The 144,179-nt window shown below is 41.8% G+C and overlaps 4 protein-coding genes across 4 annotated transcripts; 2 read left to right on the top strand and 2 right to left on the bottom strand.

Moving 5' to 3' along the window:
• Positions 1-18,959: 18,959 nt before the first annotated feature.
• Positions 18,960-21,866, top strand: CITED2 (Cbp/p300 interacting transactivator with Glu/Asp rich carboxy-terminal domain 2). The gene is made up of 2 exons (XM_053974428.1): positions 18,960-19,227; positions 19,871-21,866. Exon 2 carries the CDS (start codon positions 19,878-19,880, stop codon positions 20,595-20,597), a length of 720 nt encoding a protein of 239 aa, XP_053830403.1. The 5' UTR covers positions 18,960-19,227; positions 19,871-19,877; the 3' UTR covers positions 20,598-21,866.
• Positions 21,867-42,790: 20,924 nt separating this feature from the next.
• On the top strand, positions 42,791-69,951 carry TXLNB (taxilin beta). Its single transcript, XM_053973722.1, has 9 exons — positions 42,791-43,193; positions 45,118-45,209; positions 48,946-49,116; positions 54,639-54,833; positions 56,378-56,497; positions 61,476-61,550; positions 66,709-66,801; positions 67,928-68,023; positions 69,145-69,951. Exons 1-9 carry the CDS (start codon positions 42,791-42,793, stop codon positions 69,949-69,951), a joined length of 2,052 nt encoding a protein of 683 aa, XP_053829697.1.
• Positions 69,952-85,377: 15,426 nt separating this feature from the next.
• On the bottom strand, positions 85,378-111,249 carry HECA (hdc homolog, cell cycle regulator). The gene is made up of 4 exons (XM_053973554.1): positions 110,960-111,249; positions 95,760-96,800; positions 92,483-92,637; positions 85,378-89,835 (listed from the first exon to the last, which is right to left on the bottom strand). Exons 1-4 carry the CDS (start codon positions 111,189-111,191, stop codon positions 89,671-89,673), a joined length of 1,593 nt encoding a protein of 530 aa, XP_053829529.1. The 5' UTR covers positions 111,192-111,249; the 3' UTR covers positions 85,378-89,670.
• Positions 111,250-133,172: 21,923 nt separating this feature from the next.
• On the bottom strand, positions 133,173-137,568 carry ABRACL (ABRA C-terminal like). Its single transcript, XM_053974712.1, has 3 exons — positions 137,463-137,568; positions 134,978-135,044; positions 133,173-133,752 (listed from the first exon to the last, which is right to left on the bottom strand). Exons 2-3 carry the CDS (start codon positions 135,036-135,038, stop codon positions 133,568-133,570), a joined length of 246 nt encoding a protein of 81 aa, XP_053830687.1. The 5' UTR covers positions 135,039-135,044; positions 137,463-137,568; the 3' UTR covers positions 133,173-133,567.
• Between the last annotated feature and the right edge of the window lie 6,611 nt (positions 137,569-144,179).

Here is a 144,179-nt window from a genome sequence, read left to right as displayed (position 1 = left end):
CTGATTCCAATCTATCACAAACTACAACACTAACTTTGTTAAACTCAGAAAATCAAATCAACAATTATTTCTTTGTGTTGCAAAAGCAATCAGTAATTCCTGGAATACCTTCCACAGTAGCACTGTCATGACATAGATATATAGATATATGTAATGGTCATTCTTCAAATGATAAGAAATTACATCAACTCATACACTTTTCTCTAATTTAGCTCTATAATCCCTTTCCTTCACATTCTGCTTTTTCTCTCATACTCCTCACATTTTATTTTCCTTCCACTCCCACTCTATCCTCTCTCATCATGATGTTCCTTCTTTCATGTCCCCTCGGTTCACCCTGCCCTGCCTCCTGTGTTTTGAGCATCAACAGTACTACCCTGTACACCAGACATTACAACTCATCCTTCAGCCACAACACCCAGAACCTTTCCTTCACTGATGATTTGCGTCCATGAACTGCAAAGCAGTGTATGGGTCCACCTGCCAATTTGATTGTCTGCACACTAATCTGGAGAATCTGAAAAACGTGCCATGGAACCTCTTGGAGGAGTAATTTATCCACCACCCTGGGGAGCCTTGGTTTCAGAATTACAGCCAGTGGATTGCACTGGGAGCCCAGAAACTCCTGAGTGCCAGTAGTAGCTTTAAGTAATGTTTTTTTAAATGGAGCCCGACAATTCATTAACGCTCTTTGTCTCAGATTATCTGCAAAGATCGGTATCATTATGCTTTGCTCACCTTCCTTGCAAAATTTTGCAAAAAATATGTTCAAGTTTCATTTATTTCAAGGGGAATTATGCTTTTCCACCTGAAGGCAGAACTTAGCCCTTCTACAGTGAAGACGTAAACCTCAAGTTTTTATATAGTCTTTAAGAGACACACAGAAAGTCAAAAGTTGAACAGAAGGCTGTTACTCCCATTAAGAAGAGATGTGACAGGAAAAAGCAAACAAGGAAAATGAAGAACAGTGTTCCCTTGAAATTAGGACAAATTTGGGTGCCAGAATAGCATATGGAGCAAGAAGATTCCTGCTTTCATGGAATCTTTTCAGTACGTTAAGTGCTGAAAGCATTGACTACATTGTTCATGAACACTTCATGATTACTTAATGACTGATTACTCAGTAATGTTCACAAGGTCAGCAAAACCTTGGGTATCTGTCATCTGAATGCCACTTCCATGACTTTAAGAGAACAAAATTGCAGTAACTTTTAATATCTGACATTTTTAAAGACCGTATCCCTTTTATGATATAGTTTATTTACTTAAGCATAGTCAAAATGTAACAAGAAAAAGAACTATTCAAACCAAAAATGCTATTTCTAGAATTGCATTTGAGTTGTGTGACATTACAATATAAATTATATAACAGAATCAGAGAATCATTTAGTTTGGGAAAGACCTTCCTCACAAGAGTATTAGAAAAATTAGTAATTAAAAATTCCAAATATATACAAGCATGAAATATACATATTTATTGCCAAAGAAAACAATTATTAAGCTTTACAACCCTTCAGATTTTATGAACTAAATCTACAAATTAATGGAGTGCCTAACCCCATGTTTAGGTGCCTCAGGTTAACATTTCAGCAATACTGCAACCCACAGATCCCGCTTATATTTGAGGGCAGAGCAGGAGATCAACAGGTAGGCACACACTAGGCTGTGAAACTGCTCACAGCCCTACCTCATGCCCACCCTGCTGGAAATCTCACATTTAGCATTTGGTGGGGGAGGTTAGGAGGGTGCAGCAGGGTCAGGGCACACATCTGTCAGGATTAGGTGTATTGGGAAATACATTCTGAAGTCTCCTCTCTTCCTGATTCATTGAAGGAACTTGAACCTATTCTCCTCTTTCTCCAGGAAGTGGTCAAATGTCAAAGCCATTCAGTGTTTTGAAAAAAATCAGTCTCAATCTGTCCCACTACAGCTGCTTCACTTTGTACATTTCTTGGAACACACACATGAATCTGAGTCTCCCATATGACCACCTTAACTATCAGGTTAGTTTCACAGGCTGTGATTCCCACTGAGGAAGAATAACTTCAATAGGAGGTACTTGCTAAAAAATATGCTGTAGCCTGAAATAGTGGAAATGTATGCTCCTATATAGCTACAAATCAGACCAAATACAAACATGGTCTGAATACTTGCCTGCTATTTCGTATTCTCTAAAATAAAATAAAATAAAATAAAATAAAATAAAATAAAATAAAATAAAATAAAATAAAATAAAATAAAATAAAATAAAATAAAATAAAATAAAATTTCTCTATCCTAACGTGACACACTGGTTTTCAAGGGATTTCATATTGCTTCCTGGGAAATTATATATGGAGTGAACTCCACTAAATATTCTGAGGAGAAAGAGTACATCATCCCAGCATTATGGAACTGGGGTCCAACCAAACTATACACTGAACCAGAGAAGCGGCTTCTTGGTCTAAGAACCAAAAAGCAGGGGGGAAGAAAAGGACAAAGAATCACTGGTCAGACCTTGAACAAGCTAAGCATGGGCAGTTAGCTCTTCACAAAATGGTACAGAAAAGAGCTTGCATACAAACAGTGTAACAGCCAGTTTGGGAGCCACCTTAGGTATGTTAAGTATTCCCTGAGCACACCAACCCACCTCCAGAATAATCTTACTTTCTACAAGCCCCAGCTCAGGAAACTCCAATGATTGCAACAGGAAGAGGTTATCTTGTGGTACACTGAACCATCTCTGTCTTTAAAAGCTGCCCACACAAGAAGAACTTGTCAGCGGCCTTCCACTAGCAATAATTTTGTTGTAAACAAGAAAATTTAACCCAAGTTTGGCCTGAGTGACGCAAACCATTTAGTGACAAAGGTTTAAGTTCTCTGCACTTAACCTTTCCTAAGATAAAGGAATAAATGCACTTACACCTTTGGCCAACACAGCCAGTGCCAGTTCGTAAGTGTCTCCTAACACATGGAAAGCCTCATGCTGCACATACCAGGCAGCAATAGCAAGAGGTGCTTGCCTTCATGATCCATATTCCAGTGTTCATGGGACTGGAGATTGTTAACAGTGGTGTATGAGTGTGTACCTCGTCATAAAAAATTAAAAATTAAATAAAATTAATAAAAATTAAATCATTCTTTCCCTGCCAAGAGCATGATAATCAACATGGAAATGACATCTGCTCTGAGGTCACTTTGGTGGAGAACACCATCTTGTGACCACCCTCACCTTAAATTTGGGCTTGTCTACACATGGAGTTGATCCTGATTAATTGTTCTTGATTAATGTCATGTGTGACCACTGCATCCACATGTGACACTGCTCAGAAACAGCTCTAAGTGTAAACAAGCCCTTATTCACAGTAGGAGCACTAACAAGATCAGGAGGAATGGCTCATGCCCAGCACCTCTTGGGACAGACACTTCTTAAGCAATACAGTGTAAGACATTCCTCAGTCAGCGGCTCCAGCCACAAGACCCCGTCAGAATATACACCTAACAGGATGTAAAGCACAGTCCCAGGTACTTTTTTAAAAGCCAGTGATGTAGGTGGATGCTCTCAACTAAATATTCACTGTTCTGACAGATATCCCTGCCCACAAAACTGGAGGATCCATAGGAGTTAGTCCCAAACTTGTTCAAGCTTTGCTGATTTTGGCCAAGCAGCAAAGAAAGGGGCTTCAGCTGACTGCCTGAAGCAGATGAGGCTGCACTTCCCTCAATATCAACCCCCAAAATCCTATATTCCTTGGTAGCCGTTGAATCTTGCAGACGCCTTCCTTCTTTGCTGTGGTTTTAAGTTCTCATTCTCCTTTGAATGATTTTCTATCCACATATTTCTGATGCACGGAGACATCCTTCTTTCTCAGCAAGTTTTGGGTTGGTTTGGCTTCCCCTCCAAGTTGGTTCAATTATATATTATTATATAATTATAATATATTAACCAATATATTAACCAATTTTACTCCAAGTGCCACAATTCAAAAATACTTTCTTGAACAATTATTTACTGGTTTTGTTTCTGCTGAGCACCTACACTCTGTTCTGTCATTGAACAGAATTTAAAGAATAATTCCCAGCAGAAGTTATTAAACTAAGGTCACCTAAGCACTTCAGTTTTCTTATTTATAGACACAAACCTAAAGAAGTACTTATATTTTCTTACCAAGATAAAACATATTTTGATAGAGATCATAACTGCTGAAACTTTATTTTCCAGGTTTTATCTTAAAATATTTCTGGTTTTATAATGATTCAAAACCTGAACATTTAGTTTTACAGCCATTAATAATCATAATAACAAACCTGCAAATATAAACCAGTGTGATATTACCTACATTTTCTTCATTTTTTAAAATCTTATTTGCTAAGTTTTGAGTGTTTAGCTTTTCTGGTTCCTAGGGAGGGGTGAGTGCAGATGAGGGTTTAACTGCCTGTTTATTTCATCTGGAAAATGATATGTCTGTTGTTAGATGTGGCTTTGGAATTCTCTTTTAACAGCATATCACTTGTTTTAGACCAGGTGTTGACTGGTCAAATTACAGGAACATGAAGTATAATTTGTATTTGTCACACAGGCAGCCTTTTCTTAAAGGCATTAAGTACTATCTTTTTCACCTGATTCAGTGAAAAGATATCTAAATGTGTGGTGGGCAGTTACACCCTCTCGATGTGCCTCCACCCACATCACCCTGTGGATGGTGCTTGGTTATCTCAGCACTGGAATCATGTTGGACCCAGCTGGAAAAGAGGCAAAAAAAGTGATGTGGGAGGGGTAGAGCTCTTAGAAACCATTCCTGGTTTTGTAAATAGGAAAAAGCAATTTTAATTCAAGATGATGTAGTTTCCAAGTGATTAAGCCAGAGAGAAAGATGATTTATTTTTCCAGTGGAATTGGAAAAGGCATGTAGGGAGTCACTAATGCACTCATGGGTCCAAACTGCCAGACAGGAGCCTAACACTATATTCCTAAAATCTCAGGCTAAGTTTATCATTAGCCACAAATTTGATATTATAAGCACAGATAATTCAATCTAAAGTATTGGTATTGAGGCCTCTTTATTTCCAATTTGAGCAGTTTGGGTAAAATTCAGACTAAGTTTAGTCCAATCCCCTGAATTGAGCATGTGTTGCCCCAGGCATTTCCAAGTTGTTCAAGGGCTGCACTACAGGCTTGGACCATCGCCAGCTGTCAAAGTGGTTTTGGTGTGCAAGCAGAGCAAAGCTTCTGGTTTAATTTCTCTGAAAAGAAGCAAAATTTAGTTAGCTCATACCAAAAACACTTTTCCAAACTAAACCAGAGATCTGTAAGTAGAGACAATTGGGGAAATAACTTCAAAACTGCATTGCTGCTCCAACCTGGAATACCATGCACAGCCTCAGGCACCTGAAAAAAGAATCTTGATTTCCAAAGCAGCCAAGTGCCAAGAGTACCCACTTACTGTTTACCTTACAAAACAAAAACATAACATTAAGATACATAACAATGGCTAATTAATTATTTTTTTAAGTCCCATGTAATAGAAATATTGAAGTCTCATCTATTCTTTCTAATACCTCATATGATAAATTACTGAATTAGAACTTCTAAGATGTGTTTAGAACAGGGAATGGGAAGCCAAATATCCAGGCCAAAAGCTACAAAGGTCTAAGGCACTAAGCAGCTGTGTATATGGCCAGCTCACATTGAAATCACTCAAGCACAGTGAGGTGCCTAAATAACATTGTGCCTCCTGTTTCCTTCTCCACCAAATAAACTAGAGCAAATAATCTGATAATTCTGGGGTTAGATTAATGGATCTTTGCTCAGACAGTTATATAATAATTTTGCACTTCACTTCAAATGCAAAAACATCTGGGAGACTTTCAGACTGTAGATAAACTAATAATACACACTGCACTTCTAGTTTGTTATTCAAGGGATGTTACACAAAGGGGGACTGATTTTGCAGCTATTGCACTTGAGCAGCTCCTATTTGGGGCAATGGGCACTTGTGTGGGAAGAACTGCTGTGGAAGCAGTCCCCATAATGCACTTATTGACAAGATTAATCCTCAGTTTTCCTTCAAAGGGATTGCAAGCTGTATCACCGCTCCAGTGGTCTTAGATGGTTTCTGTGTATTTTCCCATATGGTTTTAGCAAGAAGTTTTAAAAAGTTATATGGAAAAAGCTTGATTAAAAAGAAAATAAAATCTCTAAATTGGGTCATATGTAGGACATTCCTCTTGGTAATCTCTCTGTATTATAGAACAGCCTCACAATTTAAATAGAAGTCAACCCAATTTACAAAATTGGATTGGACAAAACACTAGAGAACATGTTACAGTATAGGGAGCCATCATGCATACACAGTGCAGATGCACTGCTGAATGACCTAACTTGCCCATTTGCATCTCTAATTTCTATGATATAATCTCCATTCCACACTGCAATTATTAGAGAAATAAATTAATTTCTTAGTTTCAAGGAATGTGGTAGAGGAATAGAGGGATGAAGAGAGGAAATAGAATTTTGCAGATCTATGATTCCAAAAATAATTCAGAAAGGAAAAATCCTGTATAAGAAGAGGATAGAAAGTTATGGAAGCGAATTGACATTCAGCATGCTGTTAAAACTCTGCATTGCTACAATAGTGGCAACAAAGTCATCCTTGTTTCTATTTCATTCCAACTGTTTTGTTCTCTTCCACTATTCTTTGCCATTTGTTTTTATATTTACTGTTCCATATACCAATTAAGAATTCTTAGCAGGTCTTCCAAGCAGTAGAAATTTAAATTAGATTACAAAAAGACCTCAAAAGCAGAATGAGATTTTAAATGGATCATTGAAACTAACTACAAAATTCTTTTATCAGAAGGGGGGAAGGTAATACTTTTTAAGAGTGCCTTAAAATAATCCAAAATGAGTGTCACTTATTTTCAGCATGTCAGATTTGGAAGGTCTACTCTGAGGTTAATGTGAAAGTGAATGTAAAAATATTTTAAGCTTTTTAGTCACCAAACTAGAATACCATGAAATGAAAACTTCAGGAAATCAAGGTGGTATCAACAGCACCAGCCATAAGGAAGTACAGTGCCCTAAAGTATATTCCATTGAGGTAACTGAATTGGGGTGCAAGTTGCTCAGGATAAGAGTTGCTGCTTCTCCTTCTGCCACATGGAATAGTAAAAAAGGTATCCGGCTGCACGTTTCTTGAAGGAATCTGCAGTTCTGCCATGCAGTTACTGTGTTGTATAAGCTGGCAAAATAGGTGGTCCAACCTTTCCCCAACACTACCAAACTCCCATCTTTGCCTTCTGCCCTATGCTGGCATGATGGTCATATGTTGACCAGAATCACAGCTCATCTTGCCACATTTATACCTCTTATTTTTCACTAGCAAAAGCCAACAAATAGTAAGCAAGGCAACCTTCAAAAATTGCAGTGTCTGCTGTTTGGGATGCAGTGGCCTTGTCTGCACCAGTGTTTTTTTCTGGAGTCTCTGAGGACTGACAAGGCTGGTCTAACCCCATCAGTATCAGGGATGCTCAGTACACAGCTGCAGATGGAGCTCCCTACACAGTGACTGTTTCAACTCCATCCACATTGCCAAAGGTTAAACAGGAGCTGTGCCCCACCCATTACCAGTGCTTCACAGTCATGAATAAAAAAAAATTAAAATAAAAAAAAAGAAACAAACACCTACATCAAATCCCCTTAAGGAAGGAAGTGTGTCCCTTCCTGTGAAAGGCCTCAATTTCAAAGAATCTCTGCTCTCGGGTGCTGCACCACTTCCCACACACTGTCACAAGTCTCTAGTACTTGGTGCCGTTATTTTCTGGCACCAGGTGATCTCAAATCCTTTCTTTTTTCTAAGTAATTTTCCATTCCTCACACCTATGAAGAAGAGTTTTATAAAGCTGATTCACCTAAAGCTAGTTGATCCCTGCACACAGTTTTGGCTCATTCCCTGGGCCCAGCCAAGAAACTCGCCATGTAGGAGACCACAGCTCTCCTCCAGGTTGACAGTGCCCAGCTCATGGGGACACCAAGACAAGCCTGCTCCACATCCCAAAATGTGCAGAGATACCTACCCCAACAGGCACAGCAGCAAGGGGCACTCAGGCAGGTACTGCTAGCCAAGGTGGTGGCCAGGGAGAGGAGGGTGATCCACTTGAGGATTGAGTTGTGGTGGCTGTTGTGTGAGGCCTGAGAAGAGGCACCAGGGATGAACAAGGCTGCGGTGAGGCAGCTGTGGAGTGGCAGGCAGAGAAGAGCCCTGGAGAGGAAGGGAAGCCCAGGCTCATGCACCTGATAGACCTGCTGTCGTAGAGAAGCCTCTCCTCCAGGCAAAACAGAAACCTGAGGAATTTTTCTGAGGGACAAGGTGGCAGCTGCTGATCAGTCAGTACCAAATTTAGTCACATGAGCATGGGATTATAGAGTTAAAAGTGAACCCTCAGCAAGCCCTTAACTGGGGTGTAGGTATATGGATGCATCATTGCTGAGGAAACTTCATTTCTCTATCTTTTTTTCTTCAGCTCCTGAGTGTCTAAGAGAACTGCCTCTGCAGAGATTGCTACTTGTACAAAACACAACAGCCCACTGAAATAGATTTAGTTTATAAGGTAGCTCTCCATCACTGCAGCACAGTAGTACAGACCTGAAAGTCACTTGTACAGAATACCGAAAAAACAACACTCATAGCAACAAAATCTTCTGGGTCAACAAACAAAAGTTTGTGAAAAGAAAAAAGGCTTTGATGTCAGTTCTTTGGATTTTGAGCAATTTTGTGAAGTGGTAATGGGGAACCAGGGGATGTTACTTAAACAGTGCAAAGGCTTTGAATAAAGAGTGTTCACAAAAGGCTACTAAGGAAAGCCAGTTGTCAGGAGGAGAAGAGTGGGTAACACCCTGCCAGTCATGGATGCAAATCCAGTTAGGGGATAGCACACACGGGCAGAGTAGGAATAATTGCTTCGTTCTCTTCACAGCATTTAAGTAGTGGGGTGCCTCTAGGATCAATACAAAGTGGCATTGTTTAATGTACTTATTGAGGTCCTACTAGAAAAGCTGTATCCATAACAGCAGTGGGCAAGACAAGGCTGGTGAGGCACCTCGGTAAGCCTTGATAACACTAAGTAACTGAGTAATGCATCAGCAAAGGGAATGCAGTGTAGATGAGTGCACAGTAATGCACCTTGGAAGGCATGATTTAAACTACTCATATAAACAGATGGGTTCTGAATTAATTGTAACCTTTCAACAAAAAGATTGAGGCATCAGCGTGGACAGCTTAATGAAGATGTCTGCTCAGTGTGCTGCAGTGGTCAAACCCAGAAAATAAGCTGTAATAAAAGAAAATGGATGACAGAAGATATTGTAACATGATTATATAAAAAATATTCATAGAAAATTTCAGTTATCCAACCTCAGAGGGATGCAGAAGAGAAACCTGCCTAGAGAATAAACCAAATGAACTTGTAGGGGTCAATCATGCCAAGTGCTGCTTATGTCCTGAGTTACTGACTGCAGTGCATCCTAGAATCTCAGCACCTCAACTGAGCAGATTGATGACTTTTAAAGAAAGAGTACATGAACTTTTGTTCAATGAAGGATGGAATGGATATGGCACATGGCATGCTTATGTACCTCATTTATAATAAGGAAACATGTAAAAGGACACAGTCTTTCAATGCAGCCTGCTACTAATCTGTAGAAAACTGGTCATAAACTGTTACTGTGGTAAATAGCTTTGTTTACCACCAAAGCCAAGGAAACTTAAACATACATAAAAAAGAAAGGAAACACAGCCTCTCTGCTCATGTAAACGGAGTCAGTCCATTAACTGTTGTAATCAGCCGAACTGATTATACAAGCCACGGAGGTACCATTTCATCAGTTGTACAGAAAATAAAAATGACAAGAGCCTTCAATTTCCAGTGTTCAAGAGTCGGCAGGGCAGGCAGCATTAAGGCAGAAATCCCTCAGATTTATGTCTCCACCAGTGATGATGTAACTGGCGAGTTGCTTTATATTAAAGTTTTGTCCTCTCAGTTGTAGTCATGAGGGAATCCTTCCTCAGGTATTGTTGAATACCAGATGCATCACGAGTTCTCTAGAAGACATTAATGTTGGCATAGCTAGTTAGACAGATACAGAACTTAGTGTACCAGCAGCTTTTCCTGTGCTATGAATACCTGTCTTCAGGCAAAATACTTGCAACTGAATTTCAGATGTCCTTTTAGCTATTTGTTCTCTCTGAAATCAAGTTCCCTGATGCTGTGCAAAAAAAAAGAAAAAAAAAAAAATGAGCAAGGAATTGCTAGCCATAATACATGAGAAGCAATATGAGAGTTTAAAATAGCATTAATCAGAGCTATAGACTGAATTTAAGTCAGTATTAGTCACAGAACATTTTGTTTTATTCTGCAAGACCTAATATAATATTCAAGAGCATATAATAATAATAATAATAATAATAATAATAATAATAATAATAATAATAGTATTGAGCAGTCAACTAGCCTGGAGAATTTATACATGAAAGACAATGAATTAAATGTTCAAAACATTGCAAACTGTCAGGAGTTTTGCCCTTAAATGTGAAGACCTATAGAAAATCTGTAAATGAAAATACAGAGTGGTGAATATTTCTCAAACTCATGAAGGAATAAAAGCAATATGTATGTGTCCATTAGTAGTAATAATCCTCTTCCTACCCTGGCATGGGAATAGTGGGGGGAGACAGGGATTGGAACTGCAGACAACTTTATTGAAATACAAGTGTAGGTCAGCCTTCACCCTTGGAGGAAATATTTTTCTTAAGATCTTGAAGACAACTTCAGACAGATGCAAGAGCCCTAACACATATTCATGCTATCGCTGAACACCTTCCATACTAGAGCAAATTATATGATATTTGGTTTATTGTGTATGGGCATTATAGTGAGTGAAGCTCTTGGATTTAGCATTTTTTAAATGAATGGAAATTGGTTATTGGGGTGTCAAGAGTCTGCAAGGAAGAAAGAGGCAGTGGATGTGGTAATGCAAAGTTGTCAAAGAACATAACTTCACTGTGATTGATAGTATGTTGCTGGACCGCTGCCATTCACCCTGTGAGAGATTTGGTGGGGTTGTTGCACATAGCTGCAGGAAATGGGCTATTTGGTAGGAAAATTGCAGTGATCTTCCTGGACAAGAGCTATGAGGATTGAAAGTTTGCAGGGAAAATTCATCCTGGAGCAGAAAGGAAGCAAGAGCCTCCAAAGAGTCTTGCAGAGGTAATTGGTAAGAGGCACTGGGAGTGGAATATTTAGGACACAGGAAAGGCAGAAAAGAGTGGGGAGAAATTTGTCCTGTTGCTTGGGTGGGACTGAACACAAGGTTATTGGAAGGGTTACCTTTTCAATGAGGTTAAAAATACCAGAGTGGATCCAGCCTACACTGAAGTCAGTGATGATAATGACTATTTCTACTGACATTAAGGTGGCTGGAGCCCCACTCATGATCTGAAATAAATGCAGAAATCTAGGATAGCTGTAAAATGCTTTGATGTCGAATATCTGTGGCCACAGTAGTGATTCTTAGGCATTAACCCAAAAAGATCTCTGCTAGCCATTTTCTAGGAGAAAGGTATCAATTTTTTTCCACTTTACAGAGAGATAAAGTGAGGTCTATGTAGGACTTTCAGAAGCAGAAGGGAATTTGGGTGCTTAAGTCTGATTTTAATTACACTGCTGGAGCTGGGAGAGAGGAGAGAACAAATACCCTGGCTCCTGGCCTTTTGATGAGACCACTGCACAGCTATTAAAGGACTTGTTTTCCTTTCTGATTACATTTGACCATTTAAATCCATTTAAGTTTCTACTCTAAAAGGAAAAGAGTGCATGCTCAATTCTGGAGCAATTAGGTAATGTTGGTATTATGCTCTGAAGCTGTGAAGTGGTAATTTATGTAAAAGGCGAGTAGTAGTATTATTAGTGCTTGAGTATGATATCATCAGGCTGATGCATAAGAATGGCAAACTGTGAAAAATTACATGCATCTGCTGTGCTTTCCTAAAAACAACTGAAACCAAAAATAATCAATTGGAAAAAAAATGATGGTGTAGTTTGCAACACTAATAAAGATATGTCTGATAAGAAAACAGGGTGTATGTGTATTTCCAAATAAGGGGCTGACCAAACATGAGTTTTGAGTAGGTCTAGGAAATAGAAACGATTTTGAATATTTACATTTCTTTGTTTACATTTCATTATTTTTCATGGGTTTGACAGACTTACTTTACATATTTCAGAGCAAAACTTAAAACATACTAGAAATGAGTCTGTCGTGTCCAAATCCTAGGGCCCACGAAACAGCTACTTACACAAATGGAAACAACATTTTCTTATGCCAACCAAAATGAAAGGCTGAAGGAAAGCAGGAAGTAATCCACATAGAAAGCGTGTAACTAATCTTGAGAGGGATAGCAGCAAGGCTCCTCTGCAGCAAGCATTCAGGAAGGGAGAAGCACAGATAGGCATCTTCTACACTGAGAATGGCCTGTCTGAGCAAGATTAACCCTTGCCACAGAAAACAAAGATAACCTATTGGTGTTCCAGAGAACAAACAGTGTGAAGTGCTGGACTGAGATGAGACCAAATTTGGAATATACAGCCTCAAAATACAGCTTTGCAGTAAAAAGGTTCTCAACTTAAGAAAGGCAGTGAAAATCCACTGATATGACAGGTCAGACTGGAATGATTCCTAGATTCTTCATCCTTGTAAAAAAAAATAAAACCACTGGAGAAAGTGTGTGCACAGTAAGTTGCATAAAATGACAAACAAGATGAGAAGGTTTATTGCTTACAAATTCTCCTGAACCCACAGCATATTTCTAAAGGCCTGGAATAGATAGCGCTGCCATCACCACACAGTACACACATTATAATTATTTAATTTAGGAGAAGAACATAATCAAATCAAAGGAGAAAATGTAACTGAAACTGCAACTGTCTGCTGACAATGTATGACACATGACACCAACACCACAGCTGCTTGTAACCCTTTATCATCAAGAGGAGGACTAAACTACTTCCCTATTTCTTTAAATAAAAATTTAAAGTGGCAAAGTTGCTGGACAAGCCTTAATGACCACAGTGGTTATATGAAACAACTACATTCCTACATCCTTCATCACAAGTGTATTTGCACACACTTGTTTGCTGTACACGGAACTCTTGTAGTCCCACAAAAGTCAGAATTTTTCATGTGATTTAGAGAGATTCTGCTGCATATTATACCATTAGGTCCAATAAGCACATCCAAAGTACATGCTTATCCATATCTAAATTGGTGTTCAGCATTGCAACAGAACATTTCTCTTCTATAATAACCATTATGTTAATTTTACTAACATTTTCTTCAAGTCAGAAATATTGAAATTGCAAAGACACAATCTGGACTTAATCAATGGAATAATATAATTATATTTTTAATTGGGTATTATTAAATTCCAGGCCAGACACTCACACAGATCAGTGTTTCAAGTGGACTGTTGTGCTATAAAGATGTGATCACCTGAAAATCCAGTCCCAAGTACAGACAGTTGCTGGATATAAGTAGTGTCACTTTGATCTGGTGGTCTGAGAAGTTAAGATTTTGTCAACCTTACTCATTCTGAGAATAATCTTACTTCCAGCATAGCCTCATCCACTTAAAATAGAATGTTTTTAGCATTCCAGTTCATTCTAATAATAAATTTCAATTATTCAGTGGACTTCAAATAAATTACTTGTCAACTACCAGTTCAATTAATTACAGAATGTATGCAGCAAACGCTTTAGGTGTACTCATCCAGGTCTAATACATACTTAGAAGTATGCACACTGCTTTCTAGTAATTTTTAATTAAATAAAGCATCTCATTCTAAAAAAAATTTTGAAGTCTTTCTTGACCTAGGCAAGTCATATTAGCACGTGCCTTGGTCTCCAAATGAAAAAAATACTTGTTCATGCAACCTAGCCCTGGTGACCGCTTTCCACCTCTGTGCTCTATTTGAAGCTTGTGTTATTATTCAGTTTACTACAGAAGCTGCGACTGCTTTGTCAAAAGCACCTGAATGTTTCCTTTTGTTATTTCTGGTTCCCACTGATACCAAAACATAAAGAGTAGTGAAAAGGTCTGTGTTGGGGTTCTGTGTGACAAAGTACAAATGGAATGATGCTTGATTCATTATTTGCTTATGTGTGTGTTAATTTTAGTATATTTACATCCTCTCATGCCTCTTCAGGAAATAATGTTCCTAATAAGTTTACCCATTTTTGCAGAGTTAATTTTTCAAGAAAGATACCTTGCAGTGAAATTACACTTAAGGAATACTCTTAGTTGTGATCACACAAGTTTGAAAGACTGCACAAAAAGGGCATGTAAGGGTAAAAAATTGAGCTTGCCAAGACATTCTCACATGAATAAGATCATGAAGATAAAGGGTGCAAAGCCACATTCATTGTTATCAAAATACAATATACTGGCACATTAGTATCTTGATCCATCTAACAAAACACAAAAAAATGTCTGTGGAAAGAGAGTAGCACAACTTGCATAGCCTGTGTTCCTTAATTTTGACCAGGAATTTTACGTGTACATCTTTGGTTCCAGCACACCAACAAGAGATGCAAGCACATGAAACCCTCTAACATATCCCCTAATGCTTCAAGGAAGTTCCTTGCCCTAGGTAACTCTTTTCAGAATGATTTGCTGCTAATAAAGCACACCTGTAACCCCAATTCTCAGCACAGTAACCACTTGCAACCAGCACAGAGATAGTTTATCCTGTCAAACCTGTCAAAGAAAAAAATAATCTCATACAGACTAATTGAGATAGCAGATTCTACGTCTCTTTCTGCATTTCCACTGACTTTCTCCCACTAGCCAGCTCTTAGGAATACAATACAGATTTGCTTTGACGTCACTCCAGTAACTCGTGGTAACACAGGCCACCACTGAAAGAAATCCCCAGTGGGTCATCTCATCCACACTTGGGCTGCCCACCTGCATGTCAGGTGCAGTACCTCTCTAAACAGCGGCCTTCCCTGGGATAGCAGATTGTTGGAATGGGAGGCTAGATGCTCAGCTCTGGGGAATGCCTACCTAGTGTCTGGACCAACAGAGGGGAGCAGTGATGAGTTCAGGAAACTCGTGTCTGATATTGAACTAAGTAAACTGAGATAATACTATGTGTTCTGCCATAGTCTGGATTTTGGAGCTGTTCAAACAGCCAAATTTGCCATGGTAATTCTTTCCCACCTGGATACACAGAGGATCTCATTACTAGATCCATGGTTAATTTTGTGTCCAATCTTTCCCCTCAATCCCATAAAAATAGCCAGTCTCTCAGTAACCCAGAAAACAGAGTTCCCTATTACTCAAAACCCTAACAGCAAAAAAAACATAACTGTTCTTCTCACAAAGGGAATTCCAGGGGGTAATAAAAAGGCATGCTGAGAGACCAAAGTAGATTTCTCTGCTTCCTGGGTGCCCATCTGGAACAAACTTGTCCTTTCTCCCCAGGGGAGGCAGTGAAACTAGAGACAGAAATCCAGCAAAGAACTGGGGACATCCTGCATCTCCATCCCAATTGCTATGTGCCTCTGGGAAGGGTGGGTAGCTTTGGTGAAGGTAGCTTTGAAGAGGTCAGATGTGAGAGCAGCCAGAAAATCATGGCTTGTCTTCCCAATAGCAGTGTCATTTCTACAGAAAGGGCATTTCTTCCAGGATATCATTCTAATATAAAATTTCCTATCAGATAACCCTAGCAGCTGTCCTGACCTGGATTTTCCTGACTGCTTTGTGTCAGCATGGGAGGGAACATACAGAAACTCACCTCCACCATCATCTGGGACAGAGAAGTTACAGACAGTTAGGGATTACATTTTCAAAGTTGCAAAAAAAGGACTTGAAGATCAAAGTCCCCCTGAAATTTGTTGCCCTGGGTATCTTGTTCCAGGGATATATTCCCAATACTCAGCAAGCTTAAACATTTCCAGTAAATATCTGAAAACATACCATCTGGGATTCTCCTTTGTGATTTTCCTTCCTTTCACCACGATCAGCAGACATTCCACTCTGGAATGAGTAAGCAGGGCCACATCTGCAAGCCAGCCTTCCAATCCAAGATGTTAACATTCAACAAGAATCCACCTTTGTCTTTCTTTGCCATTGTCATGTTTGATATTTCTCAGTGATTTGTCCTAGATGGAACCTTCAGTCACATTCTGCTTTCAACTCTACTCCGATTCTTCACTTGAGAACCAACTCTGTGAATCCTGCTGCTTTCATTCCCACCCCTGGCCATCTCCAGCTTTCTCCTGATATGCAGTGCCCTGCTTTCTTGCTGCCTGACTGAGGAACCAACTCATGTGCAAAAGACTTTGAAGAGTATGAGAAAGAAGATTTCTTTAAATAACCATGGCTTAGATCAGGAGTAGCAAACAAATGAGATTCAGGGTTTCCTGAGAGCTCAGTGGTGATGGGCTCATGCTTTGTCCTGCATTCCCTTAGCTGCCAGTCACAAGTCTTCCAGCCGGTTCCTGGAAAGCAACCAACTGTGTTCCCACTTTGCTGTGGCCATAAACAATGACAGACTTGCCTTGTCTGGCACTGCTCTGCTGACCCTTATCTGGATCCCACTGTAGTCCCTGATGGAGAAAGCACCATCCCACCTAATTCTTTGTATGTGGACTGTAAATACCTGAAGCTATGTTTTGTATGAGTGAAGTGTCATGGAGGCTGTGACTTCCCTGCTATTGCTTCTGGCAGTCTTGTGCCAATTGTCCATAACTCACTTTGGCAAGCTGGCAGCTTCCAGCACCTGAAAGCTGAAAATAGGAAAGGGCATTTACAGGATAGTGATACGATGTGTGCTTGGCTTTAAAAAGGATCACAAATTTAAAGCAGCGGAGAGCAAAAAGGCATACCAGTATCACCATGGATATGTGACATTAAACAAACCACTTGTCATGATACACAGCTGACTACTTGCCAAATGGAACAGGATCTTCATATTATTCATTGTTTTGTCCAGCTAAACCTGCACACCAACAAGAAGAAAAAAACCTCAGAAAGGTACTGTCACTTTTCTGACCATCCCTGCCTGTATTGAAGATCCTTGTTCAGAGGCAATTCCCACATCCATCTACTGACATGCATTTGAAGACCAAAAGGTGAAATCATGGTGGGCACCCTACTTAACTGCTGCAGGAAAGGGACCTCCAGGATAAGGTAATTTCCTTGAAGGAACTCACACTTCTAAAGCTTCCTGTCCTCCCAGTGCTTTGATTTCACCCCTTTCATCCCTCACAGCTGAGACGTCAGCCAGGTATTTTCCTGGTATCCCATGTCTGCCCAACCACTGCTACCTGCCCATGTAGCTTTGCCAAAGGATTGCACCAGCCACACAGAGACACTCACTCATCCATCACACCTCAGGGCATTCAGGAGCCCAGCTCTGCCTTGTCTCTCCTTGAGATGGAGGCAGAGCTAACCATCCTTTAGGTTTTATAAGTCACTGCAGCCAACTAAGAACCTGGCCCACCCAAAAGGGGGCAAGACACTGCCACATGGCGAGCCTCTTGAAGCATCCCATTTGCCTCACCTGTGCCTCCTCAGGGAGGCCTCCTGCACTGTGCTGCACCTTACAAAACACATGGAGGAGCAGAAACCCCATCTCAGCCTACACGACGGCTGTCTTGACCTCATATTCACAATTCTTTGTGTTGTGTGTGTCCTGCCTAGCACCGTCCTCTCTGCGTGCCCGTAGACGGCTCCAAGAAGAAAAACAAACACGGAAGCAGAAAGCCAGGCAAAGGCACTGTGGAAAAGTGGGCCACCATCCCGCACTTCCCTGTGGCATGCCTCCCCCAGCCCCTCAGCTCTTCTCTGCTAGTTGAAGGGCAGCATGGTTGCCCTTCAGAAAGGAGCTGGTGGATCTGGAGCAAAAGGCAGGAGCGACGGCCCCAGCGGTGGGGGGGGGTGGGGGGGTGGGGGGGGCTTGGATACGCGTGGCCCTTGCTGGGGCTGTGCAGCGAGGCACGGCTCTGCCGGGCAGCGGGGGAGCGATAGGGGACGTGCCCAGCCCGTGCGATTGCCCGTGCCCACCCGCAGCTCACATGTTCTGGTTTGTTTTGGATTTGTTTTTTTTTTTTTGTTTTTTTGGTTTTGGTTTTTTTTTTTTTTTTTTTTTTTTTTGGTTTTTTTTTGTTTTTTTTTTTTGGTTTTTTTTTTTCTGTCATTCCAATGGAAACAGTCGTAAATAACTAATAAACCCCACCACACCGGCCAAGGGCAAGAGTGGGTGGGCACTCGCCCTGCGCAGCCCGGGTGGCAGCGGGCAAAAAACAGGAGATGAAGGGACGTGGGAAGTGGGGAACGTGCCGGTATCCCCACATACACCTCCCGCATACGGCGCCCGTGTTTGTGGAAAAAGGTGGATTTCGGATCTCGCCTCCGGGAGAGGGGCCGGCCCAATGGACGCCCACGCGGGTTCTGGGGCCTCACGCCGGCGGATCCGGGCACCTGCACCTCGGCGGCGCCGGAGGGAAGGACCTCGCCCTGCCTAGGCAGCGCTGCCGGAGCGCACAGTCCCACGCGTGTCGGCGGCCGCCGTGCTGCAGCGACACGACCGGACGGGGCGCAAGGGGCAGCGGTCATGCCCGGGCGCGGGGCCGGACGGGGCCGTGGGCGGGAGGAGAGCGGCCGCGGGGTGCGCGGGTGCCGCTCCCGCCGCGGAGCCCCGCTTTGTCCCCGGGGGAGGCGCTGAGCGCGGGGTGCGCGGGTGCCTTCCCGATCGCCTGGCCCCTTCCCGCGTGTCTCCGAACACGCGTGTGCCCTGCTGCCTGCGCGCGCGCGCTGGGTGTTGGGTGTTCGGGGTTTTTTTTTTCCTCTTTTCTTCCCCCCTTTTCCCTCCCTCCCCCCCCCCCCCCCCCCCGCCCCGCTTGCTCCAGGTTTTACTTCTGGTTGCCTGTAAGGGTTTTGCTCCTCCCTTCTGAAATCCTATATTAGCCGCGGCCAAAGCCGTGTAAGGAACACAGCTCATTGTTGGCAAGTGCCGATGCGCCTCGCGGAGGGGCGAGAACCAGCTCCGGGGCTGCGGCAGCGTTCGCGGCGCCGGTCACGTCAGCGCTAGGGAGAGGGAGCCGGAGAAGCCCTCTCTATGCTGGGTGATTCTCTCGCTGACTGATTCCACCGCCACCTTTGAAGGAGAAGAAGAAAGAAGCTGGGAGGTGAGTGCGGCGGTTCTTGTGGCTGGTGCCGGGTGTCCCTTTTGTGTGCAACAGGAAAAACGTGACTGTATAAACACGCGAGGAAAGGTGTTTCTCAGCTGCCTGGCTTCATGTCCTTATCTGTGCATTACCGTATTTTCACCAAAATAATTGGTACTTAATTCCAAAAGTTGCTGACAGCGGCTAGGTAGGACTTGCCAATTCTTTGCTTGTTCCCCGCAAGTTAGCGAGAGTGCCGTGGGAATCCGCTGCCTTCGAGGGCGAAGCTGGGGGGCTTGGGCGGCTCCGGAGCATGAGGGGAGGCGGCGGCGGTGGCCGAATGCGACGCTCCCCGCCGATAGGTATGCCCGACTTGGAATGGGAAGGCGTGCTGCCCGCCGGATTAGCAGAGGGGACCGGGATTTTCGTTCCGCGGGCTCTCCTTTTATTTTTCCTTTTGTACTCCATGGTGGAGCCACTAAAATTTTTTGAAGATTTTTTTTTTATTATTATTATTATTCCCTCCATCGGGAAGGAGAGAGGATTGCAGGACCAGCGAAGTAATTTCTGCCAGGGCCAGGCAGATGCAGCTGGTCCGGGAGAGGGCGGCTGGATGTCCGAGGAGGGTGTCTTTTCCTAATATATTCACACGCTAACTTTCCAGGTGAGCCATGGCAGACCACATGATGGCCATGAACCACGGACGATTCCCCGACGGATCCGGCGGGCTCCATCACCACCCTGCGCATCGGATGGGCATGGGGCAGTTTCCCACCCCCCATCACCACCACCAGCAGCAGCAGCCGCCGCAGCAGCACGCCTTCAGCGCCCTGATGGGCGACCATATACATTACGGAGCTGGGAGTATGAACGCGAGCAGCGGGGTGAGGCACGCCATGGGGCCGGGCAGCGTGAGCGGAGGGCACCCGGCCGGCAGCATGCCGCCCCCCGCCCGCTTCAGCGGCTCCCAGTTCATGGCCCCCCCCGTCGCCAGCCCGGGAGGGCAGCTGAGCGCCAGCATGCAGCTCCAGAAGCTGAACAACCAGTACTTCAGCCACCACCCCTACCCCCACAGCCACTACATGCCGGACTTGCACCCCGGTAGCCACCAGCTGAACGGCGGCAGCCAGCAGCATTTCAGGGACTGCAACCCCAAGCACGGCGGCGGCGGCAGCGGCTTGCCGCCCGCCGTCCCTCACGTCCCCGCGGCAATGCTGCCGCCCAATGTCATAGACACGGACTTCATCGACGAGGAGGTCCTCATGTCCTTAGTCATCGAAATGGGGCTGGATCGCATCAAGGAGCTTCCCGAGCTGTGGTTGGGACAGAACGAGTTTGACTTCATGACAGACTTCGTTTGCAAACAGCAGCCCAGCAGGGTGAGCTGCTGATTCATTTAAAACAAACAAAGGACTTTTATCGGTGCGAATGAAAACATTCCCCTAGACACGGTGTCTCACTTTTCAGGGCTTGAAAAGGTGAGAATCTGGAAAGCAGAGTCAACTATGCGCTTGTATAATTTTTTTTTTTTTTAATCGCTGCCATCTTTTTTTTCTTTTTGTAGCTTTGTCACTCACTTCCCCTCCTGTAGTAATAATATCTAGCGAACTCTGCCTTTTTATGTTGGTTGCCCCCCTCCCGACCTCCCTCTCTTAATTTCCTCGCAGTAACATGCCCAGAATTCCCACAGTGCCGGACTGTTAGATATTAATCTTGGCAAATTGCTTAATCTTGTGGATTTTGTAAACTATGATTTCCAATGACTTGAACTGCATTCAAATTCTGAGCGAACAGGGAAAAAAAATGCATTAGTTGGTTGCATGAACTTTGAAGGGCAGATACTACTGCACAAAAGCTGCCATCTTGCTTAATTTTTAACTATGCATTGCAGTGCAGACTAATTTTTTTTTTCTTTTTTTTTCTGAATACGCTAAACTGGAAGCTTAACAGATGTGGGCCAAACCTTTCCAGATCAGGAAAAGTAATACTGTTACTTAAAAAGTCTGCTACCCATTCCCCCTCCCCCATATGTACAGACAATAATATGGTGTGGATGGAATGTTGACTAGTGGCAAACATTTCACAGATTTTTTTTTTTTGTTTCTGTCTTCAGCGTTTTGACACTGTGCTAATATAGTTTATTCAGTACATGAAAAGATACTACTGTGTTGAAAGCTTTTCAGGAAATTTTGACAGTATTTTTGTACAAAACATTTTTTTGAGAAAATATTGTTAATTTATTCTATTTTAATTTGCCAATGTCAATAAAAAGTTAAGAAATGCTTTAGTTTTTCTAGAAGTCATTTACCAGTATTTTTCTTCAAAACTCTTCCCCACTGTCCCTGGTAAGTAGAACATAACATCTATCTGTACAACAGTGTTGGTGTGCAAAAAGACATTCCAAGAAAGAAGGTACACTACACCCATATATATGTCATGGTGAACTCGGTAGGTGAGCGGGATTTGAACATACTTACAGCATACAGCCTCATGTGTTACATTGTAATATTCCTGTCAGTGTGGTTTTCTGAAAAATAAAGTTGCCGAGGGCGCAACTTTTTTTGTGACTTGCCAACATACTTGCTATAAATGTAGTTGTCCAGAGTTATGATGCATAAAGTATTTATTATATTTATCTATTAAACTTGTAATTTTATAAATCTGCTTTCATTTATATAGTAGACTTTGTTCTTTTGTATATTCATTATCTCACCTGGAAGAGCTATGTAAAAAGAGTTTGTAACATGGGAGGGGAGGGTGGTGGGTGTCACCCTCTGCCTCTGTCTTACCTCACAGGGTAACACAGGATATTGCTCCTGTGCATCAATCCAGATCTGCATGACACTGGAACCAGTTTTATTTCATTTCCAGTGATTTAGGAAAAGGGGAATATATCATTGAAGTATTCCACAGTGAGACATCTCTGACCCCTCTCCCCCAGAAAATTGTTGCCAACTGAAGCCACTGACACAAATCCATACAGGTTTATTTAAAATATTTCAGAGAAAAATGCCCATTATTTTAAGGCAGCTGACAGTTAGTGCCAACTGTTGCTGTCTTCTGCCCTCACTCGGCCTTTGGCAAAGCTCCTGCACAAGTTATTAGTTTGGTGAGGGCTGTGGGATCAGGACCCTAATAATACGTGTAATCCTGTTTAGCCACACTTCCCAAGTTCAACAGAGGAGCAGTATCACTGAGCCTTCTTTTTGCTTACTTTTTAATCCTTGTCTTCTGAATTAGGAAGAAAAACAGCATGGTGGATGTAGTTAAATTTTAAACCTGGTCACATAAACAGGAGGATATCACCACACAATGGGAGTGTAAATAGCAGTGTTTTGAATCAAGCTGGGAAATTAAAGTGATTACTATTTCTAAGATTGCCCCAGCTGGTGAGAAAAGTGATACTTGTCCTTCTTTGCCTTACAGACACAAAGCAGCTAACATGTTTATGAACAAAAAAAAGTAAATATTAAAGTATTAGCAAAGGTAAAAAGAAGGAAGTGTATGCTTCCTGGAAAAACTATGACAAAAATGCACACTGCAGGCAGTGACAGTCCATTCCTAGAAAACTCAATACCAAGAATTAAAAAAAAGCAGCCTTCTGGTTTCAGCCAGTGATTGCCAATGTTTTGTGACAGCAAATTTTACCTCAAATTATGGTAAATCATAACTTACCAACTCACCAATAATGTAAAAGAATGTTTAGAAGAATACAGCTGTCGTTTTAAGAGCCATTGCCCAATTTGCCACTATATAAATCCTGTCTCCATTTTAAGGTTTGTTTGATCTGCGCACATTTCATTGCCCTCCTCTGCGGGAGTTAGGGAGGGTGATTTTTCTGATTCTAATCAACTTCTTGTAAAACAGACTATCAAATTATGTGCATACTAAATTGCATAGATGTTTAAAGCCTCAATGATCTTCTAAAACCAAAGGGAATACTCTCACTTTAATGATAGGCACTTTTGCTTCATAAAGTTGGTTAAACAACAGATTCTTCACAGTTGAGACATCACTACTTAAGTCTGTCAACATTAAATACTTCCATGCAAGATTTTCCAAGAGTAGGCAGTTCCATGGGCACACTGGTAGAGTCTATTTGCATACAACTCCATGTAAAACTGAGAGCTGCTGCCTCTGAGTAACAGCAGCTATGGAAAGCACTGGCTTTGGGCAAGGCATCGCCAAGGGGTTTTATGATTTCTTAAAAGTAGACCCTGGGGAAATTTGCCAAACAATCTTATTGTCTGCCTTGTCCCTTAATTTTTAATGAAGAGTCAGATCCCAGTGGATACCACAAGTGTGTATTTTTTTTTATTCATTATATCATCTACTGAGCAATATTGGGGGCCTGACCCTCATCTTGCCGACATGAACCCCTTGGCAATGCTCTCACTGGCTCCCATGGCTGAGGCAGTAACAGGCTTTCAAGCAGATTCTCTCTGTCCTCCACACTGCTTCCAAATAGACTAAAGTAATTTATAATTGGAACCCAGCGATTAGTGAAGGATGCACAGTGACCCAGTTCTCCAGCTCCTCACGAAGGACACTGCCGTCTCACAGTTGCTGTCAGTACAGGAAACTTGACCTCTGTACGTTGGCTGTTTTTCAAGAACTTCCAACATGGTACATGAGATCTGCTCCTCTTTAAGCCACGGCCATAAATAGACGCGCTGCTTTATTTGGACGGGAGATCAGCCCTAAGCCGGCCCGCCACGCAACGCGCGCTCGGTGGGAAATAAGGCACAGATTGACGCCGTCCTCGTCCTTGTTCCCCGGGAGTCAAAAATTCACGGGTGGGCGCTGGGTTGGAGGCCGCAGGAGGCGCAGCTGCCCGCTCACCGAAGGGCTCGGGCGCTGCCCGCCGGGGCCGCCGGAGCCCCGGCCCGGCCCGGCCCGGCCCCTCAGCCACCTGCGCGGGGCGGCCGCGGCCCTAGCGCGCCCCCCGGCGGCGGCCGCGCGCTGCGCCGCCGGCCCGCTGAGGGCGAGGGGCCGAGAGCCGCCCCCGAGCCGGCAACCTCCGTCCTCGCCGCAGCCAGGGGCTGTGAGGGCCAGGGGCCCGCAACGAGGCGTGCCGGGGCACAGGAGGGCACGGCTCTCAGCCAGGGCAACCGGCCGAGGGCTCGTCACTGCCCTGCCCGAGGGACCCCTGGGGAGCCGTGGAAGGAGAGCCGTGGCCGCTGACGGCGACCCTCCCCAGCACCCGGCCCGAGGGGGGTGCGGGCCCTAGCGAAATTTCTCGGTGCGGATTTGGAAAAGATGCACACAAACTGGTGAAAACATGCCTGTTGGTCTAAGGTTTTATTAAAAAAAATTAAAAGTAAAAAAGAAAAGTTATATAAACAAGGATTATCCCCTGCTTATCTTGTCTTGCTAGGGGGATTGGAAAATTCCAACATCTGGATTTGCGGAGTTCCTTTCATTTGTTTCATTTTTTAGTCACTCTTCTTTTTTTTTTTTTTTCCACTTTTTCCCCTGGGAGATGTTTTCCTCACTCAGTTGGATACAAAGCCCTGTGGATCACTGGTGTTCAGCCAAAGGCTTGTGTCGGTGAAGCCCCATAGAATTAGTTCATCAGGGCATAGGTGTCTTCTGCATCAACATCTGGCTATAGGAGTCATCCTATTCCGACCTTGTTCCTGCCCTCTTCCTCCTGCCCTCTGCCTCTATTTCCTCCTGACTGTGTGGCACACCAGGGCTTAACGTGTGAGCTGGTACCCAAGGGGACAATAAACCCTTGTATCAAAAACCCCAGAAAAATTGTGAGTCACAAGCATTGAGCAGAGGGAAATGAAGTCAGAAAAAGCAGTTCTTGTCCCTGACCCTACAGCTGTCCTTTTTGAAGCTTTCATTTCTTCAAAAATACCTCAGGTTTACTGCAGACGGGAATAAGAAATGCCAATGTTATGGATCTGGGCTACACATAGCAACCTTAACCAGATCTGTTTCTGTATCATCACTCATGGGGATAGCAGTGTGAACAAGGACTAGGTAATATTGACAGGAGCTGTTCAAATGATAAGACAAAGTATTTTTAAAATAGTCTGGCAGATATATTTGTCAGATAACAGTGTATGTGCAATAAAACTCAGATGAAGAATCAGAGGAATTTGGAACCCAAGGCAGCAGCATTTTTTTCAGGATTTCATGTATTCTAAGTCATTTTGTCAGTAAAGAGGAGGTGTTTTACATAGTTTATGAAAATATATTTACACATTTCAATATGGTGTCACTATTGTGCTCACGCGCAAGATAAAGCTGAGTCTCAGTAACTGCAACAATAAAGAGATACATCAAGTGACTGAACAGATGAGCTGCTGTTATAGTAGGTTCTCTGTTATTCTCTTTGCCTCATTTTGGAAAAAAAATTGCAACACCAGGTTTTTAATAGAGTTGGTTCAATCCCTTTCCATCTGCTGTGCCTTTCCCCCTCTTAAAAAATTACAGAGGGTCAATTTGATCACAGGCCTGAAACAGATTTTGAAAGACTTATTTACCATATTAAAACCAAGCAAAATATTTTCTACCTTATCGGGCTTTATGAAATGCTAGCCACTTTTCACACCTTTTTCTTTCACTGGGCCATTTTGTTATGTCTCTCCATTGGAGTGTTCATTTGGCAACATATTGCCTATTTTATGAGCAGTTAAGTAAAATAAAAGAAACTTTCAGGATTGTCAAGTTTCTAAAACTGTGGCTGAAGTTATTAGTGCCAGTACACAGCATTTCTTAAGCTCAAAAACTAATTATTGAGCAGATGCTCATTGCAATAAGATGCTGAGGGCAGTTTTGACCAAAAGCCTCCTAAGAATTGCCCTGTGAGTTTTCTGCTGCAGGCTACTTTGCTAGCACTAGTGCACTGTGCAGGAGACGGGGATATTTCTGAAAGTATATAAAATGTCTTACCTGCTGCAATTCAAACACAAGTAACACAGAGTGTTTCAGATTTCACTCTCTCTCTCTGCCAGGATACATATTTAAAGGCTTGATACTCAAAATCTTTTCTATTTACTTCAAGTTACAATATTTGGTCTAATAAGTGATATTATCTCTGTCTACAAACCTCATACAGTTATATGCCCTCCATCAACTTTATATGAAGTAGAATATGTATTTGAAGGCAGAAATGAATTCCTAGGATTTCCCAATAATGGGGAAAGACACCAAGCTTCTGCACGCATCTGCTTTGTACAGAAACAAAATAGTTATATTTTAGGTTCCTTATAGGACTATAAGGGTTATACAGTTATATTCTGGGTTGCTTATCAGCAGGCTGCACTAAAGCTAATGTGTGATCCAACAAGGAGGTGAAGGGCAATGTTCAAATACAGATATGAAAATGAAGACAAAGTCTTTCTAAATAGCAGGCAGAAAAAAATTAGTGACCATCACAGAGAAAGTTTTAGGGAAAAGGTCTGAAGACCAGTAAAGCCTTAACCACATGCTATGAACAGGTGCCTATCAGTGGAGTGGTCAGGACAGGTTGGTTTTGCTCATCATGTCTGATAGGGCTCAACGCTGTATGCTAGAAAAGTGGAGAATTTGAGAAAACATGAAGTGTTGAGGTGTTAACCTTCTTCACGGACCATTATTTACAAGAAAAACCTGAATTTTCTTAGGTGAATGTAAGTGAGCAAAGCTGCTGCTGGATGGAGCCAATGAAGCCTGCAGTTTTGAGCATCAGCTTCTCTGCTCTTGAGGGTGGACACAGGATGCATGTCCCTGCTCCTGGACTGTGAGTAGGGAACAGTACTATTGCTATCAGTTACCCCATTCCCATCAGTTGTCCTATTCCCATCAGTTGTCACACTGGAAACCGTTGTAGCCAAAGCATGAGCTTGAAGCCTGTGCTCAGTGCTGCTTCTGAAAACCACCTTCTCTCTTCTTAAATCCCATGTAATGCACTATCTCACCTTTGTCTGATGGAACTCTTTCAGTGGCCAGGAAGCACCACAGGCCTTGTGCTTCCTCATGTCCTCACTCAGGTTTAATCAGGGCAAATGTAACCATTGAAAGTATTTGGAGCAGCAGCATGTTTGCTTTGGGATGCACGGTCAGCCAGTGCCGTGCATTATTGCAGCAGTGCCCTGAGATTTGGGGGCAGGGGGGAATGGTGACAACTGGTCTTTTACAAGTCACCTTGTGACTTTGCCCTGTAAGGAAAAGAGCAACCTCTGACAAGCATGTTGCCCCGCCCCTGGCTCTGCAGAGAGGGACCTGGTGCAGGGCAGCCCGCCATCCCATCGCCTCTCTTCTTGGTCTCTGTCTGAGCTGTCGCTTTTTGAGACCTTACCTGACATTTTTAATTAAGCACTTTACATGAAAGATGCCAATGCACAGATTGTTGCCCTGATTTTTTAAGATTTTCTAAAGCCTTCTGAGTTTACATTCTTGTAGAAAACTTTCTCACACAATGTTCTGTAAACAACCTATTGTTTTGCATTCCTTCATAGAGGCGGAGAAAGTTGATGTACTGTTAGTTTGTCCAGTGTCGTTGGAGAGGTGGCACGTTCACCCTCCAATCCACTGGCACCTTTTGAGAACTATAAATGATTGGAGTCAGAGGAAATAAATTAGCTTCTTCATTGTGACCATAGCTGTGGTGCATCATTTTTCCTTGTGTCCTCTGGTGACACACAGATAATCAGACAGATTTTTACAAGGAGCTATTTAAATTGTTGATACTTACTTGGAGGTATGTAGTTTCCATTCACAATTTCTGTATTGAACCACATGAGCCCCAGCAGTAGTCATTTACCACAACAGATAAAATGCTCGCTGTTAGAGTGCTGCGGAGAGGCTGCAGTACTGGGAGCTTGTAGCTAGGTGTAGCTGAAGCCCTGCCTTTCTTATTGATTAAAGTATTTAAAAAAGCAGCCTTTTAGTTTGATTTATTGTATACATTTTAACTGAATTAATGTAGTCAGAATGAGTAGTGATGTATGGATGGAGTAGAGCCCTTACCTAATGCAAGAACTGCTTCTTGGCAATTCCACAACACTTTCACAATAATTAGATTAATACACACAGCGACTCTACTAGACTGATTCCTTTAGCCCAAACCTCTTAGTCCAGGGGTCTTTTTGACATGGTTTTACACGTAAATATTGCCAGCAATGAAGTCCTTTATTAGAGGACTGTGTTGTTTTCCCCCAGGCTCTGTCACCAAGGTCTGTGTTTAAAGGGCGAGATTGGCTCCACAGGAATCAGTGAAGCAGAGCACTTCTAAATTCCAGAGCTGAGCTCTCAGTATTTTGGCCTGAGGAAGGAATGGAGACTACTTTTCTTCCTTGCCTCCCTTTCAGATCTCTCCAGCTCTTACTGTACATAACAGCTTTGCCCTGGCATTCTCATAACTGTGATTGTAGATAAGGCAAAGTTCAAGAGTTACATTCTATTATCTCCCTCTTTTGTTGTTGTTTTTGGGGTTTGTTTGTTTGTTTGTGGGGTTTTTGGTTTGGTTTGGTTTTTTGGTTTTTTTGTGTTTGTTGGTTTGGTTTGGTTTGGTTTGGTTTGTTTTTTTTTTTTTTTTTGTAGTTGATTTTGGGTTTGAGGTTTTGGGGTTTTTTTCAGGCTTAGCTTTAAAAAGACAGTGGTCTTGAATTGTAAAAATTAACAAGACAATTTCATTATTCACCTGTGATTTTTCCAGATATGCTTTATAACCAAAATCTAGATCAGTATTCTTTGGGTCCAGTTCTAACCTAGGTAACTGCTTGGTCAGTGAAGTCCAAGTCAAAAACCAAGACCTGACTGATGGCTTATCCAGTATACCCATAGCCTTGGGATCCTTTTTGGAGAGCAGGCAGTACTTTATGCCAAAACTGCATAGCATATTCTGAGTCTAATATTCTGAGTCTTCAGCTCCCCTGAAGTCACCCCACCAGAATCAGTGGGCCTGAAAGTGCTCAGAACACATTATTCATTTTAGGAGTACCATATGTTGCTTAGTTAGTTTATACATATATATATTTATGTATCTATATTTACACCATAGTGTAAATTAGTCTTGGGTCTTTTAAGTCCTTCTTGAGAGTTTGGAGTGGTATTGCTGGAGACACTGTTGGATCAAGTTAATGGGTTGCATGAGCACAGCACAGCAGATGCAGATGTGAACCATCCTCTCTAACTCCAACACCTCGTGTAACAGTGGTAATTTCAGATGGAATTACATCAGAATTCGCAATCGCTATGATGGCTGAGAGTCTATATGATGTTCTCATTAATTTAATTCAAATATAGTGTCACATATTTTAGTATAATCTTAAAGTGTTGTTTGGGTCAAGAATGGATAAGAGTACATTCTGATCCATATTTTGCTGTGACATTAACTTTTTGGGGTTTATTACTGTTAAAATCATCCTGATAAAGAACTACTGTGACCTTTTGATTACCTTTTTTCCTCAGCCTAAAGTGAAATAACTTGAAAATGTCTTCTTCCTTAGTTTTGAGGGTTTTGTATCACCCTGGTAGCCGGTGGTCTTTAACTACTGAGAAGGAAAAGAAAGTAGATGGAAATATGATTGACTAATATTTTCCTATTTTTTTCCTCCTCCACAAAAATGAGCAGCTCCAAAGTGCTTGTCAGTGGCTTTGGTCAGCCTCTTTCCTTTTGAGGAAATTGCATGTTGTTTTTTAAGGAAGCTTAAGTACATTCATGAATCACTTTCATGTATGTCACATCTATGAGATATAGACACTTTTGTTTTCTGGTTGTTCTGCTAAAAAAGTAAAGACATAGATGTATATAATATTTAACATCCAAACCAATTCACACTGCCAGTAAAGCATCCATTGTAGGGAGATTTTGTACTTTCCTTTAGAAAGGCAAGTTGCCAGCTTACGCCTGCTTGTGCCAAGAGTTACCGGATTCATGACTCCTCGGTGTTTGTTGCCTGAGGTGTGTGATCATGCTGAAATGCTGCATGACTTTCTTCTTCCGCTTTGTTGATGAAGGTTACATGGAAGATTGATGACCTGTGGGCATCCTTGACACCTGATGGTCTACAAAGGAACTGGGTCATGGAACAGGACTTTGAAATTGATAGAGCCTCACAAGGACGCAGCTAGTCAAACCGTAGTTGGTGACATGAAAGAAAAGAGAATACAGAGAAAACCAGACTCAAAAGAACTGTAATTTCTCCTTGCTTGCTGTTGGCTGGCATATAGGAGGTTTCTGAGGGCCTTTCTGACTGGTGTGCCCTCCAAAAGCTTTTCCTCTTTGTGACTGGCAAATAAGTGAGAAAGGGTAGGACTAAAGACTGGTTTTATTTTTTTTATTTTTTTTTTTGCTATTTTATGGTTGGTAAAACAGTCCACAGTCTTATGAATTGTGACTATCCTTCTTGCCTTCTCTGCTAACTGATCTCCTAGAGAGAAAAGATTATGGCACAGAAGCCAACACTGAGAAGCCTGGAGGTGCAACCAGACAGTAGGAGCCTGCTGCACCAGGAAAGCACAATCATGTAACAGAATGGTGGCTCTGGGTGACTTACTCACTGTCTATCTTACAAGACAGGGAAGATAGATGAGAGATCAAATGATGGGAGGGGAGAGAAGGAAAACACACCGAGAAAAGGTAATATTTAGTAGTCATTAGAATAATGATATTACAATCCTGTGATTTTATTTGCACTCTCCTGTATGGGTTGTCATAGTCACAACCTCTGAAATTTCTCAGAGATGTCACAGATGTTTTTTTGAATTTAATGAAAATCAGAATTACACATTTCCCTGGTCATGTGGACTACAGTTCCTTTGTACAGGAGTAGATCAGATTGGTTAACATTTAGGCCCTCCAGTCCTATATTTACCTAACTTAGCTGTCTTTTGGTAAAAGCAGTGTGGGTTTTAGACCATCTTTGCTCAAGCTGACTGGACAGGTCACATGAATTTTTCAACCTATGTAAACTCTTTGCAGAAAGTGAAAGCACATAAAGCACACAAAGACACAGAACATTTTTGTGAGGTGGACTTCCCTTTCACTCTAAGTATGCAACTCTGGTCCTCCTGTCTTAAGTAAGCATGCTGTAATTAAAGTAGAAAAGAATCTGAGCACATCTTGTTCCCATCTGCATGACCTTGGGTAAGTCCTTATTTATTGTGCATTAACATGTAACACTTTATGTCTCAGTTTACCCTTTCAAATAATGAGTACAATGTGCTTTTTGCAGTTCACTGCTGCTGGATATTGAAGTTACTTAACAGGTTATATTACAATCTTGCATGCAAGCAGCTACTGCACAACTGGAAAACACTGGAAGCCATAGAAGCAAACAGTAATTAGTGATATATCTTGCAATGTTACAGAAACACAGACAATATTACAGATTGCCTGATGATGAGTTTCCAGGCGAACTAGAATTGTTCTCTCTGATTCCAAGTGGGGGGCTAAAGAGTTAATTTTCTTCCCTTAGTTCAGCAATTCCCCATACTACAAATAGTTTGAGAGTCTCAAATTACATAACTGCTCTGAGGCTATTGAAAAGCATTCTCTCCTTTAGATTGCTGTTAGAGGAAAAACACTCTTTAAATTCATAGTAATGGAGTTTTGGAGACACATCTGAAGATACCTAAGGCTAAATATTATGTATCTGTCTGTATAGTCCTATTCAAGTCCAGGATCTAAATTAGAGACCAAATTGCCTTTCCCAATAAATATTACTTGCATAGGCTTTTTATGTACACAGAATGAAGATTTACTATATTATAACAAGCTGGGGACATTGGTGCCACCTCCTGTATTTGTCTTTCAGCTTAGTAAAATATGAAGCTCACTCTCACCTGATCTTTTCTTTATTCATCCTTTCATCTCTTGGGTTCTCTTTTCTTCTTTATTAATTTGGTCCCACAAATGTTATGTTTAATAAGATGCTTCTGCACAGCTAGAAAACCATTATAAAAAATCCAGTTGACACCATTTCACAGTTCTGATCTGCCAGTGCCAGTATACCTCTTGCATCCTTTTGCGTTCTCCATGTAGTGATTCTCCTTCCATGCATGCCTTAAAATAGGTCATTGGTGTTTACATCAGCAGCAGTTTTAGACATCAGAGTAGTGCTGCCAGTTCTGCTGATCACAGGGTCATTCCTTCTGAACTAACAGTTCATTGTCCACCCTGTCATTATCCTATAAAATTAGAACCTTATTAGGACTTATTTCACCATCACTGTCTCTTATTTTCCCGCTTCTTTCTACAGATCTTCATCTTTCACCACAAATGTTCCCCTGATTTCCAAGTGTCATTTATCTCAATCTGTGTAATTTTCATTGTGTCAGGCCCTAATCTTTCCTCCTGTATTCTTAGACAAGTTAGTCATAACCTCAATGTTGTTCAGCCCCCTGCCCCCCTCAGTTTCCTTATGATTATCAGCAGAATTTGGACCTTTCCAGAGAAAGATGCTTGGCTCCAATTATGAGATGCTTTCCTGCCCATGTACAGCTCATACAGCTGAGAGATTCAAGCCTTCAATTTCTAATTTGCTTTATTCTCTCTGCTGCTCACAAGCAGGTGCTGCTTGGGAAATCAATGACAGCTCCACACGTGAAGCAGCTGCAGGACTGAGCCTTTAATGAGTCTTTCCCATTTCTAATTTTTATAAGCCAGTTCTAGCAGCAATCTAAAATAAATTATACATATTGACAATGAAACTGATGCAAGTGAACATTACTAGCAAATGGAAGGATTTAGAAAAGGGAGGAAAAGACAAAGACAAGTACCTTTTACAAAATAATTCAGTCTACATTATCATGTCGGAATATATAATTTCTTTTCTATAACTCACCCTTGACTGACATACCACTGGCGTTTAAAAGACTTCCCAATTACATTTGATAGGTGCTTTACAGCATGATCATATCTGAATTGGGCTCAGAAATTTCCCCTGGCAGGTTCAGAAAATGTCTGGGGTTGATGGTTGACTTGGCCCAACTCTGTTCCCATCGTGTGTTGATAGAAGATGATTTCAAGCTGGAGGAGTATCATTTTAAAACGAAATTACATGACAAAAATAGATTGTTTCAGGATTCAGTACCTTTTTGAAGTTTCATGCTAGGTTTGTGCTCACTTATAATGGTGTAAATCAGCAGTAACTTCACTGCAGTACCAGAATAAATAGAAACAGCTAATACTGCTCTTTCCCTTCCTAATAAATTACCTTTATATATGGAGAAGAGTTATTTTCAAACTGCTGATACGTATTCAGGTGTGACCATATGCCTCACCAGAGGGGTTTTTTTTACCTTTTGTGTGATTTTTCAAGTGGAGCTATTCTCAACTCTGCCAAATTCTCCAAGTAGCACATAGCATAATGTATTTATGTAGAGTCTGTCTCTTGGGCAAGCTGAAGTGGTGGAAATTGCCTGGAGAAAATTGAAACCCTGATAATTGATTTTGCTAGCTCTTAAAGTTTCAAAAGACTTGAATCTTTCCAAGAATAAATCAAAAACTGTTCAGTAGCAGACCATGGGGATTCCCTCCAGATTCTTAGAGTGGGTTCCTTGCTACACTGCAGAAATTATATTCTTAGTGATGTAGATTAAGAATTAAATTATTTGCTTAAAATAGTTAAGTCTGTTGCCTATTGGGGTTTTCTGTGTCAGCTAATTTGGCTGCATTATTAAGTGCCATTGGTAGCCAGGATTTTTGAGCTCTGGAAGAAAAAAATGTGGCATACCTTAGGTATATGACAAATTCTTCAGGCCATAAAATCTTATTAGAAGGCAAATCACAACCTTCCAACCTTTTTGAGATTGATGTGGAGCTAGGAAATCTGTAGAAAATTGATACAGTGTGGAATGCAAATATATTATTCCCCCTCCCCTCCTTTTTTTTTTCACATTAACACAGGACTAAACAGGAGAGAAATTATTCCAAAGAGACCACCATGGAAAATGCCCTATTGGTCCTGGTCTTTACAACATTTCTATCCAAGTAAATTAAACCCAGTAGAGATTGGTCTTGACAAACTTTTCATTGGAAAATCTGGGACTCTCCCTATACTGGTTTAGTTGTAGGTGCCAATGGCAGAAAAACACTGCCAAATTCAGCAGCCTTCTGACTTCCAGACCACTCTTCACATGTCTCTGTGCTTCTGTGTCTCAAAATCCATTATGAGGGCTCTTTCTAAATTCAAATTATATATTTTATGTCTATAGGCATTTCTAAATTCTTCATCAACACTATACTTTCATTATATATTTTATATACCTGTTTGTTACTGTATATTACCATGTTATAAGTATATTATATTATTATGTAATGACATAAGTATAATATGGTCATATTTAAACAGAACAGATCAATGCAGTTTCACAGAATCACAGACTCATAGAACTTGCGGCGGTTGCCTGCTACGACCTCAAGCAGTCGAAAAGCCCCGGCTAGCACTGCCTCTGTAAGGCCGTAGCCGCCATGTGAGCGGGTGCTCCAGGGTTCGGAGTGCCCCGGCGTGGGTAACGCAGCTTTGGTAGCTTCACGCTGAGAGGAAGCGAAGGGACGAGAGAAGAACACTTTGCTTGCGAGCCTGAGAAGTTTTATTCCCCCATGCGTGCCCGGAGTGAATGGCGATGGGACAAAGGAATGCATTAGATTAAGTAGGGGGTGGGCGGACAGGGGTGGAAACCTGCCGCGCCCTATGGGGACACACGACAGGGGTGTGACATGGATTATGACAACCTATGGGAACATAACAGAGGTGGGTATAGTGCTCTGGGACAAATAGGAATGCAAAGGTGAGGTGATTGATGCAGAACTTTCATGAAGAAGCAGGGAGTGGTTACAAGACTGACACCCCCAACAAGGAGTGACAACCTCTGACTGGCAGAACCATGTAAGGAGAAAACTGTGTAAGGTGAGAAGATTGACATGTGTGAGTGACAGGAGCTCCCCTGGTAAACAACTTGGAGCAAACCACTCTGAGGGAAAAATAGGGGTACAAGGAACCAACCTAACTAACATTAATAAAATCCCAGACTAAACCAACCCAACCTACAACACATAGAATCATAGAATGGTTCAGGTTGGAAGGGATCATCTAGTTCCACCTCCCTGGCACAGGCAGGGACACCTTCCACTAGACTAGGTTGGTGAAAACTCCATCCAGATTGGCCTTGAACACTTCCAGGAATGGGGCATTTAGTTTCTCTGGGCAACGTGTTCCAATGCCTCACCAACCTCACAGTAAAGAATTTCTTCCTCATATCTTACCTAAATCTACCATCTCTCAGTTAAAAGCAATTGCCCCTCGTCCTATCACTATCTGTCCATGTAAAAAGTTCCTCTTTCTCATTTATAAGCTCCCTTTAAGTACTGGAAGGTTGCTATAAGGTTTCCCCAGATCTTCCCTTCTCCAAGTTGAATAACCCCAATTCTCTTAATATCTTTTCATAGGAGAGGTCCTCCCACATTTTTGTGGCCCTGCTCTGGCCTTGCTCCAACAGGTCCACACCTTTTTTGAGCTGAGCTGGGCAGGCGGGGTCTCATGAGGGCAGAATAGAGGAGGAGAATCACCTTCCTTCACCTGCTGGCCATGATGTTTTTGATGCAGTCCAGGATGTGTTTGGCCTTCTAATGATGTTTATAATATAATTGACTGAAATTGTGATATTACAGCAAGTGGTTCTGTCCCTGCACTGATTTTATCTGTGCTTTTCTATTTCCTGACTCTACCACAGACTGCTTTATTTACTTGCATATTTAGGAACAACTCAAAATATATGGCTTTGTACTACTTGCAGCAGGTTTTTATAATGATGACCTCAACTCATTTCCCATTATCAGTGCACTCTGATGTCTCAGGGACATGACCAAGGACCCAGTGCCCAATGAATCCCATCATTTCATTTGAGCTGTGATAAGGGTTCCCATACATGAAGGGAGACTGCTGCAAAAATGAGCTGACACGTAATAGCTTTAACCCCAGTGAAAGAGAGCAAAGCTGAACCTGTCTTGCCTTGTGGTTGACAAGGAGTGAGAATATGCCAGAGTAAGTTTCTGCAGCTCAGCTGTTACTTAGGTCCTTGGTAGCTCAGTTGTGCATTTTGATCTCAGAGCTGATTTTATTTCAAAAGAAAAATGAACAGGGACTGGAACAGGAGAATTCTTCAGTCAAATCAGGAGGAGCACAAAGAGCCCATACAAGCACTCTTATCTTCACTGGTATTCTGATCTCTCACACTGCCCTGTCACAAACATAGCCAGAGTTTTATCTTCGCTCAAAACACATCCAGCCAGTTCCCAACCTTCTCCAAAAGATTTTCTACAGAAGCTCCAGACCTTGCAAGCTCACTCCTTTTCATTACCCCTAAATCAGTAACTTCCTTAGGAATACTACCAAACCACCACCAGTGTCTGAAGAAAATTGGAAGAACTGATTTTCCCTGAAGCCACAATACCCATGCATCCGCAGATTATAGGAGCTGCCTTTTCCAAGTAGAGAAATAAGACTAATGAAAAACCACCTCAAGCGTGAACTTTTTGCCCCACCATCTCCACAAATATAGCAAGACCTTTAGTCCTCTCCAGTAAAAGTCTGAGATGCTGCTAACATACAGACTATTTCTGAGCTGGTACTTCTTGATACTGAGCTGCCCAGTACTGCTTTCTCTGACATCCCTTGTAAATCAGGCACAAAGCATTTCTGGTTCTTCTGTTGCCATGGATCAGTCTGAAGCTTATTCCAAATCATTACAGTATACATTTGTTTTGCCACCCTTTGTTCTGAGCCTCTTTGTTTTATACTGGAGACCAAGTCCCATTTCTCTTCTCATAGACCTGGCTCCCACTTCCAGTACCAGCCTATCGTTCCTCCACTGTTTGCATATCTGTGCATTAAACTGACCTACATCTCCTTCTAGGGAGTGGGTAGCAGATGGTGCTTAGGTGATATGGCATCTCAAGATGGTGCTTGAGTGGCTTGTGGGTCACAAAGTGGGAAATGCTGGTTGCTGCATAAGCAGAGTTCAGCTGAGCTCCCTGGGGAGCGCTCTGCATGTTTGTAACAATTTTGGGCTAAGATGAGCCAGCATGGTCACATGCAGAAAGTAGGTCAGGAAGGTTATCTTGGCTGCAATATTTGTTTGGGAGCTGCTGGAATCGGGGGCAGCTACACCACTCACCTCTTTTAGTATCGCTGCCTTAATGGAAAAGTTGGTCAACAGAGGAGCACCATGGTTGCTGGCACTGGAGCACTTGTCCTGTGAGGAGAGGTTGGATATTCAGCCTGGAAAAGGGACAGCTTTGGAGGAGATTATCAAGAAGATGGAGATAGGGTCTTTATAGAAGTGTAAAGCAGGAAGACCAGAGGCAATAGGCACAAATTGGAACAACAGAAGTAAAGGCTAGGTAGAAAGAGAAACTTTTTCAGTGCCTGACAGTCAAGCCAGTTAACAGGCTTCCCAGGGAGGTCATGCAGTCTCCATCCATGGAGGTTTTAAAGACTAATTTAAAGCCCTGAGAGACCTAGTCTGAGATCACAGCTGAGCTTCCCTCAAGCAAGAGCTTAAAATAAAGACATCCTGTGGTCTCTTCCAGCCAGTGAGTCTATGACTAAGAATCAGTCTGTTTTTAACAAATCCTGCCCAAATCCCGGACTGCAAAGAGCAGTCACAGCTGGGAGTTCACATTATGGAAATCCATCCCAGTCTTTGTGATAGACACAGAAAAATTCAACCAAGTTCGATCAATCCATTGTCAATACAGACAAATTTCACACAGCACAACGCTTCAAGTCATTGAGGGATTAAGACTTAAATTTGAAGGGTAGCAGCTGTGTAAATATCCTTCCTTTATTTTCTCTTTCTGAGGGTCCAAGTCTCTAATCTCTCGTGCTATCTGTGTCAGAGCAGGGAATAGCCAACATAGCTGGCTCATGCTGCCAGCCAGCAGGCAGCTTCCCCTGCGCCTATCAGAGACGGTCCCTGCACAGTGCGCACTCAGACCCTGCTCTGTTTGCTCCTCCTGTGTCATTCTGTCCTTCCCCCCCTCACTTGGTCTTCCTGTCCCTCTTTCCTCAGCGACAGGATTACAGAACCTGTTGCTGGCGTGCCCTTGTCTGAGCTTTCTGCCCAACTTTTTTCCTCTGCTCAGATCTTCTCTTTGCTCCGGTAAGTCTGATGAACACCTTCCTTGCTGTCACTGCTTGGTGACATGGCACAAAGGCTTTAATGTAAGTACTTCCCTTTGGGAGCATCAGCCTGCATTTTCTAGGAACAGCCCTAGGAAAGTCTGGGCACCATGTGACATCTGAGAAAATCAGGAAGGTATCCAAGGTTGTTGGTAAAAGTAAGAAATTCTTGTCTTAAGAGTGATCAGAGAAATTTAAGATCACTTTGGTAGCACTTGTGTTGCATTGAGACTGGGGGCCATGCATGGTCTGCTACAACAGTGGTCAAGGTTCAGGTGCCACATGAGAGGTGAGGCAGGAGGCTTCAGAAAGCCTCCAAGTGTGGTTCTGAGCCTGTATGGAAAACTGCCACAAAACCTCTGAACTTTTGTTCAATTTTGTGCTAGAAAATTGCACATAAATCATAAAGCTATTCAAATGCAGTGGGTAGCTGATACAGCTGCTTTTATCTCTGCTTTCTAAAGTAACACATAGGGCAGTGTCTATCTAGACTGTAAGAAGGTGCTTGTACTTTTCTGAAGGGTGATCGGAGATACAGTAGCAGGGGCAATTCCAGAGTTTAATGTTTGCTGCTTTGAGGTGTCACTGCAGACCAATCTGGTGTTATATGAAGATAAAAAATCAGATTTTATCAGCATGTGTTGGCTGGTGCAAATATATGTAAAGCTTTGTTTTAGAGAAATGTGTGTGTATGTGAACTTTGAGCATAAAGTGCTAAATACCATCACCCACTTTAGAAGAGCTTAAAATAGCTCCTGGCTGCAGAGCAGGTGCTATGTGTCCTTCTGCTGAATACATGGGGATGCAAAAGCTAAATATAGACCAGTCTGTAAACCTTCTAGAAGTTCAAGCTGGAAGAAAGAAATCAGGAAGCAAATCCCATGAGAAGGAAGGGGAAGCACACTGTTTATAAAAGCTAAACAAAACTCTGTGACGGTCTTCAAGGCAGCCTGCAAGACAAGCTAAGAAGAAGATGTTTAATTTGTGTTTTGATCGTGCCAGGAGGGTGCCTGGGCAGCAGAACCAGCTCCCACCAGTGTGAGAGGTGGGCTGGCACACCCCAGCACAGGAGCAGTTTTCCCAGCAGCAGTGGGATGGCTATTGCAGCTCTGCTAAATCAGTCATTGGCCCTTGCCTACTGACCTTTTACTTTGGAAATACTGACTGTTTTCAAAGCACAGTGAAGGCAAATTGTGCTGTAAATGTGAAATATTGAGGGATACAATTGCAGACAAACAAACTCAGCATGTAACCAGACTGATCTGAGGCACACACCTTTTGCTCTTGCCTCTGGGTGCAGCTGTGGCTATGCTGTGTGCTCAGCTATGCTGAAAGTTCCATTTCTGTCCTGAGTTATCCCAAGTTCTTAACAGAGGAAGGAGAATGGAGTAGAGTCTTTCTCACAGTGAGGAGCCAGCAGCACCCTCTGACTCCTGGGGTGTTCCTCTCTGAAGGAGAGGAGGACCACAGCGACTATTTGTAGGCAGCAACCACAAGCGTCAAGTTTCCATCCAAAACACCAGGGCCAAGAAAGGTGCTGATCTCACAGCTGTGGAACAGGTCCAGGATTTGGGAATGCAGGACAAAAAGAGTAAAAAGTAAAAGATTAAATGCTCCGACTCAGTCAGACTGGCCAGTCCTCCCCTTACCATAAAATAGGGTAAGGCTGTGTTGGAAATTCAGGTGTCTGGAGGCAACAGTAATGCTAGTAGGAGTTGCAAAACTGAAGAGGTGGCCAGTCTAAAATTGGGCAAGTCTGAAAAACCAAGGAATTCCTCTTCTGGACTCAATCACCTAATTTTTAGGCATTACTGTGTTTAAGATAGAGTATAATGTAAACACTTTGGGTCTTGCTGAAATTGGCACCGAAAGTCTTTTATGGCCTGATAAGGGAGAATTCCTTTTGTACATCAAGGTTAAGCAGGCTGGAGTACAAGGGACATCTGGGGCCAACTGCAGTAAAAACTCCCAGCATCAAAGGCTGTCAGCAGGCAACTCAGATGCTGTGACTCCCTCAACATAAACTGGAGTGCTGTGGAAACTGCTGTGCAAAACAAGGTACACAAGTCTTCACAGGCATTGTGTTTGTGCTGGAAAACAGTTATCAGACCTCTGGTTTAGCCTGAGGAAGAACAAAATAAAACATTAGGATATTTATTTGTGTGTGTAAATACAACTGCTAGTATGACCCAGCAGCTGGGCACCTTTGGGTTAGAAGTTCATTGCTGTGTATTTCTGGGGTTCCTGCCTGCTCACCATTCTGGGCTGGTGGGTGGAAACTCAGCAGATGTGAATTGCCATGGTTTCAGACTGATTATAACTAATCCCTTTCTAGCCAGGAATGTATGTTAGGGAAGATTTCCTGCAAGGCCAGCTTGTAAACATCTTGTGTCCTTGATTCTAATCATCCGGTTTCTCTTTCATTCACCCATGTTTTTCCCTTGTTACTGAGACACATCATGCGCAGATCAATTGCCACAGTTGATTTAAAGCCTACAGTATTTGGAGACGTGCTTGGTGATTCACAGAAGAGGGAACCTTTAGCCAGACAGTGCTACCACATGAGTGATGAAGTTGGGAGGCAGCCAAGGGGGAGAGTCGGGGTACAGAGAGAACATCAGCTTGTATGTTCTTACAAAGAGGGGGAGATAGTCAGAAAAGAAATTAATATTTGGAAATGGAGCATTTTGCAGTCCTGCTCTCCCTCTGTGATGAACATATTACAAAAATAGCTATTTTGAATTGGGATATACTTTCTGAGAGTTTTATTCTTCCTAAACAAGAGCTGGTAGTCCTGGGTTTTCTCGCTGATTGATTGCCAACTGCTAATTATCTCAAATTAATGATTGCAACAGTAAACACTAGCCTGAACATGTCAGAGATAAACACATATTTTGTGGAGTGTCTAGTTTAGCCTTTACAATACTCTTACTGACCTTGAATTAGTTGGCAGTCAATTACCTCTAGTTAAAACAGATCACAAACAGGAGGCTAAAATTTGTGCTATCTGGAATTATTTACTTAAATTGCACATATAGTATCTAATTTTTCAATGTAGATGAAACGCGATATGATATGAAATCAGATTGCTATAATTTTACAATCATTTTGCAGTGATATAATGACTATGCCACAAGGAGTGAGGAAAGAATGAGACACAATTGTGTGACAGGTCTGTGAGACCACGTCCAGATGCATTCCTGAGCCATTTCTGCTGGCAAGTTGTATCTATGGGTGGACTGCAGGGGCATGGATTTATAGCTAACAGTTTTCAAGTGCTTCCTGAACCCACACAAAACTTGTAAATCATGTTATTAAGGAGAGGAACAAAAATCAGTCTGGAACAGCGAGAGAAAGGACTCATGGCTGGAAAGAGTACAGAGTCTGCAGTCAAGCAGTAGTGGGGGTTAGTTGCAGATCAAGGTCCAGCTGTGCACCCCACACCTCTGCACTACTTCATGAGGGCAACACAGAGGTGCCAGCACCCTCTCCCTCTGAGAGGGAAGGGGCCTTCACTACTCTGAACTTTCCTGGTGCCCAGGATGCCCTTGCTGACAACCTCATTACCAGGTCCTGGGTAAGCCAGAGCAGGAACACGGATATGTTGGGGGCTCTGTATTTGCCTGGCTGAGTGCAGCTGCTCAAAAACCTGAGAAAACAAAAGCTTCCCTTTGCAAACTGGTAATAAATTAGCTGAAATTTGCCTCAAAAAACACCATGGACTATCAAACTATGTTATGTGTGGTTGGGTTTATTTCATTGTGATTTATTCTGTAGTTTGTACTTTGTCAAAGAAGCTGTCAGCAGCATGCAGCAAGTACAAGAGAAGGGTGTTTTATAGCTGTTAATCTTATTCTTTGCTGTTATTGTGACAGTACCAAACCATGTCACTTGTAGCTCAAGCACCATGCTGGTCTTTCCAAGGGCACAGTGCAATTTTCAGTGCACCGGTTTAATTTAAAATATTTTTTGTGATTATTGACTTAAGATGTGCCAACAGGAGGGAAACAGGAAATGAAATTAATGCAGCTCTGAAGTGAAGCTGCCCAAATCAGAAGCCAGTGTTGCAGGTAAACAGATCAAGAAAAGTAAACATGTGGCAAATATTTTATTCAAGGAGGAAAATGTTATAAGTGACTGGGGTGTCATTTCATGTGTCATTGCTGGTAGTGGGAATAAGAGGTTTTCATTTTTAAGTGTTAGATTTGGGTAGGCTTTTCTCTTGGAAATGATATAATTTGCCTTTCTGTTTGCAAGCAAATCACCTTGGTTATTTATCTAAGTGTGACATATTTGTCAAGCCAGAACCAAAGGATGAGCTGCCATCCCAAATTTCTCATAAAATCACTCACATGCTGGCCAAGCTTTGGGAACAGCTTGATAGCTAATTCTTTATATAGCTAGTTCTGTGCCTTTAAATTAACCCTCCATTTGTTTTTCTGCCAGGGGCTGCACTAAGCATGGAGAATGACCAGTCTTCCACCTCACCTGGCCAGGACATCCAGGGGCAGAGTGGGGACAAACCTGCCCCTGGCCTGGCATCCCCTGCTGCAGTCCCCATGGAACAGCCAAGTACCTGGCCCGAAGCAGCTGTGTGTGACATCTCGGAGGAGCTGAGCCGGCAGCTGGAGGACATCATTAAAACCTACGGGTCTGCCACGAGCCTGATGGAGAAAGAAAGCACTGCTACAGGAACCGACAGGCCTGAGAAGGGAGAGCCAGGCAGCTTGGAGGATGCAGAGTATGAAGATGGAAATGAAGAGAGTGAGAAAGAGAAGCTGGCTCCTGGAGATGCTTCCAAAGCAAAGGAGCCCAGCGGCAACAAGGAGCAGAAGCTAGAGAAGAAAATCCTGAAGGGACTAGGTAAGTATTTACATACTCACACAACCCTTCTGCAAACACAAGTGAGAATTCCCTGGTCCTTGCTTTTTACCATGTTAAGTTTCTGCTATGGATGATAGAGACTTCCAGCTACCACTGAAAATTACAGTGACCATTACAACTTTTCTATAACTGATAATTATTTTTGGCACTACCCAACATGTAGGCTATATCAGATATTAGTTCTTAAAAAAAAAAAAAAGTTGTATCACACAACACTGATGTACTACTGGGCCGCCCACATTGGTTAGCCAAAGCTCTCAGTCCAATGACACACTGCACAAAGTCACTTAGAAGAAGGAAAACCTACCCTCTCCTCTGTACCTTAGTGAATGTTTTCTTCTGTCTGCTCAGATATGACTACTCACTGGTCACAACAGCAATAAGGGTGCTACTGTTTGGCATGGGGACCTGCAGAATAAATTTACTGTTATGACCAGGTTATTTTTCATTTAGTAAACCCCTGGACTCATCATATAATATATATTAAATAAGCCAATACGTTTGTTCTCTAACACCTCAGCCCTGGTAGGGCTGTCAGCTGAGCTAGAAAGAAGTCTCAGCAAGTTTTTGTATACATGTACTTTCTGCTAGACAGCCACTAGAGAGCAATGTAGTTACATTCCAATCTAATACAGATGTAAATTATTTCCTACATTTAACTCCAGCCAATCTTCGAGCCTGTCCTTTGCCTGAGAACCCAAACCCAAATGCAGACTAAGCCTGCAAACGAATCACTACAGGACATTTTTACAGACAATGGACTGAGCATAGGACACAGCATGGATTTTTTTCCTCAAAATTTCTTTGAATGTTCAGAAGAAAATTCCTCAGTTTGTACTGCCTTGGCTTTGGCGCTGTTACTGGTACCTCAGCAAGCTCAGTGAAAACCCTACCAACACACAGTTCTCCATCTGCCCTTGTGACAGTTCACACCAGGATTTTATTTTAGCTCACTTCCACTTATTTATGCTGATGCTGTAGAGAGAATTTCCTGTGAAATAAAGGATTTTTTCCAGAGACAATACTCCTGGTCTGCACTAGAATAGAAGTAGAAAATGTCCAGCCCAAAGCAGAAAGCAAATTTTATCTCACAGTCTCAGGAAAGAGGAGCATTTGGAAAAGCATGTCCAAGCCCCTGGGACCACAGGCAGCCTTATCTCCAGGGTTGTCAGGGATACTTGGTATTTGATGAACAAGCAGTGTTCAAGCTCCAGCTCATACCTGGGGCTGAAATGAAAACCAGGAGGTATCAGAGGAGAAGCAATACCTAAATGGCTGTGCAGTGATTTAGCTCTGCACGCCCGGGGAGTTATTAGACTCCCTTTGGAGCTTTCTCCACCAAGCCAGGGAACTGATTTACACAAGTATCATGTAGCCCAGACCTGGCTGGCAGCACCTACCACTCTCAGATTGTTTACTGCCACACCATAGTCTCTATATCTGACTTAATATTCCTGATGTCTTGTGAGGGTTGATCAGCAAAGGAGCTGAATACACCAGACTTGATCCACTTTCACTTGAAAAGAGAGCTGTTCCTGAGCCTTTGGGGTCCAGGCCCTTTCTGTCCTAGTTCAGTCGAATGTGCCATGGGTCTGACCTCATCATGTTGCAAAAACACTGAATGAAAATCAGATTACACAGGACAAAAGCATTTCACAGACAATGCTTTTGTTAGAAAAAAGTGCATTACTGAGGTCTGAAATGGAGAAAAGTCCTAGCATGTTTGTTCTTATGGGGCAAAGAAAAACTCAGAAATTTGTAGCAAAAATTATTCCTTTCCTTCCAAAATGCTTAATTTCACGCTGTGTTTTTACAGATCCATGCATCAAACAACTAATTTCATAACAGTACATCAACTACAAACTACCTCTAGCATCAAATCTCTACTTCCTCTTTTTCTAAGGAAAAGAAGCCACCCTACTAATGCAAAGTTTGAATAAGCTGAATACTCCAGAAGAGAAGCTGGACCTGTTGTTTAAGAAGTATGCTGAGCTGGTGAGTACATTGCTGGCTCTTTTCTGTACAAACTGCCTACACAAAAAGGTATAAAAAATACATGACATGCAGCATGGTTAAACCTCACATACCAGTAGTGTCTGTCCTGATAAGTTAATCCCAATACAGTTGTCATGGTCAGATAATTATGGGTAAAAAAGAGAAAAAAAGTAAAAAGTGAGGAAAATAAGATTAGGGCCAGAAAGTCTGATGAGGCAGAATATTTGTACTTAAAGGCAAATCTACCAGACTGACCCACACTGGAGACTGGTGTCTTAGACTCTTTCCTTTACCTCCTGCAAGGAGTTTTGTATGTTCCCGTTTTAAATTATTATTGTTTTAAATTATGCATTGGTGATTTCATCAAAATGAAAATAATACAGGATATAGTATAAAACTTCCTGTATTAGGAAGGAGATAATAGACAACTGAGGCTAATCGTAAGAGAAGTGACAGCACAATGAAATGAAGAGTCAAAGCCCCTGCCACCATAATGTCACTCCTGTAACAATGCCACCTACCTGACTGTGCTTTCCACACTTAAGATGGGTTATTTTCAGATGAAGGGATATTTTCCATTGTAGTCAAAGGACTGTATGACCATAAGCTGTGGAAATTTTACAAATGACTAGGCTGCAGCATTTTACGCTTTGTGGAGTGCTGAAAAATGCGCAAAGCAGATCATTGACTTTTTAATTGGTTTTATGCACAGATGTGTCCATGTCTCATCATAATATGAAGTGAAATTTTGCTTTCCATTTTTCATGTAAAATCCTCTGATTTCATAAATTGGGTTCAGGCTGTTCATAGTTTATCTCATGCTTAAAGGGACTTCATGCTCATGGATTAACTGAAATAGGTCTTCTTCCTCTATAAAGTACTCTCTACTGCATAAAAATGGCATTGCAGCACTGTATAAAACAGGGGCTATATTGCCAGTAGCCCATGCAGGAGAAAGGTGCTAAAACAAAAGTACTGAACACTTCTTTCTGACATACTGTGCAATGTCACCAAAATAAATCATTCCTTAAATACAACAAAAACCTTGTTGGAGACAGCCTTACCCGGCTCACTCGAAGTGGCTGAGGGGCGTATGGTGATTAATGGCTTGTCAGCAGTTGGCTGTAGGTGTGACTGCTCTCCCTGCTCCCTCTTGTCCATCCCCATCACACACTTCGGATCACATCTTGCTTTTGCTGAGTTGTTTTCCAGCCAGGTCAGCTCCCTGGTCTGGTGACACAAACAGTTGTTGCAGCACAGCTCAGGGGAAGGTGTAGTCGTGTGATGGAGCTGGGTGCTTGGCTGTGCTTCCCCCACTTCAAGTAGTGTTGGGGCTGGCTGTAGCTGAAGAGGCCACCCAGCAAGGTTATTCCCCTGCCAGCCCATGCCCTGGCACAGTCTGTATGACTGCGGGTACACAGCAGGCCAGAGCATGGGCTGGTGAAGGTAGAAGCCACACCAGTGGGGATGAGGAAGCGGAACGGGCATTTGGGCACAAGCTCTGCCATGCTACTCGCCAGCAGAGAACATCTCATTCACTAAATCCAGTGTGTTGGGTTAGAAAAGCAGACTGTGGTTTACAACAGCTTTTGCTTACAAACAGCTGTTGCAGAATTGATTATAACTGGATTATTTTCTGAGGTCCTGCGAATCTCACAACTGCTGGGTGCAAGAACAATATGCTAAAAAATAAATACAAGCTCTGACATTGTCTACAGTGGGATCAAGATAAAACTTTTCTTTCCTAAATTGACTGTTTATTTTCTAGGACAGTTTTCAAAAATCAAAATTACTTCTATTTGCAGTTACTTTTAACTTCTATTTCATTAATTATTCTTAAAAAATTATCATTGGGGACGCTTTTGGCAGTCCTATTTACCAGTGCCTTATTCATTGCAAAAGTAAGACCATGTCTTAGATATTCCTCAGAACTTTGAGATATAAGTTTCTAGTGCAGGTAATATTAATGGGGGGGGAAATGCATGGAAGACTTCTCATACCATGATTAAGACCAACTTTATTCTGAGCCCCCTCTCTCAAGCACCGTTTGAGTGAATAATGAAATTTGGATAAATCATTATCTACTGAGCACAGGTTGTGCATGCAAAATGTGAAGCAAAAAGAACACTTTTTATGGTTTTCAGCAGAAAGGGGAAGGGGACAAAAACAAACTTATGAAGGAAAAAGATCTCAGCCTTAATTACAGAAAAGAAATTTCTTTTCCTACAATACTAGAAAGATTATTTCAGCTAGTGCAGCTTGATTAGATGCAAAAGTCCATACTGTGATCTACAGGAGCACAAATAGACAATACACGTGTTAAAAGTTGGACATAAACTGTAAATATACTCCAGGCTGGTGAGAGCATTGTTTTGTGGTACACTTAGCTGTGATTTGATTAATAATACATAGAGCTCTCTATTGTAAGCATAAATTACTGAACATCTGCAGAAAACAGATGAAAGTGTAAAATATGATTCTGTTGACTGTCTTTTCTGAGTTGCACATCATTCCCCAGTGCTCACAGACTTTCCCAGTCATAATGGGGTTAATTAGTACAAGAGGTACCATATTATTAGATAACGTAGTACTAACAGCAACTGTTATTATTAAGGTTCGCATGTTTAAACTCATGTGCTACTGTTTTTCAATCAGAAAACATCTGGACTTCAGAAATATCTTGCAATGTATGCACATCTGTGATACAGTGAAGAGGGTTATTGTGTGTTGGAAAAGGAGATGAAATCATTAAAAGCTTCAGAGGTGAAAGACTTCTTTGACCTCACTGTTAGGGTATTAATTTACAGTACAGGAATTTTTTTCCAAATATCCAGTGATAGACATGCATCAAAAGAAATAACCAGACTGTGCTAATAGTAATTATGTTGCTGGTCCTCTTTGCCCCCTCCAAATACACCCCGCTCCCTACCAGCCTTCTAGGGAAGGCAGGAGTCATGTACCCACAGAACAGCAGGCTCCCAAGGGAACATCAGGGACTGTCCGTATTTCCTTCAGGAATTATATGGAGGCAAAGCGCCCAAAAGAGGTTTGATACACCATGACCCACCCTCACTAATGACAGAACCTTCAGAAACACAACTGACAGATGCTCTCACATGGTCCTATGAGCGAGAGGAGCCTGGCAAGCGGAGGTGCCACGTGTCATTTTGGGAAACTGTACTCTGAGGAGAATTCTCCTCCATCAGCAACAAAGTCCCTACATGAACATCATTCCTCATCTCCAGCACCTCTTCTGTTGTTTTGTCCAGCAGGTTCCTGGATATTTAGGAAACTGCTTCTTTTTCTGGAAACTGAAAAATAAAATAGAATGACCAACTACTGTATCACCTCATGATCTGGATAAATCTCATCACATAAAGCACTACTGACTACTCTAGTTCCCAATGTTGAAACAAAAATAAAAACCTCACAGATGTCCGGCAAAGAAATTCAAACCAATGAAGGAAGAGCTGAAATGGTGTGACAAGAATGTTAAAAATTATGTTCACCCACCCACACTGTAGTGCACTTGGGACTGTTGCAGCAAGCAGGCTTGGGGATCTCCAGGTTCCTCTCTCCTATCACATTAGTGCTGGTAAATAGAAAAGATTTCGTAAGAAGTTAAGAAAGTGTGAAGACTTTCCCCAAACCAAAAAAGCTCACTTTATTTTCTTTTCTATCCTTCTTTGTTTCATTTTAATCAATGTTTCCCTGTTTTAATCCCTGTTTTGCCCAGCTTGAAGAACATCGTGCTGAGCAGAAAAAGCTGAAGTATCTACAGAAGAGACAGGCTCAGATCAGCAAGGAGAAGGACCAGCTGCAGAGTGAGCACAGCCGAGCCATCCTCGCTCGCAGCAAGCTCGAGAGCCTGTGCCGAGAGCTCCAGAGGCACAACAAGAACCTCAAGGTGAGTGGAAGCCTTACCACAGCACACAGCAGTGAGGGGAAAGATGATGCTGACATCTTGCCATCTCCCTATAGTACCAAATCAAAGGGACTTTTGCATCTGCACATGCAATATGTTATAATTATATATACACTCTAATCTCGAGGTCCATTTACACCAAGAGCCCTTTGTTTCTCATTTGGAAATATCCCAGTACTTTTGGACACTGGGTTTGCCCACACTAGCTCTAAGCCCTCCTTGCATTATTAGGGAGCTCAGTGCAGAGGAGAGCAGTGGGGCTAACAGACCACGTCCCTCAAAGTGCAGATGAAAATGCACATGCATGGACAGAACCACAGGAACACCAGCTTTGCTCCAGTGGACTCACAGGAGGCTGGTGGGTGTTTTCATGTAATTTGAGCACTTAGACTTTTTCAATTGATTTATGAGGGTCAGTCAATCAGGACATTTGCCTAAAGACACCAAATGTCAAGACAGGAAGAACGGCAACATTATTTGTGGAAGTTGTTTGGATTATGAGAATCAGTTAAAAGAGAAAATTTTCAGGAGTGTCAAAATGCTGGGATCCATACACCATGTCTGCCAATTGCTTGGTGCATCACACCATTTAAATGTGAAATTTATAATATGATTATGTTCCTTGAAAAATGTATGTTCAAGAATTTCTGTTGTGATCATCCTTTTTTTTTCTGAGTGCATGTTAGTGATGGTGTTGGCATTAGTATACAAAAGGCCTCTGCTTTGATCTGTTCAAACCCTTTCTTTATGGGGATATAGTTATGTATGGAATTACAAAGAGGAATTGTCAGCAGCAAGAATTCCACCTGATATAACCTCTATTACTGGTAATGCCTTTTCATTCATTTCCACCGGCTCAGGAGTGGGCCTTCAAGGTCTTGCTCTGGCTTTCACTGTGTGCTGGTAAGAATACAGCTGGGAGAGGGAATAGTCACACATACACTCAAACTGTGCCCTAGTAGAAGGATAAAAGCAGTTTAACACATAGGGAAGCTAGAAGCAAATCTCTCTGTGCTCAGTTATAGTCGCACAGAACTGGTAGTGAAAATTAAATTTGTGCCTGTCATTTGTATTAGGCCTGAGCTATTCCTCAATATTGATCCACAGTGATTTACCAGGTCACCTGTGGGTAAAATCTTTCAAAAGAAATACAAGCCAGTTTTAAAGTGAATTAAGGATACAGTGTACAGTGCTTTGCATAGCCTTAACTGATATTCCTAAGCAAATCATATCAGTGGAACAAATCAGTGAAGACTGGAGCATTTAGAAAAACTATTTCTATTTGGAACAAATTTTGTTGAAATCCTCATACAGTTTCCCAGCTACTTTATGCTTATTAATCTTCCTACTAGAGAGCATGATTTTTCCATTCTTGTTGTATATAAATACTTCCTTACACATTTCATCTTTACAATTAGGAAAGTCTCTTTTCAACATCTTTTTACCTGATGGACTGCTTTACTTTGTGACTACATTCTCTAAATAAACCTATAAATTTCAGGCTCAGTTCTTATTTTTGTCGTGTATCTTTGCCGGGTGAGCCAGGGAAGATGCTCAAGATGATCTGGTATTAGGAAGAAGTGTTCAAATTTTCATCACTTCTTTATGAGAATTTGGAGACCTTTTAAGAAACCCAGAATACTATCTTTCCTCTGGTTTCCATGCTATCAGTGTAGAAAAAAACCCAAAATTAAGTAAGACAGTAAGACAAAATACACTTGCAGAATGCATGAGAAATAAAGTAATAAACAAAGGCATTCATTATCTTTATCCAGTTTTGTCTCCCTAAGAATTTTAGTATAGTTCTTGGAATATTTGCCTTTATACTTTATGCTTCTGGAAATCTGTGAATGTCCAGAAACTCTCGTTCTATTTCTTTAAACGAGTGCAATTTTCTTTCACTTATGACTGTACTGAGAGGGCCCAAAACCAGAAAATCCATCAAATGGTATTTTTAAAATATTATGCTTAAGTATTTTTATTTTGGTTTTGGCAGGACAGAGATTCATAATTTTTAGTGCTTGGGATTAGCAGTTTGATTATGTTTCAAAACGTGGAAAATAGAAGCTAGGAGTTTGTGTCATTTCAATAGCAAAGGAGAAAGCTGGCCTGCCCAGATCAAAAACCCCCTCTGACTTACCATGTGGTACATTATATGCACATCATGTCATATAAATGTCATCTTCACTCATCTGGTGTGTGGAATTCCCATTAACTGCAGATCCATGCAGCCAAGTGGTGATGAATATGCAATGCAGAGATGCATTGAAAATCCACAAAGAAAAATTTCTGGTTAGTACTGGATACCAGCCTCAAATTCTCATTTACGTACAGTCCAGCTATTCTGACTATTTCCTTGCAGTTGCATAGATGTTTAACTCTCCCTCCAAGAAAAGCAGAATAAAGGTTTGCGAAATAGCGGAATTGCTCCCACTGCAATAGAGAGCATCTCTGCTAAGAGCAAAAGCAACTCATTTCTCTGCATGGAGTCCATGTTCTGCCAATTATCTGGCAGTTTTGTAGCTACTTAGCATCTTGTAGTGACATGAACAGCTCAGGTCCCTCATCCTTCCTGCCACCAGGCATTAAGCAATGACTTTCATACAAATGTCACAAAAGTCAACAGCTTCAGTTATGGGCTCAGCTCCAAACTGGCTCAGACCATGGTGCCTGGGAATGAAGAGCACAGTTCATTGAAAAGAGGATTCCTTACTCATATAATCTTGGCTGATATGGCTTCAGCAGACCAATAGGCTTCTGGAACTGCCCCAGAGAGGCATAAGAACAATTCCAGCATCAATCACACTCCTCTGTTCGCAAATGATCTCACATTCCTGCGCTAAATCCCGAACTGCAAAGTATCCTGTCTTAATTTTAACAAGGTTTTACTCAATGTATTCTTACACTCTTGGCAGCAAAACATGAGAGCAAAAGCAGTACTGCGCTAGGACAAGAACATATGTTTGAAAGGGTAAACATGGAGTGGGAGTGCAAAGGTTCAGAAAAGGCAGAGAAAAGAGAACCATAGTTTATGGCTGGTCTCTGCTCAGTGCCGTAGCCACACTGTTGTCCTTCTGCTCCACCAGTTCCCTTTACCCCTACCCACCCTTATTCTGTGACTGGGATCTCAAGGACTTAACAAATGAGGGCCTCTGAGGAGCTCCCCAGGTCATATCAGCCCCCATCCCCAAGCAAATATCCTTCTCAAATATGTTTTTCTCCAAAGCAGAACAGATACAGAGAAATCCTGCATCCTGCAAATAAATGCTTGCTGGGTCAGTGTCTTTAGCCATGAATCTCTATATTGTCTCTGTGCTCTGTATTGTATCATTTTTCTACCTCAGAAGAGCAGGAAATAAGATCTTCTGAGTAACACGTATGCAGAGGGTTGGGTTTTTTACATTTGCTTGGTTGGTAGTTTCAGAACGTCTCATTTCACCTTGTAACAGAACTGTTTGGTGTGACATATGCACAATCCACCTTTTTTGGTTTATATTCATATGGACTTACTGCTCTGGAGAGCTTTAAATCATGGTAGTGATATGTTATAAGGCTACCTGTGTTACAACAATGAAATGTTTTTGAGGAAGGGTGTTTTGAAGCCATAGAAAGAGAACTTCAGACATGCAAGTTCAATTTCTCACTCTGACTTCTGGAAGTGAAGCACCTGCACTCTTCTGCCTGCTCAGGGCTGCACCTATTTAATGGAGAGGCATGAGGAGTTTTTTAAACAGTGTATTAGAGATAAACTGGAATTCTGACTTAATCGAAACTACCTAGGAATTCAAGTCAAATTTGGAAAAAGTTTCAAATAAAAATAAAAAGGATAACATTGTTTGTAAACATGCCCTTTCAAAAGAAAATTAAATGTTTCCTTTTGGGAATGCCAAAGCAATAGATTTAAAACACCTTCTGAGCAGCATTTTTAACTCTACTTTGGAAGATCATTCTTCTGCTAAAAGGATTCAAACAAAAAATACCTACAAATAGCTCAATTGCTGGTCAAGCAAAATGTTTCAAAATCATTCTCACCAACTGATAAAAAGAAATTGAAGACCTTCTCTTTCATCTTGCTGCAAATTTTGTGTGTCCAATTTCCAAGCCAGGTACTGAACCAGGACCCAACTCCCAAGTCATTTGCCCAGTTCCACGTGAAATTTTTCCTTCCTATTAGGAGAGAGAGTCCTTCTGGGTTCACACTTTGTATTACTCTTTATGAATACACACACAGATTCTTGTGTGAAGTGCAGAGCACAGCAGGGGTCTGTGCACTAGGGTATTATTAATTTCTGTGCACTAGGGTATTATTGATGGCTCCACTGCTTTCTTCCCTTCATCCAAGGTGTTGGCCTCCCTATCGCTCCCCAGACAGCATAAGGACAAACATGCCCTACCTTGAACAGCAGCTGTCCTAGATCAGGCTCGTGTTGTGCATGCTAAACAGAAATTGGGTCATTTGGTATTCACCTTACTTTATGAGAAGGGCCTGAATCAACACCTGCTATGTCACATTCATGATACAAATTATACCTTATTAAAGTCAGCTAAGGCTTTATTCAAATATATTTATAGAAAATATCCATATGCAGTGTTAGCAGAGATTTTTATGCAAATTACTATGCTAGTTGAAACCTTATTAGAGTATGCCATTTGCATGCTGTAGAGTTTTTAACACAGTCCTGGCCTGATTTGTAACTACAGCAGATATGGTCTAGCAATTCTATATCAGGATTACATTCCTCAGAAGGGCAGACTGCCCTGGAAGAAAATGAAGAAGGGATAAAAATTGTCTGCATTACTTGATCCAAAGGAGTGAATCTTTCTGCATTGTCTTTTGTATAAACAAATTTCAACAATAGGGGAAAAAAATTAAATCTGAATGTCTGCTTTGATTCTGTGGGAAACAACTTTAAAACTTTCCTTGAATTCACTAGCTAGCAAATTAGTGCAAATGTTCATGTCAACTAAAAAGTTAGGGAAGGAAAATTGAGGAATTGGAAGGGATTCTTCAGCAAGTGATGGATTTCTCTTAAAAATTTAAATCCCAAATGAATGAATTTGATATGAAGATTCCTTGTTAAAACAAGGCATTGTAAAAGGTGATTTTTTTTAATTCAGTCAAAGAAAATTTTGATAAAAGAGTTTTTGACTGTTTCCACTAAATATCTTTTTCCAAAAAAAAACTGTGATGCAGTATCATGAATCAAGACATGGACGTATGTCCTCTCCTTCAGGTTTGCTTTGACCTAAAGCTCTGCTCTACATCCATCTTTATAAATGCAAATTCTTAGTTCCCTAATTTTTTCAAGGCCACTGTGTAATTTGCTCTGTAAATTTAGAATCATGTGTAATGCTGAAGCAGATGAAAGCAAGAAAATCTGCAAAGAGAAATGCAAACACATATAATCCTTCAAAGGGAAGCCTTATGCTACTCTGAAACAGTATTTTTCAGGAACTGCTTATTATGCCTCTCACTTACTGTGTTCTCTCCCATTTAACAACAGGAGGAAACAATCCAGCGGGCACGGGAGGAAGATGAGAAGAGGAAAGAAATAACTAATCACTTCCAGGGCACACTGAGTGAAATCCAGGCTCAGATCGAACAGCAAAGTGAGAGGAACATGAAGCTCTGCCAGGAGAACACGGAGCTGGCAGAGAAGCTGAAGAGCATCATTGACCAGTATGAGCTGCGGGAAGAGGTGAGCAGTGCCCTGGAGCCGGCTGGGACGGGCAGCACACCCGGCTGTCCCAGGGGAAGCAGGAAGCACTGCCAGCAGCCTGGCCATCATTCGGCTGTCCCCACCATGCTTTGCCCTCTGAGCAGCACTGTGCCTGCAGCAAGCCCTCCGGTCTCTGCGGTATGGAGCTGTGTGGGACGCGCCCCGCCCGTGGCAGCCACGGCAGCCTTGCCGCTGTGGGGAGAGGCGCTGAGGCACCCAAGCAGCCAGACGTGCCAGCTGTCTGCTGAGCTGCCCCAACCCCGTCACAGCTCCTCCAAATCCCTGGGGACCTCCCCCAGCATCCCTTTCCTCCTTCCCATTAAACTCCCTGAGTACATCCCAGCTCCCTTTCCTTTAGACAGCCTGTTCTGCAGGTGACAACAAATATATTTTGTTCCCTCCAGAAGCAGGTTGCTGAGAAGGACTCTGATGTAAACTATTTGACCCTTTCCCAAAAGCATAAATTTAGGATGACAGATAAAGGAGACACTTTGAATTGAAATAGATTCTTTTTTTTTTAATTTTGACACCAGAAAAAATCATCCAGTAAAATCCCAAACTACCAGTTTTTAAATTTTATTATAAACATCAACAAATATCACAATGGGTCTTTTTATAGTTTCTAAATACATTTACTGTGAGCCTCAGTGCAATCAGACAACATTATCATACTGAATAAAACATAAGTTATCTGTCTTTACACTCTGGAATGACTGATACAATACCTGCTTTTCCAAATCTGTTGAATCATGTATGAATTCCTATACTGAATGAAGGAAATGTACACTCTTCTCTTGTGGTGTCTATAAGAAGAAAAAGTAAACCGGAGGGACAAACACAGAATAATTGCTCCTGTGAATTTTATCTAAGTGAATTGAGTGAAGAAGGTCATCAGCAACATTTATCTCCTGAAAGTCACCATGGAGGCAGACATTTTACAGGCTAGAGGAGGACTCTGGTTTGTTTGGTCTTATCACCAGATCCCCACTCATGTCCTGTCACCCAGGCCCTCCATTGTGCAGGTGTGTCCAGAACAAAGGGGATGTGCTGGGCTTGTATTTACACAGAGAATGTCATGAGCTGTGCACATGCTCCCAAATACTGCAGGTGCAATGTGTCTACACCATCATCCACATTGTGGCTCACATGCAATGGCCATTTAACAGCTAAAAAAAGTCTGTCCCCAGCATATTTATTATTCATGAGCAATTATTTGATCTTCAGTCATACTAGATTGTACTGATGACTGCATATGTTGACCATAGAACTGGCAAAGATGTTAAGGCTATTTTTTTTCTTACAATAAATCAAAATTGGTAATGTACACCAGTTTCCCTTCCCATGCCAATTCTGGCACAGTTTATTCTTATCAGAGCTGTAACTTTTTAGTAATTGCAATAGGTTGAGTGTCTTCTTGTTTTGCAATGATTTTAAGTGTTCCAGTAAATAGCTGTACATGTACAAGCATGAAGGTCTATGTAGATAATTAAACCTGCACATTCATCAGAATTTATTTTTTGTAGCACCTTGACAAAATATTTAAGCACAGAGAACTTCAACAGAAACTGGTGGATGCCAAGTTGGAACAGTCTCGGGAAATGATGAAGGAAGCAGAGGAGCGACACCAGAAAGAGAAGGAATATGTATGTACCTATCCTTCTAATTTGTCTGTCTTTTTTCTAGCTTTGGCCAAAACAAGCTCTGCATGCTATTTCACTAACATATTCAGGTCCAATCCGGGGTACAGTAGCTGAGAAGTTTTTATAGCTACCATCAGCACTCAATGCAAAGGAACAGCCTCTGAAAGGCTGCTTTCATTGACATTTACAGTTTTAGAGGCATGCTGCACAGCAGCGCGTTAGAGCCCACTGCTTCAGCTAACTCACTGTTACTGTGCAGTTGGTGCATCGTGATGTTGGGTCAGGTGGTGCCATTGGTTTTCAGTTGTCTCTGGTACTTGATACTCCATCTCCCCACACAATGAATGCACACATCTAAACCATCAGAGAGGAGACCAAGAATGTGGGATTGAAGTGAAATGGCTGAAGGCTGCTATTCCCCCAGGTTCCAAGGCTCCCCAGGCATCCTGCTGTGGATGCACTTTGGCCAGTGGAGGAATCCACAGGAGCCACTTGCTTTTACAAAGCCTCCCCTTCACTGTTTCCCTCCCTGCACTGGTTTGCCAGTGCCTCTTTCAGGCAGGCACGGTCTGGATCAGTTTAGCAGCTTTGTCTGTTCTTCCTCCCTTTCTGGAGGCAGGGACATCTCTAGCAGGGGGACAGGGAAAAGCAGGAGGGATGTCCTCTGCGTGCACAGCTGGGATGGAAGGAGGGCACTCCTCCATCTGTAGTCTCACATATTTTGTGACTCAATCAGACTAAAATTAATTTTCTCAGACTGCCTGGTATTTTCACAGCAATCCTCACATCTACAAAGGATCGGAGTTCAATGCAGGCACGTAGTCCCTCTTCTCAGTGGAGGCAGCAGCTCTCAGAGGGAGTGACAGGCTCTCATCAGCTGGAAAAAAGCTTTCGTTTTCACCAGTCCTCCAGCTAACTCAGGAGCAGCATGAGAGATTTCTATAAAGAGAGGACATTTATCCCTTCCCCATATCTGGAAATAGATATATTAGCACAAGCATGGCACTAACAGGTATCTTAAAATACTCAAAATAGATGAAAATATGGGGCTCTAAGACTTGCCATTAGAGCACAGGGGAAACACAGCATATATCTCTTACCAAAAGCAGCCCATTAGAGCATTTATCCTCTTTCTCTGCACTTATCTTGTAGCTGGAACACCCACTTCTGCTCAGCTTTACTCCCTGCTAAAGAGTGAGGGTGAAAATGAGCTGGGGTTTCTCTGTGCAAATCTGCATATCACTGCATGACAATTTGTAGTCCAGCTGACTTATTCTCCTTCACTCTGAAACCTTTATAAAGCCAAACCCCAAAATTTCATTCATGACCATTGATTCTTGGCAGAATTAAACTCCAGAAATCTCCAGATGTCCAAGAAATAACTTACAATGGCAAAGCAAATATGGGCTTACTTTACTGATGTCAGCATCAGGGAGTTCTGCTAATGAGTACCAGATTTCAAATACTGAGGGGGAAAAAAAACCTCAAAACAAGATATAAAAGACCAGGCATTGGCTCTGTGGAAAACTGGCATATACAGCCTTGTGTCAATGATCTTCCATGCTGCATCTCTCAGAACATGAATTTTAGGGCTGCTTGTCATCTGTGACTGTCCCTGTTTTAGCCAAAACTTCTTTGTATGTATTATCCAGAACTGGTATGCACAAAATTGGTATTTTCATTTCTTTTAAAGCACTGAAAGTCATCACTGTCTACAAGTGGGAGAGGAAGATTTTCTTTTGGGCTTTGCTGTGTGTAAGAAATAACAGGTTTGAAAACAAGCTACAAAACCTTTACACAGTGGGTGTATAATGGTATGCATAGTGTACAAAGAATATTTTTCCCATTGTCCAAATAAATGCTTAAAAATCCTGTCCTTGAGATACGCTGGTGATGTATGGCTACCATCACCCCCAAGCAACGTAGATTTAGCTGCAGAAATTAAGGCCAAAAGCCATGCAATGAGTCAAGGCATAATTAGGCATGTCACAATTCATCACAGGTAGCCCAGCACCTAGAGAGCTGGCCTACACTTGGCTCCCACCTCCATCCTATTGATGTGCTCTTAGTCCCACCCACCCAGCTATTGTGCTAGTGTCTGTGGGAGTAATGTATACACGTGTATGTATGAAACTAAGATGCTTTTGGTGGAGTTCTCTCACTTAGCTGTAAATCTCTCCAGCTCAGTAATGTGCAAAGTTAGAACAGCTTTCAGAACCTTTCTATCCATAGAATTTTGTCATCCCTGTGCATGACCTTTGCTGCAGGATTTTGCAAGTGTTCTTAAATGAAAATTATTGTATGCTTTTATCTATTTGATTACTCTTTGAAGGCTCACTTTGATGCCTTCCCATGCACTTCTTCCATGTGGGAATCTTTGCCCCTTTGCAAAACTTCTTTACCTCAGACAATAAGAGACATTCCCTCTTGCAGAGCCTGTATACCTCAAAAGGAGGTCATCTCATTGCTTGCGCAGTTCATTCTACACATGCATCAAAGAATGCAATTCCCTATTGAAGCAGCAATGGTTCCTAATGTGTGGTTTCCACAAAGGGACAACTTGACCTAAGGATGCAATTTTATCACTGTCCAACAACTGGTCAGCACAACATAATTGGAATTTACAGAGTCTTACAGCAAAAAGAGAAGCTTAAATTTCACTAAGCCAGCCCCTGTGACTGTCTGGGCCTCCAGCAGCTATCATAGTTCTAATAATAGAGTGTAGCATCACCACCCTTCACTAAAGTGCTGCTCTGTAAACACCACATGCAATATTTATTCATTTCTGGATACTTCAGCCTCCTTGTTGCCACTTCATAGTCTATTAATAAATGTATCAGTTCTGATTCATTTTCTCCCAGCTTGGTGTTTGGAGATGACCTCAGGCTGCATAAGAACGTGTGCTAATTTGAGCAAGCCTCTCTGTGGCTTTCTTCCATTACAGAAGAGTTTATTAACTCTTGGATTTTTGCTGATTGCAGAAGTTATGTGGGTCAATAAGAGAGAGAGAGATTTCATTAAGCAACAAAAGAAGCAAATTTTCTTTGTCTTCTCTGTCCATCTGTTGTGCTGTGGCCAAAGACATGGTGCAAGAGGTGGGACTTTTCATTATTCCAGTCACACTGGGTATGGAGGTAACCCTAGCTGAGATTAAAGCAATTCAGATAAAAGTTCCAGTTCTTAGAAGTAATGGCTGGTCTAGGGACTGGATAGCTCTGAAGGCTTTTGAAGCACTTTTCATTAAATCACTCAAGCCCTATAAATTCTAAAAGACACTCTAAAAAAGTAGATATCAAAGAAAGGTGAAACCTAAAAATCCAGATTTCATCTAAACTTTTAAAGAATTGATTTTTTTTTTTTTTTGGTACATGTAAATCGTATCCTTTTCTGAGAAAATAAATGCACAAACTGATGCTCATTTAACCCATACCAACTCTTTTTACTGGCCATGGCATATCCTATTTGAATCAACAAGATCTGAATTAAAGAACTTGATTTATCTCCATGGAATCAATCATCAAATTAAATTCTCAAAATAAATATTAAGAGGCAGGTATAATACAAGTATAACACATCATTGCTTCATAATTGAGCTGTAAAACATTCTTGTCTAGGAAACTTTAGATGGTATAAATTCAGCAGGTCCAAATCAAAGGGCCGAATTGATGGAAGAAATATTTTTCTAGAGCTAATATACATATGTTTATGCAACAAGTCTAATTCAGATAATCACTGTGCCACAAACAGCTGGAGACCATCAGCATTTTAGGGTTCATTCTCAGCTCTTTTACCAGGTGGTATTTGCACAGTTTACATGTTATTTCCAATTAAATGGTTAGAGTAAAAGTTTTTACTTTTATCAAAAGTATCAAATACATTTTCTGCATGTGCTTCTACTTACCTTTCACTTCCAGTATAAGATCCACTGACGTACACAGTCCTTTTAATTATCAATATATTTTTAGAGCCCAGTTGTGCTATTCTAAATACAATTTACAGTACCATTTAAGTTCAATTTAATCCAACAGAGAAAAATCCTGTGGTAAAATAACTTCTTTATGTCTCATTTCTCAAGCTATCATTACATTCTTTTTCTAAAATTTATTTGGCCTGACTAATAAAACACTTTATAAATGCTTGGTAGATGACAGGGACATTTCTTTAACACTCTGGTAAATGTTTCCTGCTTTCAGATTAAACCAATAGCTAAAATACTACTGTGTACTTTGAAAGTGCAGACTCAGAACTGTAGCCAGGAAAGGTCTCTGCAAACCTCATTCCTACAGTTCATTCAGCCTTGACCAATCCTTCACCTGTTTTATCTGCAGCCTGCACATCAGAATGTGATTTTGCCAAACACCGTGGAGTAGGGAAGCACACCTTCCCAGGAGAAGCCAGGAAAGAAACTGCAGTCAAGCTCCTCTTGGGCTGCCTACTTAAACTGAGACATTTATCACCCTGAGTTGGAATTCTCCACTTGCCATTGCAAACAGAGCCCAAAGATAAAAGGCAGCAGCAAATGTATGACATTTACTATGCACTGGCTTTCTGAAAACTCACAGATTTTTTGATGCAGGTCTGACTATGACCATACCCACATGCTAACTCATGGTCATTCATGCAAAAGGAAATTTGCTATTCATTGAAGAACGGGAATTTGGCTGGAACCGTGCTGAAATTAATATGCCAGAAAGTATCATAACCATTCTCTAGAAGTCTGCTGAAGATGTGGTTAAATACCACACTTTTTATCACCCACTTAATTCCAAGTAGGTTTTGAACTCCTATTCAAACATGCCCTTGGAATGCAAATAGCCTGTCCCATGTCTCAGGATAACACTAAACAGTCTGCCTTACCTAACTATATTTACCTGAAAGTTAGATCACTCCTTATCACAGAAACATGTGTAGCTGGAGGATGAGGATTTCTACCTGATAATCTAGGGACCTAACAATTTTCTCTCTGTTGCCCAAAACACAGCTCCTGAACCAAGCTGCAGAATGGAAGCTCCAGGCCAAAATGTTAAAGGAGCAAGAGACTGTCCTACAGGCACAGGTGACGTAGGAGAGGTGATTGCATGGTGTGCCTTTGTTTGCCAGTTTTTAACCCATGAGGCACATCCCAGGTAAAGTATCCAAACTACTTTCTATGTAGTCCTTCTAGCCTCATTCTACATCCCATAGGCTATTGCAAAAGAAGCAGGTTAATTTTGAGCCAACTGTAAGGTAATGTCCATACTGCAAATCATACTGACATGTGGGGTGTTTAGTCTAAAGAAGAAAAGAGGAGGCCTTTTTTGCAAATTTTTGGTATTTAAAAGATTTTTTAATAGATTTTTTTTATAAAGATGGAGAGAGATTTTTTGCCAGGGCATGTGATAGGATAAAGGGTTAAAGTTTTAAAGTGAAAGAGGAGAGGCTTTTACATGTGAGGGAGTAATGCTTTGCTGTGAGGATGGTGAGACACTGGAAAAGGTTGCCCAGAGAAGTTGTGGTTGCCCTGTCCCTGGTAGTGTTCAAGACTGGCTGGATGGGGTTTGAAGCAACCTGGTCAGTGGGAAGTGTCCCTGCCTAAGGCAGAAGGATTGGACTATGTGATCTTTAAAGGTCCCTTCTGACCCTAATCATTCTAAAGTGCTGATTTACGCGTGTTTATAGTGCTCAACCATAGAACAGCGCCTTGATTAGTCACCATAACTACCTGTCAGGCAGGTTTCTTGTACAGTAAAGCACTGGAGTACATACATATCAGGAAACAAGTTTACCAAACTGGAGCTGCTATGCCCATATGCTTTTCTGAACTGGGGTGCAAAGGCAGCATTTTCATTAACAGGAATTCTGTCTACTAAGGGCTTATAGAGAGGGGTCTTTAGGATTTCAGAGCGTAACTGTAATTTGAAACTTCCAATAAAATAAAATTACTTGCCAAAATTATGCCAGGAGTCAAGCTGGAGTGAAAGGCAGTAAAACCAAGACATAGGCAGAATATACTACCCTTTGGGAGCAATGCAATAATCACTTTTAATAGTTGAGTGAGACCTTGAATCAATGAGTAAGAGCACTAGATGACATCAAAAAGAGAGAGTATCAGTAGATTTTTCTACATGTAAGAAACAATTATGTAGATTCAGAATTATTACCTGTCTGTGAGAAAGATTCCCCCCAAGCAGAACCTTGACGGGGGGTGGTGTCAGTCTGTCAGCCCCTCTTGCAGCTGCCAATCTCCTCATCCATTAGGAAGCACCCTTCTAGCCCTTGCTCACAGTTAATCATACAGGCAAGTTGTCCCAGCTTTTTTCTTGCAGATGGTCTAACTGCTACCTGTTGAACCATCAAGAAATTTCAGTATTAAACTGATAACTTGGAAACATGCTAAGAAGGGTTTAGTTTTTCATGTTCTTTTTCAGAGGCTGAGATAAGCTAGTGGCACACCGAAGAACATCATATAAACTGCTGCTGACAATAGTTTGACAGGTTCTGCAATGAAGCCTCAAAGACCTCCAGCTGAGTCTGTCCTGACTGCAAACCTGCTCCCAATTTTCTCAGAGTGGTTTTAATTAAACTTTTATGTTCAACCAGAAGAAAAAATATTATGCAGGCAGACCTCTGTAGCCAGTTTAATGAAGCTGGAGATATTGATAAAAAATAGAACATTTGAATCAAAAATGCCTTTACAGTCAAGTCTGTAAAGGCATTGAGAATACATGTGCCCCTTGCAGACTTGTGCAGACAAAAATTAGGTGATTCACTTCCGGAAATGAAACATGCAGTTAAGTGTGTTGCTCAAGTGTGAGAGCTCTGTCACATATCAGCCTTCATTTGGAATTACTGGTAATAATAACATTATTAATATTATTTTCAAAAATTTTTATTTCCAATATAGTAGCACCAAAGGACCTCCCTCATGATCCAGATGCTGTAATGCAAGGTGCAGAACAGAAAGAGCATAAAGAGCTCCTTGATACAAACAACACAAAGCAATAAATAGATATTATGTCCCATCCCTGGAAGTGCTCCAGGACAGGTTGGATGGGACTTTGAGCAACCTGGTCTAGTGGAAGGTGTCCCTGCCCATGGCAAGGATGGTCTTTGGGGTCCCTTCTAACACAAGTCATTCTATGATTAACAGAGGAACAGCTGCACAGAAATTTATGAGAAGATGTTGGGTCAGTGAGATAGGGAGAAGTCATAATATAACCTTCACAGTGAGATATCACTCTGTTCCAAAGGAGGTGATAAACACCCACTTCTTCCTTGAGCTGGAAGGAACTGGGGACATCATATTCATGCCAGCCGGTCTCTGGATGGTACAATGTGCCAGAGACAACCAAATCCTGCACTCCAAATGGTGACAGGGATCTGGCACCAGCTGAGGAGGTACACCCAAACTGTGGTGTTGCTTTCCAGGATGCTGCACGCTCTCCCCCCAGGCATAATGCTGGGGAAATTATTTTAGCTTCATGCATTGAAACCAAATAAAATGATAGAAGCCAGCTGAGACTTTTAAAGTGTGGTAGCCAGCACAGGGCAACCACTAAACCATGGCAACCAAGAAGAACAAAACAAGGCCAAAGGGGTGTCCCCATCATAGCACCCTCTCAGCATGGCAGTGCTGAGGAGTCCCCACTTCCCAAGGCCTTGTACTCACAGCAGTGCTGCCTCTGCCCTCCCTTCTCACACAGTCCTGCTGGATGCAGCAAGGCGGTCCTCGTCTCCCTGATCTTGGAGCACTAGTGCATGCTCCCAGTGAGTGACATCTCTCAGAGTCTGTTCCCACTATGAAAACATTCATTTATTATTCAGTTTAAATTGCAGAAGCTATTCATAGTGTTGTGGTGCTGCTTAGGGCCCCAGCTGAGGTCAGAGCTTGCCCTGTTCAAATGTGAAATATTTTTGACCTAATTAAACAATATGCAAAAATTGGAAGGGAAAGCAGAGACAGAATTGAGGTGAGTTTTTTTAAAACAGATCTGGGCTAGGAACCTCAGTTCTCTGACTCCTACCCTTGCTCCATCATCTGGCTTTGGGAAGCTTAGGCATTTCTCCTTAGAGCTGCGACATCTCTTCCAAATGTCAACGTTCCACTGCTACACCTGGTATCAATGTCCCACCTAGGCTGTGGAACTTGGGCTGCTAAAACAAATCCCTCTGCATTTTTGTTTGTGCCTAGGTCACAGCTCTGGCTACAGCCTTGTATAAATACGAACATGCAAGCTTCATGTCAGCTAGCTCTCATACTGCCACCACTGAGTGCTCTGTACAGGTTAACGTCCCGTGTCTACACCCAGCTCCGTGGGGAAGGGCTGCAGCCTGTACCCTCCTCTCAGCCTCCGAGGCCCTTACAGCCCAGGTTATACCTGGCTGGAACCCTGCATTTGTGGCTATGGCAAGGGGCACCATAACAACTAGCTTGAACAAGCATGATACATAATATCACTGTACTTGATTTCAAAATCAGAATGAAACTCACGCCACTATTAGCAACATTTTCTAAATCTTCTCTTCCTCAGTAACTTCACAGTATTATCAGGGGAGGGGGTTAGTTGGCTGGCACTACACTAAAGAAAAGCTCCTAGGTAATTCTTTATCCAGCTCCCTGCTGGTGTGGAGAGAGAGGACAGCCAGCTTCCACCCCGTATTCCACCCCTGGAATACTGCAGGCTGCTCTTGACCCTCCTAGTGCTCTGCAGCCACCCTGCCTCAGGCACCACATGTGACACTATCACTTTTCCTAACAGCTGCCAGGCTGGACAGATGAAATGTCTGATGACCTAAACACTGCTGGGGATGTTCTGGCACCAGAAGGAACGGAACAAGCTGGAGCTGGTCTTCTTTTCCAAAGAGAAAAAAACCCACAAACAAACAAATAAACAAACAGAAAAAAACAACCAAACAAAACAACAAAAACCAAAGCCGAAAACAAGAAAATCTTACAGAAAAACTAACCTCAGATCTTTAGAATATTTGTTCCCCCAAAACCATCTGATGATTTTACATACCAAAAAAATGTAATAATGACAAAATACAGCCACAGATAGACTTTCACATGTCTGCCAGGTATAAACTGATAGCAAAATATGGAGCCCTGGTAGTCTGAAATTTGGCACATTGCAACAGAACTTTCTTCTGCTCTGCTTCACAGAGTGAAGTGAAACTGGCAGAAGAGACTGGCTGGGGATGGCTTGCTCTGTCTTTGTTGGCCTTGCCTACAGCTGCAGTCCAAAACAGAGCTGACAAGGTGCCCTCTCAGTTTGCTCAAGCTGTCGTGCAAGGATGCATCCTGAAAGAATCCAGTGCAGAATCACAGTGGTGTGAAAGTGAAGGGCGGGCTTTGTTTACATGCCAGGTAACATAGAAAGTGAGCAGTGACACTCCTCTTCAACAGGGGAGTCCAGTGAAGCACATCAAGCACTGCCTGTGCAGCTCCTGGCCACAGCCTGAGCCAGGTGGAAAGATGGAAGAAGGGAAACCATGACAGCAGCGTGGTGTGGGGATGTCTCTCCCCCAGCTCACTTGGACATCAAAAGCGTCCTAGCCAAGGTAGCAACCAGGTCCCAGCCTGGCTGGAAGAGTACTCTGAGAAATCCACAAGGGAGGTGAACAGCCAGGCAACCATGCAATATTGACCTACTCTGTCAGGGCTGAAACCCCCAGGTTAAAGCTGGGGTTTGGTGGCATCTGCATGGTGAAGCAAGGCTTAGAGCTCAGGCACAGCTCTGCTCACACTGGCTCTCACCTTGAGCTAATCACACTGAATGGTCCTCTACAGCATCAGTGGTTGGACCAGTTCAGGTTAGTCCTTGCCCATGGAGATGGGCCAGAGATCAAAGCAAGGGAAATGTTTTCAGAAGTCTTGGTATCTACAGAATCACTTTTCTTCTGGACACCCTGTATAGGGATACCACAGCTGCAACATTCAGGAGAGTAGGGCATCCCTAACTGCCAGGTCTTTTTAAAATCACTTGCCTGGCTCTTTCTATTCTTACTCAGTTTATCTTTCTGCAGTGGAGGAATCATAATAGTTTGCAACCATAAAAAGTTGCGAAGAGTTTCTGTTCCCTGATGTTTGTGCTTTCACGGTCTCCAAACAAACTAATTTCCATGTCCAAACACAATACTTATTTTATTATCTTCTACCAAAGTAGAAGTTCACCATCCTGGATGTTCTGAAATTACTGAGTTGGTTTTTTTTTTTTCTCTCTCTGTTAATACAGATCACTCTCTACTCTGAAAGATTTGAAGAATTTCAGAAAACATTGGCCAAAAGCAATGAAGTGTTTGCCACATTCAAACAGGAGATGGAAAAAGTGAGTAGGAGCTCATGCCTGAACTCTGTATTTGATACTTTTCTTTTAGATTTTGATATTTCTCACTCTAATAATTCTACCTGAGATGAGACCATCTCTGCACTTTTTGAATAATAATTTCATCAACATTCAAATAAGATTTAGGACACACTCAGCCATGACTGACAGCAGGTTAGATTTCAGCTTTGCAAGCTGAACAGCAGAAAGGAGAGTAGAAGGCTCTCCATTTCAGCTAAAACTGAAAATGCCTGGAAGAATAAATATTTCACCTAAAATATAATGTGGTGGTTGGGTACAGATCCCTAAGACATACCAGAAGGGGAGCCTGGAGCCACGTTTATCAGCCCATGTTCCCAGGAGTGCCCAGAACCTTCTGGGTGACTGACACTGGTACAGAGAGTTTGACATAGGCTACACATCTTTCCACTAGAGTGTGTAGGCAGAGCTGAAGCCCACCAACCCCTTTACACCATGTGGAAACAGTCCAAGAGACAGTTTCCTTGCAGCTGGGGTTCTTATTTCCTGTAATGAATGGGAGTTAAAAACCAAACACATCTACATATTGTACCTGCTTTCATAATGAACAATATTCTGCTCTGCCACCAAGGCTCAAAATCCTCATTACCTGATCCAGGCAGCACCTAATAATTCTTCACAGAGAGTTCTGCCTGCAGAAAACCAACAGGAACAATGGTGCTATTTAGCTAGTGGTGTGTTCTGGGGTTAGTATAGAGGGGTGACTAGTCCAGGGGGAATTTCCCTGGCCTTAAGAGCTCAGAAGAGCCCATCTTTAACTTCCTAGCAGTCTAACACTGTAGTCTGGTAAAGAGACAAACAGATTCCACCAAATTCTTTGCCTTTTGTTTTTGTGGTAGTTTGTATGCTGGAAGTTGGCTATAATTAATTGATCCTACTTTTGGGACTACAGACTAGAGGCTGAAAGTGATATAGCAGCTACTTCAAATGAAATCCATCCCTTAACATAAATTATTACTTAGCACAGACACTACAGCCGCTGGTAGCAGAGCTCTGAGTAGGGCCAAAGACTTGAATAAAGGTGCTGTCCTAATTTCATCTTCAGCATGGAATTTTTGTTGTGACTCAGCTTTTCTTCCTGATTCTATAGATGACAAAGAAAATGAAGAAGTTAGAAAAGGATACTGCTACATGGAAATCCAGGTTTGAGAACTGTAACAGAGCATTACTGGACATGATTGAAGAGGTGAGCAGTCTTTCCATCTCAAGATGCATCCTTTTCCCCACCTAAAGCTTTAACTGGGAGATGAGATATCCCAGAAGTCAGTGAAAAATGTCTTCTTTAATCTAAGGGTCTTTCTTTCAAGCTACCTTGATAATTGGATGTCTTTAGAGAAAAAGACTGTCCCAACTGGTAGGGCTTTTAGATTATGCAGGCATCCATTACATCCATGAGAAACTGAATTATGTAACTCTGAATTTTAAGTGCTCTAAAAATGGGTGATTCTCAATGCTCTCCTATACAAGCAAATTGGCATTAGTTCACTTCATGCTACTTTCTGCATAAGAGCATCCACCCAGGGAATTAATGTGTTCTAGCTAATGAACTTTAAAATCATGCCTTTCATTAACTTCCTATATAGTCAGACTCTAAGAGTCAAAAGCAAGTACTGTGTCTCACCATGCTTTTAAATGTGCTGTCCCAGGGGCATTGCAAAGGAAGTTCATAAGCACATTGGAACTCATTCAAAGAAGATAAGAGGCTGCCTGAAGTTTCACCCCAAACATAAGCTGAACTTGGACTAGATCGTTCTGGTTAGCTTTGTAGCTCTGTGCTATTGCTATTTCTGTTTTTATGGATTTCTGTATCTCTGGTTTCCTCACTGGGTGTAGAAAATGTTCCAATTCAGGATGCTCTTACAGAGCCCAGAAGCAAGATAAACAAAAAAAAAAAAACCAAACAAACAAAAAAAAAAAAAAAAAAAAAAAAAAAGCAGCTTGTTTGCCTCCAAATTCACACCCACACCAACCAAAAGTCTAAGCAGGCTTTTGGCTGCTTATCTGTATGGACATCCACTATGCTTTTCCATCTCTCCAGACCACCAGCAGGTATTCCTGCAAATATATTTGAATGAGATTGAGCTGAATATGTATCCAGAATGTTAATACACTGTAGTTACAGGGATGAATTTCCTCTAGAAATTTTGGTCCAAAACACCATAGTTATTGAAGAGCAATTGGTGAAAGCCAGCCACCTGGCAGCATCCTCTGAAGGCTGCTCAAATAATTTCCTAATTGCCAGTTTCACTAATGAATTGCATGCACCCAAACTGAGCCTGTACTTTTGCCTGATGTCTTTGACTACAGAAAGCCATGAGGTCCAAGGAATATGAGTGCTTCATGCTGAAAATCCAGAGACTAGAAAACCTCTGCCGTGCTCTGCAGGAAGAGAGAAATGAATTGTACAAAAAAATAAAGCAAGCACAGTTCCCAGAAGAGGTGAATGGAAATGGCATCTTAGAAGAAGAAGAAGAAGATGAAGATGATGATACTAAAACAACCCCTTCCCCCTCTGAGCAGGCGAGCACTGAGTTGCATGAGAGTGACAAGAGGATGCTGAAGCAGCTGGCTGAAGCTTTCAGGGTGTCCCACAAGGCACAGGAGTCCCTCCCAAGCAACAGCAGCAATCCAGAGACCTGTGACACTCAAACATGTAATGCCATCCTGGTGCCAGAACCTCCTGCTCCTCTCATTCCACATTCAGAGGCTGGGAAAAACTGTAAGCAGCCCAGCACGAGCACACCAACACCCACTGAACACATACCAGCACCCACTGAAAGTATGACAGCGCCCACTGAGAATGTGTCAAAGCCCACCAAAAGCATGCCCTCACTTCCAGACAGGGTGCCAACACCCACAGAAAGTGTGCCAATGCCTCCTGAGAGTGTGCTTGTACCCACTGGGAATATGCCAATACCCACTGAAAGCATGCCAGCAACCCCCGAAAATGTGCCAGCCCTCTATCAAAACACACCCATCTTCCTTGGGAATATGCCAGTACCCATTCAGTGTCCATCAAAAGCTGCAGAATGTGCAGATGACCCAGAAGATAGATCTGTCCAGGGTCAGTCTGTGGAGCAAACAGGGGACACAGACATGGAAGCAGTGGATTGAAGACACCGTGTGTCTAGGCTTGTCTTCTGCAAACCAGAGCTCTGCTTTGTCCTCTACATAGAAACCTTTTTTTTTTAAGAAACAAAAATTGATTCCTAAAACACCCTCATGTATTTGTATGCAAATGCAATGCACTTCTTTTTGCTACCACTCTCCAGTAATAATGGGTCTGCAAATTTTGCAGTCCTTCATCTGCTTGAAGTATAATATTTTCTTAATGACATGGAAATACAGTGAAATCACAGGATCCTTTTTTCCCCAGGCATAATGAGTCATCTCATTCAGGAAAATAATTTTAGTGTTGCACTTCCATGTTTCAAAAACCAATTAAATTCTCATACATATATTTAAAGACTCATAATTAGTCCTATCTATTTATTGTGACATTGCATAAAAGGTGGCCTACTTGGACACACAGTGATTTTAATAAATGAGGTGAAAGGAATCTGTAATTACAAAGTGAAATAGTGAAACCATAAATGTGGTCAGCCATATCCAAGGAGTAGTGCAACAACCAGAGGTGAATGTTTGGGCAAGGAGATGACCACTCAGCACTGTAACCTAAACACCCACAAGCTTTCAGCCTTACCTTCCATTGGTCTTTTCTGCTCGGTGTTCTAGAATAGGTTTTGTTTTCAACAGAACTACGGGAAAGGGGAAAGATCTTTTCTAGACTCACATAAAAAAACTGAAAACAACAGCAATTTCCAAATTGATGGCAATTCCCAAGGCAGGGGTCACAACTCTCTTTCTACATCCAGCAGAAAACTGCTACATTATCATACTGTTTGGAATCACAAGGCTGACAATGGGGATCATGCCTGTTTCCATTTCACAAATGAGGTTAGAAGTTCAGAAGTTGGTTGCAGATCCCAGTTTCTAAGCAAGGAGCAGAAAACAGAGTGGAAGGTACCAGGATGTATTCCAGAAGAATACAAGAGAATAATCCTGAGATCATGCTTCTGGATGGTGCTGTCCCTCCCAGTTACAGCCAGATGAACCACAGCTTCCTCCTGGCACTGCTGCATGTGCTAATGCTCCCAGGAGAAGGATGAGGACTCACCTGTCACCCCATTCTGGAAGCAGAGCACAAGTCAATAAGCCAGAAGCAAAGAGGAACCAGGAAAGCAGGAATCCCTCTCACAGACACCTCCAGGGGCTGGCCACATTCCCATCCCCTTTCTTGTCTAACCAGCTCTTCCCATCTGCCTGCCAACAACTATTGCTTAATAATGTAGCCACCTTGTCAGAAACTGGTTTGTTCTGGTGCCAAAAAACAGAGATGAAGAAGGAAGGAGGCAAGAGAGGATACCTACCCAGACAGCTCTACAGTCTCCAGCAAGGAGAGTAAGCAAGCTTTTTGAAAGAAGGTTAAAATAATCCTGGGGGACATTCCTTGTTTCTCATTTCCTTCCTCTGAATTCCATCCAGTCCTTTCAGAGTCTTAGCTGGATAGCTTAAGAATTTGAAAAGGGAAATTAAACAAGATGTTTAGAGGTTGGAAAGGAAAATCTTATAATCAAAGAAACCCATATTTATAGACAAATCCCAAGAAGACCCCAAAGACAAAGCGACTCATTCAAGCCAAAGTTGAAATACAGGTGAACCAAGAGGAAAGATGTCATCTTTGACACACTGTGGGAAACAGTGGCCACAGAGTCTTTCCAGCATGCCACCCTCCAAAACTGGGGTTTGAATCTTTGCTTACTGCCAAGATGGTCCATACCCTGGTTAAATATGTCTGTGAACTGCTTGGTTACAGAACTAACCCTTGGACTATACAGAACATAAACTGCAAAAGTGTGTTTGGATATGGCCTGTAGCTATCATGACTACAGTTTTCAATTGTGAATGCCTTACGTTAGATAACAAGACCTACAGGATTTATCTCATGTCTTTAATCATGTGAAAGTAGGTAATTTGAGTCTTAGTTATCTTAAGCTCCTTTTATAAGCAGTGGAGAAGGAAAAGCATCTTTTGAGGACATGTTATCCCATTATAAGACTGGCATCTAAGTCAGAAGGAATTAGTTTCTCTCTGTAGATGATCTTTCTCTTCACACGCTTGAGCCAGCCTAAGACAACTAATTTAAATTTAATATGTCTATTGTTAAGTATCTAAATTAGACAACATGAATTCCATTAAATATTTAGATTCAAAGCCCTAAGTGAATGGCCATCTCTGAAAACCAAGCCAGTTATGTGCCTGTGAAAACATTAAGCTATAACAAATCTGTATCCTAAGATAAAAAGTTATACTCAGCTGTTACACTTCTTTTAGTTTCCATTGACTTAAGTTGGTAGAAATATAGTTTCTGTTACAAGTTTTGTTTGTTATCAGGGTGACTTTTAAAATTAATGCAATTTATATACTTGTTAATGTTTTGGGGATTTTAATTCTTAATCTTGTTTGATTCTCTTGCCATTTTAGTAACCACCTGCATGAAACTGACTTCTTTTTCTTTAAATATGTTCTTCTTTTTCTTCAAGTAGCCTTCAGTTGTTGATGTTTTCTTATACATTCAAATATTTAATGCAATAATAATGGCCTTGCAACTTTAGGTTGGTTCCATTTTACATAATCATTATGGTCACATCTTTAATTATGTAATTCATGTTCTCATACCTTCCAACTTCAGCAAGCAGGGAGACAAGGATCCTGCAGATAAAAACTTCCTACATAGTTATGATTTATTCTTACAGCATCATTTCTCATGAATAAATACACAGCCTTCTGGGAAAATTACTCCCACTCTATTCCACCTTCCTCATTTTTGCCCTTGAAATTCTAACACTGCACTCACATACTTGCAGCTGCTATTACTATGAGTTTCTCTCACATACTTGTTGCTCTTCTCTTCTCTTCTCTTCTCTTCTCTTCTCTTCTCTTCTCTTCTCTTCTCTTCTCTTCTCTTCTCTTCTCTTCTCTTCTCTTCTCTTCTCTTCTCTTCTCTTCTCTTCTCTTCTCTTCTCTTCTCTTCTCTTCTCTTCTCTTCTCTTCTCTTCTCTTCTCATGTACCAACTGAATTTTATCCCAGCAGTTTCCTCCTCATTTTTAGTATGCATGCACACATATAGTACTGCAAGCACAGGAGAGTGACCTCCATAGATTTTAGTTTCAGGATTTGGCTTCACATGTTTACAAGAGATGACAATTGTAGGGAAAATTCTGGCTGATCCCAGTCTGCGTAGAGTATTTAGATGGAGATGGTTTATGTGTAATCTCATGGCCTGTATAGCTGTGGAAAGCTGGAGTACCCTCAGTAGAAGTGGAAAATCTGTAAAATTTAACCACTTAAATGACCTCTTTATTATCCACTGCATCAGACTGGAAGATTAAATCACCATCACAGATTTCTGTGTGCTAACCTAGATTCTCTCATTCTTCTTCAACATTAATGCCTGGCCTCCCTTGCTCTTTTTTTCCACTGGTACCCAATATAAAATGGACTATGCACAGTAACCTTGTGAAAAGCCTTTGGGATGGCAGTCTGCACAACAGCTCTGCTGCACTTCCTCAGGTGCCTCTATACTCAAGGCAAAGAAACCCACACTTCTGTGGCTTTCAACACTCATTTGGAGGCAGCAAGTGGCAGTGAGACCTGCCTCCACAGTGTTCATTGTTATCATCATTATTCTGATCTGTGTCATGGTTGGACACTGGCGCAATGCCAGCGTCCCTATGAAAATGCACTTTTTCTAAATAAATGCTGTGAGATGTTATCAGGAACAGAGCAGAGCAGGCCTAAGCTTAATAACAAAGGAAAAAAAACTTTATTAAACTACTACTAATACAGAAAACACATAAACTAAATCCAGGATGAAGACTTTTTAAACCACCCCTCCTCCTCTCAATTCTAAAAACACTCAGCTATGAAACATCACTCGGGATTCTTGATCAAATTACTACCCTTCAGGTAATCTATACTCAAACTATCAAGGGAGAGAGAAGTCTCTCTTGCACCACAGACCCCCCCGCCAGGAAACACAGCTGCCCCCCTGTGTTTCCCTGTCACACATGGTAACTGTCCGGAAAAAATCTGCCAGTGTGACACTCTCCATTCCATGTCACAGTGCTCTCACCACCGTGCATGGACAGACTGCTCATAGGGCTCCTTTAAGGATGCTTTGCCACAGACCTAAAGATACAACAGTTCAGTTTCTTATCCTGGGACTACAGTCCCCCCCATTTTCCCCTGGGGCCGAGGGGTCCAAAAACAGGACTCATCTTCTTCCCGAAGACAGAGGGTATCACCATTCCCTCCTCAGCTTTCTTCGTTTCTCGCCATTCTTGTGCTGTTCGAAGCTGAAACAGGTCTCCTTGGGTCACCACCGCATCTTCCTAAAATGCAGTCTCTATTGCAGGAGAGTTTGGTTCAGTCCATGGCTAACAAGAAAAGTCTAGCTAAAGCTACTTCATCATCTCTTCCCACCTAAACATTTTTTCTTCTAACATCTCAGTTCCCGGACTATCTCTCTTCCACTACAAATCAAGGAGGAGTAATACTTTTAAAAAGCCCTCATTTCCTGGAAAGGGTTAAAAGTTCAGACTTTCTAGACGGCTGATATCTCAGTCTAGCATTCCGCCTCTTACGCTGGGCATCCCCCCCCCTTCTCCTTCTCCTCTGCCGGCAGATTTCCAGGTGCCGCCAGGCTCTCTGTCTCCTTCCCTCTTGGGGGGGGGGGGGGGGGGGGGGGCAAAGGTATCTCCACTTCTCTCCACCCTTCTGTCCACAGGAGCTGGCTTAGACCCTCAGCCCCTCGGCCTACCCAGACAAGGCCGCGTGGCTTCCCCTCCCCCACCCAGCCCGAGGCCGGGCAGGGGAGAGCCTGCACTCTCTGACGACCAGAACTAAAAGAGAGAGTTCTTCTGGGAGTTCTTGCTTTTAACCCCCTGTGTTCTCAGAGGCGTGTCCATACTTTCAGTGGTCACTCCAGGTGCTAATATCTAAACTTGACCACTGATTGGTTTGACCCAACTTCCTAAAAAAAATTCACTTCTATGTCAAACCACGACAATCTGGCAGTGTCATCAGTCCTGGTGTGTTCTGTGGTTGACTCCTTCAGTCTTGCTTTTATTTCACACAGTTATTTCCTTACCATCAGGCACAGATTTGGGGGTGAGGAGAGGTGGTGATTCTTCCTTACTAAGAAGCAATAGGTTTTTTAAAATCAGCATCTGCTGGCATTCGTTTGGTTTCTGGAATTTCTGTTTTCTCAGGTTAGGTGGTCCAAGTGCCCTATGGCTGACACCAGAAAGCTGTAGCCTGCACACTGCCAGCTAGTTCAGGTTCTGAGAAACAAAGTTGCAAGCTGAACACACCTCCAGTATCACAGCCAATCCTACACAGAAAAGACCCTTAAGTCCCAAGTGTAAAGTGCTGCTAGTTATCATGCTATCTCTTCCCATGTGTTTCCCACCAGTTTCCAAAGAAATAAAAATAAAATGCCATCTTTGGCAGAAATGTGAGTTACATCTTGTCCCCTGTGCCCCTATTCAAGGCATCACTCCCACTCAGATGCTACACCCACTGTCCTCACCAGTGTGCTACTGCATGGCTGCATTTGAATTGGGTCACTCACACAATTCAGGTTAAAAATACACCACCACAATCACCAAGAAGAGCTAATTTTAACTCAGATCATTGCAGTGATCCTGTTGGGTTTTTGTTCTGATGGTATCTAGGGAAACATGACCTCAATTCTGGTCACCATAACTGCTAATTGAACTCCACCCATCCTTTTCTCATAAAGGAATCCACATATTTGGATGTTGACTCTGGAGTATAATGCTGTTCTCAGAGTTAATGGTAGCCTTTCCATTGACTATTTTAACAGACAACTCCTGGACCAAATAGAGAAATTGGAAAGTTGTATTTTAAATCTCAGTCTGACCCCCCCACAAAAGACAGGGAAGACACAATATCCAATGCACATTGATAATGACCAGCTGCAGCCTTTGGAACTGTGTGTTACATCTTCTGCACACAAAGAAAGCTCTCACACTTCCAGACAGACACCCTGGGATCTCATACAGGAGAACAGGTCAAGTGCCAGCAGCAGGGTGATCACTCAAACTTCTAGGATCACATCTCAGGTCCCAGTCACTGTGGTAGAGGCTAATTGGCAAAATGACTCAGCAATATGCATGTACTGAGTTTTCTTTTCTTTTCTTTTCTTTTCTTTTCTTTTCTTTTCTTTTCTTTTCTTTTCTTTTCTTTTCTTTTCTTTTCTTTTCTTTTCTTTTCTTTTCTTTTCTTTTCTTTTCTTTTCTTTTCTTTTCTTTTCTCAAAGTTTATAGACCACAGCATCCCAAAACACAAGACTCTGCTTCTGTTACACTGAAGACTGAATGTAATGTCAAAAAAAATGAGGCATTTTTTTCACAGAAAGAAGAGAAACAGTGAAGAAGTCCGTGTCATTTTTACTAGAAGCAGCCTCTATCTGTGGGTTGGTAATGCAGTGTTACCTCCTGAAATCCAGGGTCACATTTGAATTACATCAACTGAAGACAGTTTTGATTTTAAGTCTGTGGTTCTAGACCTTCTCTAAGCTGCCAGACTATTGCACAAACCCACATCTTTAACTGGTGCTATTCTGCACAGCTAGAGAGTCTGTTCAGAAAAGTCTTAATGACAGAAAAAGCAGCTTGACATAGAGTCGGAAAGAGATAGACCTGCCACCATGAGAGATGTCTTAGCAGCAGATCTCTCACCTGCCTTGGTCAAGCCATTTATCTCACCTGGCATTTTCTGCATCATTAAATACACCCATAACACTTTAGATGAAAATAACTGCAGTTTACAAGCATAGTTCACAACAGCACGGTACGTTCAGCTGGCTCCTCAGAAAGGTGTCATGGTTTAACCCCAGCTGGCAATTAAACACCACGTAACCACCCCTTCACTACTCTCATCCCCACAGTGGGATGGAGAGGAAAATCAGAAACAGTAAGACCCATGGACTGAGATAAGAACAGTTTAACGACTGTGATAGATTAAAATAGAATAACAATAATAACAATAGTAATAATAAATAATTATAATAATAATTATAACAACAATAACAACAACAACAACAACAACAACAACAATAATAATAATAATAATAATAGTGATGATACAGGAGATAACAAAGAGTGAGAGAGGAATAAAACCCAAGAAAGATGCACATTTCACTCTGTGGTGTGAAATAATCCTTTGGACAGTTCATGTCAGCTGTCCTGGCCATGCTCCCTCCTGGCTTCTTGTGCACCTGCTCACTGACAGAGCATGGAAAACTGAGAATTCCTTGACTTAGAATAAGAACTACAGAGCAAAAACTAAAGCATCAGTGGATTATCAACATTATTTTCATACTGAATCCAAAACACAGCACTGTACCAGCTACTAGGAAGAAAATTAACCCTATTCCAGACAAAGCTAGGACAAAAGAAGATTGAACTTCTCCTTCTGTAAAAGATCACAGTGACCTTGTGCCTGCAGAACAGCAGCTGACAACCCACCCAGGACTTCCACATCATTAGTTTATTACGTTTGCTGTTATCTATTTCTATATCTCTGTTACACACATAACAATAAAGATTCTTAATGAAACACAGCTTAAGCCACAGTTACTGGTGAATTGACAGATACCACACTGACATCCTAATTATGTATTAATGTAACATATTGAATGATGCAGGTGTTTTGTTACAGACCCGTAGAGCTGTAGTAAGATGTTTTAGTGGTGTAAACCTTGCAACACCACAGCTGCAGGGACACTGCTGCTCTGCTTGGTGCCCTTGTACTCCAGAGAGGACCTGGGTTTCTTGCTGCACCCTGGAGAGTCCCACAGGTACCAGTGGATAGCAAGGGGAGACACAGAATGCAGACACTGGAACTCATGCAAATTTTGCGTTATGATCTCTGCTCTTGAGACCCTGTGTCTCACACGAATTAATGACCTTTCTGCTTCATATTGCTGCTTGTAAAATGTGCATAGTGAATGTGGTTGTGAATTATTTTGAGTGCAAGTAATATTTACTCCTCAGTAAGACTAATTGCTCTCATCTAATTTAAGATGCCATTAAAAATTATAATCATGTAATATCTTATATTGATAGGAAACTTTAGAGATCACCTCCCCTTCCTACGGGAAGCAGGATCAATTTTGAAACTACATCAGGTTGCTCAGGTCCTGTCACTTTTGAGTTTTTCCAAGGATAAAGACTGCCTGTCTCTGGATAGTTGTTCCCATATTTGATTTTTCTTCACAGTGAATTTTTTTTCTTTCTATCTAATCTTCCTTGGTGCAGCCCATGTCCTTGACCTCTCTCGTTGCCATTATGCATCACTGTCTTCTCTAAAGCCTCCCATCATTAGTTTAAGATTTCCTCTGATCCTTCTCCAGGCTGGACAAAACCAGCCCTTGAGATGACATAGGACATTCCCATTTCATAGCAAGAGAACCCATGTACATGTTTAACTGCAGCAGTGCATTCCCTGCCTGTTCACACTGCTGCTATCTGAGTAAAGAAGCTACCACTTCCCATTCATCCACCAGTCTTCCCAGTACCTCACCATGAACTCCATCAGAGTGGAAACCCTCAACTATTTTTCCAGCATGGCAGCTCATGTGATCATTTTCTAACCCAACCTGGTGAAAATGCCTCAGGCAGCTTTAAATTGTTATGAAAATGCTCCAGAAAACCAAATCATTTTGAATTGGCTTTGCTCAGGGGATGATTTTGTAGGCAGCTGTGCCAGATGAGCAGAGAAAAAACTGTTGGCCAACAGGTGGGTTCATCCAGGTCCCTTGGAATGCAAAATCCTCATCCCTCTGCAGCTGCAGCTCCCACAGGATGAGTGGCACAGCAGCAGCTACTTGAGCACTAATTCCCATAGGCTCAGGTTCCTGTGCTTGATAGAATTTTTCTCCTGAGGTTTTGTCAAAACTTTGTGAGTTCTCAGCAGAGCAGTAATTGTTAACAATAATATTTACACAGGTGTATGAACTTTCAACACATACTGTTCCTGCTTGCCAAGCAAAATGTTACAAGGATCAAGAAGAAGAAAAATGTAGCAGCACAAAAACTTAGTTAAAGCACACCCACATGCTACGTTCAAAGAGAAAGCAAAACAAGCAAAAGTCTTTTCTAATCCTTAAAGGTTAAGAAGCTTAAGTCTGTCTTGTAAAGACATTTTGTCTTGTCCCACCAGCCTATTTCTGAGAAGCTACTCTAGACTAGGGTAGAATAGAACAGTTCAGTTGGAAGGGACCTACAATGATCATCTGGCCTAACTGCCTGACCACTTCAGGGATGACCAAAAATTGAAGCACTTTGTTAATGGCACTATCCAAATGCCTCTTAGATACTGACATTCTTGTGCCATCAAGCACTCCTCTAGGAAGCTTGTTCCAGTGTTTGACCACCCTCTTGCTAAAAAAAAATGCTTTCTAATACCCAGTCTCTGTTGCATTTTTAAATTATTCCCATGCGTCCTATCACTGGATTTCAGTGAGAAGAGATAAGCACCTCCCTCTCCATGTCCCCTCCTCAGGCAGCTACAGAGAGCAACAAGGTCAAAATTCAGCCTCTTTTTCTCCAAACTAGACAAGCCCAAAATCTTCCTCCACTCCTCACAGGACATGCCTTCCAGTCCTTCCACCAGCCTTGCTGCTCTCTTCTGGATGCACTTAAGGACCTTTGCATCCTCCTTAAATTGTGGGCCCCAGAACTGCTCACAGTGCTCAAGATGAGGCTGGTGATGCCATGTCTGATGCACCCCAGGATACAGTTTGACCTCCTGGCTATCTGGGCACACACTGCTGACCCACACTGAGCTGCTGCCCACCAACAGCCTCAGATCCCTCTCAGCACAGCTGTTCTCCACTCTCCTCTCCCAATTTATACTTGTACCTGATGTTACTCTGTCCCAGGTGCAGAATCCGGCATTTGGATTTGTTGAATTTCATCCCATGAATCATTGCCCAGTACTCCAATCTATCTAGATCCCTCTGCAAGGCCTCTCCTCCCTCCACAGTCATCAGCACCTCCCAGCTGAGTACTATCAGCAAACCTGCCAATAGGACATTCAACTGCTGCATCCAGATCATTTTAAGTATATTAAACAGAAACAGACCCTACAGAGCATCTCCCAGAGGTTCTCCAACCACCAAAATCTGAAAAATATATGTGTGATAACCCTTTTGAAGTCTGTTGGATACATACTTTTATTTTGAAAACTGCTGAAACAACTTAGCTAACAGTCATGGCTGATGAACTACATAACTGCAAGGACTTGTGAGGCATCAGTTTGGTCTCAAAAGACAGGGGCAAGGTTAAGTCAATATGATGAAGCTCTCACATGGTCTGTGCCCTGGCACTCCTGACTCCAAGACTCAAAAAAGCCTGTCTGAAATATCTTCCTCTGTGCCACTGCAGTGTGCAGTGTGCCGCTGTAGCAGTCAGAGGGAGCAACAGTACTGCAGAGGAAAGTCAGACTTATTTTGGGGTTCTCACTGCCACACTACAGGTTTCCAAAAGTGCAATACTGACATTTCTGGGTCCTGTGCATTTTCAAATTGACACAGTCAAGCCAGTGTAAGTTCCCACATGAATATTTATTGTGCCTTGGCAGCCTTATTATCAAAATAATAAGAAGAAAATGAGAATTCACAGTTACACAGTATTTTTTCTGAAGATTATACACACCTAGTTTAAAACTTGGCTTACTCTCTCTGGCTTACCTCACAAAACTACATTTCCACTACTCAGCAGCTGAGCACAGAGGGAAGAGAGGATTCAGCAGTAATCTGAACTAGAAAATCCAGCTGCTTTAAGTGTAGGTGTGTGTTTGTGCCGAGGTGGCAGCTGAGTGATCATGGGACAACAGGGCAACCTTGCTCTCAACCCAGAGAGAGCAGAGTGGAGTTGGGCCCTCCAGCAGTCCTCTCCTGACAACACATTTTCATCAGAGGCCAGACATGAAGCACATCAAAATCTACACAAATAACAGAACTCCAGTAAGGCCACGACAGCACTGCAGAGGCAAGTGCCAGCGTGCAGACACCATCCTCAGCAAAAGCTGACTGCAACCCACAAACTCCCATCCCACGGTGTCCTTGCATTGGGCTGTGACCACTGCTATGGGTGGTGATTCCCACCAGCAATAGTGACCTTAATGACAAGACAGAGACCAGAGGAAGGCCTTTGTATTTGACAACGGTTTCTCAAAGGCTAAACTTTATATTGCAAATAAACTGAGTCATCAAACAGCTTGAGTGAAGCTCTCTTAGTCTTCAGCAAAGTGATAATTCCACCTCTCCCCCAGTTTGTTGAGTCAGAATGTCTCTCCCTCCAGCCCTGCTCTGCTGCACACAATCCAGAGAGGAACTGCAATGTTAATTCTCCCATCACCTCTTTCATGCCTTCAGCCAAATGTCCTCACCTGACCGTATGAGTCATATTTCTGATTCTTTTCTTCCTGTGAAAGGGATTTAGTGGATAAACCGTCATTAATATTTAATTCTTATTAAGAATTCTTTGCTAATGAGAGATCTGCAAAACACATGACTAGACTAATTTGTACAGTGCTTGTTCTCAGCAATACCTGTACTGTGAAGATCTGGTGTCCATCAATTATCCAAAACACTAGTACAAATCAGGCATAAGCAGGCACAACCCCATTTCCACAGACTTCAGGAGACAGAGGACAACTACATTGCCAAAATCCTGATTCCTAGCAGATCTAGGAAGTGAGAAATGAGTAGCTTGCAGCAGATCTAGGAAGCCAAGACAGGCTTCCTAGATCTGCTGCAAGCTATTCATTTCTCACTTTTTCCAGCCACAAACAGGCAGCTGCTGAAACCTACTTCTATTAGGATCTTCCCACAGAGCGAAAGGTGGGTGGGCAATCCTGCTCCACCTGCTGCAGAGCTGGGCCGCCTCCTCTCCATGAGCACTGAGCAGTCACACACACCATGGTAGTGACAGCATGCTCCCACCAATCTTCCAGTGCATGACTAATGAAGCAAGGACCCTCTCCAGACGTCTGCGTGGTGCTGGGAACTTGAGCAGGCTCATGATGCTTTAGGTTCCCTGTGTAACAGGTCTCACATCACTGACACGTAGCAACAGGGGTGGCTAAGTGCTGCTGCTTTTTGCCTTGCTTTTCCATGACAGCCTCTTAGATAAATAGTTCTCCGAAGATCACAAGCATATCAGACATGACAGAGGCAGAACACAGAAGCAAAACAATTCAGCTCAGCCATGTCCATGCTGGCCCTCTCCAAGGCTTCCAACTCTCCACAATGCATCTTGTAAGCAAGCACTAAAGTGCACAGAGCCAGGTCAGTGGGTCTGCAAGGAGCCAGGTCCATGATCCCCCCGGCTGTGAGTATCTCTTCAACTCCAGCATGGGTGGGACAGCAGAGGTAAAGAAGTGGAACAGGGACTCTTCCAGCCAGGGGCAGAGGAAGTTAAATTCAACAAGGCAGAAGCATTGCCAATTTTTAAGTGAGGAACTGAATACAAAATCAACAGGAAGAATTGCCGTAAAACTTCTGAATGGAAATCGCCCTTACTCTGCACTTCTTACTTCAACCAACCTGGCTGCTGCAGTGCCTGAAGCTGTGTATTACACTTTGTGTGTTATTATGCTTCCAACCATTCGGTTTCCATGTTCCACCCAGCTGTATGCTGAGGTTTGCAGCCTGATCCCCTTTTGCCATTAACCTGGCAGCCAAACTAGCCATGACTGCACCAAAAGGAGAGGCTGTCCAATGGCAAGGAAAGACTTCCACAAAGTCTTATACATTCTTTGGCAAAAAACAGATTTAAAAGCAGGCTAAATTCAATTATTTGTATAACTGGAATACCCTTGTTACAGGACTTGTAACTATAGCAATCACTTAAACAAAGCTTTAAAGAAAACATTCCCTTGTTATTAAAATATTGATTTTAGATTCTGATTCAGTTTCTCAATCCTCCTTATTTCTGACCTCAGAGGTGCTGCCTCCAGGTCTTATTAAAATACATGGAAATGGAAGCACTCATCTCAGAGACACCAAGTTTCCTCAGCTAGTACTTGTGTCTTGTGCCAATAGAATGATGCATCCTAAATACACAAATACAAAAGGATCAGGTTGTCATGTGGGGATTGGGATGTTTGCAAACAGTATAGAAGTAATCAGCTAGCAGGGATGTTTCTCAAAACAAGTCTCAGGCAATTAAACTGAGCCTACATTAATCACGTTGCAAACACAAAGTATTACTTCAGTTGGAGCCAGACTCATTTAAAAGCTCAGGCACTAAAAACAAACAAACAAACAAACAAACAAACAAAAACCCTGAAAAATTAGGGGGAAAAGGCTGAAGTATTTGGCAATTGGCAATATACATTAAGGTCCCTTGGTATTATGGCTGGATTATCTTCTATCTCCACAGACTCCATTCCACAGTTATGACTCTTGTATTAATAACAGTCATGCAGGCATCACACAAAGGCAGCATTGAGTTGTTATTCTGTAACTCTATCTGGATAACCAGGGAGAATTTGTTTTGAAAAGATTCAGCCAGAGCCTTTTACTTTTTTCAGCTGCCTATTAAATGAGTATGTAGCCAGAAAAATGGGACACAGAAACTGTAAGATGGATGTGATCTGCACACGCGTTTTTCTCACAAGAAAACAAGTACAGTGCATGTTTAACAAAGGGAGTAGCTCCAGGGTTACATTATATAATGGAGCTGAATGCAAACTCTTGAATATACAGCACCTCAGGGAGGTACATTAGGAAATGTACAAGAAGGAAAGTATTTTCTTCATGCGAGGAAGGAGAATATATCGTCTTGAAACATGACTTGAGAGTCCTTCCTGGATGCCACCACAGCTGGTTTGCTCTGCAAAGTAGCCCATGTGAATTTCAGATCAGGTGGTCTGTAGATTAAGGAGCTATATGCCAGCTGCTTTAGCTTCTCTCCACATCCCATTGATCTTGGTTGGACATTACTGAATGAAAAGCAAACGTGCAGGAAGCTCAGTGACTAACAGATGTATTTAAGGCCAAAAAATATTCTTGTACCTAAAATACTGCAGCAGCAGTTTTGTTTTATATGTCCAGGTTCAGAACGAACAGAAATTGCTTCACAGAATACTGTCAGAATAGAAATCAAATACAAATGTATCTGTGTGAAACATGGGCATGTATTTTTAGGTGCACACACCTACACACATATGCAGCCTGAATAGTTCATTCCCCTCCTCTGACACAATCAGGGATGCCTTCAAGAGGAAAATGAGCCCAGGCATGCTCCTAACCCAATCTGCCTGTGCCACCCCTATTTTAACGACATACTGTATCATGTAATGGCTTGAACATCTTTTTATTTCCATAACTTTTTCCTTCCTTTACATTCTCACAGTATTACTCCATTTCTTAGCAACACAGTAACACAGCAGATCAAACCTGAAATTCTGCAGTTTAGTGCTCAGTACCAAAGACTGCAGTAATTATTCTAGGGGAACAGTCTCTACAAAACATTAGTTCACATTTAGTTTTCCCACATTGGCTTACAGCTTAAACCATGACCTAAGACCCTTCAGCAAAATATCAATATGGAATCACTGCAGTCACTTGCAATTAGCTGATGGCAGCTATTTACATTCCAATCCCATGAGCAGATACTCGTATTTTAAGCAGCAGTTATCCAGAAGGCTTTTCACAATTAACATACAGGTTGTCAGTTTCAAGGTTATTCAAACCAGCCGCAGTATCTGCTTCCAAAATTAAACCTGCACAGCTACAGTGGGCTCTTTAGAGAGTCTTTCCAAATCTCCAAATCCCACCTCATGCCTCCTGAACTGTGGCACTCCTTCTCTCCCAGATATATTTGCTTTAGCTTTTGTACGTCCAGATGGCTTTGACCACTTGCATCATTCCTGAACTTCTCTGTGGTAAGACATAAAGGCTGAAAAATCATGCTATAAGCATATGGAGCAAGGTTTGCTAAAATGGAAGATTTCATTATTAGTTAGACTGCTGAAAAACCTTAGGAAGCAAAGATTTGCAACCAGGTTTCAGCGATGAAGTGTTCTGTCATAACATGGGAAACCCTTTTGCCCTAGGTGCTATCTTCTTGTGTTCTCCCCTCCAGAAGCTCTTCTGGTATTTCACAGGCATCACAGGGTACTTTTCCATTAACAGACTCTACTGAGAAGTGAAGGATTCTGCACTCTGTCCTCCATTCAGCCCCACAGGCAGCAGCTGGCACAGCAGACTGACATTCCTAAAAATGCTCATGCAGCACTGACTGTGCTACAGAAGGAGCACTTCTGATGTCAACAAAGTGAACAGGACTTCAGTTTGGCAAGGTGGCATCACACACACCCCACCATGACCCCTGTAGTACAACAGTCTTCAAAATGACAACAACAAAGCTCCACTGTAACCAACACAAAAAAACTGGTTTTACTGTGTCCTTTAAACTTAAAGCAACTGGAATAATTCTATAAAGAGCAGGCATAAGAAACAGGGAAAGAAGAACCCACACCATCAGCTGACTGGTATTTATTACTTTTTAATACAGAGAACTCACAACAAAATATTCTCTAACAACACACGTAAATGATATCATAACCAATTATTTTAATTTCATCAACATTCATTTGCTATGTACATATTCTTCCATCTGCAAAAGTGCAATCCAAGAATGTCTCAACAAGAAACTTTTATGGACAAGTATATTTTTGAGGGGTTTTCTCACCAGTGGCCTTACAACATGTTTGTCCTTGGGTTACTTGGTACAGCAAAATGAGGAACACATGGGAGGGGAAAAAAAAAAGGAAAAAAGGAAAATATCAGGCTAGATGCCTCCCTTGTAGGAATATTAATTAATTTTCCAATTAAACTCATTATGAATACACAGCTCATTACTGGAGATGTTAATGTAAATAGACTATAGGATAGTCTATGGTCTGGCTATAAAACACTGTAGTTTTAATGACTCTGCAGCATTAGACAGAACAACAATTTCAGGCTGTTCACGTTGGTAGATATCAAATTACACATCAACACGTAAAAGATGTCCATTTTGTTAGCTATGGTTATCAAAATTTATTTGTAGACATCTTAGTGATGAATTAATTCAGTTATACACATCCAAAATATGAAGTCTACCTAAATGCAAGCCTCTCCTATGGAAAGGAGAGTTAACTACTGGAAAGAAAAGCATTTGCACATGCAACTCCTATTGCTATCACAAGGAGTATCGTGCACTTCAGAAGAGCAGACTGAACCTCCAAATCCAGAGGAGTACATTCTCATTTACAAAACGTGTTTCAGGCAAATTTAATCTGACCATGGGCCAGCTTTAAAAGAACACACAGCATCAGAGAAAAGAAAGGTAATGAAGAATAAACTAGCCAAATAAACAAAGCAAGCAGCTCCTTAGCTTGGGAGGTAATTTTCCCTTACGATGCATTTGTAAGCTCATGACTACTTCCAGTGCTTGTCAAGACAGGAAACAGAGCAACTGTGGTCTAGTTTAACCTCCAAAGTAGCCATTAGGTCCCAAAGAAGTTGCATTTGCACTTCTACTTCAGCAAAGCCCAGGAAACTCTCCTGGCCAAAGGTGAGGGCTGACTGCTTGACTGGAATCTGCATGTTAGAGACAATTGTGTATTTTCCAGCAACCCAAGAGCAGCTTTCAGTACCAACAAGAAGCAGGGAAAACCTTTACAAATTAGAGATAATTTACTTTGGAGGGAAAGTTCAGAAGAACCTTTCTGTAGCTCAGCTGTTTCCACTGAGGATCATTTTTACAGTGCTATGTATGCTGCTAGCCTCCAGTTGAGAGATGTGTTTTACAAGAAAATATGCGTTCCTTAAGCAGTAGGTAAGACTCAACAGCAGAATTAAAAGGAAAAGCTGGCAAAGAACTAAACTGCTTTCTTAGAGAGATTTGTATGCAATTCCTTGTCAGTGTTACAACTTTAAATGTGCTTTTCCCTTCCCATTTTCTCAGTCTGTTCCATTCCTGGTTTTGACTTGGATGTATTACACAATCTCTCAAATACTTATTTTTAAAGCTGGCCATATTTCCTTTATTCCATGTCTACTCATTTTTGATTGTCACACATACAGGTCTAGAGAGGCATCCAAGAACTTAAAGGGCAGAACTGCAAATTAAGCTACTCTAAGGGAGGCAAACAAACAAGTATCTAGGACAACTCCAGATGCCACTTCTCCCCTACCATGTGCATTGTACAGTGACACCTCCTCCCACCACTGTACAAAAAAAGTGGGCACACAATGCCATGTATCCTATGTGGAAGCTGACACCCCAGACTCATGCCGTGTGACTGGCACTGAAGACTGAACCTACAGTAAGAGATGTATGCTTTAATTCCTCTCTTTAGTTGCTGAATTTCAAGAGCTTTGTCTTTGCTGTGTGATTTTAGGCTGCTGCAACAGCCGCTGTTTTGTCTGGTCTGGTTCTCATAGTACTGCCAGGCAACAGAACTCCAACCTTGTTAGCCACCCTAAGTCCAGCAGGCTGCTCAGCACACCATCAAAGTTGAAGGGCTCAACCTTCTGGAGGAGTTAATGCAAATTATAATTCCATTGCTCTTCACAAGGGAAGTCTACACTGCACAGCTAATTAGGTTTAATCTGCAAGAAATCTCTGTCCTGCCCAGGTATGCCCAGGCCAGGTCCTGCTCCTAGGGCCAATGGGCACAGTGCTGGTCCCACTGCAGCTGGGCTTCGTGTAACTTTGTAGTAGCCATGAAAGGACAGTGTTAGAAGTCTCTCAATGTCTTTCCCATTAATTCTCCCAGAAGAAGAAACAGGTTTTCCCAAACTGTTGCCAACAGGACAACTGCACAAAACCCCAAGAACGTGCTCCAGACCCAAAACCAAGCCCAGGAATTTGCACAGAAGGAGAGGAGTGGTGAAGGCTACCACAGCCTGCTAACATGGCTGTTCAGAGCAGCGCTGGACCACATGAGCTGGGTGGCACCCAAGGACACTGCCACTCAAACTGTGCCATCAGAAGCGCTCTGTGCAGCTTGGGTATTACTTGAAGGGTAGCTAATGCTAAAAGGAGCTAATTCTGCAGTGGAGACAGCCAGGAAATAAAACTCTGAACTCGGCATTTTTACACACAAAGAAACATGGATATTCAGCTTGAGTTTTATGTGCACAATAATTTCTTAATTCAGTAGAAAGTGTAATTCTCAGTCCAACATAGGAAAAAAACACTATTTTGGCTTCTGACTTTTTTGTTTTCTTTCCCAGGGTGGCAGACTATCTGGGCCATTTTCAAGACCATGATTTTAACAGATACACTCCAAAAAGATTCTAATTTGGAAAAACAAAAGAATTCAGAAGAAACAAAAAATAATCCCACCATGTAAACAGAAAAAAACCCCACAATTCCCCAGTGGACAAACACTTAATAAATACACTATTGAGAAAAGCAAAAAACCCAAATGTCCCTTAAATCTCAACCGATTTGAGAAACCAAGCGAAAGATTAATGACCTATTTTGAAAAATTTATTTAAGGAAGGAAGAAATGGGAGTCAAGAAAGAACAACTGCAGAGTCTACAGGGCCAAGCTCTCTGATACAAATTCACTGCTTAATGCAGTCTATTATGTACAGCATAGAGGCATGTAGAAAGTAAATATGTTAAGTCTACTTTCTTAAAACATCTCCTTGTTTTTAGATCCTAGACTGACCACGATTTTGAAAGAAGAAGGTGCAGCAATTAATTGCTTTAAAAAGTGATGACATGTTTTGCATTCAGTACCTGTCAGCTCATACAGGTCTGAGGGCCCAGACCCACTTCATGGTTCTCCTTCCACACCAGTCACACCAGCCTGCAGCAGACAGCAAAGCCTCAGTCCCAGCAGGCACATACAATCACATCCCCGTTCAGCTAAGCCAGTTCCTTCCCTAAAATGTCTGTGAAGAAATACCTTTAAATAAAGCATTTTAAGATCTCCAGCTTGTTTTGGTATGAGCACGTGACCCAGCTGGGCACATGACAGCCCTGTTGGAAGCAGCACTACTGCCTGCACTATAACTCAGTGAGGGCAATGCACATCAAACGCACATAGCAGGAAGACGCGATGCTGAAAGAATTCATTCAAGATTGCATTTTCTGACACATTTACATTCACTTGTCATGATACCTCAGTTTACCCTGGTCATGGGAAATATGAAAGAAAGCCTGCTGAGGGGACTGGCAACAAAGGGCCAGCTCCTGCACCCCTAGGAACCAATGCAAAAGGCTGAACAAATTCAACAACAACAGAAACATTTCTTTCCGAGGATTTCCCATTTCCACCAAGCTGGAGGAACAACCCTATGCAATTACCCATTTTCCAACTGGACATATTTCTCTGTCCTTTATGTCTCCCCACACCCTTCCTATAAACTGTATTACAACTATACAAAAAATAAACCCAAATAATTTTTAGCTGAACTGTACCCCACACACGGGATATATTGAAAGGCCATTAAATCGGCTTGCATCCAACCTTCACAGAGATCTTGTCAGGAGGATTCTGGTTTTAACAACATGTATATATACATATTAATATGTACACTGACAAAGAAGCTGCTCTTTCAGTTAGAAAAGAAATTAGATTTCATCACAGAATGAATCCTATAAAAAGATATGTAATAAAGTTGAAATACCCATAAAATAGCTATTACTAAAGCAAAGCTTTCGTCAATAAGCCTCCAAAACTTTAAATGAAGAAAATGGCTTCACAAAGTGGTAGTCTAGATTTCCACAGTGAGGACATTGCTGGACGTTGCTGTATTCAGAGAAATACTGCATGCCAATCCGCACATCTATTACTGGCTTCCCACAGTGCTTACAGTTCAGTCGAGCCTGTAAAAACAAAGAAACAAACAAAAAAACCTTTTTGAAATAACCACACTCCCCTCAGCTTCTCACCTCTGGAAAAGAAGGCGCCAGAGGCAGTCCCCTGTCCCTGCCAGCAGGAGAAGGGCTCAGTCAGGAAACTGGCAGTAATGGGATGTGCCGGTAGGGACATTCCTCACTTGGACTGGGAACTCGCAGGCACACACCATGCCTTTCAGATTAAAGACCACCACCAAATTCTGGGGAGTGAGTCACCTCCCACTCTGACTGATGGAAGGTAGAGAATATCAAGGTTTATTTTGTGCTGCTTAATCTCTGAATCAATTCCTCAACCCCCAGCACAAGACGTGGTGTCTCAATAAATCATTAATGAAGTATCAAAGCAAAGAGAGAAATTTCATATTTGTGCCATGCAATTCAACCATTTAGGTTGACGTTTGAACATCATCTGTCTATGAAATACATCAGCATTTTAATCTTTCGGCTTAACAAACTTATAATTTGATCTACTTTATCAGCACAACATGGTATTGTGTCACTTTAAGTGTCTATTTAAACACTTATAATACTTATCAGGTTATACAAACTAAACATCACTTCAATACACAAACTATTCTACAAAATCCAACTGAGAAAGAAGCAACATTAACTGGGTGGATATGAGAAATAATTCAAGGTCATAGGTAAGGATGGACAGAGATATTAATATTCAGCTGTTGCAAAAAAGTGAGACTTCAGAAGAAATCTAGCTGAGAAACACAGCCCATCTGATACAAAGAAAGCAACAGGCAGCATGAAAGCACAGCAAGCCCTTTGGATAATCAAGAGAAGCAGAAAGGATTTGAGACTGTAAAGAAGCTAAAGAGTAAAAATGGCAAATGAGCAGCGAGGGCCTGAGCTGCACCATAGTTTAACCTCACAGCACAGTACACTAATGAAAGCTTCAGCTCTTCACTGAAAAGAACAAAAAGTATTGTTTAGGCCATCTTGATTTACGGGATTTTCCTGGATGAGGAGAGAGGAGATTATTAAAGTACTATCCCTGTTGAGACCAGACTCAAAAATAAAAAAATCAAAAGCTTCACTGCAATCTGCTCTGCTTGAAAAGCAAAAATTTTAAGAAATACAATCTACTAGGTTATGAATTTTTATGGAATTCTTAACCGAAGTGTTTTCTCCTTTACTACTGTCCAGCACATCAGCTAAGAGTTAGCAATCTGATATTGGTTCCAGTTTATTATTCTACATGCAAATTTGTGATGTAGAATTAAATATTTTGAAGTAAGGCATGAAATTATTCAAAATAAATCCAGAAAGGCATTTTGGAATTATATTATATACCATATTTAAATGTCATTCTTCTGTATGCACAGAATCACCTGTAACAATCATGGTGAAACAATAATGCTTATTATCTGGTAATCACAGCCACTCAGCTAATGCTTTTACAGCAAGCTCTTATACCATGTACTGTCACACTGTCCATTAATCATGTAATTAAGACTCTTGTATAATGAGCTATTAAATCTTTTCTTGTACATTCAAGAGAAGCAATTCAGATTTGAGGCTGCTGACTTTTAGGTACCAAGTTAGTATCAGAGCTTTCCTTACCTTTAAAAGTTCCTATTTTTAGAAGGAAGTTACAGCCTCAAGAGACACTAAATTTGGAGGTAATGTATCAGTCTGTAGTTATAATTGCTACCAATGTCACCTTAACCAGCAGCAGCAATATAATTTCTCTTTTGAGCAACACATTTTGGTAAATATATTAAATTTAAAATAAACAGTCAGTTTGCATATTGACAAACTGGTATTTCAGATGGCTTTAAAGTATGCACATTACCATGAAATGATCCCAGTTTGAATGGGTGTATCTCTGCAAGGCTCCCCTCCTGACCCACTATCACCATCTGTGTGTCCCAGCAAGCATCTGGAGTGGAGCACTGAGTCATTCCCAGGCAGATGTTTTTTTCACAGCTGTCTACCCCTACCTGCACAGCAGAAGTGCTCTGTCCATCATGTGGACAATTAATTCTCTGGAATGCAAACAATCCTGCAGTCTCAGGCACACTCTGGAGTAGCCCCAGGCCTTGGATCTTCCTCTCTCAAGGGATAGATTAGGTGAGTGTTTAATGAACACAAAGTTGCTTCAGGCTACAGTGGGTGAGTGCCATCACCAAGGTCAGCCACAACAAAGATTAAGGAGAGCTGAGTAACCTCCAAGCACAAAGACACTTTGGACACTTTCTGTTCCCTTGGTGCCTTTTGCTACAATTATGATAAAACACAATTTATGAACTAAAAAACCCTGGAAACATGAAACGTCTGCTCAAAATGTGGAACTATGCCCGACACTAGTGATGCTAGTGATGAAGCATCAGATTTAATTACCAATGCATTTAAAGGGGGCTTTATTTAAAAATATTAAGTGTATTAACCACTGACCCTTGCAATGACTTTAGTCTAGCTAAAGGCCATTGTACCTCTGAAGACTAAGAGACAGAGACCCATCAGCCCTCTTGTATTGCACTCATAGGTACAGGCTTGAAAAGAAGGATGGAAGGAGGAAAGGGAGAAAAGATACACAACCTTGACTTTATCTAATCGGTTGGAATTTCACCTTATGAGTCTTACTTATGTATGGTATACTAACCTGACAACAGGGAGATGCTGCCAGAATATCGTAGGTATACATAGTGCCCAGTTGATGCCAGCTTCCATCCCATCGGGATTTGCACTTAATGCAGATAATTTTGTGAACCCCTTCTAAGCAGTCTACACAAACAGCATAGAGGTGCATAAGCCTTCCTGTGGACAGAAAAGACACATCTTAAGGAGCCAAAAAGAGAAGACTAAAACAGACATCTTCTGCAATGTGATATCTGACCTTTAGTGATATAAATCACTTTTTTTTTTTTTTTTTTTTTTTTTTTGCTTTATAAAGAGTGAATGATAAAGTAAAAAGTACTTCTCCATAGGAAATACACAGGGATTGACTGAAGCTATGCAGAATTCAGGAATTAGTCATCACCCTGCCCACTCTACCTTACATCATTTGCTGGTAAGTTTTAGCAGAATATTTTATAAAAGGAGTTGTTAAACCTCCAAAAAGTGATGCCAGGTTAAGCTGAAAGATCATCTGCTGTGTTTCCAAAACCAGAATATTGCCCTAGCTTCAGCCCCACCTGACATAAGAAGTGGAGAAGTGCTGAAGCTTATTAGCAAACGTGGTACAGATTCATTTAACAACTTGCTGGTTGTTACCAGCAACTCCAGCAAAGAGGGAACCAAGGACCTAATTAACAGTCCCCATGGAAAAAAAGCAACAGTCAGAAAAGCAAATTTTTTTCATGTACTTTTTTCTGACTGTTCATTAACAACAAGTATATTTACATTACATATAGCACATACAAAGACTTTAACATGCCATTCAGAACTATCAATATAATGAGCTCTGTCATCACCTTAGGCTCTGTATGCACAATGCTTTCAAAACCTGAGTTACATTTATGTCCATAAAAAACAAGTGGCTCAGACCTGGAAATCAACTATTTTCACTACATACATGTGACTGAACTAACCAATGCAAAATCTGAGACCGACTTTCACAGAAAACCAAAATTCCAACATAAATTATAAAGATCTGGTACCGAAATTATGCCTGCCTTGTAGTGACTAAATTGATTTGCAGTTTAATAGTTGGATATTAGAAGTGGCCTGACAGCGAGTACTAATCCTATAACATACCAGATTTTGCACTGCTATGTAAGACAGAGCTAAGCAGTAGTGAACTTACAGATCAGCAACAAAACAGGACTGTGTTCAACATGTGTTCACCTTGGATTGCAATTTGTGCTCTTTAGCATCAAAGCATTGAACACATCACAAACTGTAATTCAACAGACACAGATCTTGTAACTCTTCTACAAAAATGGGAACAAAATATTAATAATTTATGATTAGTCTATATCAGACACAAATTTAATAGTCTGTGTTTTTAGTTGTTTTGGTTTTTAAGCCAACTATTTTAGAAAAACAAGAAAAAACAGACTTCTTAAAATATACATACAAAATACACTTACTAGTGTGAGCTGGTAAAAATTTAGTGATTCTACACTGGCATGTTCAGCTCTAGAAAACATGATGGGATGAAACTAAAATGTATATAATATACATATAACAAATATAATTAACTCTGTTCCTATAGTGAACACTCAAGATTGGTAATGTTCAAACAACTCCATGCACAGCAGTTGTGTTGAGCAGGAAGATAAATATCTTTCCCCATCTGAAGTTCCGCACCATTTCTGCATTTTAAAATACTACATTCTCCCCCCATTTAATTTTCAGGATACTTTTTGTATTGGAAATGAGGCAATATCTTAAACATGCCTGAGGTAACACAAATGATTTTCTGTACTGAAAAGAAAATAACAGCCTGGAATAGCACCTTATAGCTCATTTCAGAGAGTACTTCTGGTAAGAAACCATCTTACCCAGGACAAGAAAGCAAAAATTTAACAATTAATTAGTCACAACAACTTGTCTGAACAAGTTTTTCAGATATATCATCGAACAGTGAAGAAATAATTAAGATTAAAAAAATCATTTCACAGTTTCATTCTTAGAGGCAAATGCTAATAAACAATGAGTTTCACTATTATTACTAAACCAGCTTTTTATACTGAAAATCACAAGCACATTGTGTGATTCTCCATCAAAGCAAATAAGCATAGTTATCTCACATAGGTATATCCTGTTTATCCTGAAACTTTTCTGGCTTGTATATTTGCCTATTGGTTTTTCTCCTTCAAGTATATTAGGCAAGACAGAAACAATAATGTTAGCATGAATACAGTTTAGTGACTTAGTGCATAGTGATTTAAGAAAAGAAAAAAAAAATACAAAGTTTACTAAGCAAAGATATGTTACATAACACATATTATGACCATGCATGGGATACAATGTATTTTATTGAAAGGTGAGAAACTTTAATGCTAAAATACCTCTGGTTAATCCCTTACCAATACACTTTTCAACATATAATTCTATGCTTTTGGCCACCAGACTCAGAATACTTTCTCTGACTTATTTTAGGCATGCCGGCTGCCAGCAGGCTGCAGGACAGGTACATCCAGCCATGTACCACCCTGCTCTCTTAAGTTTGGGCCACAGCTTTCAGGAAGAGCTGAAGCTCATGCTGGCCCACATCCATTTGTTTCTCTAAGAGGGAAAAAAGAAACACATGCTATGGTCTCAACTCATCTGAGAGCTAGGACATAACCAAGACACAGCTCAAGCATGTGTAAGTTTGGAAGTCTAAAACCTTCACTGCTACACTGCTGCTTTAACACAACATATTAAAAGCTTATTCTTACTACATCCTACCTCTCCAGGCCTATGTTTACACAAGCCAGACTACAGCCTTTTCTGTATTTAAGAAATAATACTTTGCTATAAAACAAAATTGATACTCTCTAGTCTGAAAGCAGATGAGAGGTACCTCACCCTCATCAGTGGAACAAATACAACTTTCACCCAGGCTGCAGCACAGCATGCTTAAATTGAAAAGGTTGTTTAAAAGGTTGATGTACATCTTGGAATAAAGTTCCCAAGAGATAAATGAGCATGCATAAGCTCCAGAACAGACTGGCTGGAAAAGCTTCTCATGGTCTACCTAGAAATCGGATCAGAACTTGTTTAGTTCTAAACCCAAACACAAGGCATGGATCTTTCTATACGGCATCTTTTTGTAATTTCTTCTAAGTGTTTCAGTCTGATCCACATGAATATTTTGGACATTACTTCAAGCTTTACAGAACTGCTTAAAAATGCGGAACCAGGATGAAAATCTGTAATGGCAGGGACAGGGCACAGAAGGCAGTTCCATCATTTAATGAAACCTAGTATGACTGACAGACAACCTGTACCTTGAAGGTGACAGGGAACATCATATTCAATTTCATCATGTCTTGATGGGCTAAGGAACAGGGTCCCATCCACCAGCGGAAACTGTTCAAACACTGGCAGCGCCCTGTGGCACAGAGCACAGTTTACAACATTCCTGTGGCTGGCACTGAGAGCAGCAAGGATGAACTTCCGAAGATCCTCCCCTTGGCCCACCTGGGCATCGTCTTCCATTCGCACATGGAAAGTATTCAATTTATGCCTGGGGATGTGAGTGAGCAACTCAGATAGATCGAGCCTTCTCAGAAATTGCACTGGGGTATCAAAGTGTCCTGATCTATGTGCTTGCAAGCCAGCTGCCCCGTAATCAAAATGTGCATTCCTGAACATGCCCCCACCAGCCATGTTCTTCTTATGGGGCTCCAGGTGAATGGCGTTCTTCAAAAACTCTCCCAAGTATCGCGAGGAACGAGGGCCGCTGAAATGCGTGGGGGCGAGGATAGAGTAGCCGGTGGGTGGGGACTGGCCAGGAGAGACGCAAGGCGAGCGAACAGCGTAGCTGCCACCCATGACACCCTTCTCCTGGGAGTTCTGCCTGTCCATAGAGTGCCTTCGCTGGAGGTCATTACTCAAGCCTTTCTGCGGCTTATTAGCTGGCCTGCCTTTTTTGGCCTCCTCTGCTGACTCCGTCATGGACCTTCCCGTACTCTTCTCCAACACTGATTTCTTCTTCTTGTCATCCTGCATTCGCTTCACCTGGTACCAGTCTGTGTCCTTCTTTAAATGACCCTGCCCACACCGACAGGAGCAAAACCGAAAAGCCAGGTCGTATCCCTTCTTGGTCCACATGTTTTGGCGACACTGCTTTTCGTTCCAACTCCTGGCTCTGCCAATGCAATTGAACTGGACAAGGATGCTGCTTTCCCACTCGTAGAAGCACTGAAGGTGCATCCAAGTGCTGTAGGGACAGTGCTCGTTGTTGCATATAACCTTCTGGTAGTCATCCTTCTCCAGGTCCACCGGCCTCCCAAAACTACAGATCAGTGGAGTAGCACAAGGGGCTTCTGTAGAAGGTAAAACAGATACATTAATAACTTAATAGCCCATTTATTGCAGTACTTTCTTTAAATACTGTGACAAACACACGCAAGCTCTTACTAACAGGCTGTATTACTGAAGGGCCACAAGCGGGAGCTCTGGGTTGGTGCAAAAAAGCAGAATTTACCAAAAAGAGATAAGCATGTGAAATGTAAGCATTGTGCATAAGAAATGCACAAATAAACAATCAAGATGACACTATAGTCTGTTTAATATTCAAAACCAAACCAAATGCTCAGAAGCATTTGCCCTCCTCAAGCATTTGTGGATACCATTGCAAGGTGTTAGGAAGTAGGGAGAAAGCATTGTGAATGTTACTGGAGGGCTGCTTTGAAGCCTGAGAGGAAACATGGGGAGAACACACAGAGATGTCAGTTTGAAAAACACATAAGCAATACACATAAGTAAGCAAGTAAGCCCAGCTTTGCAATCATGGGGAGAGACAGGAACTGATCTTTTCTGAGAGAAAAGAAATTTCTTTTTTGGGGACTGAGCAAGAGACAACAGCTAGGGAGAAAAGGAGGGAGCAGAGAACTTTGAAAAGCACGACAAAGAGCTTACGTTCTTAGTACAGAAAGGAGAGCCTTCATTACATTGCTTAGGCAAATACAGACTATATCACCACCACTGACCTTCTGGATAGCTAAATTTCACAAACCAAACAGTTCTGCAGCACAGACAGGTGAAAAAAATCTAAATGCAACATGATATTTTATCAGCAAAGTAGTAGCTTTGCTATATCCTTGAGCAAAGAACAGTTTACTTCAATTATCTCACAGCAACAGTATCAGCTTCTACACAAAAAAATGCTCTACAAAAGAATTTTCTGTATTTATGAACCAATGACATTTTCCAGTTCCTCACCAAAGTACCACAGACTACATATGACTCTCATTGCTGGCTGCTCTGTTGCAGATGGGAGGCTCAAAGAGATTGGAAATCTTCTACTGGAGTTTTTGTAAGAACTTTTTAGATGCTGTAGCAGGTTGACCCCCACCACAGATGCTTACTCAAGTATTACAAATAAATTTCTTCTCTGTATTTCTGTCTTCCTAACTATTGCACTTCATCAGAAAGCTCTGTTCCAACCTTTTTAGGCTGCTTTCAAATATTAGCAGGCTTCTTCCAGGTCTTCTGTGGTCAAGTGCTGCCTCACCCTATCTAAAACACAGCAATCAACTTCCTGAAGTTCCCCTGAAGTCTCAGCCAGAGCCCCAGGACTTATGGCAGAGGTGCACAGAGTCTTGAGGAGAGAGACTGTCATGACTGAAGTTTTTTCCCCTTAGGACTTTAAATTTCTATCTGATGAGCAGGTTAAAAAAACACCACTCTGTTGCATTGTTTTTAATCCCATTTTTATGCTTGCACAAATAAAACTATATAATTTGCAGTAGAATGAGAGGTTTTATGCTCCTAGATGTACTTTGACCCTGACTCTCAGTAAGAGACATGCTATCCATCATCACCTGTCCTATAGCAGTTATATACAAATTAGATGCTCTGCAACAACAGATCTTTGCTGTGCTAGTGGTCCCTTTCCCAGCAAGTTTTTGGAAAAGGCTATAAACAAACAAAATGTTCAAAGCTACTTTCAATAAATTCAAGATTACTGAAGTTCTTAAAACTTACTTATACCAAAGAAAGAGGCACAAATTGCACAGAAAAACTTTCCTGAGCCATTCCCTGGAAGATGCCACATCCTTCACTTAATTTCTCTGTCTCTGTTTCTAATGCCAGAAGTGACACCCTTACAAGAAGAGTTTTTCTGCAATACCTTTCCTTCAGGGAGTGGCCTGTAAATTGCAAGCAGAACACATTCCCAAAAGCTTTCCTTCAAAGAAGAAAAAGCCTATTTCATTTCAAAATATGGACTTTTCAGTCATTAAAAACAAATTACCAAATTGGAGAGAACAGAGACATGAGAGGCTTTTCCTGAAGACTCTTTGGAAGTTCCTTCTATAATGTGACAAATATTTTATTATTGGTTGTCTCGCATCTCTGAAAAGCCCACTAAGAACATTCAAGTTTGGAGATGTCTTTGAGAAGCAACAATTTTATTGGCTATCAGTGACTAATTTTTCCTTCACTCTTTTACTGAGTATATTAAGTACAATGTTGCTATTATTTACTACAATGTTGCTGGCCAAGACCAGAAGTGAGTAATAACTTACCTGCTCTGAAACACAATCCGTCAGTTTACCAGTTCAGAGGTTTCCCCCACATTCTCCCAGACCTCAATTCAAGTCACATTACTACAGCAAGCATCTCTGCAAAGCTTTTCTTCATTTTCAATCTTTCCTTCATCATATTTAAGGTCTGAAAGTATAGTTCACTATTAATTATAGCATCCTTATGCAATTAAAGACCAGTTAAACTGAACCCATGAAAGGTCAATTGTCAGAAGTCATATGTGAGGCAAGGTACCAGAGGCACCAGTATGAACAATTCTCACTTAGGCATTTCCTTTATTCATCTATTTTGGTAGATATTCCTTTCCACCATTACAAGAAGGCAGCAAAAGAAAAAGAACGTGCCAAAAAACCACTTATGCTCTCACTGTGTTTCAGAGAGTAAATGTTCTAACAGTTGCAGGTATAATTATAGCTGACAGCTGAGAAAGTACTACACAGACAAGTCTAGAATTGAATACAGACACTATACGTGTTCATCCATACCAGCATAGGTAACTGACTAAAAAAGGGAAGCGTTTCCTTGATCAGCCTTTGAACATGTTTTTGAGTTTGTATGCAAAAACATATTATCTCAAGTTCCCTGAGAAGTTTACAGACTCTTCTTCACTATGTGGACAAAAAATGAAATTAATAAAATAAGTGACTGAAATACGAAAACTATCACCACAGCGCATGTATTCCAGAGAATATGTCTGCAATTACTTAATTATCATCATGTATTCGGTGTCTAGAGGGTAAAATAAAGGTGACTTTCAACAGACCTTTTTTTCCCCCTTTTCCTAGTTAGTCAATGGAAATACTGTGGAATGAGATCTTCTCCAGTTTCTCCTTAAGAATTTACAGACACCAGATTACCTGAGGAACTTCCCACACAGCGGAACCATGGGCAAGAAAAGGCAAAGCTGCAAGTTCTGGACAGCGATGTCTTCTTCAACATTTAAGTTAACTAGATGATTATGAAGTTTTCACACGTTCCCTCATCTGATCTGCTATCTGCAGTGTAAATTGGCTGGTCACATAATCACCACAGCAAAAGCAGGTCTAGAGCAGCTGGAAGACAGCAACAGAATTAACAAAGGCCTTCCATCATGCAAAAGACCCCAGTAAACTGTTAAATGGTGGCACTGAAATTGCTTTGGAAAACATCATTGCTCAGAGGAGAAGCTGGTGTCTACTCACCTCTTCTGGGGACTCATCTGACATTTCACTACTGTCACTGTAGCATAGGAAATACTCCAGGAAACTAAGAGGTCTCTCTGCCATGTTGCCATGCTCCACAGCACAGGTTATGCCATGCAAGTCAAAGCACCTGCTTTCACTGATGCAGATTTGCTTTTATCAAGTCTGCTGGTTTGGAGAAGGCCCTGATTAAACTGCTGCAATATTTCCACAACAGAAACTGAGAATCCCAGTATGGCTAATTTAAGTCGTCTCAGTAGAAAGTTCTACTGCTTTCTGTAGTTTTCCTGTATTTAAGAAAGCAGAAAATTCCACTACCTGAAAAGCATACAAAAACCTCAAGCCAACATTTGGTTTTGCCACACATTTCAAATTATCTGTACAAAACAGACTGTGCAGGACCGAACATCCCTTGCAGACTTCTCTGTACTCATGTGTCCTGCCAAACATAACCATGCCACATGTTCCTCCATAAAGAATAAATGAGAAACAGAAAAGACATTTCTGTGCAATTTTCCCAGTTCATGGCAACAGATATGCCTTAGAAGCAAAAGAGACAGCATTCAGATCAGTATGGCAGCCCCCTTTTAGGTAATGTGAAGAGCTCTTCCCATCAATTCACACCCTTGAAAGTGGTCTGGGTTATTTAATCACCATTTTATAAATAAGACAGAGCACTTTTTTCAGTATTACAAGACTTGAAAAAATTCTTGTTATCAAGCCCTTGTACTTCCCATAATTAGAAATAAATTTTAAGATATTATTCAAAAGGTCAGAGCTAGAATCATTGTCCTAATGTTTTATGATGATGGTGTTAACAATTATTGTCAAGAGAGATTATGGTGGGAAGTAAATAGAAATTACATGGCCAAACTGCCCATCCACACCTATAGCCCTAAGCTGGTTTGTCACCTAAATATAATTTGCTTCCAAGTAGCTAACAGCTCAACAAGTTTCTGCTTTCCAAAGCTAAGAAACTGAACTTCAGTGAAAATGAAAGATTACACAGTATCAGAGCAACATCTAATCTCCCAGCAGCTCATTTCAAAAGAATGCCAAAATAACGATAAAAGAATTTCTATTTAACTCTCAGTTTCAAGATGGGTTTCACAGCCTAAGAGAACAAAACAAGACAGCATGCAGTTTTGTGTAGCAGAACAGCTTCAACGTAGGCTGTCAAGTTGCAACTACAAGCGTGTGCTGCTTCTTTCAATACATTATGTTTCCACATAAAAAAATAAATGTTTTCTTATATTCCTCTGTAGTGATTTAGAACAGTGATTTTGAAAATAGTTGGAAGGAGCAGTACATAAATGTCTTCTAAAACAGAAATAACATACGACATTCCAAACACACGTACATTTGTGCAAAGATAGCTCACTGTTTAAACAAGGTTGTGTTTTATGTTTGACAGAGTCACCATAAAATTAATTTTTCTTTCAAAAATGAGAATATGACAGTAGACTGCAAGGAACCTGGATTGGTTTTTCTGGCTTTTTGTCGTTTTTTCTGTTCAGGTTTATAAACATCCATAAAAGCCAGGAATAGGAACAGAAACAGAACATCTGAGAAGTACTCTTTCAACAACAACAAAAAAAAAAAAATCCTCCCACACAAATTGGTTCTACCTTTTAATAAAAAAGAAAGGCAGTATATGAAGACCATCCTTCCCATTTTATGACCCAAATGAAAGCAGAAGAACAACAACTGCCTGAGGAACTCCCCTCTGGTGAAGTATACTAAGGAGAATGTTGTTTACTTCTCACCCATCATTAAACCAAAGATGCACCCAGCAAGCCAAATGCAATGATTCCGTGGCTTCAGTTTCATGACTGCTCTCATTTGTTCCAAGTCCTCAATGCAGGTACCTAAAGCAAAATTCGCTCTTCCCTGCTATGCTCCCACATTATCCATTGTGTTAAGCACCAGAGTTTTTCAGTCAGTGGACAGAAACAGATAATTATTTCCCATACTCATCGGCATAGGTTTCAGCTCACTGCACAGATTTGCCATCTCTGGTAAAACTCAAGGGAGGTGTTAAACATGTGAGGCTGGGGGCACAGGGAGAGGGAAGTGCAGTGGTGGCTTGACAAGATGGCCCTACTGTCACCTTGAAACAACTGTCAGGCAACAGTAGATTATTAGGGATCTGGAAAAAGAAATTATCCCCCAAAAAAGGGAAAGGTCTTGGCTCCAGATTAGTTGCAAGACACTTAACTGTGGTTTGCTCTTGGTCTACTGTTACTCTAGCATCTCTTCATCTATGCCAAGGACACACTAGTTGCCAGCACATTACCAAGGCCAGAAGGGCTCCTGTGGGACAGATACCTTGCAAACCGAACACTTTAACCTCTAGCCTGCTTTCCCATGAACACTGCTCTCTTCACAACCTTACACAGCTAGGAATTGTTCACTCTGCCAGCCTGAACCAGAGCTGAGTCGCTCCTGGAGAAGGCCACCAACCATCTGCATGAATCTTCTGAATTTCCCCTGCCATCAGCATAGCTTTATTTTAACTGAAGTCACACCATATTACTGCAGTAATACTGTAATGCAGCTGTAGAAAATAAACCACCACCACTACAACAAAACAGACAGAAAGAGAAAACTTGAATTAAGTGTCTGATGTATTTGCTTTGTTGAACCTTGTAATGCAATCTAATATTCCAAAGATTACCAAGATGTGACAAAATGGTATTGTCATACTCATAACTGGTTAAATAGTACAAATAAAATGGCAATACAGAAATGACTGACCACTTTCCTAAGAGCTTAAGAGCAGCAGAAGAATGCAGTAAGAAAAATCATTTCACAAGTTGATCCAAAAGGCAGGCTTGGATCTTCAGTGCAGCAGGAACAACAACTAACAGCTGATAAACAGTAAGAGAAGTCTTTCAGAACAGCTCAGCTTGGGGCTTATACTGGTAACACTCACTGATGATGACTGATATCTCTTCAAAACTTCTTAAGCAATCTTTGCCAAATGATCAAGACAAAAGCTTCCAGGAGGGAAGGGAAAAAAAACAGGACAGCATCACAGGCTTTTTTCTGTACCATAAGAGTCCCTCATGCTCTTGGAAAGAGAAGCTAAGGCCAGCAGTAAGCAACAGACAGAGCAAGTGCCATTGCAACGAGGAGTTGTCTGCAGCCAGTCTGGCTGATAGCTTTACATCTATCATGCACCTACATATTGACATTGTCAATAGGTGCCAATCCAGAGCTCAAACCTGCCCCCAAAGAACACACAGCTCCAGGCAACACCTACTCAGAAGGGATTTAAGCCATAAGCAGTCTCATTCCCTCATGTTTTACCCCACGTGCAAGATGTCACTTATTCTATTAAGTGAGTAGTAACATGAAGTGATCACCTTCCCCTAGAAAAGATTTCCGGTAATTTGGAGCTGCTAATCCCTGTTCAGCTGAGAATTTAGGTGATGAGACTCCAAGAGGGCTCAGTAGCTACTAGAAGCATCTCCATGCACTTTACTTATGCTAACTTCACATCTGACCTCTTGACAATAAAAAAATAAATTAAAAAAACACACCTAGCAACTTCATAGCAGCAGGAAAATACCATGGAAATCGTGAAGGCTTAACTCATACCTGCCACACGAACACCTTCTAACTAACAGCACAGTCTGAGCTAATGCCTGTTTATGAAATCTGCAACCAGCATGTGATACAGTTATCTGCAGCTCTCATTCAACCACCCACTCCCAGCTCAACCATCACCTCAACAAAGGCAGAAAATCAAGATTGAAACTGTACAAACTAAGGAAGATAGGCACTTACATGTGCGCAACAATTTTGTAGCTTGTTTACACAGCCATCTGTGCTCCAACCTGAACCTACTGCCTACGCTGCTGAAACCCAACACAAGAATTCATATGGTCTTGTAGAAACCACCATCATCGGTACAATTATCATCTAGCCAACTTAGCCAGTTTCTTTGCATTTAATATGTGTTGTCCAAATACAGAAAACAATCACAAACAAAAGCTTTGACTTTTGCTTGGGATGTATAGACCCTCTCTGTATAGAATAAATCTTGCCCTGGCTTGTGATGTAACACCTGAATCCAACTGGAAATATCCCCAGAGAACAGACCTAAGCCTCTACCTGTATCAGTACCAGGACAACTATGCACTCCCAATACTCCCATGTGAACTCTGATTCCGTTTAACCAGGTCAGAAGACAACTGGTACTCTGTGCCATAAGCAATCATGCCCCAGCTAGGAAGACTCATCAGCATCACGTGGATTTTTCTGATGACTTCTATAAAGGTGACTGCAGAGATTAATGACTATCTCAAGACTGGTGGGCCTTAATGTGTTTTGAACACTGGCTGTTGCTTAGTCTGCACATGAATTGTCCCCGTAGAAAAGCACCGTAACCATTAAATCCTCTCACTTTAGTCTTCCAAGAGCTTTTAAAAACTTGAACTGCTACAGAGAACTAACCTTGGTGTTTCAAGAAACAGTCATTCTAATAATAACTAATGCAGATTCTACTGTACCTGCCTTCACAAGTTTTCAGTGGCAAACTCCAACTCATGCTGGAAATAGAGATAACTGTGGCATGCAGTAGATGACCTAATGCCAAGCACAGATGTAAACACTGCAGGCTGGACTCGCCCAGACTGAGAGCCAGCTAGCCACCACACCCAGTCCAAAAGCATAAGAAGGCAAGAGAGAAAGGAAAGCAGGTTGAATCAAGTGGTACCAACACCTATTATATTTTCAAATCTAGGGATATTTGTGTCATTGGTCTATCCTTCCCAAGTTTCAGTGCGACAAACTGTATTTTGCTTTCCATGCCAAAGGCTAAAGAAGAGCTGGTAGAAACTTGGTGGGAAACAGAAGATGCAGTACCCAGCATCTCTTCAAGACAGCAGCTCCTGATGCAGAGTTGTTGGTTCCCACAGACATCTCCCTCACAATGCCAGGCTCGGTCCCAGCCCTGTCATGTACCACCTCTGGCATCTGTGTGGCACACAGAGACCTCAGTTGGACACTGCTCCCATAATGGGAGCAGTGCACACAAGGGAAGATGGGGAGTGCCAGGCACACTCAATAGCCAGGCTCCAACAGAAGCTGCCTCCTCTCCCAGCAGGCATCCTGAGAGACAGGAACAACAGCAATATCCCTCTCAAGCCCAGGAAGGAGGACTGATGGACTCTGAGAGACTGACAGAAAGACATAAAGGCTGAAGTGAATGCTCTCAAGATAAATGTCACTAAAGTCTACCAGGAAATGCCAGTGCTCCACTCAAAATCCCACAAGCTTTCAAAATGGAATTACCCACTCCAGTGACTAGATTACTGCTTCAAGAGGCCTCTTTGAAATTATTTGAATTTCTATCAAAAGAGTTTAAAGAAAGCCCATGTTCTACTAATCCTGTTATAATTTAGACACCTTGAAGATTAGCTGTAGTATTTTACTCTGAGCTGAATGCAAGCTTTTCCTCTGTTTTTTCCCTTACACATGCTGCAGGAAGAAAAGCAGAGAAGGATGGACTTCTGCCAGCCATGACAGTACTTTAATACCAAAAGATGTCTCAATATGCAAGGCTGTAAGCAAGGCTGAAGAAAACTTACAAATGTCTCCAAGGGCTAAAAATCATTTTGTCACTACTTGTTAGATCACTGTGGGTAAGATATGGGATGAGTACAGACAAAGCAAAGCAATGAGATCAAAAACTGTATTTCCTTGCATGAAACAGAGCAAACATCAAGTCTAAACTTTATTCATGAAAGCACTACACTTGAGCAATAACTAATCACAGGACCACAGAATGCTGTCAGGGCACTGATAACCATTTTGATAGCAAATAACTTAAAAAACCCAAACTTAAATAGGTGTGTACTTGCTTGCATGAAAGGATAATATTTGTTTTACTCAGTAACACCATGAACATGATTCCATTTGCAAAGATTTGCAAAACATGAACCGCATTTGCTACCAAAGCATGTAATTGCATAGTTTTCAAATCCTAAAACTAGCATGAAAGTCCTTTTGAACCTGATTTGCATTGATAGAGACAGTGAAATTTGCATTCAATTGATTTCTGCAGTTAGAAGAACACAATGGTATTATAAGGCAAAATTAGTTCCCCTTAGTAAATTAATAGGTATTAAATTTTGTAGTCACTGCAACAGAATAGAAACTTAATTTTCCAAGTGGTCTCACTGATACTAGTGGGACTCCCTCAGGCTAAATAATCAGAAGGTGCCAATACTGAACATCACTGGAGTGCCAAACTGGAACTGGATGTTATATGCAGCAGGGAACATTTGACAGCAAATATTAATCCAGGCTTAAACACTACAACAATTCATTCTCTGAAATCACATTTTTAAATTAAACATTGCATTGATGAATTTTACGTCCATCTTTAACTATCCCACATCCAGGATATAATAATTTCTTTTTTAATAAATCATAATTGTTGGCCAGTCACAGTGTTCAACACATTAGTCACTGTTGTGCTTACTGATTTCCCTCTCCATACACTTTTCTTACATTAGCATTTTTATTTGAAAGTAAATAGTCTTACAAATTTGTGAAACCCAGGTGAAGTGTTCAAAAGCACAACAGATCTGACTGCCACCAGCTCCACCTGCCAACCAAGCACCTCACCAGCCCTGACACTTGTGCAGCTTAAGGGCTCACCTATGGCGGGGGAGAAAAAAAAAAACGGTCTTAAAACAGGTGGCCAGTACACTGTAGGACAGTGATTTAGAGACAGTTTTGCTGTGGGGGTATTTTTAGTTTAATTTGGCTGGCTTTACTGAATTACATGTTAAAGGGGAAAAGCACAGCTAAGGAGACACAGCTTTTTCTTTTCTCTAGTCTTCCCACAGCAACAGTGCTGAAAAGAACAGAGTGACAATGACAGAGGGATGAAGCAGCAAGATGTTAAGACAGGAATCACCAAGCCAAAGAAGAGGACTTGGCTCTACTGGACAATGAGATGAAGAATGGAAACAAGGCAAAGAAAATGGATAGAATAAGGAATATTAGGGTCAGAAACAACTCTATGTCAAGACTAGAGCAAGACATTTAGAGAATAAAGGGATAAAACAGCTGGAGCACAGTCTGAAAGTGTCCAGCCTCAGCAAGGCAGAGACAGAATAGGAATTTGCTCCTCAGAGCCTCAGATCTGAAAGGTGGATTCTCCTCTTCTGATGATGGGACAAAGTATCCACAACAAAATGTTACACTCATGTCTGCAGATGAAGGCAACCAACTAGTGCCATCAGGAACACTGCCATCAATGGGGTAAGTGCAAAATCCCATCCAGTTGCTGGTATAATTTTACACAATGACAGCTCAGATTTTATAAAAAGTAATGCAGAAAACCAGCTAGAAAATCAGAAAATTAAAATCTTTTTTATAAACATAATTCAATCACTCTGAAGACATGTAATCTAAGAAATGAGACTTTCTGTGACATCACATCTCACTTTCCCTGTGCACTGTGATACCGTTAAACCAGTCCACCCACACCCTATAACCCCCTCTCCTTGACCTGTGCATCACTTAGTGCAGAAAATGGATGTACTTTGGTCAAGAAAGATTAATCTATCATATGGTCTGATGGAAGAGATAGGAACAGAGGACATAGCTAGAGACTGTGAATCCCCCTTGTAGGCATCATCCCAATACCTGCTGAGAAATTGAGAGTGCAAGGTAAGAAAAGCCATCACATCTGGTCACTGGTTATGCTCTCTGCTTTCTTGATTCCCCTGTGGGACTCTAGAACCCTTCAAGTGTAGTTTGAGCTCTGAACACCAAAATTTCAAAACCACCAAAAAATTGAAACGCCACCAAAAAAAAAAAAAACAAAAACCATAAACAAATCCCCTGTTGGGGCAGGAGAAAAGTCTGCTAACATTTCTCAGTCATCATGTCAAAAACTGGCTGATAGTTTAAAGGAAAAAAATTGTGCAGGGATTGAGGCAAAATTTATCACAATGTAAAAGTGAACAAGAACTTTCCACGATAAAGGGATGCTGTAATGGCAGATCTCAATCACATGGCACAGCTAGTCAGTGCTGCACAGAGAAGCCCAGAGGAAATTAAAAATTCTATTTCATTATGCCACATGGATGAGGGGCAGAAACAATACATGCACCACACAACGAATTGTGAAGACTATTGTGTGCCCCATACCTGAATCACTGTCTCTTCATGAGCAAAGTAGGGTCCTGATGTGACTGTGCAATTAGACTATCATACTGACATCACAATGCAAAGCCAAGGTCTGCACAGACATTTTCAACTGTTAAACCTACTGCTTTCATCTCTGCATACTTCTGTCATGCCCCATTAATGAAAGAAAGCAGGTTATGTCATTATGATCATGCACTGCATTCCCAGGGTACAGGTGGAGTAGGAGAGCAGTGACACAAGGCACACACAAATTACACTAGAGAAGCATAGGGCGACAATGCAGAAGAGAAGAGCAAACCCAGAGTCTCACAGGACCAGTGAGCCTGGGCAGCACAAGTCACAGCATGCAGCTGCAGTGTCCAAAACAGCACAGCTACGAGCTTCCCAGCAACCCAGCAGACTTAATCCACAACCCAGATAGTCTCCCATGAACAGTCAAGCCTTGACTGTGCACAGCAGAACTCTATTAACCCCACCACTCACTGCAGCAGGCCACATCCTCCATAAACTGCTCAGTGATCAAGCAACCCTCAAGTGCACAGCCTCTTACAAATGTCTGGAGTCTAGTAATGGGCTAGTTGCCTCCAGGGCGGTGGCTACAGTACAAAGCTTCATTTCAGATTCATTAGGTCTGAAGACTTGAGGGAATGCATTATCACTGTATAATCTTTTCCCTGCACATGAGCCAGATTCCCAATTCTGCAGCACAACCTGAACCAAAACTGTTGAAAGCTTTGCACTTACCAGGGAGAATACAATTTACAAAATGTATAGCTCAGGACTATCTGATGATGCCAGTGTAAAATAAAGCTAGCAACCACATCTACCCCTCCAGCCTTTATAATTATAAAGGTATGACAAGATGCAGTGATCCTGTCAAGGCAAAGATCAGGTGTGCTGACCAGGCAGCTTACAGCAAATGTTGAAGCCAAGGTCGCACCTCTGTGGTAAGGGGGTAAAAAAAGGGAAGTGAGGGATTTGGTGAAAGAGTCATGGGATGCTTCTGACCACTGAAGTGATATGGAAGCAGGGAAAGAGAATAAAAGAGCACCTCACGTTATATGTCAGAAAGGCAGCCTCAACTTCTGAGGAAGCTGGCCAGCACAGGGGAAGGCTATGCCAAGCATGTGGGACACACATGCAGAAGAAGACTGATAACCAGTCCAGCTAGCGAGCTGTACCACTACCAGCATTCACTGGCATCACCTCCTACAGCACCTGCAGATGGAACACCACCTCATCATCCACAGACAATACAGCCACTCCAGAAATGCACCACTGCTGCCACTTGTGCTTGAGCAAAACAAAAATTCAAAACAGTCCTCCTCCCCATCCAAAGAAAAGCCAATGTGGAAGGCACCACCTGCAATGTGGATGTTGGACATATTACATTACCATACTGAAACCATGATAAAAATACTCCAGCAATATTCTAACTCCTGTTAACCTCTTTTTTTTTCTTTTTCTTGTTCACTCGCTTAAAGCAAATAGTAAAGAAAAAACCCAAAACAAACCCGAAAAGGAAATTCTAATCATTCTCCATGATTCTCTGGAGTAATACCCTTACAAAAGCAGTCTGGCAAAGACCTTGTGAGCTAAAGTGATTCATAATTAATTGATAATATTTCCAAGGAAAAGTTTCCATTAAATAATACATGGGAATCAGACATCTCAAAAACCAAACTAAGACACTTGGAAGTGCCTTTCTAACAGCAGTAGGCAAAACTATCGTCACAAAGCATAATACCAGTTGTAGCCACCCTCCCACTTTTTGAAAAGCATGGAGAGTAAAAAGCTGAAATTGAACTTGGGAGAGGAAAAAAGTGAAGAGTAGGGACTCTGCACCGCAGTTTGCAAACCTAGCAGCAGAACTAAGAGGTGGGTTTTTTTAGCTTAGCAAAACTGTAATAAAATCTTTGCCTGCCTTTAGTTTTACCTGACACATCCTTTTGCAGCGAAACAAACACAAATAGCAATTCAAGTTTCTGCAAGACATCACCTTACCAAAACCGCCGGGAACCAAAATCCAACCCACCGACCAAAGGCAGCATAAAATGGTTGATGCGAAGTGAGCACGTTGCCCTGACAAACCTAACTGCTGTACAACGGCAAACAAAACTGACCGAAAAGCAGGACTCCATTTTTAATCGTGACGGAATAAAGCGGGGATTTTTCAACGGAGCTCCGAATCCGCTGCCGGCGAGCGATGCGCTTCCCGCCCGCCGGGGATGCGCTCTGCCCCCGGACCGCGCTCCCAGGCCGCCCGCAGCCAAGGCACCCGGGCGCCGCGGGCTCCCGCCGCTCTCAGCATCGCCGCCGGGCGGCCCCCGCCCTCCGGCAGGTCACCGGGCGGGGACACCCCGGCGCGCAGCCCCCGCCCCGCCGGGTGTTTCGGGGAGATCCCGCCGGCGGCAGCCGCGCAGGGCCCAGTCGACACCCCCCACCGCCCCGGGCGCCCGCCCGCACAACCCCTCTCTCCGGGCGCGCCCCCGCCCCGTGGGTCCCCCCTGGCAGCCCCCCCGCTCCCCGCCGCCGCCTGCGCCACCGCGGGAGGCCGCGGGGCCCGGGCCGCCGCTCACCGCTCTTGACGTCTCCGGGCGCCGAGCCGCCCGCGGCAGCCGCGCCGCCCGCTCCGCCGCCCGCTCCGCCGCCGCCGCCCGCGGCCGCCGCTCCGGCTCCGCCGCCACCCGCGGCACCGCCACCCGCCGCCGCCGCGGCTCCGCCGCCCGCCGCCGCCCCGTTCTCCTGCTCGTCGCCGCTGCTGTTGGCGCGCTTGTTCTTCTTGCCCTTGCCGCCCTTCTGGTTCGGCATCGCGGGCCCGGCCGCCGCCGCGGCGGGGCGGGCGGGCGGCGGCGGCTGCGGAAGGCGCCGCCGCCGCTACCTCCGGCTCATGGCGGGGCGGCGGCGGCCGCGCTGCGCTGCGCCGCGCCCGCGGTGGGCGGTGGGGCCCGGGGGGCCGGGCCGGGGAGGGCGAAAGGCGTGTCCCTCTCGGCCGCCCGCTACCGCCGCCCCTCTTCTTCCCGGAGCAGGCGCGGGCGGCAGCGGGAAGCGGCGTGCACTGCGGGGGGGGCTGGGCCCGAGCCAGGCGCGGGCGGCGGGAGGGGCTTATCGGGAGAGGGAAAGCCCCGCTCCCGCCGGCACGGGTGGGGGGTATGCGGGCCTCCCGGGAGGGGCGGGTCGCGCTCTGGCGGGAGCCGGAGCGGTGTCCCGGCAGCCGGGGCAGGGTGACGGGCGAGCGGGGACGGGGGTCTCCGTACGTTCCCCTCGCTCCGGCCCCGGCGCTCCCGCCGCGGCGTCCCGGGTGCTGTGAATGTCCGAACAGCGGGGAACACTTGGAAAATGTCACCTGAACGTGCAGGAATAAAAAGGAGATGAAAGGAAACCAAAACAATGTGGTCTCGGGTGGGGGGTGGGAAGCAGAAAGCCTTACAGCTGCACAGCCCTGACTTTGGATTTCTCAGCTCATGTGGTTCCTGATGGGGGCAGCTCCGTAGGTGGCGGACTGCGGGGGCGAACCTTTTGGATGCGAGTTACAGGAGGACTCAAGTGCCGCGCTCCTCTGGAGCAGAGCTGGAAGCACCGTGCCTCCACAGAGGCGTTGTCGAGGGGCAGCAGCCTCATCTTCTCCAGGACTCCGGGCTCGGTGCGAGGCACTACGGAAAATGGGTACCTAATAATCTTGGGATTCCTGCTCTCTGGGACGCGAGATGCTGCCCGTCAGCTGCAAAACAGCAGCACTCGTGACATGCCTTTTCTTGGCCGACGAGCAGCAGCTCATTGCTCATAGGTGTCACCTGCCCGTACGCTCACGTTGTGCCTACCAGCTTATCCAACTTGGGAATAAAAAACTGCAGCCTATCATAAGAACATCATTCCAGCTCCCAGGATGAGCCGTTATTCTGAGCTTGGCAAGCTTTTCCTTGCACATAAATTAACTTTTTTTTCCTTCTCATCCAGATCCTGGAGAGGATCCATGACTTCCTTATGGAAGAAGTAAACAGGCATGCAAGAAATTGAGCAATTATGTTACTGGTCTGTGGCTGGGAGGACAAAACCATACCTGAGCTGTTTGTGCTCTAGAGATCAAAGCAAAGTGGATGGGTCAAAATAAGTGAGATCTCTCTGATAGGAATGTGCCACATTTTGTAAGTCACAATTTTGTCTGAAGTAACTGGGCAAAATGACTGGAACAGTTCCCAAATCTTTTCCTTTTAAAAATGACATACATTCTGTATCATCTTGTACCTGTAGCCAGGGCCTTAGTTTCCCAAGAAAATTAGCAGCTGTATTTTCAAATAGTCTTGAAGCGACTATCACAAGAAGTTTTGAGTCAAATAGCCTAGTTTCTTTGCCTGCAGATGTCAGCATTTCAGAGATATTTTTAAAAGGTTCCTTGTGTTGGTGGAAATGTTCTGAAATTATGTGCTTTCCAGTGTCTTGCAGTCCCACAGTAAAATGTCCCTGCCTACCTTAGTTCACAGTTTTGAAGCTTCTAAATTGCATTTCTATGTAGAAACCAGAGGAATGGTGAAATTGTGGCCAGTTTCTGAGGCCACAAGTCTGGACAAATCCTGATTCCAGCCACCTCAGTTGCAGGACTTCAATCTGTTTTGGGAAGAGCAAATTTTACCCCTAGTACTGTAGGTTTATAAAGGAAAAAAAGAAAAAAGAACCTTTCCACTATTTCACAGGCACATAAAGGTGCTTGCCTGCTGTAACAGGGGGTCAGACCTCCAAGAAAAACTTTTCAAGCCTTCAAGTTCCTATAAAACAGTGAAAACTCCATGGAAGATGATAGCAAAACATGCCACCTTTCACTGCATTTTATTCTTGTTTTTTATTTTTTATATTTTATTTCTTTCTCTATACAAAGACCTAGCAACACTCCCAGGAACCTGACCTTAGCATACTTGATTTGTAGCCATTCACAAATTGTTAAATCTCACTGAACTTTGATTTAGAACATAGAAGACACCTTAAGACACAGCTGCAGCAGTGTAAACAGCATGATATTTGTATACTTCAAAAGAGCTGCACATAGCAAGAATCAAGAGGCTGAGAAAATGTACAAGGTCTGTTTTCTACGGAGAATAAAAATTCCCCAGAGCAATATACTTTAGGTTTACAGGTATTGGCCAGTATTTCATTCTTGGTGTAATCTCCTTTGAGGTTAAAAAATGAGCTTAAAACATCAATAACAGAAATAAATTATTACACCTAATCAGCATGATGGTATAGGAACAAACAAGACTTTCTCAATAGATACAGATTAGACACTTGAAATCAGGGTCAATCGACAAGAAATGGGAGAAGATAAAATAGTGCCATTCTACTTAAATTGCTGACAGACATATTCCACTCCATGACTGTCAAAAAGTGTGAGAGAGAGCTAATGGGAAGATGTTGTGAATTATTTTCAAATCTTTCTCTCAGAAATATTTAATACAAAAAAACTGTATTCTAAACTTTCTATTTAGGTGCTTTTATGTAAGCATAAGTTTAAAAATAAATAATTAGACTAAAATAGTGAAAACTCAAACTCAGACCTCTCCAGTTCTCCAAACAATGAATTGAACAACAAATGTTCATTCATGTCCAGGTTCAAGCTGATCAAATAGAACTACCCATAAAGAAGAAATAAAAGTAAAACGTCTTTTGTGGGAGATAAAATGGAGTACTTTGGTTGATTTATTGCTAGCTATTACTGTCACCTCTCCAGATAACAGATTACTACTCACCCAGCTGCTTGAGATGACTAAAAACTCACAACTGGGCTCCAGTTAGTTGCCATTCACAAGTACCCATTCTGAAGAGAAATGAGTCCCTTAACCTCTCACTCTGTCACCCCTCTCTGTGATTTCTGTTGCTGCCACTTTCACCTCCCATCCCCTGTTAGTGAAGTCCCTTGCTGAGTGCCTGGACATATCTGTACTGCAGCTCCCCTTTCCTCAATGGCTTTGGCCCAAACTCCAAAATCAAGAGATGAAGTGACTTTGGTTCTTCAATCCAGTCTCAGTAAGTAGTTTTGGTCCTAGAAGTCACCATTTTTCCTAAGTAGTGTTATGTGAAGCCTTCCAATTTCAAAGGACAATAAAACTGGGCTTCCTGAAGTACCTTTCTCTGTCCCTAGTGTGGAACAGTGGCAGACAGGCTCGTTGCAGTTGGCCAGTTTTCCCTGAAGTTTGTCAGTGAAAATGTGAGCTTCTCAGCTCATAAGTAATTTGTGACAACTGACTGAATACAGACTTTTGTGAAGCCCCAAGTATTTTTCAAGTCTTGGGAGCTTTGCTTCCAGATCATCACATTTATAGCTTTTGCAGCTACTGAGGGAAAATTGGTGGCATTTCTCACCTTCACTGCTGCTGTTCAGAAGTTGGTAGGTGATGAAGCTGAAGAAAAATATATCAATTTCACGTAGTCATTGCTGAGATTACAGGCAGGGCACAGATTTTTCCATGGGAATATCACGTGTCTGTGAAAAACACCTGATTTTTGGGAAGCTGCAAAACACAAAATTATTCATAACTTGGAAATTTTCCCAGTTCTCCATGAGTGTTTACTACAAAGAAGTTGCTAGTTAGCATTTCTTCCTGCCATTTCTTAAGAAAAGGAAAAGGAAACACAGTATATAATGTGTCAGCTGTTACTCATTCTTTGAATAATGGATGCTATTTTGTGCAAAGGCTCCAAGACACTCATGGGCAAGTTTTCTCTGCAACTGTAGGAAGGTGATATAGTAACAGTTGTTGAAGGAGAAGGGATGGGAAAGTATTTATTTCACTTTTGTGGTGTTTACTTTTGAAAAACTCAATTGAGTTTCCAAAAATCCAGTGGGGAAACATTTGCCATCCCTGGGATGAGCAACAGGCAGGGGATTAGTCTCTGCTACTATCACTAATTATGTGTAAACGCATGGGTTTGGGGATTTATAATGAGATCTCAGGAGATGGGTTCTGCTATTACTAATTGCTACTACTCAATTGAATGGGAAGATTGGTTTAGAGATCTGTGGTAGGGATGCTGTAAAGCACTGCAGAGCTGTATGTGAAATATGGGAAAGTGGTGCTGTATGCAGTCCCTTGAACTCAAGGGACTTTGAGCACTCATGATCAAAGGTGAAGGTCATAACTCCAAAGCAAAGCATGGGCATTATGTTCTCCTTGTGCTGAAACTCAATCCCACTGACCCAGTCCTTATTTCCTGGTGATGGGACCAGGGCAGCTGCAGCACAGGGACAAGGTTTCTTCCTCCAGCCTCCTAAAAACAGCCAGTGCAGCAGGCTTACCTGTCCCTTCCCAGTCACCAGGCAAAGCCCTTTGTGGTGATAACAGTCAGCTATTCCGCATTCCATGTCTGAAAACAACACTGAGGTTTGTAGCAATTGTGTATGCCCACCTCTGCAAGTGGCAGGGCAGGCTGAGCTCAGCACTTGCCATTCTCTCACCATCTTCACCCTTATAAACAGATGGGCCTCCTGTACAAGTTGTGTCTTGGTTGCATTTAGCTAACAAAAGCAACAATCCAAATCTCCACCACACCCGCAAAGAAAAATGAGGATTAGAGTCTCATCCAGAGCGCTGGAAGGCTCATTTGCATTCCTGGTCTGGTGATCCCCCTCTTTTCCATTTTGTGAAAGGACCCTCTCCCCAAGGTCTTTCTGTTCCTAAGACAAGAGAGCTAAAATGCTTTCGTTGATGGGGGAAAGTGGAAGATCTTGTTCATCACATCTCATTTATACATAATTCCTACACATCATGCACTTCTGCCACAATTACCATTTAATTCATTTCTCTCCAGAAAAATACACCAATCGTCTCTGTGGCTGCCCTGTTTATCGTCTCCGGCTGTGGGAGCCGGTACCGACCAGGTGCAGGGACAATGGCTGGTTATTCATTTCTCTGCACCAGCTGTTACCCTCAGCATGCACCCAGTCTGGGTCCTGCTGGTAACAACCCTGGTATGGCTGCTGCTGCAACTTTAATTTTATTTCAAGAGCTAATCCCGAATGATTATTCTGAGAACATGCCTAAGTATAGTGAGGGGTAAGTATATTTTGTGGAAAGACGTGTTCCAGGCTTTAAATCTGTCACAGAATAGCTTATAGCTCTGTGTGAACTTTTAGGGTTTTTTTCCCCCCAGACTCGTGGGAGTTGCTGACTGGTACAGTCAGATAATGCCAGGTAGTGAATTACTCCCCCGCTATCGGCATCCACCAAAATCTGTTCCAGCATATAGGTCAAATTGTGACTGACTGCAGCAGCAATAGCCAGTGCCTGAAAAAAAAAATGTATGGATGCCAAAAAGGAGCCCACAGTATATTTCAGCCCTACTAAGATCCTGGAGCCAGCAGGGAGCCCATTCCATTGGGTCGGCTTGTAACCACAGGAACTGGTCTGCACCTGGCAGCTTAGAGGTCTTAGGATTATACTGATTCTGGGTTTTTACTGCATGGGAGAGGAGAGGAGAGGAGAGGAGAGGAGAGGAGAGGAGAGGAGAGGAGAGGAGAGGAGAGGAGAGGAGAGGAGAGGAGAGGAGAGGAGAGGAGAGGAGAGGAGAGGAGAGGAGAGGAGAGGAGAGGAGAGGAGAGGAGAGGAGAGGAGAGGAGAGGAGAGGAGAGGAGAGGAGAGGAGAGGAGAGGAGAGGAGAGGAATTAACTGATGGCATAGGAAAGAAGAGAAAAAATTGTGTACTAAATGTCTTGAGGCATCTGAAGCCTGGACAGAGGATACAGTCATTTGCTTTCAGAAGCATGAAATCCATAATTTCCCATTTAAAAAGTGAACAAGATCTTCTGGGTTTTCAGGGAATTTCTGGCTCTGGTTTCAAGTCCTACTGTTCAACAAAACATTAACTGTGAGATTTTTAAAAATGGCTTTGAACAAGATGTGTTGTAGCAAAGGAAGAGATATAATTTGCAGCTGTATGAAAGCAATGTAAAAATAAAGAGAAAATAAACTCAGAAATATTTTCTCAGCCTTGATGAGAAAGATTCACATTCATAGATCTCTTCCAACTAATTTTCTTTAAATTAATAATTTTCAACTAATTGCTCTACTTTAAAACCTTTTTCGTTATTATTATTAAATAGAGATAAAACTTACTCATAGCTATATCTGTTACATTTTACTTAAATCGATTGGATTTTCCTCCCCCACATTCTCAGCTCAGTCTGTTATATTATCAGTCAGAATTCCACATCTGCCTCTGAGATTTCTGCTCACTTTCCTCCAGATGAGAGAAGGAATTTGCCAGTACTTTGACCTTTCTCTTTCTACTAATCCAACTTGAATACGTAGATGCCAAAGGCAGCTTAGTTATTTCATATTTTCCCAGTTTTATATGCCAATAGAGTGTCATTCTTTATATAGACTCAGGTCTGAAGAATAGTACATTTTGTTCTTTTACAGGCCAACAGAACAAGACAAATGGGATGCTGTAAACATCTAAACATCTAAACAGAACTAAAATTCATGAATAAATGTAACTGCAAGCTTTGAGAGAGGTCATTCAGAAATAGCTTTAATTCCAATAGACTCTGTATTAGTGACTCAAAATTGTGTACATAGCAAACTAAACCATCAGTTCGTGCTGAGATACAGGGATAGGGTCTGCTGCATATGTTCTGTGAATTATTGATTTTCTTTACAGGAGTTTTGCCTTCTCTTCCCAACAATTCCACACATTTATGGTATGATGTTGAGCAAATCATCCTCTCTCATGAGTTTAAAATCTCACGTTCCTTAGAATAATGACCATTAGATGGATGTTCTTTGTAAAATTCCTTGAAATCCATGGCTAAAATCAAGCCTTACACTGAAAAATCAATGGAATTGTGCATTTACAGAGGAACTCCTCAGAATGCTATCCTGAAATTACACAAAAATACATACAGTAATTCAGGAGTGCTCTAGTTACATGAAGTTGCCTGAAAAGACCATATTCCCAGTTCAAGGACAATATATTTTTTTTCTTTTTAATTTTCAGCTTTGACCCAAATTATATAAAACTCAGAAATCATTAGTATTTCCCACAAATGTCAAGTTCCAGGGGAAAAAAAATAATCAGAAATAACAAGGAAGGATGGCTTCCAAGAGAAATTACATTCCCAAGTGAATCCTGAATTATAGACAATGGGTGCCTCAGGCAGGGGGTAAGGAGGAAAAGAAAATTAGTTTTGCAGGACGCCTGAAGAGAAACAAGCAAACTTTGTGTATTTAAATTAGTATTTATCTTCTTTTTGTATTTTAACCTCCATGTCTAGCCAAAATTCAAGGTTCTGTAGTAATTTTCTGGTAAGAAGAGTAATGATAAGAGAAGTGGGTGTTTTTGACGCAGCTCCACTTGTTTACAAATAATGTACAAAACGTTACTTCCTTGAAAAAGGCAAAACCAGCAAGCTGGAGACAGCTTCACAGAAGGGGGTCTGGCATGGCCACCCGCCAACACTCGGAACAGCAAGATCCCAGGAGATTTTCCCAGCACCATCTTCCCTGTGCTTATTCACACTGCAGCTTATGTTTGGCTTGACCTCCTCCCTCCTGGGTCCCTCTGGGCTGCTTGCATGAAGACACAATCCAGGCAGTGGGTGTTGCAAACTGAGGCCTCTCTCAAAGCCCCTGCTGCTGGGTACAGCATTAAGCTAAAAGAGGCCACTGCAGATAATTTTAGTGAAAAGTTGAAAAAAAAAGCTTGCATGGCAACCTGAAAACTCAAAAAGGAGAAGATAAGAGGATGCCCAATGTACTTGCTTTGCCACAGAAACATACCCTTAATATGAGGGTATTCGTTACTCTGGGCCTGGTTGCTGCTTTGAACATCTGAGGTTTGTGATTTTTCAGGAGTAGCCTCCATTAGGTAACAATTCAGTACCCTTCTGCCACAAGAAGTATTTGGGATGACTTGGGCAGGATGAGGATGGGTAAAAGTCATAAATAACACGAAGGTGGTACACAATTGCCATCAGCATCTCCGCTTGGCACAGCCATCATCATTCCTGTCACAGGCTGAAAGGTCTTTCTTTCTGTAAGAAGTCTTTTTCAATGTCCAAAAGAGAAGTGTGTTGGATATCGCAGAGTTTCACACCAGGGAACATGCATTAAATAACCGTAAGTGATAATAATGAAATTTTAGTATATATGTAATTTCCAGCAGAAAAAGATCTGCTACCAACCAGAAAGGAGACACTAGAAAAAAAAATGGATATGTCTTTTTTATTCTCTAGTTTGCCATCATCCCTTGATATCTCTGAGTAAGACTGAGGGCTCTGGAGCAGATCATTTAGGCTCCTTCTCTCTTTTCTGCATTACAGAAAGGAAAAGCTGGTATTGGAACCACAAGCTCTAGCAATTCTAGTGAATCCATATGAAATTTAAGGAGTATAGCTTCAGGCACATGATGAAAAGGGCGGAAAGTGTGAAGGTGATATTTAGTCTTTGGAAACACTGAGAAGAGATGAAGAGTCTTGGAAGAGCTGACCATTTTTATTCCCCTAAATTCCCTTATCTCTAATCTGAAAGAGTAGGTCTCTCAGGTATTGAGTTTAAATTTAGATTGCAGTGTTGTTTACTACTCTGTTACAGAAGTCAGATAGATTTAATGTCCAGACCTGTAAATCCTTTGCAGTAAAGCAGGGAAAAATAATGAAGTCACAGAATGAACACCAGTTAATGGAAGTGTATGGATGAATGGCCTGTGGGATGTTCCCATTGACTGCTGTGCTGATTTATATTGTTGTCATCACAAACTTCTTGTATCATTTCTCATTGTACTCAAAGAATACTGTTACAATTAGATTAAATTTTGTCTTCATGGGAGGTATTACCCTGACAGAAGGATGAAGATGATGTTCCTGGGCAATCTGTAATACAGTTGGCCCCTTAAGACTGCCAGATGACATTCACTGTATCTTCATCACCACACAAAGGGCCAGCCCAGAAGTTGGGGAACGGTTAACCATGGGATTTCAAAACACCCATACCTGCACTAAACCTTCAGATAAAAGACAAACAACCACCTTTGTGTGGAACCAAGGAAGGGAATATCCAGGCACCTCCCTGCATGGTTGAGGAGGAGTTGAAAGCAGCTGCTCCTGCTGAGGTTCATGCTCATGCTGCTGGGGGGTGATGTGTACACATACTGCAACTAATCACACTCTGTACATCAGACTGCAAAAACCAAGACAAATTAATCATCATTTCTCTTTGCCAAGTAAGTAAATACTGAAACATTCATCTTGCATACAGGAAAAACGAGTCATCAAGCTGTCACAGAAAGAGCTGGGGCTGGGTGCCAGGACCAGGAAATAGCTATCCAAGCTCTCCAGTGCACTAGCTTTCATCCTGCTTCCCTCAGGCAAAACAATTGATCTCCATCAGAGTTAAACTCAAGCTAGCTCCTCTGGAAGAGGGAAAAGTGGCAGCCCACCTGTCATGGTATCCCTTGGACCCTCTCTGGGAGGAACAGATTGCACTTCCTAACTTTTGGATACTTGTAACTTGTTCTTTGCTGAGAGGAAATGAGGAGCCCCATGCAGTAGTTCTAGGGGGTTCTGATTGCTTCTATAGGGGCACAATAGCAAGCACAAAAAATAACAGTGACAAGCTTTGAAGACCAGCTAATGTTTCATTTCTATTTAATTTTCCAAATTTCCTCTGTGTGCATCCAAAACACAGATGAAGATTAAAAGCTTCCCATTAAAAAATAAAACCAACAGCCTGGACTTTTCTTAATCTCAGAGGCATCACGGTGAGATCTTCACAGATCCTATAGCTGACTATTTTTTTTAAAGGCAGACCAACACAGACTTCTTGCTCCTGTTTTTATAGCTCAATTCATCCTACAGACTCTCTGCTTGTAGGACCATGAGACTGCCTGTCTTGATATACATATGCAGGCATGGTTCAGTTTGCAGACTTTTCATTTCCCTACAGGATAAAGAAAGGCAATATAATAAATAAATAAATTTTGAAAACCTTCAAACTTAGCAGAGAAAATAAGATGCTTGGACAAACCTAGTGCTCTGGGGGAGCTGATGTTTGATTTTCCCTACCAACACATCAGTAATTCTCTGTGCTGCAAAAGAACTATGTGGTTTAGCTTGTTTGCTCTCAGGGTTGTTGGTAGCCTGAAATCCCCTAGCCACATACTCAGGAAGGAATCCTTTCATCAAGAAGCTTTGCACTTTGCAGCACAAGTATTGTACGTGGCTGATACTGCTCTTCATTATAGCCTTGAATGGGACTGACCATAGTGGCAGCAATATGCTGACAACTGAATTTAGCCCCAGTCTGATGAGATAAGGCAAACTCACAGATTTTGGCACTTCCATTCAGGAGGGCTAATAGCAACAGCTAACATCAAAAAGTGTAGTAGAGCAAAAGGAATATAAGGAAGAGAAAATAATTCAAACCAACTGGAGGAGTTCATCTCCAAGACAGAACCAGCACGAGTGAAGGTTGTATTTATGTGCACAAGAATAGAGGAGATTTTGTATGTGCTCAAAGCTAGTTAGGAAAGGCAATAAGCTATGCCCTTTCCTTTCCAGAAAGGGAAAGGATAACTTGTTCTGCATTAGAAAAAAAAAAAAAAAACAAAACAAAAAAACAAAAAAAACAAAACAAAAAAACAAAAAAAAAAAAAAAACAAAAAAAAAAAAAAAAAAAAAACAAAAAAAACAAAAACAAAAAAAAAACCACCGAAACAGGAGAATTGCCACAGTGGACTGTTCTTACTCCACCTGTGCAAATACTTTTGTATCCATTTGCAACAAATCTGGAAGGTCTATCTGCTTCTAGCCAACACGTCAACACCCACTGATCCCACCTCACATGCACTTATTCTGTGTCTCCTCATTTTACCAGATCATAGGAAGGGAGGAGGAGGGAGAAATACAGTGGATTTACTCTAATCCTTGAATGCAGCTTTGGATCTGCTTTGTATGGTCTCAGAGCCGTCCCCTTGTCCATGTAAACAATATCCCATGCTGAACAGGAGATTCTCTACAGCTCATGGAGAAGAAAAAGGAGAGAAGAAAGGGTAGTGATAAACAGTATTTAGCTTAGGGAAATATAATTTAATAGTGGCAGAGTTTGCATTTTATGCCAAAAAATTCCCACCAGTTTTCTCAGCTTTTTTTATGAGAACTTGGTGAAGTTGAGAGGCAGAGTGTAATTTTACAGACTCTGCCACATTTAGCTGACTAGCAGAGCAAAAAGCTTAGGAAATACCTTACATTCAAAGGTACAAAATAATACATCTTTTGGTTAGTATCAACCTGGTTTTCAACATGACTAGGATATAAATGTAAATCTCTGCCAAGCATAAGGAGTTTTTAAGAGTGTTAATCACCTAGCCCTTTTTATAGTGTGTGAAGTGATTTGAAATCATTGGGGAACATTAATACTTTGTGGAGAGAGTTCCAGGATAGAAGACTGCAGTTTGCAGCACTGCTAAGATATATAATTCACTTCAGCTGTGGTGGAATGTGATGATTTGAAGCCATTGGGTTTGGAAATGAAAAAAAAAGACATGATCTTGAAAGATTCAAACCACTTTGAATATATTGAACCCAATCTTACAATTCTGATTGAGACATTTTCAATAAACATCAAAATACAAGCTGCAAAATCAAATAATTTCTTCTGGAAAACTTCCAAAAAACTTACCCTTTCTAGCTCAGCATATGTTTAGAAATATTAGGTTTAATCATACAGCAGTTTGCATTTGATGTAATCACCTGCTGTTGTGCAAACTGATCTCAAACACCTTTTTGATCTAGTAATATTGTATGTAATTTTGCCATCTGTGTAAAATGCAAAGCCACAATGGAGGAATGCTTTGTTCTGCAAGGAGAAAGAAGCTGGAGAGACAACATTCTTGCTTTCACAAGACTGCCCTGCTGTAATAAGGAGGCAAAAAAAGATGGAAAGATCAAGGGCACTTACAAAATTGTGTAAGTTACATAAAATGGAAGTGGAAAAAAGTGGGAGCACAGCAGCTTCATTCCTGTAAGCAACATCAGCCAGAGTGTAGGACAACTATAGTCTTTACCATCTCATCCTCTAACCTTGCTCATAGGCAGTCTTGAGGACTGGAGGGGAAACAAATTTTGCATCCAGTTTATGTATTATTTATAAAAGTCTTGCACTCTCTGAGATCTTGTACTGTGCTAATATGAAATGCTAAGAAAGGAAATCTCTAAAAAAGGATTTAGCAACAAACCGCTGTTGATTGGTGATGCTCAGTAAGATGTCATTAATGGCACAGGATCAGATAGGGTGTGTTTAAAGATTACACTTGCTTCTAAAAGCCACTGGAAAAGGAAAAAAAAAAGGAATAAAACACATTTCTAAGTTTACCAAATTTTAAGCACACCAAAATCATTCTTCTGAAGAAATTTCCCTGCCTTTTGCCATGACTTAGTTTAACAGTAAGAAAAACAAGAGAGCAAACTGAATTTGTATGTGCAACTTGTGAGAAGCTACATATTTAGCTTGATTAGTTTTTGCTACTGCAAAAGATATCTGACCTTTTCTGTAGGAGCTCAGTTGCTACCTCTGCCTCGTGGCAGGCCTTTGCAAGTCTGGAGCAGGGAGTGGTGACATGGGCGCTGCCTTGCCTCCCATGGAACTCCATTCAAGCTTGGATGACAAGCATTTTTCAGGTTGCTAAAATCCTTTGGCCATCTGCATTTGCCCCATCAGTATCCTGCCAAAATAATGGAGCACAAGCCTTTGTGAAGGGGTGGAAGAGAGTGTGCTACCAACAACTCATACACAGATCCAGAGTGAGACCCTGTTTTCCATCTTCCTAGTGAAGGATTTGTATGTAGAAATGCTTATCAACATGGAGATAATGCTTATCAATGAATATATAGATGCATCATACAGCACTTCCATGATATGCTTTAGAATGCCGTTAAACACTCTAGAATTATAAAAGGCATCTTCCATAGAGCCTTAATTTGGATCCTAGTGTATGTACAATGGAAGATAACCCATAATTAAATGTTATTCCTTTTTATTCTACAGGGATCTTGTCATACAGGGAGAACAGTGATAAGAAAAAGCAAGTTTGGGAATTAATGAGGCTCCTTGCTTCACTTGTTCCACCATGCAGGAAATGACATTTCTGTGAAAAATAAAGTCAGGAGACTAAAGGAGAGAGCATGTCTTTTGGAAAAAAGCAAGTGAATATTACAAAATGAAACCCTGACACTGCTGCACACTTCCTCCCTGACTGTAACCACAGCTCCCTCAGTCTGGTCCATGGGTGGTGAATTGACCGTTTAGACATGACAGGGTGGAAAAGAAGAGTCTGGGTCAGTAAAAAATGGGCCAATATTAGAGTACCTGGCAGCTCTGGAAATCAGAAAAGATCAACATTTTGCAAGAGGAAGGCCCAGAAACAACACATGACATCAAGCAGGATTAGGTATGTTTTGATATCCTAACTTTATGTGATACGTTGTAGTTCTTACATTATAGAAATGTGTATTTGGCAAAATTCCCATTGGGACAATTTTTAATGTCCACTCCAACACATGAATCACTCAAGCTCTCAAGAAGACCAGTTACTCTGCTTGAAAACAACATCAGAATGTACTTCCCCAATTTTTCTTCCCATTTTCACTGGTACATTAAATGACTTCATTTCAGAAGTGAGCCAAAGAGGAGTGTTAGAAGGAATCAACTAAAATTCATCTATGAAGTGATTCTGACCAGAAGGAGGCTGTGCATCAAGGAATCAATCACCCTCCACAGCAAACCTGAGCAGTCCCAGGCCTGTGCTGTGCCACATTGCATATCCATCATGGCCTTCAGCCTCAGCTGTGCTGCACAGATTGACCCCTCAACCATGGGACAAACTTGGCCACCCCATTATTCAGAGAGGAGCCTGTCAACAGCTTGCCCTTGGTACCGGCAATTATATCATCCCATTTGGCCTTGGCCTCATCTGAAAGTGCTGTGAGAAGCTCTCATGAAATCATCCTTCAGGAAAAGAATTGGGTTTTTTATAAGGAAATTATTTACTAGCTCAAAGGATCATAAAGGAAGAACCTTTCCTTAGAAGATTCTGCCCTGAGAAAATACATATGGGGCCTGTCTGATGCTGTGGGGACTTAAGAATTACTTACCATCTTTCTCTCTTTATTCTCTTATTCAAATGGCTATTTTATTAATCTACTTGTTGTCAGCCATTCTTTCTGAAATCCAGAAAGTACCCTGCACTGTATTTCTCTCCATCTCTCTCATATCTTACTATCAACCCAGTGCAAAACAATGTCTTACATGGATTTTTTTAAATCTTTTTGCTGTAATAGTGGAAAAAATGTCTGACAAGAAAAATATTTGGAAAGCAACTAAATGAAAGTCTAGATGATACTGTCATTTGCACCATTACATCAGTAAAACAGATGTTCTAGTCAGGACTGGCTTTGTGGTGCATAACTGGACAAATTCAAACAATACTTACTCTGGAGATTTTCCACCGAAAAGCCCTGGTGCTACCAGAAAAGCCATAGGGATAGGTTCTGCGAACAGATGCCTTAATGAGAACATCTTCTGGGGTCTTTGGGCTAAGAATTCAAAAGGTTGTGTCTACCCATTATGCAAAAATGGAGATATTTGGTAGTATAACAGGATATGTTGTTTGGGCATACCCTAGAGATATTAAAACAAAAGAGAATAGGTACCTGTGAAATGGACTGCTGGTGTTATAGAGGCACAAACTCACACTTTACTTTCTCCAAAAAGGGCAGAGATAGTCACCCTATTGGATAGTCACCCCAAAAGGCACACCTTAGGGTTGGGAGGTGGAAGTATCATGCTCACCCCTCAGACTGTGGAGCTCCGGGTGAGGAGGAACTGCATGGCTGTATCCATGGTAGAGACAACAGTGTCTCTGGAGCAGAGCCTCTTCTCACAACTATGGGCAGGCCTGGGCAGAGCACCCAGTAGAACCTCAGATTTTCTCAGAAGTTTCATCCTGAACTTCTCCCCCAGGCTTGCTGCCTTCCAGCAACCAGGTGACCAGATCACCCAGCAGCCTTCACAGCTGTACCACCCCAGTGAACCTTTAAACCTGAAACACAGCTCATGCCAGGTAGATTTTTTTAAGCAGTAATGGTAATGGGCTAAGCTAGTAATATAAACCATTCTCATGAGACAGATGTGTCTAGAGTATGATTTTATGTCCAAGCTGTGGCCTCGATACCATCTGGTTTAGTGGTATGGTAGCCCTAACTACTGTGGTTGTGAAGCCACAGGATCATGATGTAATGCATAGGTGGCTCACACACTATCTGTGCTGAGGATGGAAATGTGCTTAGATAGTAAGTGCAGTAATAAAACTCAAGATTTTCACACTTATTGCTTCTTTGCTTCTATATCCACAGCCTAATACATGGTTTGATCTCATGTGAACTGCCCCACTGGCTTCTAGATGCTTGCAAAAATAAAGATTCTGTAAGATACAGAAGCATTCTTAGAAATTTGATGCAAAGAAAATGTATTTCTTTTGTGGCCTCACCTTAGCCATACAATATCCTCAAGATTTTAGATTTAATGAAAACATTACTCTTGTAATGCAGACAGCAGCTTGGAAATATGAAAAGTAAGGACAGCAAAGAAAAAGCACCTCAAGCATTCTTTAAAAAAGAACTTTCCAAATTCTAATTTTTGCATCAGCCTCTTCATATTCTTGCAGCCTGACTCATAAAATGCTGAGTGTGTGTGGGAGAGGCAGAGAGGGAGAGAAGGGATGGCACTGCCATTTTAAAAATTATTATAAATGGATAAAATGCCAACTGTCTGCATTTTACCCTAAAGACATCATTAACTGGCCAAGATTATTGACATTGTCTGTAACTAACAATGCAAAGATGATTAGTTTTGTTTCTTAAATTTAAAGGAGACTGTCATGAGACTTGACAGCAACACATTCAACTTGCAAGGAACAGCTCAAGTCAGGAGTTTTCTAGACAGCTTTAGTGGTGTTTCTTTTTTTGTTCAAAACATAGCAATTTAAAATAAGTGCTTGCACGCTCACGAGTAGTCTGGATTGCCATAAAGCAAAAATTCGCAGTATCTTTTAGTCTGCTGTGTTTGTACCATTTACTCCCTCTTGCTTCTGCGGACATGAACTGGTTTTGTTTTCTTTTCTGCAGAAGGGTTTCACCCCTGGCTGTCACCCACCACAACATCCTGCTGGCGCGCGGGCTGCAGACCGCAGAGAGGAAGGTTGGACTTTTACATCCAAATGCAAATCCTGCTGTCTTTGGCTGCTTTCAAAATGTAGGGGAAGCACATCCTGTACAGGCCTAAACTTAGCAAAGGCAGTGGGACTGTGGTGTTGCCATGTTTTAACCCTTCATTCTCTGTGCCACATATTCTTATACTTTTAAGAGATGCGTTCAGTAATGTCAACAAAGCTGTCAACACCCATACTAGGGTGCACATCTATGAATGGGGTCCCAGGCATGACTGGGAGCTCTTTTTCTCACTATGCAAGGTGTTTGAAAGGGAACCAAGCAATGTGTGCTACAAGCTAATGGGTGCCTTCCAACTTGAAACATTCTATGACTCTATAAACTGCCAAAAGTGTTCATAGAGAAGAAAACAACTCTGAGAAGTCCCACTACAGCAGTTTCCTGCTATGGGGCCAGCTGGCTGGACATGCTTGAGTGGAACACAATGCAAATGTGAGCACACAGAGAGGCCTTGTTTTCCAGACATAAAGACACAGGTTAGGGAATCTCACTCTTGGTGCTGAGCAAACCGTTCAACCTCAGTGTTGCTTGACACAGAAGCACAGACCAGCTTCCCAAGGAGCCTGAGGCACAGCTATTCACACAACAATTTCTCTTCTCCTGCTGATGTTTTTTGGCACACCACATGCCATGCAGGGGCCTGGCAGCAACTTGTACCCATCCACTGCTGATGCTCCCACCCCCTTCAGGCCAGAACCAATTTGTCGGGATAATGAAAGATGTCTGAGTGGGTGCTTAAGGAGAAAGTTATGGACATTTCTGTATAAAGCTAAGGACTACTCAGTGTCCCTGCTTCCCAGCACACATCCTTGGTTGACTTTAGGCACATTGGTGTTCAGTGGAGACAAGGTGGCAATGTCTCCGGGTATAGGAAAGTTTGCATGATTTTAGGTTTCCAGCAAAGTTTTCCAGTGAAACCTTAGGTATCTGTGGACTTGGAGCTACCAGAGTATCGTGCAGATGTCACATACTTGAATTTAAATATTCCCATGCCACTGAAATTACCTGCAACACAAGTTATTTCTGTGTTTGTATCTTGACTTCTGTGTGAACTGCTTCAGGGTGCTGAAGTCTTGATGAATCATGGTGAGTGTCTTCAGCAACTGTCAACTTTGTTTTTTTTCCCCTAAGAAAACTGAAAGCAGATTTCCAAGAAAATCATACTGTGCTCCAAAATAGAATTTTATAAAGGAAGCTTTTTAGAACATGAGCTGCAGAGATGGACCAAGGCCTCTTGACTAATAAAGACCTGGCAGTAATATGTCTTCTATTACCAAAACTTTGCAAAAGACCTAATTCTGCAAGATACAGACTATCAAGTTTACTAACATGATCTTCTGTGGCATTTAGCAGACTTAGCAAAGACCAGGAAATGCAGATCACTATATTCCCATTCAAATATAATTGTCATTTTACTGTGTGTTTCCCCACTGGGAAAAAAATAGTCAGGTTTTGAGTACCTCTTGTACCAATAAGTATGCATAATATGCATATACAAGTACACGGAACATACCATTGTCCTCTCTGGAGAAGAGCTTTAAGCATGGCAAGGTGGCAGCAAAACCCTTAGTGTCATTCAGCTTTCAGTGGTTTTGCAGGAAGAAGGTCCAAAAAGGAACAAGGTCATGGACATAATGCTCTATATTTGTGAAAATGCTGTACTGGAAAATGCTCAGGTCTGACTCTAAGCATTTCTCTGAAAGGAGTTTTGATCTGGATCTGATCTGACAAGACTCAGCAGAGCATTTGTAGGTCGAACAACTCACTCTCTAGGTTACCAGGCTGATATTTGAGTCACTCAGGTGCTCTGGCAGAGATAAGCATAACCTGCAATGACATCTAGGCTACACCAGCAGCTAATGCTGCTTCTGGTGTATTACTCAAAATGTGTGCAAGCAGACTGGTTTTGGCTGCTTAAATACGCACTGCAGTGCATTTGTGGCTAAAGCTGTACTCAGAGTGGCAGAACTAAACTGAACCACCACCCTCAGGAAAAGTTTATTAGAATAATTTCACATTAGTCAGTTTATGTAACTAGATGTTAAAAACACTGCTTTCCAGAAACACTGTCAAGCACTTATCGTCAAATAATCCATTTGACTTATTTTTAAACCAGAAGTACCTGGAAATACTGACCATACAGAATCCTGGAAATTGTTGCACTGGAGCAACTCTTCTACTTGCTCTTGACTTTCTTTGAGAATGTCATTTCAGATCAAAATGCTGAAGATATCTTGCATTGAAAATCAAATCATTAGGAGATCTAAACTGGTATGGGTTTTGCTGCTGATAGAAAAGGCAGATCACATGAATTCTGCAAAATTATGACTTTGCCAGTTTCCAAAAGAAACACGTTGTGCTTTTTTTAAGTCCTTGAAAGCATGATTCCTATCATGTTATCAGACAAAAGATTTTCAAGTAATTTTGAACATAACTTATGTTGTAGACTGTGGAACAAACTTTTAGGACTGTTTTATATACTAAGTGGAGATATACAAAGATATCATTAAGCTTTAGTGTTTTGGTATTGAGCCATAAGGCCAGTCCTGTGACAATCATGTGGTGTCATCTTAGCAAAGGCTCTGCAACTGTTTAAACATGCTTAATATTTTGTGCTGTCAGAATAGAGGAGAATCTCAGCCTATTTATAAAACATTCAACTAATTTAAAATAAAACCACTAAGTATCAGTGCCAGTAAAATAAGTTTTCAGTATGCAAAATCTTCCTGCTTATCTTCTTCTTGTTCTTTCCTTCAAGTGTTTTTTTTGTGGGTTTTTTTGGGGGTTTTTTTTGGGTTTTTTTGTTTGTTTTTTTGTTTGTGTTTTTTTTTGTTTGATCGGGTTTTTTTGGGTTTTTTTGTTGGTTTTTTTTTTTTTTTTTTTTTTTTTGTGGCAAAGATTTACACAGGAATGAATGGTGAAAGTGGCATTGCTGTCATCAAGTGAAATCCTTGGAGCAGAAAGAATACCTCCAGCAAAGCTTTGGAGGGAACATAAGAAACAAGCAAAACACAACATGCATTTTCAAAATTCATTCCAATAAGAGAGGCACATAAAATATAGTGTTGCATATATTTCAATCCTTGCTTTGCTCATGCTCCTAACAAAACAAACAGAACTAAAAAAACTATGCTCACAAGAGAAATAGCTGCAAAGTTTAAAATGTCACCACCCCCCACAAGATGTTACACAGATCTGCACCTCAGCACCTTCACAGCTTAGTTAAAACTCCTTTGAAAAGCATATTTATCTCCAGTCACTGGACTTTGTATGGAAACAGCTGAGTGAGTGTGAGTGCACACACTCCATCAGCTACTCTAACAGTCCCAGCTGAAGACATGCACAAGTGACATCTTAAATTGTGTCAGTTAGCTTTGCCTGAAGCTCATCCAACCTCTCTTCAAGTTTCCACCATGCTCTCAGATCTTATGAAGATGGAGACTAAATTAGCCAAGCTACACTTCCGCTGATTTCCCAGCATTATCGCAGGCAGGTGACAGCTACTGATAGCTCTTATGCTGTTCTCAAAAATCTCTGATTCTTCCTACTTCCCCAGAATTACTTTCTGTTTTGGAATGACTGGTGCTCCTGGCTGACCTGCAAACTTCCTTCAGACGCATAGCTGGCAAGATCACAAACACATCGCAGAGGAGTGCTGACTTATACTGATTTGTACTGTTTATAGAAATAGCTAATTCTTCCCCCCAGCTTTCTATTATTGTATCAAGTGCTTCAGGAACTACGTCTCATGTCCAGGCCATTTGCTGTGGAAATTATTTCCTTAACAGATGTGTTGTCCCATGCATGGGAAGAAATGTTAGTATTTGATTTTCTCTGGGGAAAAAAATAAATTACAAAGTCAACAGTGCTTGTATATAACCTGAAGTGAAAACCCTACACAATTCTGAGGCCAGTAGATACTGGATTAAACTTTGCACTGGAGGCAAATTCTTAGATATACATCCTTGTTCCTGTTGTTCCTCTCCTGCTTTCAGAATCAGAGAGAAAATGAAACTCAACTGCCTCAGGCAGTACACAAGCCACATTCTCCTCTGTTACAGATTTATTTTAATTCCAAGTTTCTCTGTCTCTTTCTACATGGTGTTCCCAGAAGCCCTGAGCACTTTTATTAGTATTGTTAAGATAAATCTAAAGTAAGAGAGACATAAAGGTCTCTTCATAGTCCTGTTTTGGCTCCAACTCAGCACTGGTTTTAACTAAACTTTGGTTTTTACTAAATTTTCAAGGCTAAGCCCTTCAGTTCTTAAAGAGCTGTCATGAGCTTGCATAGAGAGCTACTTCCTGTCTGGGATAGGTCGGTACCCTCTGTACCAAAACTGGCATCTCAGACAACCACAAAGCACTTGGTATCTGTCAGCATACTCACGCTATTCTGTGAACGCAGACAACCCAGTCTCTTGCAGCAAAATAGAAGCAGAAAAAAATCAGCTGTAGTTATCTGGCAACTCGCAGCTGTCTGGTCTCAGCCCTCTGGAAGAAGGCATGGGTCTCTGTTCCCCTTCTTTCCACCTGAGGAGCATAGGGGTGCAGGCACTTCCCAGCTCAGATCTGGAAGCAGAAAAGCTGCACCAGAGTGGCAGAGCACTGGAGCCAGTAAGCTGTGCTGAGTTCCGGCTCTGCTCTGCTCCTCCACTCCAGCTGGCTTGGACCCAGACAGCTCAAGTTTCTCTGCATATCACTTCCCTGCTCTCCAGCTTCTGGGGCCAGCACAAGCAGAGGCAGCCCACAGGATCTGTTTGCACACAGGATCTAAGTTGTTTTCCTGTTGCGCAAAGCAGGGCAAAATAAGACGAAAGGGGCAGCAGCTGGAACTACACAGCTTTGTAGAGATTCCATAACAATGCATGCATTTGCTGGATCTGTAAATGAGGAGACACTTTTCAAACATTTTACACTTGTAAAAGGCTGCTAAGGGAAATTCACCTATCCTGCAACTTTAAGAACTGCAGCTGTGGAGTGTAAGCACAGAGCAGTAAGTAGTTTGCTTACTCACGGCTGCTTTCCTCATGAAGCAACTCTTTCTCCCTACTGGAGGGTACACTTCTACCTGATAAAAAGAATTGGCAGTAAGCTAGAAAACAATCAAAAGGGCTTTTTTTCTTCCCTTCCTCTGCCACCTTCTGCCTGGAGACATTTAGAGAAAGTAGGACTTCTATGAGGAAAAGAATCACAGCCTGAAGCTGCTGTACTAACTTCCGGTTAACACTGCATGAAAGCAGTCAGGGAGCCTTCACCCACTTCCTTCACAAGTCTAGAGGACAAGAAAACAAAAGCATATGACCCTGCCACAGATGAATGAGGTACATTTAACATTCATGGCTTTTTGTGCACAATCTATTCAATCCAAAGGCCAGTCATTCTTCTACTGAATCATGTTGCAAAATTATTTCTATCTCACTGTTGTGCTTTCTGAACAGTTGCCTAAATATGCTCCTTGCAGTAATTCAGTTTGCTTTCATTTCAGATTGCAAATAAAAAGAGAAACCAAAGCAGTAAGAATAACACAAATTTAAGTATGTGCTTTTATTTTATACTTTCATGGCACATTTTCATTTGTAAACATTAAATTACCAGTCCTCTTCTTCATATTTTGAAAATAACCATCAGACATTTGAGAGAATTACCTGAGATCAAAAAAAAAAAAAAAAAAAAAAAAAAAAGAAGAAGAAAAGATCTGGCATCTTTTACATTACTCACATACAGTACCATTTTAGGAAGACTTACAAAAGAAAATGTTTTCTAAAAAAGGACAGTTTTCTTTTGACTATAAAGATATAGAAAATACATCAAAATGTCTTGGAATGATCAACCTTATTAAGAGAATGTGGCAAATCAAACAATTGTTTGATTGATCAAACTGTTTCAAGCAATTCCATGAACACATAGCTGAAACACTGCATCAGTCCTGCAGCAGCATGATATCCACGTTGTCATGAACGCCTTGCAAAAGCAGCTCTCCTTGGTAAGTGACAATCTTCCGTCGTTTTGCTGCCTTAAGAGTTCCCACCAGGGCTTCAAAGAGGTTGGCACACTTCTCATCAGCAAACAGCACACCAAATTTCACACTCACTTGTCCATCAGCATCTAAATAAAAGACACAATATAGATTTCCCTCAAGTTAGAAGATTATTGGGAAGATAAGGTGACACAGAGAACATTGAAAGCAAATCCCACTGTGTTTCCCAGTTTATTTGGGATACTATTATGAATGCTGATGATAAACAGTAGGCAGAACTCCTGCCTAATCTAACTTTGCCTTTCCTTCCAGAGATTTGTATCGAGGACCATGTATCTGCTCCGTTTACTTTTATTGATGACTTTCTGAAACCTATGACAAGCAGAGGCTATTGAACCTCTTCAGAGTGTTTGAAGGAAATTAGTTTTAAATAATTAAAATCCTAGAATATCTCAAATTGAGAGAGACCTATAAGGATTAAGTCCAACACCCTGCTCCTCCAACCTAAATCTAAACCATGCATTGAAATATTTTTTCACAATTGTTTCACTCATTAATCTTTAAGGGTCACATTGAAAAGGCTGCAATGTGAATTTTCACACAAAGCAAACATTTAAAAAGATATGTTAAAGGTATGTTATTCCTAAAAAGCAGATACAGTCATAGAAAATGCAAGATGTACATATGCATTCAGGTTTTGAAAAACAAGTGGAACTGAACAAATGGCACCAGAACTGACATATAGGAGCAGGTAGCACATCCACAAACTGCATAAATATTTGTAAAGAAATAGGAGTTTTAGCAATGAGAACCAATCTTAAAGAGAAAATAATACCCTCTAAGCAAATTTAAGGAAGTTTGGAACTACATATATAACTCCTGGATTAGTTTAGGCATACGGACCAATTTCTTCCAAACAATAAGATCATTAACAGAACTGAAATGCATGAATTCTGAAGTAAAGAGTTAACAAGGAAGGAGGTGGAAGGAGAAGGTGCAACTTTCATCTGTGGTGACTGCAGCAAGTATTGAAAGCCTAAAGAAAAGGTGACTCTTGTAGCTGATTCAGGATTCAGTGAGCAGGATTTCAGGCCTACATCCTCTCTGCTACAGAGGCTTAAATGCTTAACTTTATAACAGAACTACTTTAAAGGATGGAACACAGGCAGTACCTTACAGTCCAACGTGAAGTGCATATGCAGGTTTTCAGGTTACCTGCTTATTTGAATTTGCCAAGTTCTTAGTTTGATGTAACATGACTACATCTGTATGACATGCATGCATGGTGGCATGTATGTACATACACGCACCTATAATGTGACCACATCCATACAGAGATACTACAATACTTACTTTTGGTTCCCAGCCGCCGAATCTCCTCAACTAAGAGGCTAATTTCATGTTCCACATTCATCGTGGTCTAAAAGGAAAAAAAAAATTAGAAAGTTATTAGGAATTCTGTAAATCCTTTGCACCGTTCTGGCATGTTCTCAGTTCTTTAGGAATGTCACAACACTTCATAAATCCCAGTAGCCTGGAGATGCATGTCTTACAGGATAATCTAGGATTTTAGTCTTGAACAGATAAAGAGCCTCTGCACGTCTGCATTTGAAGGGAAGAGAAGTTACAATCTTGTAACATTCTATACACAAACATAAGGAGCCAATCTCAAAATATGACAGATGTGGAAAGGTCAAGGAAGAGGAGAGTTGTTTGTTTTAAGGAATGAGCTTAAGCTGCCCCACAATCAGAGCAACTCACTAACATCACACGTCTTCAGGGGCTTTGCAACTTTCCATCAATGGCCTCAATTAAAATGGAACATCTGCCTTTAAATTTCTCTCTGGGATATGTGGTAGATTTGGTTTCTTAAACCACACCATAGCTTTCTACATATACTGGGAAGATATTGCAGACACGTATTGCTGGTTACAGACACACACGGTGTCTTAAAGGACAGCAGCTCCTGCATACCTGCTACTGAAAGCAGAACTGATCCAAACTATGCAAGTGACATAAGGCAGTCAACATTTTTGCCATTCAAAATGATCCCGAGAATCTACTACACTGCCAGACCTATCTGGGGCACCTCTCTGCCGTGAAACGCAGCAATTTGCACCGATGTGTACCAACACCTCACAAGAGTTTAGCCATATGTGGCACGGCATTTGGCAGCACCACAGTCACACACAACACTACCTGGCTACAAAGTGCCCAAGGTTAACAACTGCAGACACCTGAACAGTGTTTTATGGCCTACCCTATACAAAGCAGCATCAACACAATGAAACCTTTAGATTCTGAACTCCTTAAGCAAAAACTCGCATTGAGGTAAGCACAAGAAACTGGGCATCGCAGATAAAGCAAAGCATCAAATGCAGTTTCCACGAGTGCCAACAATGCAGCCTGGAACAAAAGCCACTGAGAGCTTCTGGAGCTGAGCACTTGCTAAAAACGGCTCAGTGAGCACGGAGACCCACTCTGTATTTCAAGAAACTGAGATTTTTGCACTAGTATGAAAGTGGAGTTAAAAAATAGACATTTGAATGCATCACATACTCTTCCTAAGAGACAAGCTTCCCCTCCTTTCTTTTTTTATTGAGATAAAATAGGTAAGGGTGACATAGTTCTACTTCCTGACCCCTTATGATTTACACAAGAGGCAAAAAAGCCTTTGCAGCAGAGTCCGATTTTTAGATCCAAAATTCACATGCAAAAAAATGATCCTTTTTAACATGCAAAACTGAGCAAGCTTAATTATTAGCATGGGCTTTGGGCAAAACCCCCGGCAAACCACAAGTTCATCCCTAGTGCACAGTAACAGCAGCACTGCAGTGGATATCAGCTGCAGACCGACAGGTGACATTGAAACAGGACATGCTGCCGTGGGACCACCGCTGCAAAGGGCAGGGCAGCAGGGCAGCAAGGCTGCACAGCTGCCACTGCCTTAGATGAACTCCACAAACTTCCGGATTTTGTTGGACTCTGCACTAAACAGATCAAGTCAGCAAGGAAAATATGACCCATCTCTTAGAAAGCTTACACTCCTTTTATTTGTCAGACTGCCAGTTTTGATACTGGTCATCACAGCGGCATAAATTATCTTCTCTTTAAAGACGTTCTTCTCACTTTAAAGGCTCTTTTTTACTTTCAGCTGTTTAAATTCACGTTGATTTCTAATTATTTTCATACATGTACATCATCAATATAAACAGCATTATTTAGAATAAAAGTTAAATTCTACATTATTAGGCAAGACTTTTGAGATCAGAGCAAGGAGTGGCTGAGCAAGGAGTAGGGATGCTCGGTATTTCAAAACTTAAATATTTGCTTTATACCGTAGATGCTCAACACACCAACTATCAAAAGTGCACGCCAGCTATTAGACTCTGGTACTCCTGACGCCAATACACTGCCGCAAGGCAGTACGTGGTATGGAAATTAAACTTCTCCTTATTTGGCAAAGAGCGCCGAACGCTGCGAGCACACACACGCATAGACGCATCTGTAGCCCACGGCGCCGACCTGTCCCCTTGCAGGCACTGATGGCCCCTGCGCCCATCCGCGCTGGGAGGCAGAGCGCGGCTCCCTTCCCGCATCCCGCCGGCATCCGGCTCCCGCCGGCTCCCGCCGCCGCCCGCGCAGGGAGCACCGGGACGCGGGCCCCGCCCGGGCGAGCGGCAGCCGCACCCGCTGCCCGGGCAGCGCTTCTGCCCCCGGCGCGGAGGGAGGGAAGGACGGCTCCCTGGGCCGGAGGGAGGGAGGGAAGGACGTACGGTCGGAGGAACGCTGTCGGAGAAACGCTGTCCCCGACCCGCTCCCGCCCGCCAGCACTCACCCGCTGCCGCTGCTGTAGCCGCTCGGAGCCGGCGGAGCCGCGGGGCAGCGCCGGGCGGGGCCGGGGGCCGGCGAGGGGCGGGCGGAGGTGGCTCTGCCCCCGCCGGGGCCGCGCCGCCTCCCGCGCTGAGCTCCTACGGCCCCGGGGCGGCGCTCCTGGCCATCTTGGCTCTGCCCGGGCGGGATAGTGCGGGAGTGGTATGCTGCTGCCCTCCTGCCCTGCCGGGACCCCTCTCCCCGTGCCGTGCCGTGGTTAAATTCTTCCCGCGGCGCGGGCGTTATTGAGTTTGCCAGGTAAAACGCCTTCCAAGGCCAGCCCTTCAGCAGCTGCCCCTCTTCCTGTGGGTCAGCTTTCTATAATTTACCGTCTTGCTTCAGTCACTCTCCATCACCGTCCCATGCCCCGTATGTCCCATCTCCGCTGGCTTCCCCGGGTGATTTCATGCCACATTCCTTAGGCCTCCCGCATTTATTTTCTCCTAGAAAACTAGTTCTCCTTCCAAAGAAAACGAACGAGCTAAGTTAACACCATTTACCGTCGATAAAGTTGTGATGCAGTGTATCTGTGTTTCCGTTCAGCACCCATATCATCGCACCCTACGCTGCAGAAAGAATGCAACTTAATTTTTTCTGTCTTGTATCATAGCATTCACTACTACTCTTGTCTCTCTTCACCTCATAGAAACGTTTACGTCCTCTCTCAAGGACTCAGACATTTAAGCTGAGAGCTGCATTAACTCCTACATAGCAATGAAGCTGCCGCCAGCCCCCAGAGTCAAGGTTCGTACCAAGGCTCTCCCAAAAATTCTCACTGCCACAGCTGAAGGCATTGCCGTTGCCAGCTGTCTCTCCCACCTCCTCACCAGGCATGACTGCCCTAAAGCAGAGTTGATAAAAGAAACTATTTCCAGCCCTTGCAACTCACAGTTTTCATGCACTGGTTTCTGAAGGTGAGGCTGAGATTCTTTCTCAGACTGTGAGCTGTGCCAGTGGGGGCCAGTCCCCTATTACATTCTCCCGTCCCAGGTGTGAGTAGGAATAAATAGCTAATGGCACCTCAAACCACTGCAGCAAGCTCTGCTAGGGCTCAAACCTGCAGCTAGATAAATTGATTTGCAAGGAATATTTTGGATGGTGTTTTCATGAAAAGATTAACTTTTCCATTGAATTATCACTATGTATTGATCTGTTACAGAATCTTTGATAGTTAAAAAAAAAAACCCAAAACCATACTGCTTTCTGGTTTCCATATGCTATCAAGATATTTTCTGGAACAGATTAGATATTATGATGATTTTACATCAGTAAGAGGTGCTCTTTGTGAAAAACAAACCTTGATATTAAGGAAAACAAGATTAAAAGAGCCACATTCCTAAATTGCTAAGGAAATGAAATTTAAATCAAACTGAATTGAATCAAAAGACATTGAAAATTGCCAGGAAAACGTAGTATCTGAAGAGCACTGATGCTCTGTGCATACGATGCCATATGTGTGTACTGCTTTTCTAAGGTCTTTGTTATATTGGCTGACAAAATGCTAAATGCTACAGTAAAAAAGGGTAGTTTTTTAAGGTAGATCTGAGATAAAGCTTTTAAAAGTGAATCTGATTAGTATGTTACCAAATATATCAAAGATTCCAGTTATTTAGCAGTATAGAATAAAAGTGCTTATCTTCTGATTTTATTGTTAACTACATGCTTTCAGTTGCACATAATCTAGATTTTTTAATCATCAAAAAACCTCATTACATTTGCACAAATAATGTAGGCCTTTGCATAATTTGATTGTTATTATGGATAATTTGTTTGATCAAGTAATAGTTTATGACTTTTCAGACTAAAAGCATTATTATTATGCTGATGATGAAATCTGTGTTAAAAATTCTTTTCAGTTTTGACTCATAGACCCTAATTTATAAGAAACATCAACTATATATCTGAGAAAAATGAAGAAAACTCTGTAATTCCTCATCTTATTTTCTTTTAACACTTTTTTTTTTGAGTAAGCCTAATATATTTGTTTTTATTCTGTCTTTTTAAAATGAAGTGTTATTCCCAAGTATTTGTCTCCAGGCATCAGGAGATTATTGAAACACTTTTGTTACTATTTCTTTCATGGCCCTTCCTAGTCATATAATGTTAAAATAGGTTAATAAGAAGTCAAAACCATCTGTTACCATGACACTTAAGGTAACAGATGCTGCCAAAGTACAAAAATTAGCTGGGCAGCATCAGAACTCAATGACTGGTTATGTTATTACAGGGGCAGCAGCAGTGAGCAGGAAACATGATAATTATGGAGATGGTGATTTCCCATCACTCTGTTTCCACAAATTTATGCTGCTTTAGAAATGAAAGTGCAAAATTGTCCTTTACAAGCTCACAGGACAGACATGGAAATATTGCTCATACATATTTCATGTAACTGGTGAAGGTCATCATCAGACTCATAATTCATTATGCATTTCAGCTGTGTAAGAGTGCTCCCTAAAACTCATGAGATTCTGCCTTAAAACAGACTATTCTGATTTGACCTCTCTTGGCATCTCTCTTCATTGTTACTGTCCCCCCAGATGCCCATGAAGGCAGCCAAACAGAGGAATTATGCACGATGTAAAAAACATTGTTTGAGAGCAACACAGTAGACATACTGCATCTGATCAAACCATCAATTTAAATGGACACTTTGCCTCCAGCAGGGACCAAGAGAAGGCATTTGGAAAACAGTGCAATCAATGAAAACTATCGGTTTTTCTCCTGGCTCCTGGCACTTACTGGAGCAAGTAATTATTCTATCTTCTCCTTCCTCCACCACAGTCCCTAATTTAATCTCATGTTAGATGAATGTGTCTCCATGTTGCTGATCCTTCTTGTTTCTCTTTATAATTTTTCAAACAATTCTGTGTTAGTTTCTGGGACTGAAGTAGCAGAACTGTCAGTTTTATTCAGCATGTAGGTATAGTATACACAAAATATGTAAGAATGTTTTCTGTTTTGTTCTCACTCCCAATAATAAAAATTCCCAACATTTTACTTGACTTTTTGAAAATATCTAAGCGCTTGCACAATGGTTTCAAAAACTATTTCCTAAGTGGTAGTAATTAATTGTTCTGTTACAGATAATTAGGATTACTCTCCCCCCAGTACACTACTTTGCATTTTTCAGTACCATCAGGTATTTTACTGTGTAATTTAAAATAGGATCACACAAACTTCATTACCTCTTTTCCCATGTCTTCAATGACAGCTTTAAACAGCAGAGAAGGTCCAAACAGAAATAGTATTAAGAGTGCACTAGTAATTAGTAACCTCTTTCAGTCTATCAGTTCATACCAGCTTTACCTCTTTGTCTCCTTCTACCTTTCAGCTGTTCATTGATTCTGAATGGAATCTGAATAGCTTCTCACCCCATGAGAAATTAGCTTTACAAAAGTACTTAATGTTTACAGTAAACACGTGGTAAACATATTTGTTCTTACAGGTTTCTCCAGAGACAGGTGTGTAACACCATTAGGGCCAAGCCTGAAAAATTTAGGGGAAAGTTACAATGTCATTTGCTAGGTAATGGCCATCTACATTGTTTTCCAGCATATATTAACTAGATAGTCTCACTTTACTAGTATATGTTGATAATCCATGCTGTTCTTGTTTTGTATAATAATGTTCTTTTTAATTTTTGTTGTATTATATGTGCTTATGTGCAGGCAGGCTTATGCATCACATGTGCATACACAGTATTTTCTGTTGAGATCCTCCCCAGCTAAAAAACGTTAGAATTGACACCATGATTGCAGATTTCACTGTTAGATGAGATCATTTTAACAGGCTTCTTACATAATCCAGGTCTTACTTTCGTCTTACAACACATTTTTGTTTGACATGTTGATTTAGTAGAGACATCAATTCCTGCTGCATGTGCCTGTGTCCTGTCCCCTTGCTTTAACAACAGTAACTTGTACCTGTTCAAAGTGCCAAATTCTCCTTACTGTCTCCAAAGCTGGATGGAAACTGTGGTGCTGTGATTCAAACAGGAGTGTGTGGATGTGTCTTGTCTTAGCCCAGCCCCATCAGGTATCTGTGCCATTGACCTGCCCTGAATCACTTCTCACCATGGGTGTGTTATACCCATTGCACAGGTGTGCTGTAGGGTTATGACTAAAAAGCCACATCAGCCCAGGCTAAAATTGGTCCTAGAAGTCTTCAAATTATTTAAAGATTTCAAGTGGTAGAGGATCTACTACATTCCTTATTCCTGTGGACTTTGTAACCCCACAGAAAATGTAAGATATCTGTTTCTAGAACATGGCAGGGTACAATGAGAAATTAAAGTTCAAGTCAATGCTGTTATAGAAAGCTGAGGGGAATAAGTAATATTCAGAGAGTATGGATATCAGGGGCAGTCAGAAGAATGGCCTTATTTTTTGAGACAAGCCAATCAATGAGGAAAACAGCACTCCATATCCAAAGCATCTTCATAGGTTTTGGTCCAATCATTGTCTTCCTTGACCACTTTCTCTGTCTTAAGTCAGCAGTTGTTTCAAGGGAGAAAGTAATTTAGCCAAAATGAAAAGCATAATGATGCTCTGGAAAACTTTCCATGAATTTGCATGTATAGCCACATTTAAAAATATTAATTATATGGGCTCTTAGCTTTACTTTTCATATAATGACCAAAAAAGACCAAACCAGAAGACAACAATAGGAAAAAAACCCAAGACTTTCTCTTTTTTACTTTCTCAGTGAGTTGAAAAAGTAACTTAGCAAAACATAAATATTTCTTTTAATGTAAAAACAAATATGCCAGACCAGCCTCAGATCAAGAGAGACTACAAATACTGCAGCGGCTACTCGCCATGGCCACGAGCAGATGGAATGCTCTGGCTAGCACTGCTCATATAAGGCCGGGTGGCCACCACAAGAGTGGGCACTCCAGGGGAATGGCTCTGGCCACCCTGGCAGTGCTGAGTGCTGCGGTGTGGGTCACGCAGCTTAGATAGCCGAAACACGCTGGGAGGAGATGAAGAGATGACAAGTGTCAGTAAAATCAAGGGTTACAGCAACTTAAATAGGGAGGGGCGGAAAAGGGTGTAAACCTGTCTCATCCAATGGGGGTAAACTATAAGGGGATTACATAAATCATAACAACCAATGACAGTATGACAGGGGTGGGTACAAAATCAGAGAACAAATAGACAAGCTGAACTGGGATGATTGACACAGAAACTTCTGTAAGAAACTGGGAGTGGTTACAGGATTGACAACTAGAGGTGTGTTAACAAACGCTCAGTGGCAGAACCAAACAAGGAAAGAGCAGGGAGGAGTGAGGAGATTGACAGTTAACGGGGGAGCCAAGTGGCGGGAACTTTTGGGGTAAACAACTGGATCAAACCAGTTGTGAGGGAAAGAAATGGGAGGATACAAGGAACATACAATTTTAACCTAACTAACATTAATAAAATAACTATCTTAATCTAACTTTCATGAACATAAAAACACACCACAACAAAAATACAAACACAATGACTGCTGACAGTGTTGGTTCTTGAATGAGCACTTCAGTTGAGTAGATGGAATGATTCACTTAAGCTCACTGATGTCTGTCCAGGAGAGAGGATTTATTTCAGGAATGGCCTCAGTGCATCAAAGTCTTCTTATTATTCACTAGGTATCTCAAACAATATAATGCTGCTGCTTCCTAAATTTAGCATGTAAACTTTTACTACAGTGGAATAGAAAAGAGGAGTATTTAAAATCTTGAAGTAAATCACTGAAATTACTTGCTCCACCCCTAAGCCAAGAGTAGACCTCTGCATGAAATGACAGAAAGATGCTGTATCAATACAAGCTAAAATAACAGTAGTTATACAGGAAACCATGTGTTTGAGAGCAGTTACTTGAAAACTGTAAGATTGACTCCAAAGCCTTTCTCAACAGGCAACAAAGTCAAAATTAGTCGGGGGGTGATGCTTTTCTGTGCAAAAGGATGTGAAGGAAAGAGGATGTGCATGAATGTTTTGAGAGAGCAGTGCATCAAACAGTGTTTGGAGACAGTTTACAAAGAGAAAAAAATGTATTAATAGCTGATTTTATATAATGTGGTTTAGATTGTTCTTTGTTATAAGTGCTGAATATTTGAGAGAGAGCCACATGTAGACTAAATACTTTCTCATATTCCTGGTGTCAAAAATCTTGTGTGGCAAGGAAACAGCAGCACATCTCCAGAACTCCAGACAGCATGGGAACAGTTGAATCATTCAGACCCTCTGTCCTCTTGTTTGGTATGCATAATGAAAAAAAATCATCTCCCTTTCACCTTTCCCTTTACATATATACATACACATACTGATATTTTGGAGAGTTTTTCAGAAAACCAAAAATACAGACTTTCCATAAAAGATGTCAAATAATGGCAGTGGAGATGACAGTTACATTAATATGGAATTACTATTCACATTCATATCAAATACAGTTGTAGATGTAATATCTTTATTTATTGGTTTCATACAAATTTCCTTCCTAAAGCTCAGGCAATTATCATGAGTCATGGCAGAAGTATATCAAATCTTTTCCTGAAGGAAATCTTATTGAAATGGAACTATGGATTTGCATTTGTCAGAATGCATTTACTTAGCATATGAAATTGTGTCATGGCAAAAGTTGTCAGAGTAATTTTTTTTTTAATTGGTGAAATGTCAAGACCTGCTGACCATGCAGTCAT

This window comes from Vidua macroura, chromosome 3 (assembly GCF_024509145.1).
Source record: "Vidua macroura isolate BioBank_ID:100142 chromosome 3, ASM2450914v1, whole genome shotgun sequence".
NCBI classification, from domain to species: Eukaryota; Metazoa; Chordata; class Aves; order Passeriformes; family Viduidae; genus Vidua; species Vidua macroura.
This window is presented reverse-complemented; position numbering and strand designations above follow the sequence as displayed.

Excerpts from the sequence above, each read along its gene's own strand:
- CITED2 (XM_053974428.1), top strand. The coding sequence starts at position 19,878 with ATGGCAGACCACATGATGGCCATGAACCACGGACGATTCCCCGACGGA.
- TXLNB (XM_053973722.1), top strand. The coding sequence starts at position 42,791 with ATGGAGAATGACCAGTCTTCCACCTCACCTGGCCAGGACATCCAGGGG. Across the intron at positions 43,194-45,117 it reads GAAAATCCTGAAGGGACTAG|GAAAAGAAGCCACCCTACTA; the intron begins GTAAGTATTTAC and ends TCTTTTTCTAAG. Across the intron at positions 54,834-56,377 it reads AGTATGAGCTGCGGGAAGAG|CACCTTGACAAAATATTTAA; the intron begins GTGAGCAGTGCC and ends TATTTTTTGTAG.
- HECA (XM_053973554.1), bottom strand. The coding sequence starts at position 111,191 with ATGCCGAACCAGAAGGGCGGCAAGGGCAAGAAGAACAAGCGCGCCAAC. Across the intron at positions 92,638-95,759 it reads TGTTCCCTGTCACCTTCAAG|GAAGGCTTATGCACCTCTAT; the intron begins GTACAGGTTGTC and ends TTCTGTCCACAG. Across the intron at positions 89,836-92,482 it reads CAGCATCTCCCTGTTGTCAG|GCTCGACTGAACTGTAAGCA; the intron begins GTTAGTATACCA and ends TTGTTTTTACAG.
- ABRACL (XM_053974712.1), bottom strand. The coding sequence starts at position 135,038 with ATGAATGTGGAACATGAAATTAGCCTCTTAGTTGAGGAGATTCGGCGG. Across the intron at positions 133,753-134,977 it reads TCGGCGGCTGGGAACCAAAA|ATGCTGATGGACAAGTGAGT; the intron begins GTAAGTATTGTA and ends TCTTTTATTTAG.